At 33.3% G+C, this 121,896-nt stretch overlaps 9 protein-coding genes across 10 annotated transcripts; 3 read left to right on the forward strand and 6 right to left on the reverse strand.

The window, feature by feature from the left end:
* Positions 1 to 11,316: 11,316 nt before the first annotated feature.
* Positions 11,317 to 13,358, reverse strand: LOC148620636 (sex peptide receptor-like). The gene has a single exon (XM_088574304.1). The coding sequence runs from the start codon at positions 12,485 to 12,487 to the stop codon at positions 11,351 to 11,353; it is 1,137 nt and encodes a 378-aa protein (XP_088430430.1). The 5' UTR covers positions 12,488 to 13,358; the 3' UTR covers positions 11,317 to 11,350.
* A 25,630-nt stretch (positions 13,359 to 38,988) lies between these two features.
* Positions 38,989 to 40,790, reverse strand: LOC148620637 (uncharacterized). The gene has a single exon (XM_088574305.1). The coding sequence runs from the start codon at positions 40,605 to 40,607 to the stop codon at positions 39,651 to 39,653; it is 957 nt and encodes a 318-aa protein (XP_088430431.1). The 5' UTR covers positions 40,608 to 40,790; the 3' UTR covers positions 38,989 to 39,650.
* Positions 40,791 to 50,508: 9,718 nt separating this feature from the next.
* On the forward strand, positions 50,509 to 65,529 carry LOC148620638 (carbohydrate sulfotransferase 15-like). Of its 2 annotated transcripts, none has more exons than XM_088574306.1 (8): positions 50,509 to 50,677; positions 57,917 to 58,223; positions 58,778 to 59,021; positions 59,394 to 59,510; positions 61,689 to 61,845; positions 62,854 to 63,016; positions 63,384 to 63,531; positions 64,655 to 65,529. In XM_088574306.1, the coding sequence occupies exons 2-8, from the start codon at positions 57,927 to 57,929 to the stop codon at positions 64,840 to 64,842; spliced, it is 1,314 nt and encodes a 437-aa protein (XP_088430432.1). In that variant the 5' UTR covers positions 50,509 to 50,677; positions 57,917 to 57,926; the 3' UTR covers positions 64,843 to 65,529. The 2 variants fall into 2 exon arrangements, with proteins under 2 accessions (XP_088430432.1, XP_088430433.1); XM_088574307.1 differs by lacking the exon at positions 50,509 to 50,677 and adding an exon at positions 50,898 to 50,951.
* Positions 65,530 to 66,680: 1,151 nt separating this feature from the next.
* On the forward strand, positions 66,681 to 73,031 carry LOC148620639 (basigin-like). Its single transcript, XM_088574309.1, has 4 exons — positions 66,681 to 66,820; positions 70,811 to 71,113; positions 71,730 to 71,999; positions 72,673 to 73,031. Exons 1-4 carry the CDS (start codon positions 66,742 to 66,744, stop codon positions 72,792 to 72,794), a joined length of 774 nt encoding a protein of 257 aa, XP_088430435.1. The 5' UTR covers positions 66,681 to 66,741; the 3' UTR covers positions 72,795 to 73,031.
* Positions 73,032 to 77,343: 4,312 nt separating this feature from the next.
* Positions 77,344 to 82,669, reverse strand: LOC148620640 (uncharacterized). The gene is made up of 4 exons (XM_088574310.1): positions 82,421 to 82,669; positions 81,423 to 81,506; positions 80,564 to 80,673; positions 77,344 to 77,932 (listed from the first exon to the last, which is right to left on the reverse strand). The coding sequence occupies exons 1-4, from the start codon at positions 82,545 to 82,547 to the stop codon at positions 77,738 to 77,740; spliced, it is 516 nt and encodes a 171-aa protein (XP_088430436.1). The 5' UTR covers positions 82,548 to 82,669; the 3' UTR covers positions 77,344 to 77,737.
* Positions 82,670 to 84,727: 2,058 nt separating this feature from the next.
* Positions 84,728 to 90,722, reverse strand: LOC148620641 (uncharacterized). The gene is made up of 4 exons (XM_088574311.1): positions 90,550 to 90,722; positions 89,426 to 89,509; positions 88,335 to 88,444; positions 84,728 to 84,937 (listed from the first exon to the last, which is right to left on the reverse strand). The coding sequence occupies exons 1-4, from the start codon at positions 90,629 to 90,631 to the stop codon at positions 84,743 to 84,745; spliced, it is 471 nt and encodes a 156-aa protein (XP_088430437.1). The 5' UTR covers positions 90,632 to 90,722; the 3' UTR covers positions 84,728 to 84,742.
* A 2,139-nt stretch (positions 90,723 to 92,861) lies between these two features.
* On the reverse strand, positions 92,862 to 97,446 carry LOC148620642 (uncharacterized). The gene is made up of 4 exons (XM_088574313.1): positions 97,282 to 97,446; positions 94,614 to 94,697; positions 94,181 to 94,290; positions 92,862 to 93,178 (listed from the first exon to the last, which is right to left on the reverse strand). The coding sequence occupies exons 1-4, from the start codon at positions 97,349 to 97,351 to the stop codon at positions 92,984 to 92,986; spliced, it is 459 nt and encodes a 152-aa protein (XP_088430439.1). The 5' UTR covers positions 97,352 to 97,446; the 3' UTR covers positions 92,862 to 92,983.
* Positions 97,447 to 99,081: 1,635 nt separating this feature from the next.
* Positions 99,082 to 102,503, reverse strand: LOC148620643 (uncharacterized). The gene is made up of 4 exons (XM_088574312.1): positions 102,210 to 102,503; positions 101,596 to 101,679; positions 100,716 to 100,825; positions 99,082 to 100,065 (listed from the first exon to the last, which is right to left on the reverse strand). Exons 1-4 carry the CDS (start codon positions 102,289 to 102,291, stop codon positions 99,874 to 99,876), a joined length of 468 nt encoding a protein of 155 aa, XP_088430438.1. The 5' UTR covers positions 102,292 to 102,503; the 3' UTR covers positions 99,082 to 99,873.
* A 1,466-nt stretch (positions 102,504 to 103,969) lies between these two features.
* On the forward strand, positions 103,970 to 121,582 carry LOC148620644 (uncharacterized). Its single transcript, XM_088574314.1, has 12 exons — positions 103,970 to 104,178; positions 105,863 to 106,068; positions 106,960 to 107,308; positions 108,870 to 108,970; positions 110,060 to 110,315; positions 112,240 to 112,911; positions 113,572 to 113,688; positions 115,475 to 115,691; positions 117,077 to 117,238; positions 118,243 to 118,388; positions 119,007 to 119,151; positions 119,991 to 121,582. The coding sequence occupies exons 2-12, from the start codon at positions 105,900 to 105,902 to the stop codon at positions 120,096 to 120,098; spliced, it is 2,442 nt and encodes an 813-aa protein (XP_088430440.1). The 5' UTR covers positions 103,970 to 104,178; positions 105,863 to 105,899; the 3' UTR covers positions 120,099 to 121,582.
* The last annotated feature ends 314 nt before the right edge of the window (positions 121,583 to 121,896 follow it).

Raw genomic sequence — 121,896 nt, forward strand, 5'->3', positions numbered from 1 at the left:
AAAGTTATCGTCACCACATGTATACACTACACAATTTGTTTAAAGCTATTTTTATTTCAGGATTTCAAAACGTCTTGATGTCGTTTTGATTTTTCTGATAATTGCGAAGCAATGAAACATTCATTGAAGCACATACGCAGTATTTTGACAGAATCTGTCGAAGACTTGGGATAATATTAATGCAAATATACGCCAAATAAAGCATTAAATTGTTTTGTCAAATGAAGGAAATTGTTAAAACTGTTTATGAATATGAATAAGTTTAACATTTCTAATGTGCGTGAAAATATTTATCAAGTTTCTCCATAAAAGGAGGTTTTCATTTCTTCAGTATATCTATTAACACTTTGCAAGGTGTAAAAACTGTCGTTGGTGACGAAGGCAAATAATTTTTTATTCTAATATAATACTACATCGTATGTTAAATGTTAGCTCCATACTAATTTCCCTACAATCATCCACTTATGCAAACTGCGTGTGACATATTACAGGAGTGGGTAGTATCTAAAGTCAAGAATGTCTAGGCATCAGACACCCATTCATATAGCGTTTCTGTTGCATCGTCATTTTATTTGCAAAACGTCTTATAAATGACACATTTGATATGAAATGAGATTCACATTGTTGAATAGCAGTATAAAAAACCAATACTTTTTGCCCCTGACGAATGCCGTAAGGCCGAAAAATTGGGCTCATTTTTTTTGCGTTTTAATTATATTTGATTTGTTTTTAGTTTCTTTTAACTAAATTCTATTATATACCTCTCACTCTACTACATCCCCTTTACAAAAATAGTCTTGACACTCTTGTTTCTGAACCTACCTCATCACTATACAAAAAGTCTGGGTAGTTACGGCAAGCTCTGGCATAACGTATGAGTTGTCATTTGAACACTCCATACGCAGGTGCTGAAGGGATGTCGTCAGAGATGAAAGGAGAGTTGACAATTCTGAATTTGTCATTACATTTGTCGGAAAGTTTGATCGACAGTTTTCCTTTACTATCGATCTCTATGTAGGACAAGATATGAGGCTAACTTCACATTGTTTGTAGTATCATTTATCTAAAGTTCTTTTGGGTAGATGCGATGTATCAAATCCCCGAAACTAGGATTGTTTAAAGATAATACGTCATCTATATAGCGGGAACTAAGATCAAAGGTTCTAGCTAAACAATATTCTATCTTTCGGATCAGATTAGCTTCAAAGTTAGCCTCATAAGATTGAAGGAATTGGTCAGAAGTAGAGAAGCACAATTTGTTCCCATTTGAATGCCGATCATTTGTTGAAAAAGGCGTCCACCACACTGGACAAACATGTTGTCGATAACAAATTTCAGCATTTTGAAAACATTTTCTTCTGTATATTTGGAAGATGATTTGGAATTCTATATATTTGTATCTAGGTGTACCATCTTGTATGAACAATGATGTATAATGTTTTTGAGTTGGGGTTGTAACTGAGTATGGTGAATAGAAGTATACAGTGTTGAAAAGTCACAGGTATGAATGCTATTATATTCTGATAATAATCTTGAATTTAGGGTCTCCAGAAGATCCTTGGAATTTTTCAGGTTCCACATTGAATTAATGTCACTACGGGAGTAACAAGTGTTGTGGTAGGATTGGAGATCCTCTTTGACAGCTATGAGTAAAGAAGTTGAAAGTTTTGAGGTATGGTGTTACATTTTGCAGGTCCGGCTATGTAACGTTGCTTGTATGGATTCTTGTTGAGTTTAGGAATCCAGTAGATAGACCGTAAATCACAATCATCGTCTTTTGGTAGAGAGAAAATATATAATTTGCATTAAAAGAATAGTCATATCATTTTTGTTCGGTCTTTTGTCACATTTCGCATCTTCATACATTTTTTACTTATTGTTCAACAATCGAAATCTGATAGGTACACATCAGACTTTTGAAAAAAGTATAATTGAAAAAAAAATGATTGATCGCATGGATTTCTCTGATTCCAAATCTGACAGGTTATTGCGGGAGAGAATAGATGGTCCCTCTTACACATCCGTTACAGCATATCGAAATTTACAATATATATGATTGGTATATTTTGTATTTGAAAACCACTGGGTCGACGCCCTGTTTTTGGACTAAGGTTTCCAAGAGTATTTAACAACCCAGTAGTCACATTTCATTCATTATATTTTTAACTATTGCAATAATAGAAATTTAAAAATATTTTTAAACACTGAGGCTGCATTCCTTGGATCGTACATGGTAGAACATCTTGGTGATGGATTCAGCTTTCTATTTCGATAGTTTTGGGTTTTAGAACTTCTTGCTCACAATATAGTATTTTACTATGATTTTCGTACATATTCGATTCTGATGCTGCTAATGAGAGCTAACTCCCTGAAACAACTCTACAGCTAATCAAAATTTACAATATTTATGTTTTTTTTTTTTTTTTTGATTTGGTGGTAGCATTATTAAAGGGGTTAATTATATGGTTTTTCTGTAAATAGTCTGTGTATATCAAATGTTGTATTCTTAGACGTTTGTATTCTTATTTGTTTTGTTATGAAATTTCGATGGACAAAAACGTTTTTCGTAGCAAAATTAAATGCATTGTTATTACTATTCACAACAAAAGAAAACGCCGTCTCATGGAGAATGAGACCATCAGAATAATAATAAACACAAATTTAATCTTTAACCTAATGAGCACTTGAGTCGGATTCTTTCTGACAGGAAGTTAATCTTCTAATACCGAGAAAGAATATTTTCTAGTTTCGTATCTCTAACAAAAAAGTGTTTATCGGTTTTAATTCACATCATGCTTAAGGAGGTAGACCTAGGGTGAAGGACACAACTCATACAATCAGGGATATGTTTGTATCATATTCAATTTCACTAAAGCCTTTCAAGCTTTCATTTGAAACAGAATAATATTAATCCAAGATATTTTGATGCTTACATGAGAATGATGTAAAATGCTTAATACAAACGTTCCAATGAGTTTTGTCCCTTACCTTAGGTCTACCTCCTTAATTTAGAAGAAAAATATATCAAAGTCGAGGTAAAACTGTAAAAAGCATCATTACCTTTGAAGAGTAATCAAAAGAGCCAAGGTTATAACGGTAATCAAAAGAATGTAATCCAGAGACAAAGACCAGACATGGAAAACAGATATACACAACAGAGAACATAGAGTAACTAAAATCATACATACAGAGTAAGGAAAACAAATGAGCAACTCGGACTCCACTAAAAACAAGGATCATGGATCAGGTGCACCGGTAGGGTAAAAATATCAGTATATTCACCTTTGACCCCTAACAGGTTACACCTGCCTTATATTTTACAGTTTTCTTTTGTTGATTTCAATTTTTGAAAACAAATTTTGTTATGAGAAATACTAGACTTTAAAACGAAATTCTTTCGCGTGAAACATAACATTTTGTTTATTACTAAAATAATTATCAAGAAAAAACACAGCTTATTGACAATAATTTTACTTTTTTTTCCGCAACTTACATTACAACTTCTATTTGAGATTTCTATTTGCTGGCAAAACAAGCGAAAAACAAATCGCTCTCGGAAGATAGTTGGTCAAATTTGCATCGCCTATGTTATCACCATGTTCAATAAATGTTTTATTCATTAGTGCTTAAAAAGTTACCACAACCACACCCCCACCCCGAATAAAAAAAACTAACACATAAACATTTTGTAATGTTGGATTCGCATAAAATAGTTGACATCGTATCGATAAATGCTGACAAAACAGCTTATCATGTGAAATTTATGCGCGACATTAGAGCATTGACATCAGACGCAAAGGGAATATGTCAAAATATTGGCGCCTTTCAATGACAAAGCAATGACAATATCCACTTAGGAAGCGTATCAGTAGTTAGGAAAAGCCACTTAAGGTGTGTATCGAAACCTTGGTGTATACCAATGTGGAATTAATTACATTCATCAATTGAAGGCACGTTTTAAAACATATCAATACAATCAGTTTATATTTATAATACATTGAGAAATACATCGATTGAGATTTAATGAGAATGATACTTTGTGTGTGATAAGGAGTATTACGTCCCAAAATGTCACTTTAATGATATTTTACGTATTACTTTTGACAATTCCATGAATAATTGGCTGGTAATGCAAAGATTTGAAATATAAATGGCATATAGTAATAGTAATGTGATATATATTTTCACTTTAGGCTATTAGAGGATGAATCTTTCAAATGTGTGCTATAATGTAAACGCGCACTATACACTATGATAATGATGAAACGTTCACAAAAGACAGTATTGTATCATTCAAACTGTTAAAGCCATATCTTGGACAATTTAACAAAATGGAGTTAAAGGTATCATTCTTTCCTTGAATATATAACTGTAATAACTGTATATTTTACACTTATAGCGCCCAGTCTGAATATTTGACATTATATTGCTCTATCCCATTTGGATTTCATTTCAAAGATGTCATTAAAATATACGAAAATCTCCTATTACTTGTATATTGTTTTTATTCAGTCGTGACTGTTTTCCCTAAGTTTTTATGAACAATTAGGCGGGTGTTTCCAGAAAAGCAGACGACGCTTACCCTACCGGTACACCTGGTCCATGCCCTCAGTTTTAGTGGAGTCAGAGTTGCTCATTTAACTTTGTTACTTTGAATGTAATATTTTGGTTATTTTATGTTCTTTGTTGTGTTTGTTTTCAATGTCTGGTCTTGGATTGATTCTCTTGATTTCCGCTAGAATGTTGGATTCCTTAATTACTTTTTTTGCATAATCATTTTTTTAATATTTGACTGAGCAACTAATCGGTTAGTTTGCAAAACTTGTGTAAAGACGTCGTTATCGAGATAATTCTTGAATTTTATTATGGGTAAATTAGGCTTTTTGTTTTATAAAAATCGGCGAAATTGACATTGTATACCATCTTTTTGATAGTGGCCATTTAAAAAAAGCACAAACAGAATTAACAGAATAGTTTTTCATTTACATTACTAATAGTGTTGACTGATTAAAATGCCGTTCAACAGGTTTTAGAAGCATTAATTTAATTGTCTACAGAACTGTGTAAGCTTTGTAAATTATCCTGTCTTATCGATTAAATCTCTTTCAATTCAGATATGAAAAACATACGTTGTAAGTTGTATTCATAGTTGAATGCCACCTTTGTAAAATATCTATTATAAGTAAATTCAACGGCATTGTTAAAAACGAAAATTATGAAGTCTGAAACAAAAAGCAACAGAAATAAAAACAGAAAAAAAAATAATCTGAGATCTGGGACAAAGTGTACCAATATGGGAAGCATTCTTCGTGTTTTCTAGTTACACCCAAAATTTGCAAAGGAAGTATCAAGCATACTATATACGTGTATGTGCAGTTAGTGTCGATACATTGTTGGCTTTATAATAAATGATAATGAATGCAGTATACCAAAATGGCCTGTTTCAATTTTGCACAGCCAAAAACAGTTGTTCTTGGTGCTTTGTCTGTTTTCCTTCTCCGGTATTTGTTTTTAAAAATGATGCCCTGTTTCCTGTCGTTACCATGGTTCCCTTTGCTTTTAGTTTACATGTGTACCTTGACCATGTACCCAGTTTTTATTGGAGTCCAAGTTGCTCATTTACTTTTGTTATATTGTATGTATTATTTTAGTAATTTTATTGTCTTTGTTGTCTGGTCTTTGCCCCTGGATTACTTTCTTTTTATTTCTGCGAGAATCTTGGTATCCTTGATTACTCTTTCACGTTCTCCCTTTTTTGAGTTTTCAGGCAGGAGGTGATTCATGCATGTCAAATAGCCACAGAATTCACTCTGATTTCTTGTTCAGAATCAGTTACTGATCACATAATAAGTCTTAGTTTTTCATTTAGTTGTTGCACTTTTGAGATAAAAAATATATACATTGTACATGATATTGGCACTTTGCAAGAGTTATCGATCTTGATCATGTTTGATTTGGTTGATTTTGGTGGGAAATAAATGTATGTTTTTTTCGCAAAAAGTGCAAATATAAACTAAGAAATAATCTTCGCCATGTGAAAATATAGACTGAAAAAGCATCATTAGGTTGGGTTTTTCTACACCATGAATCATTTCACCATTGGTAGTGTCTGCATTTCATGTGGACTTGTACTCAATTGTACTCAGAAATAATGTTTGTTTGTTTGTTGGGGTTTAACGTCCGAGCAGCAATACTTCAGCTATATTCAGACGATGAACATGAAATTGATGACAAAATGAACATGAAATGATGAAATGAAAAAAGGGCGGGACACAAGGACAATGGGGTCGACAAATTTTGATTGCCACTGGAAATGGGGAGAGGTGGGTAGGGTCGGGCAATTTAGCCTCCTGTGGCGGAGCCCTATGGTTCCTACTCTGGGAGAATACCACAGTAGGTTTCTTTAACGTGCGAGGAACGTGGCATCTTTCCCAACACGATGCACCATTATGGTTTGCGGTCAGGTTTTCCGTATTATAACCTGACAACCCCAGCATGTAACACGTCAGGGGAACCCCATTCAACCACGTTGGGCACACATCCCAGTTGCTCTGTGAGCGGAGTGCCCTAGCCCCCGGCTAGGGTTTTCAGAAATAATAGTGTCGGTCGGTTTGGTTAGTATAAACGTATCATGGATTCCGTAAGTTATTCATTTCATTTGTGTGGTCTTTTTCTTTATATGTTTTGTGGGGATTTTTTTATATTGCACTTTATTTTTTAAAGCATTATATGCCCTTTCTGGAATTTTGTTTTAATTAATGTATATGTTTCCTTCAGGTTTTTGAAAAGTTTGTGTATGGTGAAGCTATTGGTTTTTTGCCTGGAGAACATATCTTAACATTGTGTTGAATTTTTATTCCTAGTTTAATTACTTGCATTACATTCGATTTTACTTTTGAAATTTCTTAACATCGTTAACAATAAGTTGTTTTCTTTGGCAAAGCTCTCAGTTTTACATATAATAATTCTCCTTCGAAACAAGGCATCTGGTCATAAATGTTTACCTCTTGTTTGAAGTTTTTGTTCTATACTTTTTGCATATATTTGTCAAATACAATGGTGAAAAGAATTCATTCCCAAGAATCTATGAAATAAAAATTGCGTAAACAATTTTATCAAATATCTTGAATTCTACTTGTTTTAAACAAAAATATAAAGACTTACAAGAGTTACTTTCGGTTTTTAAACTGATAATTTTCCACGTAATATTTTCAAAACTGTTACTTTGATTGTGTTTATTGGTAGTGTAATTATTGCATAATAATCATTGAAATGTATATATTTAGTTTTGGACTACTTTGGCGCTCAATACACGCTTTTGGTGCGTGGTGTCACCGAAAGAAGATCTGATGTCGTCAAAACCACGCCCACTATTTAGACGGACACTTTCGAATATTTTGTCATGTACGAGAGATAGTGAAATAATCAAAGGAAGAGAACAGATTACCGATAAATGCTTATATTAAGTAAGATCAAGAAAAAGAAAATTCTGAAAATTTGAGAAAAATAAAATACAAATTATAACAAATTGACTTGCAAAAAACACACGTTATCCTTACTAAATTGAATACTTTGGATTTAGTTGAACCCTGCATGACTTTGCCAGTGCCATTAAAAAGTTTTATATAAAAAATGTCGTCAAATCTTTCATCAAATATAGATATTAACCAGTCAAATGGCTGGACATTAAACACAATTTCATTTTGAGTTCTTCTTTGGAATCTGACCAAGGTCCTCAGGTTTGTTAGTACAGTAAAACTGTTTAACCCACATCTATATTGCAATGAGAACTTGTTCTGGCTATGGTTGTGTTAAGTAAAACATGAATGTTTTTAAATAGGTTTTATTTGTTTTGTTTTGTTTTATTTTTTTTTCACCTATCATCGTTGATATCCTCAACTAGTTTTCTTCAACCCTTTAAACTAAGCACAATAGTTACTGATGCCTGTAATAATATTTTACATTTAGCATGTTCGCTTTCAAAGTGTTAGTGTAAAAAGCTTTTTGATGATATTAGACTATAATCAAGTACACCATTAGCTTAGAGTATATATGATTCAAGTAATCTCCTTTTATCGCTGCTCGTCAAAAACACTTTATATGAGCATAAACATCATTGATATCACAGAAAAATAAACAAAAACATCAGAATATATGCCAATCAAATTGTTTTTTCCCTTTGTTATTTAGACGAGGAGTGTACATATGCATTTTGCAGGTGCGTGTGTATAATGATAACGATAAAAGATATTTGTTTAAAAAATCTGCTTTTTATATATCTGTCAAATCACACAAAGCTGAGAGGTTTCATGGCAAACTAATATATGTTACAAACCGTATTTAAGTTTAGCGCATCACCATTTTTTTTTCGCTCACCCTACCGGTGCACCTGGTTCATGCTCCCAGTTTTTTAGTGGCGTTGCTCATATATCCCTGTTACTCTGTATGTATTATTTTAGTTACTTTGTGTTCTTCATCGTGTTTGATTGTTTTCCCGGTCTGGCCTAAGTCCCTGGATTGCATTCGTTTGATTTCCACTAGAATCCTGCTTCCCTTGATTACTCTTTAAAATATATGGTCATATACTAGTATATTGTTCAGTGTTCATCCTAACTTTAGTGGACTTTGCAACTTAACCAACAAATACATATTATATGGTTATGTTCAATTCTGACAATTAACTTAAATCAATCATTTTGGCAACGTTTAATTGACTTTTGTTTTTTTTTTGTTTTTATTTTTGTTTTTGGTGGGTTTTTTTTTTTTTTTTGTTTTTTGTTGTTTTTTTTTCTGTGTTTATTGCCATTTTGTTTATATAGGAAGCCTTTACGATAAATACAGTTTAGACGCAATTTATAAACAATATTCAATTAAAGAGTAATAAAGGGAACCCATATTCTAGCGGAAATCAAAAGAAGGTATTCCAGGCACAAAGACCAGACATGGAAAACAGACAAACATAACAAAGAACCAAAAATACTACATACAAAATAACAAAAGTAAATGAGCAACTCGGCCTCACCTAAGTTACATTCTATTGCTTTTAAAAAAATTTTATTGTCCAATGTTTCGTTCATTAAGTAATTGTCAAAATATTTTTGCATTTCTCAACACCAATTTGATAGATAAACGTGACGGCTGATGCTACCTCGGTAAGTTCTTTGTTGTTCAGGGAAAGCAAGAAAAAATAACAAATCAGTATTCTTATCTAATGTTCTCTGTTACAACACCACAAAATTTAATGCACAACGACATACGGAATAATATTTTTATCAAACGGAAAGGGAAACCAAAGGAACCAGAACTAGAAGGGTAATAAAAAAGAACATAATCCAAGAAAAACGACTAAATAAAGAAAATAAACATACAGGAATGGACATGAAATATCCATGGACATATAAAGAAAGGTAAATGAGCGACCCGGACTCCACAAGAAAAAAACTAAGGGACTAAGTGCCTAGAAACAATCTCCGAATTGTTCATCAAATGCCATCTACCGGTAGTTAACTACAAACATTAGGAAAACCACTACAACAATGTACATGTTATCAGAAACATCATTAGAATAACTCGTCCAGATCCGGCATTTTATGTTCAATTTATAATAACATCTTGTTTTTAAAATGGTCAACTGAACTTGGTTAGTTTAATGACATTTTAATGGAAAGACTGTTTGAACAAATATCATTACCTTTAACAAAACGGATAAAAATAAGACATGACAATCGAGAAAAAATCCGTGGACAAGACAACATCGGAAAAAAAAACAGGTCACCAAGAATAAACCTACAAGTTAAAATAAACAAACAACAGACGGAATAGATAAGAAAATTGAATGATATTGAGAGCTTACCCTGTCGAGGCAAACAAATCATGAGTACAACCTCTGTATATCTGTTATGTCAATTGATAGCTTGTGTAAATATTTGTATTTTTATTACTAGTTACTACGAGTGTTTCAATATTGTTTATTCTCTTAGCATAACAAGATTTTTGAAGGCGTTTATTAGATAGGCTTAATCGTTCAAATAAACCTGTTATGGTTTATCAAACAATTATACTATTGTTGTAAGGAGTAATCAAGGGAACCAAGATTCTAGCAATTCGGACTCCGCTACAAAGATCAAGATCAGCAGCATTAAATCTCCTAAAACACTACTAGAAACAACGTTTAACATTGTGTAAACAGTTTCGATGAAAAATATTATAGTAAGCCGATTCTTGGAAATATTCTTTTAAAATTTGTATAAACAATAAACTTTGCACAAAGGGGTTATAAATTCGCTAAACAATAAAGTAATTACATTTAAAAGATCCTACGTATACATGTAACATGGGTCTGTCATACATGTTACCTTGTTCATTTCTATTGTCTGATCAGATTTTTTTTCTGCTGAAATATTCTGGCAAAAAATACCAAAGCGTCAGCATTGGGACGATTCTAATAGGTCAGTCTACACCATGGACTAAACGTGAACACATGAAATAAAGATGATTTACATATACATTGCAGCGAACCGAATAAAAAAAGATTACACGTAGGTAAAAACTGAAGATATGAGAAACAACACGTTATGCACAATAATAAACCAGAAGCAATATGAACTCCCACAACAACTTTTTTTTCTGAATAAAATTTCATATGATAGGTAAGATAAAAATCTCCCTTTGGGATAGCACATAAATGCAAATAAATTGATGCTGTTTCAATCAGAAAGGTATCGAGGCTAATTGTGTTCAAGAAAATAAAATATTAAAACCGCCCTATACAAATGTTTCTCTCGGAATAATTTTTATCTAATCCGATCCGGATATTATAAACATTAATATTGTTGAAAGCTTTCTCGGCGAGTAAACATAATGATGGCTGTAGTCATGTTAACAAGTTACACACTTGTTTTGTTTTTTGTTTTTGTTTTTTTGTAAAATAACTGGTTTTTATCATATATATGTATAAACTACGATTGAATCACTGAAGTATATGAGCTGTCCAATGTCAATACAACCTTTTTTTTTCCAAACTGATATCTTTGGGACTGTGTAAATTTGTGGGTCTGGAAGACGCCTTGCAAATTCTGTAAAATTCCGTGATATTTTAACAAAAAGAATGGGTACATTTGTTTGTACCTTTAAAAATAATAAAAGACTTTTCATAAGCTTGTAAATTGCAATTTTTAAAACATGGCACAAAATGATTTTTTTTATATATATATAATAGTTGAACTGTTATTGGAAGAGTGAAAATATCTTTACGCAGAGGAACAATTATATAAGTAATGAGATTTTTCATCTAATACAAAAAAAAAAACACAAATATATCAATGAAATATGTATTTTGATAAATCTGTAGTTACTTTACAAGCGAAAGGTCCTCAAGCTCTGTTTTTGTAGTCGGTAATGTTCGTAAACTCATACAGTGCCTATATTGTCTTTTACGGCTCGACTGAAAAGTGATAAGTTTGATTATATACCTTCTGAATTTCTCACTGAGTAAAATATAAATTACAAAATTTGCCATACAACCAAAAAGTAAAATAAAGTTCAAAATGTCGCTTAAAAGAAATTTAACTTCTTCTTTTAATAGTCTGACGGTAAACCACCATGCAATTACCTCATGAATGACTCCAAAAGTGACTGGAATTTCCGTTACTAAAAAAATCCCAACGATCCAAGCTGTTTGGGCCGAAAGTCGCATTGGAACATCTTTCCTTTGATGGACTGTATTGGTATGAATTCGAACAAGTGATGCTTTCTTAAGATTCTTTATAAGTTTTATCTCTAAGATTAGAAGTACAACGCATGGAAATAGTTTAATAACTAAAATCCTAACCAAACCATACATCCCGTAAAACAAATTCTTATTGTCGTCAAGCCAACTCTGTGGCGATTTAAGACAGGCTTTCCGGTGGAATAAGTGGTCCGTATCCGGTAAAACGTATACCTCTTCATATTTTAACCGAAAAGTAAAAGGAAGAAGGAATGCAAAAAAACCAACGCTCATCACTATCATGTATATAATTGTATTTTTCATTGTACAAATGTATTTAGCCTTAAAGGGATTAGAAACACAAACGTGGCGCTGAATAGCTAACCCTAGCGTGAGCCACATTGATATGCTGTGTAAAATAATAGGTATTTCCATTGTCGTAATGTCGTAAGCTTGACACAGTTTACACGATGGAAATGTTCTGTAAAATCCGTATCCAAATACATACATGAATAAAGGCGATGGAATAAAAACGGTTAACATATCAACAACCGCAAGGGCACCGAGGAGGGCATGATGTGGAGTAAAAAACCTTGCGCGGTAAAACACAACGAGGATTGTACAGTTTATAATGACAGTTACACAGGCCAAGATAGGAAATAAGTAACCATTTATGATAAAGTTGACGGCAGTTCGATGTCTTTCCAAGTAACATACTGCATTTGTAAAATTTGTAAGCGGTTTGTTTAACTCCATCGAGCAGTTATTTTCTTCAATCATTCTTTTTCTTTCATCAATTGAGCATTTATCCTTCCGTTCGTTGATTCTCTTATCACGGAATTCTCATAAAACAAAATAAATTGCTTTGGAATGAATTTTAATTAATGCTTCCATTATTTTCCGATGAGAAATGACTGTTTTTGCATCTTTGTGATAGCAATGGCTTTCACGATCCTTCAAATTGTCCAAGTTCACTGGCCATAAAATCGGTTCTAGTAGTTAGAGGCTGATACGCTGGTTAATAACGCCACAAATTTCTAATTCCAATCAAAATTAATGTCTTCGTATGCTTTCACTAATCCCACAATTCTGTCGTAGAATATTTGAGTTTTAAACTTCCTATATAATGTCAACTCAGCTTTGATAGACTACGAGGCCGCTATCAATTATTATAAGGCTGCTATCAATAATTATGAGGCCGCTAAGATAACGACAGTGATGATAAGTCCACGATTCTAAGTTGATTTGTCATCAATGCACCACTCCATACAATGATCTTCTATTCCTTCTCAATTGATCTCTTCTGCTTGCTTTTATACCTTTATATTTTTCTGTGATTAATTCCAATCTTGTATAAACTAATCTTGCCTTGTAGAACTGACGTCCATTCTGTAGAATGAATAATTGGGAAATCTGTAATGGTTGCGTTTTTTGCTTTGACTTTAATTACAGATTTTCTGATTATTCTATCTGCTCGATTGTTTCTACTATAGATTTATACATCTAAGTTTATTTGCTAAAGACCGGCACTATAATTTCGAAAATGATAGCCTTTTGTTTTAATTGATTGTTTTACAAAATAGTTTATAACAACATGATTTTATACATCTCTAGGTTCACCTTCTAGTCATAAGTCTACCTTTAAACTACGTACATCTTTTCAGACAATAAAACATTCCGGGAATACAAAGGAATTACGGGATCGGATGTGTTCTACAAGCTGTCTATTACGTCATCGCTTCATTTAAATATCGCTTAAGCTATAACACGAAAGCCATAATGCTATTGAGAATTTATTTTCTCTTCTGCAAAGCATTGGACATTCCTTCCTTCTTAATTTCCCCGACAGACAAACAATTTCATTTTTTAAAAATATTTACTCTTTGTGGTATATTATTGAAAGTGCTGTCAATTATGATATGCGAAAGTCACGAACTGTTTTGTTATAGGCTGGGAAGAGATTATGTGTCGTATATTTAGTAAGAAAAAAGTTTTTGCATTTTCAATAAACAGTTTTAGTAAAGTTAAACCGGTCTAGCTGAACCCCTTTTGGATTTTAAAGTTGATTCAATTTAAAGAGGTTCGGGTCACGAGAGTTCAAAACATATTAATATCTACATAAAATCATTTGTAAAATTGTCTGCTTTCGACAGGTTTTTGGATGAATTATTCAGAGTTTGGTGTAGACAAGTACAATGTAGTTTAACGACTAAACCCCACTGGGATATAGGTTGGATTTACTGATGTGTACAATGTTTAATAGGAGAGAGGTCCAACTTCCTATTACTCCTGTATTGTAAACAAAGCTTGTCTAATGCACTCTATGGCAGTTTGCCTTGGCCTTGATGTATAGAAGTATTTTTAAAGGACTGTTTTAAGACTGTTTTCCAATTAACAAAAATCATGGAAGTATAGTCGAACCAATGTTAAGATAAGTTTTAAGAAGTTAGTTATTATGATAAAAAAAATCAAGACTCCTCTAAACCATTCACTTTATATTCAATATTAGATTGGAATACTTGTTCATATGACGCAAGTTCTGACGTAAAACAATAAGCAGTAGAAACTAAGTGGGATTGGAATATCAAAAATGCTATATTGTGTTGGGGTGGACTCCAGTTTTGTAATAATTAAAGGTATTTCCTCTATCTTCGTGCATTCTTGTTACCAAGCTTGCTTCTATCTGTTGTATAACAATGTGTAAGGTTTCATTCTAAGGAAACTATTAGGCTGTTAGAGAGAATAATACAATACTCTATCGTTCAAGTGTAAGTTGTCGTAAAAATCCGACAAAATGGGAAAAAATCATAAATATGCAGGCCACAAATCCACTGATCTGACAATATAATTTTACTCAAGGATGCCTTCTCTGTTTGAAAATATCATCATTTTATTTCTGCAACACTGGATTTGCTCAGACATTTTTCAAAAGAATGGTAGAAAAGGTAGGTTTTTGGAAGAGTTCTCGCCCTTGAAATGTTCATTTTTAGTGTATTTCCATGGAATTAAAACTCAATTTACCAACGTAATATGGAATTTCTTGCCTTTTATCTTTGATTCAGAGAATGCAAATAGTCAAATTAAACTTTCAAAATGATGGGTTTTTTTCTTACCATGTTTCACCCACTGCCTGATTCTTATTGAGACTGACACTTAATTAACCAAAATCCTACAAAACGTATATTAATCATATCATGAAAAGATTAACAGAGTGTTCGTGTCATGGTCCATAAAACAATATAAAAGTAAGTTAAAATATAAACGGCGATTAATGTCGTACTATTTTATCCTTAAATTAATATTGTTTTCCTATTAATGTTTACCTTTCAAAATCAAACCATCAAAACATTGATACAAGATCCTACAAGAATCGGCTTTTTTAAAAATTCCATCCAGACTGAGGGTGTAACATTATTGTTCTTACCATCAAAGACAAGAAATAGGTTATAAATTTGATGTGTTCTTTGTTTTTTGTGGGAAATCATATTGGAAGTGCTTTATTGTTTTTTCATGTTACCTCTCGTGTCCCTTATCTTTAGTTTTTATGTGTAAACTTTTGTTTATTCGGTTCGCTTTATTGTGTACGTAGATCTTTTTTGTTTCATGTCTCCATGCTACAGCCATGTTTTGGGCACCTTACATATTTGAATCATGCTACTGCTGACCTTTCGGTATATATATTTTTGCAGATATTTTGTTAATACCATATGGGTTTACAATACATAAAATAAACAACAAAACAGCTTACTCTTCTTTAAAACACATTTCTTTCAACATCAGATTCTGACCATTGAAACTCATGTTGTCTATAAGACATAGTGTTCATGACAATATCTAAGTAAAGGGTATAAGAAATATCCCAGTTTTAATCTAAAACTGTCTCAAAAGAAGCGTTCACATTTTGCTTGACGCCGTTGAGGAAAGAGTGTCTTCAACACAAAATAATTGAAGTTTTAATGTAAAGCTACATTGTTTCTGAGACACTTCAGGGATTACTCGAAGCAATTTGACCACATGTTTCTCCTCCGGTAGCCGGATTGTCTATGTATTACTCCTCTGCTATCCAGGAGATAGTGAAAATTGTCAGTTTCAAACGAATAATGTTATACATAGATGTTTTATTTTAAAAAAATGATAAACGTTATTTATTGAAAACAAAAAATAAATACTGGTAAAGAAGGCAAGCTTTAATTATAAGTTTTATGATGGGATAAAGTTGAATATCGCAATATATCAAATCAAGTTATTCAATTTCAACATCAATTCATACGAATTTCATTGAGTTTGTTAAAATGTAAGAATCCAATGAAGTGAGCTGATATTCACGCTTTCACGTGTTGGGTTAAGTACAAATCCCTATTTACAATCTTGTTCACGATACATTAGGCCTTTTCTTATATATATCTTAAGCACACTATGCCATCAAGATAAACTATCGTCGATTGTATATTTTATTTACGTTATTTTTGCAGTAAAGCCTTAAACGCAAACATAATAATGGTAAAAATAAAATAACAAGAAAAAAATGTGAAACAATGACGCAAAAATGTCAGGTCTACAGTATTCAATAATAATAGGATAATAGGATAATTAATTGGAAAGAGTGAATAACCAAAATATAATTACGAGTGCCGAAGAACGCCAAGATTTAACAAGTGTGCGACTTGTTCCGCGCACGAGTTAAATCCTCAAGCGTTCTTGGTACGAGTGATCATATTTTGATTATTCACGATAACTAATTGATTATCCTATTTATTATATAGATTTTCTTCATATTGTATCGTTCAACATGAATTTCAAATTTTATGATTGGCAGAATTATATAAAAGTTGTGACGTTTTGGCGGGAGAAAGTCCGAGTTAGGATAGGTTAACGGATGTCCTTTATAAAATAAAAATATCAGCGTACCAGGTAGAGAATATGTCAATATTTTTTTTTTATTTATTCATGGTTTTATTATTATGGAATTGCATATTTTAATTTCAAATCAATTAAAAGGCTACTTTCCCTTTGAAGTCACTTTCTGACCCATTTCTTTGGACCTGATACCTATCCAGGTTTGACTGAATGTCTATCGTTAGCTTCGCGTGTGATGCTCATTATAATACATGGTTTCATATCGGACGAAACTAATAGTTCCTTCAGTCATTGAAATATTTCCTTTACAATGCCCATAATAACTTTATATCAAAAGATGATGTGATTTTTAAAAAAGCTTGATAACAAAATTTAAGACTCCACAGAAATGTTAAATTGTTATGTAAGTAGAAATCAATGTCTTAAAATAGTTTTAAATGATACAAAAAGAGGACACGTCAGATAAATATTTCGGCACTCTTCGCTTATCAAAAATAAATTCAAAAAATAAAACGAATATGTATTCCTACTTAATATGAATGCTACGATAGAAAAATGATATAGCTTAATTATATTCATATACTTGAATGTCCACAGAGAATATGAAGATCTGCAAGAAATTGAAACATGTGTTTGTATCTTTTCATGCTATCTAAAAATCGGAGTACCGTGCGTTTCTGTTATTAAAATAATCTTACAGTAATATTCAAAAACTCATCACAGAAGATAAAAGAAATTCAATCCACTATGCATCTGTGGATACCTACATGAAACTTTAAATAATCTTTGAAAAGAAATCTCATATTTGTATAGAAGAATAATTTTACAATCAAAACAATATCCATTAAGATATAAATCAGATGCAGCAGCACAATATTGTAACACTTTAATGTGATTTATTTGATATGAAATTCAGAAAAATCACTATGGAGGAGGACAACCTCATTACACTACTTTTTTACGAATTGAGAGGCTGTTCATATAAAAATCAGGCAGGATTTATGATATGGGTGGCGCAGGGTAAATTTTATCCAAGTATTGTTTTCTAATGTAATGTATACATCTTTTGTATGTCTCAAATAGTATAAAGTGTTTTAATCGACAATGGATGGCTCAGAAAATTATTTTAAAGTTCCCTTACAAGGCAATCAAATTTTCCTCAAATTAAAGAGTTATCCCCCTTTCTTCAATGAATTTCAATGCTTTCTATGTAATTTATTTCTCTTTGATCTTTGAAGTTGATCAAAATATAACTTTCAATTTTGAGAAAGGATACATTTGCGATGTACACTACGATCCCACAAACATGAACATCCAAATCAGGATTAAACCGTTACAATTCTTTTTAGTTGTGTATTTACCTCCAATAACATTCATTTCTGATTTTGTGTTGTATAAGTAAAACCTGTTTGATATGGTATATTAGTATTATAACTTTTCATTTTGTATTCTTACTAAACTTATCATTCTGTAGAAATACTAAAGTATAAAATTTGATTCATCCTAATTATGCATAAAAGGATTTTGTTGATAAGATTATAGCCTTCATTCTATTAGGTGTTATCTTCTATGCTTTTGAATAGGACTTCATGGTCCGTTTTGTTAAAAAACATTGTCATGTGAAGAGACTAATAATTCCTATAGACAAGATTGGCATCGCTAAAATAAATGAAGGCCGACCACTAATGAAACTTTTTTTAAATCTCAAATTTAATGAAAAAATAACAATCTTGGTTATATCTATATTTGTATTTCACAGGAAGATATGTTCTAATGCATATCGGAAAACAATGCATGTTTAAGGTTTCACAAGTTTGAATATCGAAAGCGATTTCCGATTAAATTTGAGCGCTAATGAAAATTGCAGTATCTATTAAAAAACTTCCAAATCAGGATTAAACTGTTACAATTCTCTTTTAGCTGTGTATTTACTTCCAATAACATCCATTTCTGATGTGTTGCCTAAGTAAAATCTGTTTGCTAATATTGTTATTGTTGGGATACTTAGTAAAAACGGAATATTCCGTAAATAATAGGTTCTTTTGAAATAATCTTTTTATGATTATAATTATAGTTCTTTTAGAAACAGGTTGGCACGTCTCTTTTCATAGTCAAGCGAAGGGGTATATTCGGGGAAAAAAAACCAGAAAATATGTAAGTTTCAAAATATGTAATAATACACTGACACTATTGTCGTAGAAGTCAAACTTTCGATATCGTATCATAGAACAGTTTTGTTCCGACTTTTCAAATGTTCTTCCTCCTTATTTTAACGAATCGACGACTAATTTCATTTTTCAAACAAACTTTATTTTGCAATCTGTTGATTCGATAAGTGTGGTTACCCTTGTTGGAGTGTCGTTATAATAAATAACCCGTTTTACTTTACAAATTTTTCTTTTTCGTTTGTAAACATTGATATTATACAAATATCAAGTGCAGAGCACGCGATATTCATTTTTGTTTTGATTATGACAAAATATAAGTATTAATTGTCCGATTGTAGGTGATTACAAGTTTTGAATTGTTTCAGAATCCAAATAAGAGCCTTTGGAGAAATATGGATTCATTTTTATATTTTTCTTACTGATTTTATTCTGGTTGAAGAAAGTAATTACTGTAAAAAAAAAGGTCTTACATATCTCTTCCGATGATGTAGAAAATAGTTACAAAAATTTAGATTGTTTTTTAATACTTATATATACGAAGTCAATGTTAGTCAAATACAGTCAAACTTTTTATGAACATCCATCGTCGGGCAACTTTATAATATTTTTTAAAGAAATCTACAAGATGGTTATGTATTATTCAAGTGCATATTTCGGTTTTTTTTCAACAAATATTTTAAAACAAAAGTAGCAATCCCATGAATACAACAAATTTCAAATAGTATCCTCTCATCAGCAATACAAAGTTCTTACAATATTCAAGTTCCAGAAACAAATTACGTACTGGCACTCATACCAAAAAATATCGAAATCCAGCGCCGATAGGTTATGCAATGTGTAATACAAGAAATTAATCCCTAATGGTTTTTTTTTATTTTGGGATACAGCAAATTTCGTACATTATCTATTAAATAATATAATAAGAGTCTTACGAGTGTAATTGACTGCTTCTGAGCAGTTGGATATTCTCGATATCTGCATATAAGTTTTTCAAACTGTATAACAATTAGGATGCAAGTGTCAAATCATTGATGAAGCAAAAATTTAGATTCGAATGCTTATATAAATAAACATTCACATATTGATTTGAAGCGGAAACTGCATAGTGCGCACCGATCTAGTACTAGATACTTACAAGACTCATGCACTCCTTGCCTTTTGAATGTCTATGATGTTTTTATTCAGCACTTCAATATACGAGAACCAGTTTATACAATGGAAATTTCCGAATAGTAATTCCATGCACTGTCTGCGTATTGGGATAAAGTCGACGTGTATGATTTTATGTTATGTTTCACCTATCATAATTGGTTTAGCATTCTCTGCGAATTATATCCCATGCTTTCCCTTCATAAAGTGTCTTGATGACGTAGCCTAAGTCCAACGAAAGGACTAATAACTTTGAGCAGAGCTCACCGGATATCTATCCATCAGCTCCTCAAGGAATCAAATAGAAATCCGCATAAGTCCTTCAGATGGAAAACAAAATAAGCGAAGAACAAAGGCATCATTTAATAAAGACTTTGTGAAAGTCACATTAAATTCCATTCAGGATTGAAAGAGGAGCTGCGGGTTAGTTCTGACGAACTGATGTACACTACGATCCTTGTATACAACCAATATTGCTTAGTGTAACCTCAATATAGTGCATATTAGTGTATAGTTTTTGTTATTTATATATTTGTTGTCATGTCTTTTCGTGGTTATCAACATAGCAATAAATGCATTTGTTTCATTTATTTTATGCATTGTCTAGCTTCACTCATGTAGGTAATCAGATTTCTTCTGATTTCAAACCCTCCTCTTTGATCATTAAATATTGTTAATTGAATAAGATGCATATGTCGATTTTCGACTGATATCTAATTTTGAGGATTTGATACATCTCATCTACCCCAAAGAACTTGACATAAAGGATACTACAGATACTGTGAAGTCAGCCTCATATCTTGACCTACACTTAGAAATCGATGGTAAAGGAAAACTGTTGACCAATATTTACGACAAACGGGATGACTTTTCATTCAGTATTGTCAACTTTCCTTTCATCTGTGGTAACATTCCTTCAGCACCTGCGCAAGAAGTGTTCATACGTTCACAACTCATACGTTATACCAGAGCTTGCCGAAACTACGCAGACTTTTTTATCTCGCTAGAATTCTATTAAATAGGCTTCTGGAACAGGGTTATGTTGCTACAAGATTGAAGTCATCACTACAAAAGTTTTATGGTCGTCATCATGAACTCGTGGATCGTTACGGTATATCCATCTGCGCTATGAAAACTAATTTGTTAAACGTGTCATAGATTTCCTTTCCTCTTTCGACTACTCGGTGGGTGTTTCTAAAAAGCGGAGGACGCTTACCCTACCGGTGCACCTGGTCTATGCTCCTAGTTTATAGTCGAGTCCGCCTATTTGCTTTTGTTACTTTGTATGTATGATTTTAGTTTCTTTATGTTCTTTGTTGTGTATGTCTGTTTTCTATGTCTGGTGTTTGTTCCTTGATTACATTCTTTTGATTACCGCTATAACCTTGGTTTCCTTGGTTACTCCCTTATGTTGCCGCATGGTTAAAATTACCGTGTACAAACAACGCGCATATTTCGATTCAGATTTATAGTGCTGAATGTTTGTGCCATAGATGTTGCAAAAACCAAGTTTTGATAAGCATTTTATGAGAGATTACTCCTTGAAACATGTGTACAGCATATCGAAATTTACAATATATAAAATTGGTATTTATTTAAGAACCACTGGGTCGATACCGTTGCTGGTTAATCTGAGGTCCACGAGAGTATTCACCAACCCAGTATTCAGACTTGTCTAACCCTGAATTATATCATATTTTATCTCCCCTATTTATGAAATCTTGCATTATTCCAAATTTAAAAATACGTAAAACACTGAGGTTTCATCCCTTGCATTACATATGGTAGAACCCCTCGATGATGGATTTGGCTTCCTCTGTCGATAACTTTGGTTTTGAGTACCTCTTGTACAACTAATATTTTGATTATGATCTTCCTACATATTTGATTTGAATGATGCTGATGAGAGGTTTCTCCTTGAAACACGTGTACAGCATATCGAAACTTACAATATATAAGACTAGTTTTTTTTTTATTCAAGCGTATTGCATGACATATATGAGAACAGTTGTTATTCCTAATCTGATATATTTAAGATCGTATTCTGTTGCACTATTTCTTAAATATATACTGAACTTTCCCAAATGATATTGTTTATTTAATAATGTGTGATGACAAATTTTAACAAATATGATTACATCTTATTTTACTACGTCTACGTCCATTTCCAACAGCACGAGAATGTTTAATGTTACAATTACAACCATATGAATAATTACAATTAAACAAAACTTACAATATATTTTTTAAATAAACAGTTTACATTGATTATTTCTATTGTAGAACTTTGATAAAGTAAAAAAATAACACATCATCATTTGCAAAGATTGATAACATATGCATTATATATTAAGTAAAACATTGTAATGATGATTCCGTTTTTTTGTTTTTTTGTTTTTGTTTTTTGTTGATAGCAATGAAATTTCGTGGCAGCTGCTGGTTGTCGTTTCAATGCCCCCAATATGTGTCAAATTAACACTGGCAAATAGTTGTGTATTGCAATTTCTACGTGTGCATATCTAATTCAGGCGGTGTTGCCATAGATGTCATAGCGGTACAAGTTCGAGTCCCGCGGAGGGAACGACCAAATATTTGCATCGCAAATTTGACAGTTCTAACATCGTTGGGAATTGTTCTGTAAGTTTACATTATCTTCCCTGTATCATATATGTAAACGTCTCAGAATGTGATGACTCTATTCGCTACACTGCTCCATCGGATCAAATTGATACAGGGAAGATATGTAAACGTATAGAAAGGTCTGAAAAATTCCCAACGATGTTAGAACTGTCAAATTTGCGATGCAAATTTTTGGTCGTTCCCTCCGCGGGACTCGAACTCGTACCGCTGTGACATCTATGGCAACACCGCCTGCACATAGTCCAGCGCCCTAGACCACTCGGCCAGCTAAAATATAGCTTTCGCTGACCGGGTCATTCCTCCTCGTAGGATTAATCTAGGGCGCTGGGCTTTCCTTATTGAATAACAGAATTTAGGTAAACGCTTTTTGCACTTATTTAAAAATTTAATTATCATATTGACAAATAAAGTCGGCGGCCATTTATTTCAAAAATAGCCAGCTTCCAAACCACAAGTTGTTTCCTAATTAAATATAAACTTACAAATACATTTTGTATATGCGGTCAAGCATGGTTGAATGGAATTTTTTCTCGCAATATTTATTGCATTTTGACAATTTAAAGATTGGTTATACTACACAAAAACGATAGACAGAGTCCAAAAAAAGAATTTAACATGATGTAATGCTTTCTGAAACTACCTTTGAGAGGCACCTTATTACCGTGCTAACAATTAATTTGATTAGATGTCTTTCTTGACTAAATAATTTAATTATAATACTAAATCAGTTTGATCTAACTTGAGAAGCAATTAATAAAGCATATTTCACTTTTGCAAAGAAGAAATAACTTTAGCTGACTTAGAAACAAATTTCTTATAATAAAACAAGATAAAGTGAGCGTATGGTTTAGTCATCATCTAGATTGGTAAGCATCATACCAGAAACAAACTGTTCTCCTCTAATAAACAAAGAGTTTTCTCTCAAGCATATTCAGCTTCTGTCATATAGAATACGCACTTTAAATCCTTTGATATTCCTAAACGTTTCATCACGTACGTATCTTTAACAAGCATTCATGGTTTTTTGTAAATATTTGTATTATAATGGAGTCTCCAACATCATTTATGTTACATAATTTCATTCTTCAACTTTGTAACCTTTGCTGATATACCGTTAAAACACAGGTTTTGTTCTGCAGCTTTATTCGATAAATGTTATTAATTGGAATTTACTCTTCTGTTCACGATGTTCTACCTTTCAAGAGATACAACGATTGACCTTGTGCTTGACATATACCAACTGTTGACACTTACAATGTACTCAGTATAACGTCCACACCTTCATGCGCGGGATCCTCAAGTCAACACGTACTGGGTTCAATCGATGTACACACATCTACGCACCTATTTCGTATGATACACACAAACAATCACCAAGAACAAATGAAACTCCAAACAAAATCTGCTACAAAACAGATTCATTTTTTTTTTTTATCTTGAATGGAAAAGGCTGACTGTCAGCAATAATCAAATTTATTTCTCCTAATACAATCGAAATACAATGTGATAAGAATATAGAGTATCATAACAAAATAAACATTGTTATAGATTTGTTTAAAATGTTATAGAATTTAAAATTCTTTTTAGTGAAAACAGTGTATCATCAACGTTCCTGAGTGAAATAATTTTGATATTTTAACTGATTGAAATAACAATCGATATATTGACATTCGTGTTCTGTTTCTGTTTGACGCGAAATATGCTGAATAGAAGAATAAAATAAATAAATATAGTATACTAAAACAACATGTCGATAAAATGGATAATTAATTAGAGACCAAATTATCTAAAGTGTAAACTTATGTTGAGCTTTCGTCAAGATTTGCGATATTACGCCGTACAATAATTTATCGTATATAAATAAAAATCAAATATTGATGCTTTAATATACCTATGTATGCATCCTGTTATCTGAGATTGTGTATGATAACAAAACTTACAAGAAATTGATAAATTTTTCGTCTTTAACATTTTAAAATGGCGAAAGGAATGGACCTTAAAAAACTTCATAAAGATATCCATTTCAGCATTGTTAAAAGAGAAAAATTATTCCCCCCAAGTTCAAAACTTATTTTACAGCTGGTGTCTCCTTTAATTTGCTTAAATGTTAATTGTACTTGGTACCTTTTATTTTCACTTATTTATTGTTCATATTTTCTGTACTAATTTGACAACTAAAATTACTGATTTTGACCGATGGAAATTATATGCTTCCCGTATGTGTTGATGTATATCACAATCAGTTAACCGTAATGGAGGCTTTAGCGCTATAAAACCTACTTTAACCAACCATTCTGATTCAAATGTCTAGTATTTTTATCTTGATATTACCATTTGTTCGACGGACTTTTCTTTTGACTAATCGTTTTGATTTTTGCTTAGAATTTATCCGTTCGGTTATTGTGTTATTACTCGTATAGAGTTGATTAAAATAATCTTTGATTAAGGAATAACCATAAGTTCTACAAAAAATAGAAAATATGTCAATGTTGCATAATTTCGTGATATTAAGATTAATTCAATGAAGAATTTCGTAATTCAGATTAAGATGTTTGGTGAATTGAATTAGCCTCACAGATTTATTTAACGTGAAGATACTTATATATTTTGTAAAATTTACATTTCTACCAATTAGAGTTTATTGTCTACGACCTATTTACAATTCTTTGAATCAGAACCTCGCCGTCAATAGTCCTTGACTGTCAATATTGCTTAAGATATTGCATAACCAAGTATAATTAAACTGTACATATTCTTCAAAGTAATGCCATTTGCTTATACAAAACTTACACTTTGAATTTTTCAAATATCTTCTTCATAGGTCTAGGCAGAGCAGTTTTTGTATCAATCTAACTTTATGGAAATAAATTCCAATGAGCAACAATTGTGTAACTCGATTTGCCCATCTTTTTCTTCATTCGTCTACGACAAAATTGATTTACTCCAGTATAAAGAATTCAAATCGTCACAGTCCTTGAATTTTTTGTTTTGCAATAGAGATGTAGTTGGATCACAAAATAATCTAAGATTGATTATGTGAATGTATTTCAAGGACACTACAAAAAACGACGACCTCAGAATAGATAATGACAAAATTCAAATGAACTCATAAACTCTGATTTTCATATCGTCGACTTTCCCTTCCTGTGTACAGCTATAGTAGCGTTCTAGCTTATCAATCGTCTTAGATTCCAAATTGTACATTTTGCGAATAATTTTGGCACCGATTTCTAAATATTACTAAGCCCCTTTTTAAAAGTCATTTTGACGAGTTTATGTAGTCTAGAGGCAAAACTCCTCACTGCAAGAAGTCCACGGTTGACTTCATGACCTAGTTTTCCAACACAAAGTGTAGAAACGACTTCCTTAAATTTTTGGTACTCTTCCTCTTGCAATAACTGCTTATCCCTTTGGAACAATTGAAATTTAAGTGGGGTAAATACAGCTAGCTCGGTTGCTTTTTTTAATTTTGTATTTTGTCCCGAGCAATGCGTGACTGTTATATTTCAGTCTCTGGTGTCTTTTTTAATGTTCTTAACAGAGTTTTGTCCAGAAAATTCCTTTCGTTTAACGATTCAGTATTTCAACTTTTACTTATTTGTTTTGTGACTTTTTTTTCTATATTAGTTTCCTAAGAGGTTTTATTATTAGAAATTGTATGGTCAGTCAAATAATAACCTACAAGAACCAAAATGGTATGGACGAATGCATTCCTATCTGAAAGAGTAATCAAGGGAACCAAGGTTATAGCGATAATCAAAAGAATGTAATCCAGGGACAAACACCAGACATGGAAAACAGACATACACAACAAAGAACATAAAGTATCTAAAATCATACATACAAAGTAACAAAAGCAAATGAGAAACTCGGACTCCACTAAAAACTGGGAGCATGGACCAGGTGCACCGGTAGGGTAAGCGTCCTCTGCTTTTCTAGAAACACCCGCCGAGTTGCTCATAAAAAGTCAAGTCCGGGGTAGAAAAACGAGGAAAGGAAAACTATGACCCGTTGAATAAATCAGTTTTCATGGTGCAGATGGATACACCATAACGATCCACGAGTTCATGATGACGACCATAAAACTTCTGTAGTGATGACTTCAATCTTGTAGCAACATAACCCTGTTCCAGAAGTCTATTTGTTAGAGTTCTAGCGCGATACAAAAAGTCTGCGTAGTTTCGGCAAGCTCTGGCATAACGTATGAGTTGTGATATGAACACTCCATACGCAGGTGCTGAAGTGATGTTGCCACAGATGAAAGGAAAGTTGACAATTCTGAATGAAAAGTCATCACGTTTGTCGTAAAGTTTGGTCAATAGTTTTCCTTTACCATCGATTTGTAAGTGTAGGTCAAGATATGAGGTTGACTTCACAGTATCTGTAGTATCATTTATCTCAAGTTCTTTTGGGTAGATGCGATTTATCAAATCCCCGAAATTAGGATTGTTTAAAGATAATATGTCATCTATATAGCGGAAAGTGAGATTGAAGGATCTAGCTAAACGATATTCTTTCTTTCTGATCAGATTAGCTATAAAGTCGGCCTCATAATAGTGAAGGAATAGGTCAGCAAGTAAAGGAGCACAATTTGTTCCCATTGGGATGCCGACTGTTTGTCGAAAAACACGTCCACCACACCGGACAAATATGTTGTCGATTAAAAATTCCAGCATTTTGTAAACATCTTTCTCTGTATATTTGGAAGATGATTTGGAATTATTTCCTACAAAGTATGAGGAATCTCTACCAAGAACTATATATTTGTATCTAGGTGTACCATCTTTTTTGGAAAAACAACGATGTATAATGTTTTTAAGTCGGGATTTTAACTGAGTATGGGGAATAGAAATATACAGTGTAGAAAAATCATAGGTTCTAATGTTATTATATTCAGACAATTGTCTTGAACTAATTGTCTCCAAAAGATCTTTCGAATTTTTCAGGATCCACATTGAATTAATACCACTACGGGAATAACAAGTGTTGTGGTAGGAGTGCAGACCCTCTTTGACAGTTGTGAGTATAGAAGTTAAAAGTTTTGAAAGAGGTTTGGTGGTACATTTTGCAGATTCAGCTATGAAACGTTGTTTGTATGGATTTCTGTGGAGTTTAGGAATCCAGTACATAGACGGTAAATCACAATCATCGTCCTTGGTAGAGAGATCAAAAGAGGATAGCACAGATTTATGGTTTTCCACAATCTCTTCTTTGGAGAGTGTGGTAATAGTATAGGTCTTATCACTACTATTATTTTATACGACTACCTCTGATAATAAAAGTTGGATGTAAAACGTCTTGCAGACAAAAACAATGTTGTTTTGGGCTTTGTCTGCTGGTACGACGACGTATTTGTCATGAATAGTAGACAATGTTTTTGCTACATCGAGGTAACGTTATTTTGAAAAAAGATCGATAGCTCAGATTTAATTATTTTTCGCAATTACTTCCGAAGGTTGCCGACAGGACATTAACCCGGGTTAAAATACTTTAACTTAGTAAAAAAATAACAACAACGGATACACAGGTAAGCACGTGTCTTGTTTACATTTAATTTCATCTATTCTTGATTAGTCTTCAAATAAAAAATGACAGTTACTGACCATATTTGTGCCACATTATATCACAATACGTAAATTTCAAAAGGATCCTTGCATTATATTCTTCATTATACTTTTTTCTTTTACGGCTTGAGTGGCCGACGGTCTTCCTTGCCATTGATTAACCACTTTCGCTTTGCAATCAGATTTGTTTTGTTTTTTTAAAAAGCCACCCTTATAGCACATGCGTGGATTAAGGTCACCAGAAGTCACATGCATACGAATTTATCTAGGTCGTTTTTTTTTTTTTGTCTTGCAAGACAATAAATATAGATACCTATTTCATGTATTTAACAAATTTTATTTGTGGATATCGAATGAAATTATATAGGAAAAGTGCAATTTAGTATAATTAAGGCATATTTCAACAGAATTTTGTTTTACGAAAATGACAGCTAATGCAGCTTTAAAAAAATTCATATTAAATAGAAAGTTAAAGATATTAGTTTATCGGCAACGTTCTTGTTTTCTTTTTCCATTTTATTCATTGCCCAATATTTTTTAATCGTTTCTGATTTTAATGTTACGTCATATCAGCTTTGATGTCACCGATGAACATAACAACGTCAGTTTTGAACGCCTCGACAGAACATCACATCTTGCCCTAAAGGGCTCACTTTGATATTTTCTGTATTGAACTCAAAACTGCTGTTATTTATTTCACTATTTAAAGAAAAACAGTAGTCGACTAAGAAGCATTTTCAAGGAAACACGGAAATAGAAGGTTTTTCACATTTTGGAAACAAGATCTTACAGTTCCATAAATCAAATTGATTTTGTGCTTTCCATTATTTATTTAATAATAAAGTCGTTAAGGAAATCTATTTCACTATCAGGTTTAGCGTAAAATAACTTACTCTTCAACTGGATATCCGAATTGCAAATCTCCAAAGGCTACTTTGCATTAGAAGTTTTCAAGATGATAACTGACATTGTTATGTTCATCGGTATACCAAAAAAGATGGTACACCTAGATACAAATATATAGTTCTTGGTAGAGATTCCTCATACTTTGTAAGAAATAATTCCAAATCATCTTCCAAATATACAGAGAAAGATGTTTACAAAATGCTGGAATTTTTAATCGACAACATATTTGTCCGGTGTGGTGGACGTGTTTTTCAACAAACGGTCGGCATCCCAATTGGAACAAATTGTGCTCCTTTACTTGCTGACCTATTCCTTCACTCTTATGAGGTTGACTTTATAGCTAATCTGATCAGAAAGAAAGAATATCGTTTAGCTAGATCCTTCAATCTCACTTTCCGCTATATAGATGACGTATTATCTTTAAACAATCCTAATTTCGGGGATTTGATAAATCGCATCTACCCAAAAGAACTTGAGATAAATGATACTACAGATACTGTGAAGTCAACCTCATATCTTGACCTACACTTACAAATCGATGGTAAAGGAAAACTATTGACCAAACTTTACGACAAACGTGATGACTTTTCATTCAGAATTGTCAACTTTCCTTTCATCTGTGGCAACATCACTTCAGCACCTGCGTATGGAGTGTTCATATCACAACTCATACGTTATGCCAGAGCTTGCCGAAACTACACAGACTTTTTGTATCGCGCTAGAACTAATAGAACAAATAGGCTTCTGGAACAGGGTTATGTTGCTACAAGATTGAAGTCATCACTACAGAAGTTTTATGGTCGTCATCATGAACTCGTGGATCGTTATGGTGTATCCATCTGCACCATGAAAACTGATTTATTCAACGGGTCATAGTTTTCCTTTCCTCGTTTTTCTACCCCGGACTTGACTTTTTATGAGCAACTCGGCGGGTGTTTCTAGAAAAGCAGAGGACGCTTACCCTACCGGTGCACCTGGTCCATGCTCCCAGTTTTTAGTGGAGTCCGAGTTGCTCATTTGCTTTTGTTACTTTGTATGTATGATTTTAGTTACTTTATGTTCTTTGTTGTGTATGTCTGTTTTCCATGTCTGGTGTTTGTCCCTGGATTACATTCTTTTGATTATCGCTATAACCTTGGTTCCCTTGATTACTCTTTTGCAATATTCTGTAGGTATTATCGACATTTATTGCTTCATTTGCATTACTACAAACTTATTTCATTTTATCAGTAAAATTCAGTAGAATCAAAACTGGTCAAATTTGGCAGGTAATGCAGCTTTAACACAACTCAATGTGTTGTTTCCGAATAAAAATTTCTGGTATTGCTCTTGCAGAATTTGTAAATACCAAAGTTCAAGTCTTATAAAATAGTTTGGTTCATGTGTTCCAAAGAGTTACCCCGAATCAGTAATATTAGAACCAAATATATATAAAGGTTGATATCCAAAATGAAATTTTCGACAAGATGTACACATAACAAAACAAATCAAAATCTGTAAAAAAAACAAAAACAAAAAATACAAAAAGCATTTAAATGCGAAAAAAGCGCCGACTCCTACCATCTTCAACAAATAGAAACTATTTAAAACCGTCTCACTGAAAGAACAGTGCTGGTATTCCGTTTAATTAAAATCGAATAGTGGCCTTATAAGTGGTGCTGTATTTTCTGTTAGCGCATTAATATAATGCAATCAAAATATAACTTATTGACACTACGTCACAATGCTCCCTCGAGATGTTACATTCCAAATTACTATTAATTTGATAATCGAAAGTGATTGAAATAGATTTTAGTTGTTGAAGAGTTGTAGATTTTGTTAAATGAGTTATTTATTTGATTAAATTGATATGGCACAAAAGTACCAGAATCCATTTAACAGTAATGGATGCTGTTTAATAGTTTCTAAAATGCATTCATTCCATAAAAACACGATCAGGGTTATACATGTTCCAATGTCATTTCCTATGAAAACAGTTATCTAGGAGACCTAAATACAGCCGGTGAAAATTGTTAACAGAACCCCAAAGACGCACAGCGTAAATTAAATAAGAAAATAGAGTAAACGATTTCTATATTGAATACGAAACAGGTAGAAACAAAATGTGCATGGAATTGTGCCCTACAATTCTAAAACTAATTTGTTAATCCCTAATGATAATAATTGACAGGGTACAATTAACTGTATTCTTACAAACATGAGGAAATTGTTTTTTATAACTAAGCAGGAAATGATTACCTTTCCGAAACACCTGCCGTCTCTTCCTGTTGTTGTTAGAGTTCATGTTGCAAATGTTTTATTGGTGTGTGTGTGTGTGTGTGTGTGTGTGTGTGTGTGTGTGTGTGTGTGCACGCGCTGGTTTTTTTTATTTGTTTTTTTTTTGTTGTTGTTTTTTTTTTGTTTTTTTTTCTCATTTGTTTTTCTTATTTGTTTTGTTTTGTTTTGTTTTGTTTTGATTCTAATTGTTTTTGCTCTTTTTTCATTTTCTTCCTTATTTGCAGATCATGTACTTAATCTGTTTCTCCATGTCATCTCTGTGTGTGTATATCTGTTTCCCGTTGTCACTTTGGCTGTGTTCATAGATTCTGATGGCTCTGATTAATGGTTCGGTATATTGTTTTCCCGATATTTCTACATACTTGTTGCTTATCTCTATTTGTCTACCATCTTTACTTATTTTGGGTGTTTTAGATATAATATAACAATATGCTTCAAAGTAAATAAATTCTTTGTAAATTTCATGAAAATAAATACTGCAGTTGGCTTGTTGCATAACAATTTGCGTCATATCTAATTTTGGTACCCTGTTTTCATATAAAAATAAATTATTTGTTTGGTTTTGTAATTAAAGCTGTTGACCTCGCGGTCATCAATCAGACTTTCGTGCTAATGGATTTAGCCCTTTTCTAGATATCATATTCATTAATACGTGTCATAGAATCAATTACCAAACATTTTCATTCATATTAAGACAAATGTTTCAGCTTAAATTTTGTCTAAAGGGACTGTACATTATTTGAAACTTTTATCAACAATTTGAATACGAATTCCAATATCACCTATAGAAAGCGGCAGATTGTATTTTCAGGGTGAAGTTTTGGTGTGGAGTCTTGGATTGGAGTCTTCAACTAAAATAACAAATTTTTTTCTGTATCAAACAATACATTTCGAGTAGAAAATAGAAAATAAAGATCCAAAATTTACAAGATATTTCAGGGTAATAATACTAATTTTACTTGGTGCGTGTGTGTTTGTGCGTGTATATGACTCTGCCTAAAGATCTTGCAAAAAAAAGACATAAGTGATTTATGCATATCTTTAGAACATACATATTTTGGATAGAAACCTCTCAGAATACCTGATAACAAATATTTTCAAAGAGAGATGAGATTACAAGATATTGATAACGTAACTTCAGTTAAATTTATAGGGAAAATTTCCTGTAAAAATACAATGCCTACACTTATCTTGCATTAGGGCTTATTTGCTCTAATGGGGCGGAGACAAAAATATGAAATCGCCCGTTCGAGAAATCGAAAATACCGAAGTGCCTATCAAAATGGATGGTATCAAAAATGGTAAATCCAGGGGCAAGAACGCATCAAAAAGCATATAAGCAGGCAACAATAAAATTTAAAAAGACAAAAATACAAATAAACACTACAAAGACGAGGAGCTCGAACCCAAACAAAAAAAAACGTAAGTAAACTAATGTGCTCTGGCAGGGTAAACAATTCCTGCTTCTCATAAGTTACCCGTCGTGCTACACGAAGGTCACGTCCGGTATCTATGACATCAATGACACATTTAGTTCATTTGTCATTCTGAAAACAGAGTGGCCGGGAAAATATTGTACATGTACCATCAGATATAAAACTTAGCAATGACCTCGATTATAATAACCAATATCAATTTGATAACTGTAGATTTTTCTAAATCTTTGTTTTTGCTTGTTTGTTGAAGGCCATTATTTTCCTTCCGTTTATTTTCAATGATGGTACTATCCAAAAACAAACAATTTACTGTTCGTATTGAAATATATAGAAACCCGTCATTCATCGTTTGAGAATATATAAGGTCAATTTGAGAGAAATCAAAGTATATTGTTCTGTTTTATTCCGAGTCTGTAAATGCTAATGAAGAACCTTAAATATAAACCTCACAACAATATTTTTAATTGCGATGAAAAAAAGTTTATTTCTATTATATAATACAACGAAGGAACAAATATTTCGAAATCAGATTTTCATAGAAAGTTATTAAAAATTTGACGTACGCATTTTTGACATCTTCATGATGTGGGACTATCTGTTATATTAATTAGTATATTACGTGATATCGCGGCTAAAAATTATAAAATCAAGATTTTTTTTACCTGCAAAAAAGGATGGACAAATTAATCAAACATTTGGCATTAGGTTTATAGGATACTGTTCTTTTCTGATAAATGCTTGTTCTTTTTAAAAAATGTGTAATTGAAAATAGTTTTGAATCCTGACAAGAATCTATTTTTTAAAGAAAAACTTATACTAAAAAAATTTTAAAACGTTGATAGACGGTTACAGTAGTTAAATTAATTTATCAACATCCGGGTGAAATATACTTTAAATGTGTCCAGAACAAAAACAATATAAGAATGAGTCCATTTTACGCATCAAATCCGAATAAAAGAAACCGAGTCAATTAACGCTAAAGTCTTAATCCCATTTGGCGGCAGGATCTACGTGAGGACCTCCAAAATTGTCAATATTGATCTGCGTGTTCAGTTGACATTTTTTTATAATCTATAATCACTGTTGATCCAAACTGATGTTGACTACAAAAACTCCTTCAATAAAGTTATTAACAAATATGTAATGACGTCTGAAAGATGCAATGTGCCTAAAATTCTTTAAACATTTTAACTAAAGGTCAAATATTAGGGTATAACGTTTTGCAAACATGTCAGTATTGTTATACCTTTATAAAAAGTTGATAAACTATGTACAATGAACAATGACAATAAGACAGACGGCCTTGCTTCCTTGTATGGTGGTTCCCCGCTGTCAAAAATAAACTATTTGGGTACGGACCGATCTTTCTGAATGTTGGTTCGACAAACAATATACTACTGAAACCCCACTGCACAAATTTTGATTGCAAGATCATCGGTCCGACGTACTTATCAGATATCTGAATGCAACCATTTTGTTTCCGGTCTGCTTCATCGTTTTTGTTTTCCTCAAAGTAGTTTAAACAATAAAATAGCGTTAACATAAATCTCAAGAAACAATGATCTTTACGTAGAGTTACAGATAAATTAAAAGAAACTTAGTGTTTTGTTTATTATTTCAGTTGTATTTTATTCTCGAATGGTCCCATGATGCGCTTAGTTGATACAAATAGCTCTATTTTTTTTTAATAAATAAGATTGAAGGTTCACCTCTAAATGAGCTGCAATAAATGGGTTTAATCACGATTTAGTTGATTTGTAAAGTTCAGTGACATTTCGATTACATAGTGTTCAATTTTGATTGAGTTCTGTTAACACGTATTTGTGAACTAAAACCCGGCTTACAAAACCGACATGAACATTGATGACTTTCAAGTTCAACATGGGCATTCATGGAACATAAGTGTAAGTACATATAAGAATCAGGCAAAATGGAGGAAACATGCATGTCAAAAACTGATTGAACGGACAATACAATTTTACTCAAAGGTGATTTTTCTATTTGAAAATACTATTATTTGATCTCTGTATTACTGGATTTGTTTAGAAAGTTTTCAATAGAATGTTAGAAAAATAAGGTATTTAACAGAGTTTTCTGCCCTTGAAATGTTCATTTTTAGTGCACGTCAATCAAACTATAACTCAACATACCAAAATGATAGGGAAAGTCTTGTCTTTTTTCCTTTATTCTGATCGTCAAATACTCAAATTACACTTTCAAAAAGATATTTTTTATCAATTTAGATCGAAGATCGGAATTGATATAGCAGTCGCCAGAGCCTTTAGATTTGTAAAGCCTGATAGCATCCGCAATTATCGTACTCTACCGCAGAAAATAGTCCCATTGGCATATCCCACTAAGGTTCAAATGCAGATAGTTAGGTCCACTTTATAGGTATTTCTAATATATAAAATTTGATTATATATTTTATGCCAATAATCAAACCCAATAAACTAACTATACTCTTATCTGTACCTGTTTATTTCTATGCATTTACTCGAATAAACCAGTCGTTCAATGTCGATATATTCAAGTTGCCTATTCATTTTTAGACGCTTCAAAAAACATCTGATGCTTAGCTAGAAATGAAAACCCTGCGAGATTATAAATAGCCATCAATCATATAATTGAAATATAATGAGGAATGCTCAGCTGAGTACCAACTGGAAGAGCTGTCTTCAGATATATTATGCAGGCCTTAGCGGATAATTGGGGCAATGGTTACGATCAAGAAATTTGTATAAAGAAAGGGGTTTCAGGATATTATTTGCCACTTATCTTTTGTCCATTTGTTTAAAAGGGAGCATGAATTCTAGTCATAATGTCACTTGTTTATAATGGCACTTGGTCAAAATGGCACCGGTGAAGTTAAAATGGCACCTGGTTAAAATGGCAGTTGGTCAAAACGGCACCTGTATATAGTTAAATTGGCACCCACCATAAATGTTAGGTTAATCATTTAATGATATAAAAACAAATCCTCTAATGTAATTAGTAGTCTTCCTGGTATTTTTGGAGATTTTTATTTTGGATAGATATAAAATTAAAGTCTTTTTGCAAGACATATCATGCATTAATTGTAATGACAAATGTTTTATAATTTCACCTGAATTTTTTTTCATTCACAATATAAATATGTTCACACACTTTATATATCCTTTTCACTGGATTATTTATAAAAATGGGAAAATATATAACGCAATAAAAATACTTTGTGAAATTAAATGAAATACCCTCCAAAAAATAAGGTGTGAATTATATCACAAATAAAAACTAGATTAAAATACAGAAGTAGATATCACATTTATTACTTTGTAAATAATCTTATAATACTTATAAATTTTACAAAAGTAATGCGGATATCAGGACATATCAAGATGGTAATTGAAGTAGTGAAATAATCTAATTAAATAATTATAATACCTGTATCACCTATTAAATATACATAGCCATAAATTATAGGTAATTAGCAGAGCCATAAACCATAATCCAATTCCCAAACTAATTTACTTAATGAATTTGCAATAAAAACTTGAATAATATTTCGTTTTCTTAATGAAATTAGCCCTTCAGAATAAATAATAAATAAAATAAAAATAAAAATATTTTATTGGTAATATTTATGACTAAATATGTGTGTGTGTATGTGTATGTGAATCCATATTGGTATGTTTAACGAAAATAAACATTTATTCTGTCATTGGTCATTTTTTTCAGCTACATTTCAGTTGATTGGGTTCATTGCCTGTTCTGTTTATTCTATACAGCATTTAATAAGATAAGCAATGTCATGATCAGTCATTTTTTTTCACTCAAAAAATAAACCAAATAAGTGCTAATTTGACTATATTAGGTGCCATTTTAACCAAGTGCCATTTTAACCGGGTACCATTTTAACTATTTACATAGGTGCAATTTTGACCAAGTGCCATTTTAACTAGCACTCGGTAGCATGACCCCCAAAACCATCCTGACGTATTTTTATTACGATTACCGCCTCGTGACATCAGAAGCCCTGATCTGACAAATAAAAATGAAACTTTGCATAGACGATTACATAGAAATTTTGATTGTGCATTTCTCTTGAATTGTGTCATTTTTTATGTCTGGTGTTAATGGTTTTTGCAAATTTATAATCATTCTATCTGGCTTATTTGGTCATGTGTATGTTATTATAATAGAGACGTATGTGCTCCATGGCCCTAAAAGTGCATGGCAAATGTTTCCTGCACCAGCCACGATTGGTTAAAACATATTCAAAGACTTTATCGGTAATGTTAATGTATGAGTCTCTGAAATTAGGTGCCCAGAGACTAAGTCCATTTACACATAGGCGTCTATGGATTAACTTTTAGAAGTTGAGTATAAAGCTTATCAAGCGAGAAATGTAGCTAGTTTAGAAGAAAATATATCTAAGGATATGATTTATTTCAATGTTTGTAGCTTAATTTTGAATGACTAAACAAACAGTTTTGACCTGGAGGTCAATAAATTGAATATATTTCGACCTGAAAATTTAAAAACTGGGAATGGCCAACTAGTAGTTTGTAGTTCAAAAATGTACTATGTCGGAGAGTTTTGAGTACATTCATCTAGGTGCTCCATGGAAACCGAGATAGAACTTGAATGTTACGCACACTGGCGCACTGCTACAATGCATCATGAATTTTGGTGTGTGTGTGGTTTTTAAATGTCATTTGTAAAGAATGGTGAAATTAAAAATAAAAGCAAAGAGTTCACTATTAACCATTTATAACAATAAGCTTGTGTTAAGATACGTTTGAATTCGATCCCCGTACTTTCCAGTTATCCCATATTTTGCAATTTCACGATTATTTGAGGCGTAAAAATTCAAACGATCGATATAAATTGAGTCAGTACATGAGCACTTTGATTTTTCACACCATGTTTCACCCACTGACTGATTCTTAGAGAGACTGATACTTAACCAACTTGCACGTTTTGTTTTTGTTGGTTTGTTTAGAACAAAAATGTTTTAAACGGAAATTTGGTACTTATTGTTCCCTTAATTTCATATGCAGGGAAACCTGTCCTAAAAACCTGTCTAAACCAAGCACTTTTAAAGAACTTAAAATAGGTAAACCAAACAGCTGCCTGTACCGAAATCATTTTAAAGTGCAAAGAGGTTCGATTTATATACATGTAAATTTTTTATGTGTTAAAATGAACCAAGCAGCGGGAGTATTAAGTCTGTGGCACATTCCAATTACCTCATTTTTGAATGCTCACCATACCGATTCCTTTGATGAAGGTACAACCACAGCTTCAGAATCAATCTTTTGATCTTGAACTTTATTAGTTTTATGCTGAAGAAGGATATCGGTTATCCGAAATATTCAATGTAAAGTTTACCATCATTTGGTAATTTTAAACATTTTTAGACGTTTATTGTAATTGATTGTTGTAATCCGCATTGTTTATTGTTTTTCACGGATCCCTCATCCCGTAAGAGTGATTGTTGACTTTTATTCAGAAGATTATATATATTAAAAAGGTCTGAAAAATTCCAAACGATGTTAGAACTGTCAAATTTGCGATGCAAATTGTTGGTCGTTCCCTCCGCGGGACTCGAACTCGTACCGCTGTGACATCTATGGCAACACCGCCTGCACAAAGTCCAGCGCCCTAGACCACTCGGCCAGCTAGGCTATAGCTCAAATTAATGATGCATGTCACAACAAATCAATATTATACAAACGTCTCAGAATGTGACGACTCTATTCACTACAATGCTCCATCGGATCAAATTGATACAGGGACTTTGTGCAGGCAGTGTCGCCATAGATGTCACGTAGTGAATAGAGTCGTCACATTCTGAGACGTATATATATATAAAGTTATAAAAAGGTCTGAAAAATTCCCAACGATGTTAGAAAGATGTTAGCCAAGCTGGCCGAGTGGTCTAGGGCGCTGCACTTTGTGCAGGCGGTGTTGCCATAGATGTCACAGCGGTACGAGTTCGAGTCCCGCGGAGGGAACGACCAAAAATTTGCATCGCAAATTTGACAGTTCTAACATCGTTGGGAATTTTTCAGACCTTTTTATATATCGGGGCCCTGAAAATGTATATGACCTCCACAGTCAATTGTAACGAGCTCCAGTGTCTGAATCGGAAACTGGGTAATGTTAAATGCTAACCAATCATTTCATCTTTAATGTAAACTTCCCGTTCTCATACAAACAAAAAACACACGAAGAACACATTTGTATGATATTTAATCAAAGAATCAATTGTTTGGCTTATAAAAATTCAAGAAACAATATAAATGGCTAATAACGGCCACAGCTCACTGCAAGAGAGGAATTGACAAGATAGGGAAACAGAATGCCAAACGCAGGGGTATACGGACAACTCTGTGCACCATTGGTAAACAATGGATGCTCACATTCCTCAAGGTACCTTGAGAGAACGAGGGACACGATTTTCCAGTACGCCAGCCCATACCATTTGTCACCCCATGGTAGCAACCACTTTTTTCATTTAATATTTATAAAAACATGGGAGTGAGTTTATTATTTATTTTGATTATTTATTTGTATTTAGAATACCCTGGCCAAATTCAATCTGGTGATCAGAAAAGAACCGACCACTCATGGAGGCATGAGATGGTCTAGACCAACTTCCAACGGTAAAGCGTAGGAAAGTTTTATTGATATGACCCGACGTACAATTAAGGAAAGGATAGTGTCCCCTTATCTTGCCAGATTCCGCCAAATGGGCGTGTCTATACACGTTCAAATATCTACCCCCCCCCCCGCGGCCCTACCGCTTCAAATAATAAATCATTTATATTCCTTTCAACATTTGATAACATATATTAACGAATGTGACAATCCTAAGGGAATGAACGAACATCGGGTGAGGATAAAAAGGTTTCCAAAGCACCTTCAAAGTTGTTTAGAAGTACGTCATTTCCGAGATCGGTCAAGTGAACCCCATCAAACCTGATTGAGAAGGGGGTGTATAAGGGGTTGTAACACATATCATCCAAAGTTCCATATCAACTATTCCCCAAGAAGAAGTTGGGGACGCCGCTTTACGCAACCTGTATTGTTCATCATAGTGAACCCAACCTCGAAAATAGCCCCTGGAGGCTGCAAGTCGAATTGTTTGCATATATTTGAAAAGTTCTAACCCTTTTTGGGACCATTTCTCTAAAATAATGCTTGCATATATCATGAATGCATTAGTCCAAGTTTCAATGTTTTTAAACTGTGTTTTTTGTTGTTTTACAACGGCAAGGGTACCCCCTTTTATAGTGAGCTCTCTATCTAACTCACAGTTATCTGCTAAATCTCGAGCTGATTTGAGAAGCAAGTTTAGATCTACAAATTCACCTGCCCATACTTTCTCTTTTATTTTACTTGGGACGTGAGATGATATAGGAGTAAAGACACTAGACACAGAATCGGGCGATTGATTGATGTACGACATATCGCCACACCTTTGTGTATCAGGATCGGAAAGGGGGGGAACAGGAGACCCAGAGTAAAATGGACGTGCTAAGGTTTGTGAAGTATTGATAAACCTACCAATTCCACTCGAGCTTTGCTGGGGTGGGACCTCTTGTGCGGTAACAGGAACAGGCATACGAGACTCATCAGGAATGGGAGGCAATGCTTCATCGGCTATGATATTGACGACCGGACCATGGCTCACAGATAAAGTTGACTTTCTGGTCGAGGGACCTTGAGTAGGGGCATCAGTGGCATCAATTTCGCTGGACGACGTGGAAGCTGTCGAGGGTATTTTTCTGGATTGGCGTGGCGACGATGACGTCTGAGCAGTCTGCAAAGTCTTCTTCTTTTCCTGGTTTTTTGTAGCATCTCCGTCTTGTTGATTCCTTCTAGGGGCTGCTCGTTTTCTTTTGGCAGGTTTCATGCTGCGTTTTAAGGAGGATGGCTTGGATTGATTATCTGTTTTGATGTGGTGTTTCAAAAAATATGGCAGCGTTAGACGTAAATATAAAATCGGGATACATCCGGAACGGATTCCGGTTTAACGTTGTGAAAGAACAGATTAATTTCTCTTTTATTAAATTGGTTTATCTTTTACTTAGATAAACCCGATTAAGAGGTACATTTTGATCTGGTATGAAGCTAGAACTATATAGCTATGACGGTAAACACGGCACCGATCAGCAGCTTAATGTGGAGTTGTATGGGTAATCAAGGGAACAAGAGACAAACACAACAAAGAACAGAAAATAAAAAAAGTAAATGAGCAAATCGGAGTCTACTAAAAACTGGGAGCATGGACCAGATGCATCGGTAGGGTAAGCATCTTCTGCTTTTCTAGAAACACCCACTGAGTTGCTTTCAAAAAGTCAAGGACGGGGTGGACGAAAGAGAAAATGAAAACTAAGACACGTTGAACAAATCAGTTTTCATGGTGCAGATGGATACACAGTAAGGATCCATAAGTTCATGATATTGACCATAAAACTCCTGTAATAATGAATTTAATCTTGTAGCAACGCAACTCTATTTCAGAAGACCAATATATAATTGTGCAAATCGTATGCGTATTTAAAGTTCTGAAATTACGAGAGCAAATAGTCGCTGATGAAACAAAATAAATCAAATACAAATACATTGAAACACTATATGGTATTATCATACTTTACATTATCCAATATCACATAAAATATGATATTGTCAATATGTAATTGTATTCAGAATTTATGTTATTAAGTTTATACATACTATTTAATTTGGATTGTATCAAGCTTTCTCATTGGCTTGCTTTTTTTGTTTATACTAGGTTATTTTGTGTAACCTGATTTGGTAATGTGACGTCATTAACGTCTATTCCTCTGCAATACACGATTCAAATAATCACAAACAAAATAACGTTCTGAAAACGAATCCATTTATGATATTTGTACTGAAATCCATTAAGTACTTTCCTTAAATAGTCTTACAATGTCGTAATGTGTGTTGTTGAAACTCTTTACACAGGGGAAAGATAGTACTTTTAAGGAAATGGCTTAGTATTGTGATATATCTATATTATAAACATTAATGCATCGATGATTCGCTAACGTTTTCCATATCAAGTTTCAGTTCTTCCGATAAAACTGTCGCTCTTTCAGCATAACTGACGAATTTATGGACGTCATTATATCGATTAAACCTGAGTTTTCCGCCATAAAGTACGAGTATTTTGCCGCGATTTTCTATTTTTATACTGTGACTTTTTTTGCGTTACATAAGAATTGCGTAATATTTTTCGTATTTATCTGTAAATGAATTTCGTCAAGTTTGATCAAATCAATGAAATATTCTTCTAATTACTTATTTCCTTCTGTCGTAAGTTTCAAAAAGTGTGTGATTCATTCCATTCAATATTCCTACGCGTACAAATAGCATTATTACTGCCGCCAAATTGAAGACCTGTTTGATGAGAGAATGGTTGTGTTTATGCATTGAGTCAAAAAATTAACATCGTCTCTTCAATAAGTCTGTCACCGACAGTCGCATTAGAAAGTCAGGAAACTTTAATTAACGACCCATTAAATCTGCTTTATTACAAAGTGGAACAATTAAACTCAAATTGACGTGAATCTTCGGCCATGACCCGAGTCCGTGACGCAAATTAGTATATGCCGGAAGTAATAAAAACTAATTTATTAAATGTTCCTCATTAGAAAAAAACGACGCCACTTCTTCGAAATAAACAAAAAGTCAAATAATGTCAGTTTTTGTTTGTTTGTTGGGGTTTAACGTCCGAGCAGCAATATTTCAGCTATATTCAGACGATGAACATGAAATTGAGGATAAAATGAACATGAAAATATGATGAAATGAAAAAGGGATGGGGCACAAGGACAGTGGGGTCGACAATTTTGATTGCCACTGGAAATAGGGAGAGGTGGGTAGGGTCGGGCAATTTAGCCTCCTGTGGCGGAGCCCTATGGTTCCTACTCCGGGAGAATACCACAGTAGGGTTCTTTAACGTGCGAGGAACATGGCATCTTTCCCAACACGGTGCACCACTATGGTTTGCGGTCAGGTTTTCCGTATTATAGCCTGACAACCCCAGCATGTAACAAGCCAGGGATACCCCATTCAACCACCTGGGGCACACATCCCAGTTACTCTGTGGGCAGAGCGCCCTAGCCCCCGGCTAAGGTTCTGAGCAATATTTAGTCGCCTTTTACGACAAGCTTAGCGCTGCTGCAGGCCTATTCTTTTAACACCCGGACCTGCACGGGTGCAAATAATGTCAGGAAAACACATTACTGACTTTGTATGAAGTTTATATCATGGTATATCAACCAGGTCAATCTTATAATGACCGAGGCCACTGGCCGAGGTGATTTTAGATCACCAGGGTTGATAAATCGTTATACTAACTATAACTGTTTCATCACAATTATGACTAATCTGTTCCAACAATTCCACTAAATAACAAGCCTATACCTTTCTGATTGAAACTAACAAGCTCTAAGATGGACTTCAATACAGGGATCCAAATGTATGTATTTGTAACATTCTTCATATACCATAAGTAATATCATTTGTTTGCTTTGTGTGTGTGTGTGTGTGTGTGTGTGTGTGTGTGTGTGTGTGTGCGCGCTCTTCCATTTTTCTATTATTCACAATGTGAATTACAAAAATCGCCGAAAAATTCGGCACAGGTACGTCAGTGGCCTATCTGATACTTTTAACGTCTTAAATAGTCAAGATATATTTAATATAAACTTTCTTTGAAGTAGAAACCTATTTACCGCTCAGACCACCTGGCTCAGCCATTATTGTGAATGAACGTAAACGTTAAATAAGGAGAGCGGCGATTGGCCGAAAAAAAGACGCCTTAATATATTGACTAATCATAAATAACGGTTTAAAGAATTAAATTAATTTTATTTGATACTATATTTGGGCCTACACTGAAACTTTCACAAGTGATGAATACTTCGCGTGCCATTTTGAGCGGTATTCATCATAATTTGCCAAGGATCATAGCGCACCGATTGAATCAATCAAAATCGTTATTTATAATAATACAAAATGTTGCATGTAAAATTACAACTAATTGAATCTCGTGTCAACTCAGTTACTTAACTGTATTGCACAATTCAGGTGAAAATGTATATATTTTACCCATTTTCATATCATATCCGTGCGGAACTCTGATTGACATGCAAATTATGGGTTAGTTGAATATCACAAAATATCAACTTAAATTATTTACTTTCAACAGCATAACAAACAAGCCTCGGCGAGTTTGTTATGACGTTGAAATTAAATAATTAAAAGCGAGTTGATATTTCGTCGATATTCACAATTCACGAGTTTCAAAACCTTTTTTCTGATTCCTTCGGAATATTTTGACCACTTGACATACGGCATCTCTAGCGGTCGTCCTTCTATGATATCAACAATGTTATCGGGAGAACAACATTAGAAACGTCATAACGTTGCTTTCAACCAATCAGGTTTTATAGAAAATGATACACAATCGCCCAAAAACCAATCACAATGGCGAATTTTCTCATCACTAGTTCGTATCACAATGTCCATGTAATCTGGTTCCCTTGTCAATATTATAAGCCACCCTAGAACCGCTAAAAATATAGACTCAGGTCACCATCGATCGATATGCACAATATATGAGTAAATTGCCGCTTATGAAATGAAGTAAAAACCAAGATGCAATTATCTAAATTAATTATTGTCCATTTATATCGGAAAATAATATTATTAATTTGAAAGAACTATTTTAACGTTTCTTTTTTAAATATGAATATTAAAACGTATAAAAATAAATAAAATAACGCTCATATCCGCTCAGCCAATCAAAAGACAGAAGACGTCACTGGTGACCCGGGGTTATATCTGAGAGAAACTTGTGGAACGAAATATTATCCGGGCTGCCAGGTTAATTGTCCATGGTGTAATATCACAAATACCTAGCAGTCTAGAAGTTAAACAAAACGATCAAATCAAAGAGAAACTAATTTATTATATAGATAGCAGTGTTTTATTGAATGTTCCCGGTGTAATAAATTTCGATAATTTATACTGAAATAAATTCGATAATTTCACTTTTTCACAAAATCAGAAATTCATGTTGAAAATATCGATAAAATATGAAGAAAATCTATATAATAAATACGAAAATCAATTGGTTATCGTGAATAACCATAATATGATCATTCGTGCCAAGAACGCTTGAGAACAAGTTAAATCTTGGCGTTCTTCGGCACTCGTAATAATAGTTTGGTTATTCACTCTTTCCAATTAATTATCCTATTATTAACTCTTTCATACTCATTTGTTGCCTTTGCACCACAAATGAACACAAACTGCACGATTTTACCACGATATAATGAGACTGACTTTGGACCATCTATACAAGATAAATAATATTTATTCAAGTACAAACCAACGACAGTCTATATATTATAAAGATGTCAAATTCATTATGTTTGTTGTTTAATCGTCTCATTTCTAACTTTAAAATGTTTTAAAATCAAAGATTCGTCTCTCATTAATTTAGGACAGAATACAACGTACAAAAATTGATTTAGGTCATGACAGTATATCAATTAAGAGTCTGTAGTAATTAAAATCCATAATAATTGGAGCAAGCCCATCGATTTCAATCCAATAAACTGAAATTTTGAAACACTTAAAGGGGCTGAATCCATACAATCAAGTATTGGTTTCATAATGAGTTTACAGTTGTCTCCCTCACTTATTGATAGTAAAATTACTGGTAAAATTTTGAGTTATATATAATATGTATGGAAGTATAAAGTCGTGTGTTAAAAATGGGAATGATTTATCGATTTTTTTGCTTGTGAAGTTGGGGTCGGGCAGGGGGGGAAATTATCTCCTTTTCTTTTTTCCGGTGTTTCTGGCAGATCTAGAGTCATTTTTTTCAAGTAATAATATTTCAGGTCTCCAAACATTATCCAAAGAACTTTTAGAACAAATTAATTATTTCTTACTTATATTCATTTTTTTATATGCAGATGATACAATGATTATAGCAGAATCTGTTGAAAATATGCAAAATTGTTTGAAAGTTTTTGAAGAATATTGTAACATATGGAAGTTGTCTGTCAATGTTGATAAAACAAAAGTTATGGTGTTTTCTAAGAGAAAATACAAGGGTAATGATATATTTCGATTATATGACTCTAATATTGAAATAGTTGATATGTATTCATATCTAAGTTTACTTTTTAACTATAATGGTAAATTTATTATAACCAAAAAGAAACTTGCAGAGCAAGGACAGAAAGCACTGTTTGCATTACAAAGAAAAATAAGAAATTTTTCCATACCATTGGATTTACAGTTACATTTATTTAATACATTAGTTGAACCGATATTATTATATGGGTGAAAAATCTGGGGATTCGAAAATTTGCAAGTTTTGGAACGGGTACATTTAAAATTTTTGAAACAAGTGCTCTCTGTAAGATCAAGTACACGAAACTTCATGGTGTACGGCGAAACTGGAAAGTATCCATTAGAAACTGATGTAAAACTTAGAATGTTAAATTTTTGGATAAAAAATCTGTTAAATGAATCAAAACTCTCCGGTATTATGTATAAATTAATGTACAATATGCATTGTTCTGATATATTTCATTCATAATAGATAGTTCTTATACAATCTGTACTAAATGATATAGGCTTATCGTATGTATGGGATAGTCAATCAGTTTTGAGTAAACTGGAAATAAAAACAGTTGTAAAGCAAATATTACAAGATCAGTTTGTACAAAGATGGCATAGTGAAAAAGATAACTCGTCTAGAGGTCAATCATATTCACTCTTCAAAAAAGATTTTTGTTGTGAAAAATATTTACTTAAATTAGATAGAGGTCACAGGTTATACATAACAAAACTTAGGTGCTCGAACATAAAATTTCCGATCGAAGTTGGGAGATGGATGGGTGTTGTAAGAGAAAACCGTGTTTGTAATTTGTTTCAGATGGATTTAGTGGATGATGAATTTTATTATATGTTTGTTGGTTGTAATGCAGATATTGTGAGGCTAAGAGAATTATATATTCCAAAATACTATTTTACCTATCCATCTTTACCCAAACTTCAAGGATTGATATAATTTTGTAATGTCAAAGTATTACGTAATTTATCAGTATATGTTAAAAAACTTATGACATACTTTTAATTATATACTTACCAACTTGGTCCTTGTATCATTATATTATAAACATTATGAACTACACAAAATATTACATATCTATGCTGTTTCACTACTTTTGTTTTGTTAGGTGTGTTCGATTTGTAAATCTTTGTATTGCATTATATGGTAATTTTTTTTACCTAGTTCACCATTGTAATATATGTAATATGTATTTGCCTCTTGTAACAGTTTATACTGTCAGAATGAATAAATAAATCTTGAATAAGCTAAAGAAATCTTTTTTTTCTGTAAACAATATGCGACACTTACTGTAATGAGTGTTTGAACTAATCACATATGTTGTAAATAAAAAGGGTACTTGCAAACGATGGGAATTCTTTGACAAGACTAAGACGACGACTATGAAAACTGTATTTGGATTTGCAATGTATATAACATTAAATTTAAGTTCTAGTGAGCTTTTAACCGAATAATATGGAGTAGGAAATGCCTAAATCAGCGAGTACCGTGAGCTTTACCATACATGTACCGTCTGTGCGAGACTCTTAAAAATAATAAAGGACATTACAAAGGGAGTGGGGTCGATCCAGATGAAAATGTTTGCTTCGCAAGTGTATTAGTTTTACTTATATTCAAGCAGCAAGCGAAATCAATATTTCGATTTGATATTCTTGTTAATTAATGGGTTTTTTTTTCAATAAATGAATAACTTGAATTTTTTTCTCCAAAATTCCAACCCCATACCCCCTTTTCCCCTCGCTCTCAAAATGGTCGATAACTTTATAGCACTTCGCAATACTTTACATTTTTTATCCCTTAAGGGCATCTCTAGTAACATAAATTTTTGTTTTGGCCTGTCAGATCAATCTGTACAGATACCGAAAATATTACAGTTCCAAACAAGAAAATGATTGTCTTTCCTATCTTAGAAAAGCTATGCTTCGATTCGGATAATACAATTGGAGTTATATTTTTTCCAAAGGTTAAGTTCTTGACAAAAGCGACAGTGGAACAGCAGAGATACACGTACGTACATCCACGTGTTTCCCGAAGTTTTTGAGAAGACTATATTCACTTCTTTAAATAAGTAAAAAGAATAGGAAAAGACTTGAAAACTATCAGAAAAGGTGATTTTCTTTTTACTGAAACGTAATCTTCACTTTATCTTTAAAGTCCATGTTCCCAGTTTTTAGTTGAGTCCGAGTTGCCCATTTGCTTTTGTTACTTTGTATGTATGATTTTACTCTTACAACGTACTTAGGTTGGAATTCCGTTCCTCCATACCCCAACCTCTTACTTCCGAGCACCTTATTGCATAATGCTCGTTCCGACGTTCTTTGAAATCGGCAGAATTATAGTACACTATTTACCATTTAAAACGTTTTATACAGTTTCTTCACCATAATACGGGAGAAGGTGACTAAACTCGAGAAAAACAAATGACCTACCCGATGAGAAAATCCAGCAATCCGGGAAATCCTTTTTAAATGCAGTTAAAATGAACTTGGTATTTGGTGTTTAGCTTAAAGTGTGTAATTCCGGTTGATAAAAATTACGGATTTTAACATTTGCGAAACGGACTTATCAAATTAACCAACGAATTCCCTTTACAAACTTTAAGTTCGTTTTGTCAAAAATATATTGTATTCCGTAAAATTAGTAACCTAATTCAAAATTGCTGGTCATTTTGACAACTGCTTACATTACAAATGTTTTGTAGGTATTTAACATATATTTAGGATTTTTATCGCTCGATTTCCGGTAGGTTAAACTTCTTTTATGTAAATAAAAGTCTTAAAATATTTTAAAACACATGTTTAGCTAATTTACATTTGCGATGGTTTTCAACGTGTCAGATGCTAGAGGTTAGGATGGCACCAAGTCAGAAAATAGCTTGCCAGACAACCTCTAGCATTGCTGGAGTAGTATGATTTTAGTTACTTTATGTTCTTTGTTGTGTATGTCTGTTTTCCATTTCTGGTCTTTGTCCCTGGATTACATTCCTTTGATTACCACTATAGCCTTGGTTCCCTTGATTACTCTTTCTTAACCAAATTTTTTTTTTTGTTTGATTGAAGGAAATGACAAATTTTCTCCGTTACAGTCTCTTTTTGTTACTTCCGGGACATGACTTTTTTAGTTAGTATATTGGGGAACCTCAGTGGAAATATAGAAAATACACGTAGTAACCGTAGAGCTCACACCGCTTCGCGGTGCTCGCCATAAAACAAGACATAACATTAAAAACAAGATGCACGAGACAATGTATGCAAATACAAAGGCATAACAGGGAATATATAAAAGCATAGCAAACAAAAACAAAACAATACTGAGTAGAAATACCAAACACAACGAAAAACAAAACGTACAACGCAAACGAACCAAACATTAAAAGCAAAAACAAACAGCACAACCCACACTTAATATATTGGGGTAACTCGTGTATTTTGTACAGCTAATTAGTTCAGTGTTTTTGTCAAAAACAAGTCGTGAGTTTTATTTGTGGTAGACCAAGTCTAGTGAAGAGAACATTGTGGTAGACCAAGTCTAGTGAAGAGAACATTGTGGTAGACCAAGTCTAGTGAAGAGAACATTGTGGTAGACCAAGTCTAGTGAAGAGAACATTGTCTATAACAGCTAAAGGTTACCGATCATGTCGAACTTTTGACATGTCGACTTTAAATTATATGGGCAACATATCCTTGCCCGAGTAGTCGCAGCGTCAGACTCAGTAGTCAAGGAAGCGTAAAATGTCTGCTGACGGATCTCTACAAATGATCTGAAACTCGCCGAATATTTATAAATCATGATTAGAACTGATTTCTATTAACAAGAGGTTAGTGATCGTATTAGATGTGGTTATCCGAAAGCAAACCTTACAGTTAAATTATGTTTTGGAGAAAACGTTGACTTTTTGTTATATTTTCAATCCTTTACACTGGAACCGTACATGTACCAAGTAATGCCCGTGGTGTTTTGTGTGAACCGGACGCAAGGGAGAAGTTGATTTTTGAACAAGTTAGAAATAAGGGAGCACCCATTTCAATATCTAAAATTTCTTCATAGACCGAAAAAAATGAGTCACCCCTCGACTTTTTTTTTCAACGAAGTCCTCTTAAAAGTTAAACATACAACAGAAAAATCTGGTAACTATGCTTCATATTGATGAACTGAAACTTGCAAACACAATAATAATTTCTCCTCGGAATTGAGTGCATTCAGGATCAGGATAAATCGAGAGCGAGACTTACAAGCCTTATTGCGATAGCAAATTAGCCCAAAATCAATAAATGTAAAATGAATTACTAGGGTCAAATATTAGCCGGAGCTCTCGTCATATCCCAGACAACCAAACAAAACTAATGGCTTCTCCTTAACATTTAACGACAGACAGATTTCCAAAATCCCCGAATTAATCATGATTAAAAACGAAAGGGTGCATGGTTAAAAGGTTTACTTGTACAGCTTCAACGGCACTATAATTCTTTTGTTTTGAAAAATTCACTTTCCGAATATTGGTCAATTTTGAAAGCTAAAAATCTGAAATATGTGTATGGCAATTCTAACATGTTTCATATAGTATTTCCATCAATCTTAAATATTAACAATTTATTTAAATCCTCCCGTGTGAACTAATATTTTACCTGTACTATACACACAGGAGGGTTTGTTCTTCGTGGATGAATAACTTTTATCTCTTATGAAGTTGTAAATTTTTCTCACTTTAATATATTCATATTTGAGTTGTGACGATTAGCGTACATAGAGAAGACGAAAATGGTCGATTTGTTTTTAAAATGAGAATTAGAACGATTCAGGTAAGAATATACTTACACAGTTTAATCTTAAATTAAAAAGGAAGTTTCTCGTTCTTTTCTTTTTTTTTAAGTTTGCGTCAGATGGTGGGCAATTTAAGACCCCATGCGTTTCAGACTATTGAATATCCACTTGTCATGGGTGTTAAAGGGTTAAATATTGTAATATAACGCGTTAATAGTTCGTTTAAACTATATTTGAATACGAATAGGAGTGTAAAATTACAAATATTGCATTGATATCTATGGTTTAATTAACAGGGGAAGCTATTTCTTTGTAAGTTGTGTTTTAATTATCGCGTATTTGTGTCTTTGTATTTAATCTGATGTGGTAAATCCCATTAAGTAACAAAGGCTCACTGCCAAAATGCTGGTTAAACAAATTAGGTGATAAATATCTTGCTCGTTATAGAATTGACCATTTGGAAATATTAACACTGTACACTAATTTAAACGGTCTGGCATTGATCATATTTTACAACGTTAGTCAGTCTGCAAAGTACAGAAGTCATGTTTAAATATTCAGATACAACCCAACCAAATTGAGCATGTACTTTTAATCTTTATATGATCTTGACATAAGAGATCCAGGTGGTAATCATGGAAACTCTAATTAAGGAGTAGTCTTTGTATGAATCATGCAAATCCTGTAATATGTGATACACCCCAAAAAGGATACATATTTTTATTTTTGTTATTAAGTTGCTTGATAGGTCTACATGATGAAATATATAATTATTCATTCCAATCTGTCTGATCTTAGGAGATAATCCACATTGAAAATCCAACAGCTTCAATTGTACTTTTAGTGTGACTTACAGAGTCGCTTCCATTAATTTAGAATTCTACAATACATTCTATATATTTTTATCTCCCAAGAACAAAGGTTATATGAAAACCATATGTTAATTTCTATTTACTATAACTTTTTAATCAAAATATCCAAAATAAAAATATATAGGCTTTTCCAACCAAGAATCACATTTAGAATCATCTTAAAAATTCATCAAAAGAAAAGGCAACCAAAATGGCTGAAACAAAAAAGGCAACAAAAATGGCTGAAACAAAAAAGGCAACCAAAATAGCTGAAACAAAAAAGGCAACCAAAACAGCTGAAACAAAAAAAAATCCAGAATGAACACAAAAAAGATACACAAAAATACAAAAGGAAGCTAAGTCGAGCACCTTGGTCTTAGAAAATAAAGCATAAATATTGAACTGATGCATCGGATGGGTAAGCGTCCTCTTTGTTCCTTTATCACCGAGTTAAACATATAATTTATGTTATTTTTTTAACAGACAAAATTTTTATCATAGTCAATTCTTATAAATTAGTTTTAAAACATATTTTTATCTTTAAACATGAAAAAAAACTCTGAATTTAACTGAATAGGGGCGTGTCAATATTTTTTATCCATTGAGATATAACAAAATTGTTTTAACCAATCAGATTACAGTATTTATCTCAAATTAATTTTTTATAATTGTATCATTTTCGGTGTCATGTACTAAATGGAACAAGGACAAATGGAACAGATATGGTAGATATTATCAAAAAGTTCAAAATTGCGGCCATTATTTGGATTATTTAAGATTAGAGCAGCATTTTAACCCTGCTACAAACGTTTTTCATTGTGATTCATGGTTGGAAAGCCTACATATATTTATTTTTTTTATATTTTGTTTAAAGTATCATAGTAAACAAAAGTAGCATGTGGCTTTTCATATAACCCTTGTTCATAGGAGATAAAAAAATATATAGAATGTAGTGTAGAATTCAAAATTAAGGGAGATAACTCTGTAAATGACACTAAAATTCACTAGAAACTGTTGGATTTTCCATTTTGATTATATTAGAAAGATTGGAATGAATAATAATACCTTTCATCATATAGACCTATAAGGCAACTTAATAACTAAACAAATGTGTAACCTTTTTTTGGGCGTGTATCACATAATACAGAATTTGCATGTATCTTACAAAAACTGCTACTAAATATATAAAATGTTTAGTGTGCAACATATGGTCAGTTTTAGTAATTCTCAAATGACGAGTATGAAGTTAGAGGTGGAAACGTTTTGCGTAGGAGCGGATGAAATATTAGGTGAAAGGAAAATTAACGAATTGAAAGTTCATTGCGTTTCTCGGATATCTGAATTATGACTCTGTTCAAGCAGTAATGTAACACTTATCACTCATGTTCAATGTTATCTGGACGAGATGTTGGTGTTTAAAACAATACTTTGTATTTGAACGTGAAAAGTATAAGTAATATAGGACTACTTATGTCTGATTTATTTATGTAAATAATGATAATAAAAAAAAAATAATAATAATGATAATTATGTCTTTTTAGAATACATTAACGTCTTGATCCTCCGTTGTGTTTCATACATTTTATCATTTTTTAGTTGACTCGTTCTATTTATTTTTTTTAATCATCCACAAATTGTATAGGTGACCAGAACCTTTACTCTTCGTTCGCTTGAAACGTTTTTGTTTAAATATGAATGAATCATAATAACTGCATATGAAATTTCATTTTAAACACTTCGAAAATATTTGTATTACCCTACAATATGCGATTAAAACTTCTTTATCACTCGTGGGAGTAGTGTCTAATGATAAATTATCTATTTTTCATTTTAAAAAATCGTTTTGATTAGACTAAGGAGAAATGTAAGCATAAGATAGCCAAAACAAATAAAATTTCATTTTCTACGTGTACCTAATGACTTCTCGTTTGAGCTCAATTTACCTGATTAACAAATTTTTTGTCATAGTTAACTGAGTAATGACAATGTAAAGTTCAGTCTTGGCAGGCGCGGATCCAAGGACTGGCGTTCCGAGCGTACCCTAGGTTTTATCTTCCTATTTTACGTTTCGATTGCCGAACATAGAGACACGTGTATTTTGGGGACTTACTGCTTTATATCCATTGTTCAAACCAGATTTACACGTAATAATGTATAGGTATTAATTTGATCACTGTATAAACCAGAGTCTTGTAACCATTTTGGTCGACCAAATTATTCTTTATATCCTATGTATCTCATGAATGTCTGTCATCGAGCTGAGAAATATAATGCGACTAATATCATTTCAATAAAAAAAACACTGAGTCTGACTGTCCGTTTTCTCAAGGTTATAAATGTTTTCCACTAGCAAAGTAATCATCGATATTTTTATATCCATAAATCGTGATTATTTCAGATTCTAGACCTACTCACAAGGAAAATAGATTATAAAAGGCCCAAAAAGCACAGGGTTTCGAGGTAATGAGATAGATCCATTAAATTGTCAAAAGGTGTACTAAAATGCTGTTTAAACTATTTTTTAACATTTTACTATCCTTGGTCATTAAAAAAAGTTCAAACAGCGTTGATACATTTTTTGGTCCACATAATGGATAACTCATGACCTCAAGTCCATGTGCATAAAAGTTTAAACAACAAAATGACGATATTTAGTCAACAAATCGAGTAGGTATTCGTACTAATAAGTAAAAAAATGTAACGTATGAACTATGTCACAAGTACCTATGTAACAGTTACCATTGAAATATATGTCGTCGTTGACAATCCATTCAAACCGACCTCAATGACCTTACTGAAGAAATTCAACTCTGTGATATCCTTCTGAATCAGTGCTTGTCATTGTTTTTGTTTGGTTTTGTTTATGTTCATTGTGATTCATTTTACGTTTTTTTTTCTATAGATAAGATGAATAGTTTCACTTCATTTATTTTGGGTCCTTTTACAGCTTGCTTTATTGTATGGGTTTTGCCCATCATTGAAGACCATGTGCCAACCTGTAGAAGTTTAATTGTTCATTATTTGGTTTGGTCGATGGCTGTCGCATTGGCAATCATGCCACATCTCCTATTTTTATATTTATATTATTGAATAAGTGATCCCGTAGGAGTGCAGAGATCTAATCGTCACCAATTGGTTTAGCAAGGATTTACAACACTTCATGTTGATATATTGTTAAATGAAGAAAATTTAAATAGTACAATGGCAACTTCATTTAAATAGTACAATGGCAACTTTAGTACTAGCACATACATTTTGCATATTCATGTTTTGGTGAAGATTTTTGCAGTTGTATAAAAGTTCCTATATTACTCAAGTACCAATGCATTTAAAATCCAAACACAGAAAAAATAAAGGTCATAGTCCACCGAAAAAAAAAATTAAATTGATAATTTTTCGCTCTTTATCAGCCAAATCAAGGACGATAACTCTTGCAAATTGCCATACTATATTTGTTTTTCTTTCAACAACAAAATAACAAACTGAAATGGTTATGTGATCTATAATTGTAAATTCTGAATTAGAAATAAAAGTGGTTTTGGAAGTTTTTAATATGTATGAATAATTTATAACATTAACGTACGTTCAGCACGCCTACTCGAAACTTTGAAAATTAATCATGATACGTATACTATATCGCAAACTCTATTTATTTAGCATCAGATTAAATCAATATAAATCCTCAAATTGGCTCAATCTTTCAATTTGTAAAATTTATCACAAGTCTTTGTAAGAAGCAGGCAAAATTATGGTACTAAAATCTGAAACGCAGGTATCAAAAACAAACCCCCATATATCAGAAAACTTCATATGGATAGTATAAGTGCGATATTTGCTGTTATAACACATAATTTCGTATTTTATTTTATTTTTAACCAAAAAAAAAAATCCCAACCCCAAGTACCTGTGATATGAAATATATGTAACGAAATGTGAAGTCAACGAGACAACAATTCCACCGGGATGAAAAATGTTAGCTCAAGGCAATGTGTTGCATTTAAATACATTTACACGTATGTGTATTTTTTCAGTTCAGTGAGGCAGCACTGGTAGATGTTTTAACCTAATCATCATGCTAGTAAAAGGGGTCACACTTATTACATTGAGCTAATTTAATTGACCTTTCTTATAGGTTCACTATGTCATACCAACAATTGGTACGGCGCTACGCCCCTGTAGAGACATTTATTTTTATTTATCTAAGCTTTTGCCCGAAAAGAAAACTACAGTCTCGTCTATTTACGTTACAGAGTGTTTCCAGTGATAGAAATCAATTAATTGATTTAAATACGTGTATTTAGTATTTCGGTTGTATGACAGACATTCAGGTAGTGTGACCTTTAACCTCCGATGTTTTAAATAGTAGTATCATTAAGTGCCTTGTTTTGATGAAGAGGTATTTGACTTAAAATGAGTTATACTGTGGTGCATTTGTTGTGTTTCACCATATCTTTTCCCTTCTCTACTATTTACATGTAGATCTAAGTATTTTGGGTTGGAAAACAAAGGAAACGGATTAGAACCTTTTTACACACATAACAAATAAAATAAAAAAGAACATTATTTACACGCACATAAATACGGCATTAAATGAGCGACCCAGACTTCACTAAAAACTGGGAACATGAACCAGGTGCACCGGTATGGTAAGCGTCCACTTCTTTTTAGAAATAACCGCTGAGTTTATTAAAAAAAAATTGCGCGACCGGTGTCGACGAAATGGGAGCTAAAGGAGAGAACCAATAAAACCATCAATTGTCCCAAAGATTGATTGAAGTTATTTGGTTAAGAAAATCCCAAACACATATTAAAAGTGATCATTTTTAAAATGATATTGATTTCTGTCCGACTATATTTCTCCAAATTTTGTTATTATTTTTAGTTTCTATCAATTGAAATAAAAATGTATTCATATCACTTGAAAGGTTCCACTACGTGCGAATTTATATTTACAACCATCTGGGTTTTCAGTACACCTTTGGTAACTCGTCATCAGGGTTTACAGTTCAACTTCGCTAACTCGTTGTCAGGGTTTCCAGTTCACCTTCGCAAACTCGTCATCAGGGACTTCAGTCCGCCTTCGCTTACTTGTCATCATTCGGAAAGCAGGGATATATGCGACAGTGTTGCATTTTTCTATATATACTGGGTACAGTATACGCATTTCAAGGAGAAACTTACCCGTATCTCTTTTCTGAAGATCTTACTCCGGCGTGGAGATCCGGAAATACCCCCTGTATGGAAGACCGAATACCAAAAAATATTTAAAATAAAAGTACTCAGTATATACAATACACCGAAAAAAGTTTGTTTCGTTTTTTACGAATCATTCTGTTTTATTTCGTCATCAATATTGTATGGAGTTTCAGAGTTTATTTCAGAGTTTAGAGAAAACAAACCTTAATCAGCATCATATATTATAATTCACACATGATGGGAAATGTGTAGCCCTACCGGTAATAACAATATACGAGACATGCACCCTCCCACGTCAGGGTTTTGAGAACTTCTTCGCAAACAACTATGGTTTAAGTTAGCGAAGGTGGACTGAAAACCCTGATGACAAGTTAGCGAAGAAACGTCACCACTGTCAACGCGAGTAACATCAACTAAGTTGTTATTCAGTTTAAAAACTGGTTAAAGGAATGCCTTTAAAAAAATAACCATGCAAGTCACTTTTATTTTCATGAGGCTAATTAAAAGCCTCCCAGTTAAAGCATCAAAACCTTTGAACACGTTTTTCAACTCCGGTTTTGAATGTGTGACTCTTACATGTACTACAAGTATCTGCATGATGTTCAACACAAATCGTAAGGTCACTCATAGGCAATTAAAGCCTAAAATCATGTAATTGAATGAACAGGCTTCCTGTTTATTGCAGAATCGAAATTTAAATACATGTTTCTTCATGACATTTTTCAACGATAAACATGAACACACTCGACCCAATTATAATTTTTCTTTTAATTTTGACGATTGAAAATGTAAAACTATTATTCGATCCTTAATTATGCGAATTGAGAAAAAATCACATACAACTAGAATCTGTCTACAACGGTGTAAAAATGACATCATTTCACTCCGGCTGAACGAAAAGGGGTATTATTTATTCACAAGCATGGACAAACAAAGGGTACTTCCGGATATCCATGCCGGAGTAAGATCTTCTGGAAAGAGATACGGGTAACAGAAATGACAATTCAATCTAAGAGTCCTGTCTGAAAAAATAGCATATTAAACTTGGACTCGACAATTTTTTTGAGAATGGACTAAGTGCATTAATCGGTTGAACGTCTTTGCTTGAAAACAAATATATATATCTTAACATAATTGTATTTTTGGAATAATTCAGGCGCGGATTTATAGGCGTATACTCCCCTTAAAATCCATATAATATCTGTAAAAGTGCTTTATAACCTATTTAAGGTATGGACATATGATGATCAGACGTCGACAGAAGATCATAGTTATCTACTTATCAGGAATTGTACTCGCCACATTTATAGTTTTGGGTTTTGTGGACGTTCAAACTAGCACAGATCATCTCCAAGGAAATGACGTCATACCGAGAAGAGCATTAAAATTTTCGCAGGGATTGCCTACTATAACTGTAAAAACAACCCCGACTTATAAATCTCTGTTAACCAGTGACCAGTTGTGCTACGGGAAGGGTGTAAAACCTAAATTTCCAAGATTAAAAGACAAACCATTGCCTCATTTAGATTTCAAGAAGGTAAGGTCTTATTCGTGTTTTAATTATATTCTGGATGAGGACCATAAAACTTCTCCAGTGATGACTTCAATTTTGTAGCAACATAACCCTGTTCCAGGAAGTCTAGAGCGGTACACAATACATACATGTGTCAATTTCACAGATTTCCTGTGTACAAAATCATGAACAAATCTATCGAACTGAAAAAGACATTTTCGTATTAAGTCAATTAGCACGCGTGACATACTTCCGCGCGGTAGGGCGTTGGTATAAAACAAAATAATTTTCCGCGTGGAAATGTTTATTGAGCATGCTCCACGCATGCTCATCGACCGTCTCAGTCAACATGAAAGAATATTTACACAAGAATGTATGGACTAATATTAAGTCACTTCATTTTATAAACTGAAAAAACGTGAATACACAATTTAATACGGTTCTCCTAAAGTTTGAAGAAAAACGGACCGCCAATGAAAAATTCAATATTGCAAGGTGGTGTATATTTAAAGTTGGTTGGTGTCATGCTACCGCTGTTGGGATCTTGTGTGTAATAATGGACTATGATATAATTTCAGGAAAAATTTCAATTTCTGCACAATTTCAAAAACCCATGTTTTTATCGAAATGTGACATTTTACAACAAAACGCTAGTAAATCGTCCTATCCATACCTTAAGATGTCTTCCGTACTTTTTCATCGTTGGAATGCCAAAGAGTGGAACAACAGATATTTGGCATGGCCTGGAACTTCACCCTGGGGTTGCTGTTAAACAACACATGAAAGAACCCATGTACTTTACAAGACGACGTTTTCCTCAAGGTGTGTTTTAAATATTTCAGGAGCAACTACTTTTAGTTCAGGTGCCGGTATTAGGGTCAAAACTGTAATCCTGATATATATCCATTGCCTAAAATTAATATTGTCGGCTTATCATTTTTACGGTTGTATCTCACCTCTTGAAGTGAACCACTTCTTATAATTTTAACAACAGTATATTTTCTTTTTAATTTGCATGAAAATAGTCAATACACAGGAGCGGAAGTGGATCTATCATATACAAACAGAAATGCAACTATTCGAAAGGAAGTATCGCTTAACATGTAAATAAGTGATTTAATACTGCTTCCATAATTTCAAAGGACACTGTCTGTCTGTGATATATTATATATATAAATATCTTGTTTTATACAGCGAATTGGACATTGGATCAGTATTTAGACCATTTCCACTTAGCTACAGAAGCAATAGCATCGACGCCGTCGCCCGACAGATGGTTCGACAACAAACTTTACTTCTACCAGATAACAGGTATATATAAGCGCACTTGGCTATGTAAAGCGCAAAGAAACCTTTGATTTAATGAAGACGGAGTAAACATTGTTCAGTTTGCTTGTTTGTTTTCGTTGTTCGGGTCAACACGTAGATATTGTCTCATACGCGATATAAATTTCAGTTATCAATGAAAATACATTCAGAACACATTAGCTTCGCAGACACTGTTTTGTTATAAACCACTCAAACATCGGAAATATCATTGTTTTTCTTTTTCCACTTTTTGGGATATATTTATTCGGATACCCTACGGCTAAATCTGTTTTTAAAATTTACCAAGAGATTAACGATACCAACAACCGATAGAAAACAAAGATGCTTAAATACGTGAACAAATAAGATTGTACACTAGTCAGAAATAAGAGAAAATTTTCCACCAGTAGGCAACACAACTTCTTGATTATAGTATAAACAGGATAGAAACAACGTGGTAAAGGGAAGCAACTCGAACTGTATAATATTATTGCGACGGACACACCATATATCTATCAATGTAGACCGTTAAAAAAAAGATGAAAACATCCTTGAAAGTACAAAACTCTCACCGGAAAATCTATGTTACTATGGTGGGTTACAATGTTGATGAGGAGCAGTGGGGCTGGTACCGAACTGAATAGAAAATTTACGAATTTAACGACATCGAGTTTATCATAAAGTAACATGAAAGTATTTAAGTTTATTGTATTGTGTGCCCTTAGCTACTCCCATAGTGGTATTAATTCATCATTGTGGATCCTAAAAAAATTCAGAATATAATAGCATTAAAACCTATGATTTTTCAACACGGTATACGTCTATTCCCCATACTCAGTTAAAATCCCGACTTCAAAACATTATACATCGTTGTTTTTTTTCCAAAAAAGATGGTACACCTACATACAAATATATAGTTCTTGGTAGAGATTCCTCATACTTTGTAAGAAATAATTCCAAATCATCTTCCAAATATACAGAAAATGACGTTTACAAAATGCTGGAATTTTTAATCGACAACATATTTGTCCAGTGTGGTGTACGCGTTTTTCAATAAACGGTCGGCATTCCAATGGGATCAAATTGTGCTCCTTCACTCTTATGAGGCTGACTTTATAGCTGATCTGATCCGAAAGAAAGAATATCGTTTAGCTAGATCCTTTAATTGCAGTTTCCGATATAAAGATGACGTATTATCTTTAAACAATCCTAATTTTGGGGATTTGATACATCGCAACTTGAGATAAAGGATACTACAGACACTGTGAAGTCAGCCTCATATTTGACCTACACTTAGAAATCGATGGTAAAGGAAAACTATTGACCAAACTTTACGACAAACGTGATGACTTTTCGTTCAGAATTGTCAACTTTCCTTTCATCTGTGGCAACATCCCTTCAGCACCTGCGTATGGAGTGTTCATATCACAACTCATACGTTATGTCAAAGCTTGCCGAAACGACTTTTTGTATTGCACTAGAATTCTAACAAATAGGCCTCTGAAACAGGGTTATGTTGCTACAAGATTGAAATCACTACATAAGTTTTATGGTCGTCATCATGAACTCGTGGATCGTTACGGTGTATCCATCTGCGCCATGAAAACTGATTTGTGCTTCGTGTCATAGTTTTCCACGGACTTGATTTTTTTATGAGCAAATCGGCGGGTGTTTCTAGAAAAGCAGAGGACGCTTACCCTACCGTTGCACCTGGTCCATGCTCCCAGTTTTTAGTGGAATTCGAGTTGCTCATTTGCTTTTTTACTTAGTATGTATTCTTTAGTTACTTTATGTTCTATGTTGTGTATGTCTGTTTTCCTTGTCTAGTTTTTGTCCCCTGATTGCATTTTTTTGATTACTGCTATAACCTTGGTTCCATTGATTACTCTTTGATTACTGCTATAACCTTGGTTCCATTGATTACTCTTTGATTACTGCTATAACCTTGGTTCCCTTGATTACTCTATGATTACTGCTATAACCTTGGTTCCCTTGATGACTCTTTGATTACTGCTATAACCTTGGTTCCCTTGATTACTCTTTGATTACTGCTATAACCTTGGTTCCCTTGATTACTCTTGGAATCACATTTTTTTGGCATTTTATGTTTAACATTAACATTTTGTTCAAAATGTTTGAGACTTTGTGTTATAATCCATTATTCTTGAACCATTGTTTTAGGTGAAGGAACTGTCGATGTATCACATGACAACAATCAATGGCGCCTTGTTCCTGGAAACGACGATTGTAACGAACCACGAGTTCTGAATGCTCACTTCATCCATCACCTGAATTCTAATATGAAACTTATTTTTATGATGAGAAATCCAGTTGACAGGTATGTAAGCATTTTTTATGGTAGACGGACATCCTTTTTCGTGGTTTCCATTGTCCATACAATTCCTTGAATTGATCAATCCAAAAACCCATATATCAACTCATACAAAACATAGAAAATTGACCAAATACATACTTTTCAGGGCATCGGAGGGTGGGTAAATCAACATGCCCCACGGACAAACTTTGCGTAAGATGTATCAGCAATTAAATTATCTATGAAGAAAAAAAAAACAAGTTTAATAGTCTTCATCTATAAAAGGTCATATATGCTTATTTTGCATATAGTGAACGAAAAAGGAAAAAAATCCATAAGTTTAAGTTATAGACCACCCTTTTCCAGATCAAATTAGCATTCATAATAAAGCATGAAAAGATGAAAAGAGAAATTTCACAACCTTGCTGACAACATAATTTTGTGATAAAACTAACCCATTTGGTTGATTTATAAAACGTATATAGTAAAGTACACAATAAAAAGCAATCTGAAAAGAGAAAGAAATATAATTAAGGCATAAGGCCAAATGAAATTAATTATTAGATTATCATCCCCTCCCACCCCTAAAAATGATAAAATTTAAAAAATTGGGGGAGTGGATTTTCAAAATGACGATTTTTTTCCGCATCATTTTCTAGTATTGAGATACTTCAACACACTAATCTTCCATTTCTTCGCGATTAAAACGACAATTCATCTCAGAAACTGATGTGGCTGTAGACTTAGAGCATATCCATACTGCAAATAGCTAAAATTAGGCTAGTAAATATCTGCTAAGAAATAAAAAATAAAATCCTCCCATCCGCCCCCTTTTTGAAGGTTGGATGAGAATCTACCATTTAAATTTACTTGGCCTAAATTTCAATAATTAATTTTGCAAACAGGTACCTACAAAATGAACTTAGTTACATCATGTATCCGCCATTTAATTGTCTATTAAGAAAAAAAAATTAAACATTTACTTTAATAAAGTAAATTTGTGGACTCATCACTCAAATTTTCATTTTCCAGAGTGTTTTCAGATTATTTATATGAGTCGCAGTTCTTCGGCTACAAGAAAACTGTGAAGGACTTCCATCATGCAGTATTAGAGTCCATAAACAATCATATGACCTGTAGACAGAATTTTACTGAACGAGGTTGTGCCTATAACCAGACTCTAGAATCGTTTAAGGTACAAAATGCTTATGATTCGTTGCAGACTGAAACGTACCATATTCACATTTTTTTAAAATCTAGAATAAGATGCCCCAACCCCTGTATTAAATTGTAATGTAACGGTACTTACAAGTAAAAATACAACAAAAACAGTACTATCTTAATAAACTGAAACGGAGAACATGAAGGTAGTTGTATGACAAGGCTTTGTGTTAAGTAAATTTACTTACTTCTTGTTGAAGTGCAAATTACCAATTTAAATATTTTAAATTCAATTTTGTATAATTAGTATGTTCCAGTGGGCAAAGAACTACAACAGGCAAGTCACAATACATTTTTTTCCTTATTGGGAAGGGAACTAAGATTATATTATTTTTTAACAGGCACGGTTAAGAGTTGGAATGTATCACATTTTCTTGGAAGACTGGCTACGGGTGTTTCCAGCTGACCAAATACTGATTATACGGTTCGAAGACTTCATTAAAAGACGGTTGATGTATCTGAAGAAGGTGTTTGCGTTCCTTGGGTTACGTGAGTAACTTAAATAAAACATTAATTTGAAAATTAGTTATTTCGCAATACAGTTCCTCACTACATCGTTTGGAATTACAATTTATTTTGCCAATATCAATCTTTATGAGCAGCTCGATTGTTTTTTTCAAGAAAAACAGAAGCCGCTTACTCCACCGATGCACCTGGTCCATGCTCCTAGTTTTCAGTGCAGTCCGGGTTACTCATTTGCTTTTGTTTCTTTGTAACTTGGTTATTTCAATATTTCTGTTTCCCATGTTTACAGTCTTTATCCTTGGAATATATTCCTTTGATATCTTGGTTCCGTTGATTATTCTTTTACTAAGTTATTTGACAAAACAAGTCATGGACCCTTATGGAGACGCAGTTTCGTATATTCTGACAATAGCTTGCTATTTACCCATAGTTATAGTAGTATATGATTTGCAAATAAAGAAATACACAATGAATGTGACTTAACAAAATTAAGCGAACTAACAAATAACGCATAACATTGAGCAGCAGATTCAACACTAAGGATATTAACGCGTAGAAGTTTCTTATACTACAAAATAGCAGTGGTAAACTGTAGAAATTCCAAAAACAACAACACCACATCGCTGTTGAATTGTAGTCCTAGAAGCAGCAGATGCATCACAATATCGTAGCTACCGCGTAGAAGTTTTAAGTACCAATCCACATAAAATTCAGGCACTGCCAATGGTAAAGTGATTCATAGTGTAAAAAAAAACAACCAAACAAACGACGCTTTCCCAGTCTACATATGCTATACTTTCACCTAATGATAATCTGCAATCAGATCTGCTCTTTTTTCATACATTCATCTCCTATTAAAAGCAACCAAATGAAACCAATTAAGAACGACAACTATTGCAAAGTGCCAATTTCATGTACAATCTATATAATGTTTATCCTAAAAGCGCAACAACCAAATGAAAAACCAATACTGGTTGTGTGATCAGTAACTGTTTCTGAAGACGAAATGAAACTGAATTTGGTGGGTTTTTGACATGCATGAATCACCTTCTGTCTGATATTTAGAAAGACTGCTACTTAATACATGTGCCGCTTATTTTATATTCTTGTCGATTTATTAATGATCTCAATAAATGTACGTTTTCAGGACCGATTACGTTAAAAGAGGAAAATATACATAAAAAGAGATCAATACCAAACACGAGATCAAAGAAAGACAAGAAAATTGGAGACATGATGAGGAAAACAAGATCTATTTTAAAAGAATTTTATAAACCTTTTAATAAACGTTTGACAAAGTTGCTGAATGATGTAAGGTACATGTGGGATAGCTGATATACAACTGCCAATATTTATAGAATAATCAGTTGGAGAGCGTGAATATCGAATATATTATCACGAGTGCACATTATTAATTGCATGCATTCTCGAGTGAATGTTTATATTGACTGTCTCCCAGTATTGTATAATGGCCTATATCTTACATTTTATTATACGTTGTGTTTTACATCAAATGATATAGTTAACTTCAGGGAATAGAGTTGGGTTTCACTTGATTAAATGGCCATTACCTGTGACCCTCCTTAGGTAGTTAACTGGACTAACAGATTCAAACCTTCTCTCAACCTTGTATTAAAATGCCAAGAAATGCTAGAAAGTTTAAATCTTCTTTTAAAGTCCAGTTTACTACCTAGGACATGGTCATTCAATCAAAGATAGACCAACTCTGTTCCCTGAAGCTAACTATATTATTTGCTGTAATTGAATGTTAGGTATTTTATAATACCAGTGCAATAATGCATAATAGTTGAAGTCATTCGAGAGTCATTTAATGATATTAATTGTATTGTTATAAATGGATGTGTATTGAATATGTTTTTGTGACAGTCCTAGTTATGAATGTTCATACTGGAACTAGTATTTTTTTTTAAACCTATACTGTCGCTAATAATTTACTCGCATTTTGTCTCATGTGTCTGCTATGTCTTTGACAAAATTTAGAATTATAAAACTGCATGTGTATATCTTTTTCATCGTTATTCCTTTTTCTCATAGGATATATAAGTCTCGTCACGTGACTCCGTGAGAATGGGTTCTCATCTACCATTCAAATGCGTGGATATTCATCATTAACATATCATTGGGTTCAATATTAAATATTACAAAAAAAACAAATACTGATAAAAAAATGACGAAAATCTAGTTCTACATGATAAAAATGTTAAGGAACGTATAAAATAGAAGATTTTGCATTGTGATGCAGCGTTTCGATTTCCCGGACGTAAACAATAATATACCGATCGGTCTTCGGATTTCAATACGTTCTACATCGAAATTCCGGAAGGGAAACTGAAACTAGAATGAGACTTACAAACCCTATTTTCAAGAATTATTATCGATAAGAAACATCTGAAAAAATAATGCCAAGTTCATAAAAAGTTTAAAGAATTATTGAATATTTACGAAAAACTATAAGAGGACATATCTGACATTGTTTAAAAAAATGATTTTTTTTCATTCAGTATAAGTATATACCGTTGCATCATGCATAGGCGGATTCTGAGCACGAGTGAACATGAATAATTACTGCTATGTCGTCTGTTGTTCAGTCGGCGAAATACCCACAATTTATTTCACTTTGAAATGTTGAAAAAAGACAGTATTATGTATACGTGTATATCAAAGCAAAGAACGTGATCGTCCATATCCAGACGCGGAGAAACAGAAATACAATTTTCAAGGAAATAAACAAAACCCCAACACATACAATTAGACGTATGGTATTCACACGTAGATAAAATATGATGTAAACTAGATTATTTTTTCTAAGGGTACATGTGGATAGTAAAGCGCTGTCATTGATAGAAACAAGTGCCTGTGTCTCAATCACGGATCCCAGTAATCACGTTATCAACTTATGTTGACAAGTTAGTTACACAATCGTTAAATTTTGTCATAGTAATCAAATTTTCACAGATAATCAAATAATCACTTGAAATATTATACCATCTGATGTTTTCCTTTCGTTATAAATTCTATTTGAAGGAGGTGGTAAAGTACTAATGTAATTTTTCACTTTGATCTTAATTATTACACGCACTTAAGTACTATATTAATGGATATTGTTGTATTATCATATCCGGTTTATAATCTTATTCTCTCCACGTATTAAAATGTATATTTATAAGTGCTAAAGATCGTTTAGTATATCGTACATGTATGTACGGCTGAATAATGCATTCACCTACATCATATTATACAATCAATATTCTTCATCTACTTGTAACCTTTGCCTTGATCAGCATTTGCTCAGGTAAGTTCTCGTAATTTTTTTAACATTGGTCTTGAACACCGCTTGCTCAGGTAAGTTCTCGTAATTTTTGCCTTGATCACGTTTGCTCATGAAGGCTTCTGTAACCTTCGTCTAGGCCAAGGCAAGGTTTTGCAGTAGACACAGTTACGCTTTAAAGAGTAATCAATGACACTAAAATTCTGGCAGAAATCAAAAGAATGTAATCATGAGACAAAGACCAGACATGGATAACAGACACACACAACAAAGAACATAAAATAAAACAAAACAACACATATTAAACATAATCAATAGAACCAAGGTTATAGCGGTAATCATAGAGTAATCAAGGGAATCAAGGTTATAGCGGTAATCATAGAGTAATCAAGGGAATCAAGGTTATAGCGGTAATCATAGAGTAATCAAGGGAACCAAGGTTATAGCGGTAATCATAGAGTAATCAAGGGAACCAAGGTTATAGCGGTAATCAAAAGAATGTAATCCAGGGACAAAGACCAGACATGGAAAACAGACATACACATCAAAGAACATAAAGTATTATAACTAAAAATCATACATACAAAGTAACAAAAGCATAAATGAGCAACTCGGACTCAACTAAAAACTGGGAGCATGGACCACCGGTAAGGTAAGCGTCCTCTGACTTTCTAGAAACACCCGCCGAGTTGCTCATAAAAAGTCAAGTCCGGGGTAGACGAAAGAGGAAAGGAAAACTATGACCTGTTGAATAAATCAGTTTTCATGGTGCAGATGGATACACCATAACGATCCACGAGTTCATGATGACGACCATAAAACTTCTGTAGTGATGACTTCAATCTTGTAGCAACATAACCCTGTTCCAGAAGCCTGTTTGTTAGAATTCCAGCGCGATACAAAAAGTCTGCGTAGTTTCGGCAAGCTCTGGCATAACGTATGAGTTGTGATATGAACACTCCGTCCGCAAGTGCTGAAGGGATGTTGCCACAGATGAAAGGAAAGTTGACAATTCTGTAGGTCGAGATATGAGGCTGACTTCACAGTGTCTGTAGTATCCTTTTCCTCAAGTTCTTTGGGGTAGATGCAATGTATCAAATCCCCGAAATTAGGATTGTTTAAAGATGATACGTCATCTATATAGCGGAAACTGATATTAAGGGATCTAGCTAAACAATATTCTTTCTTTCGGATCAGATCAGCTAAAGTCAGTTTCATAAGAGTGACGGAATAGGTCAGCAAGTAGAGGAGCACAATTTGTTCCCATTGGAATGCCGACCTTCTATTGAAAAACGCATCCACCGCACTGGACAAATATGTTGTCGGTTAAAAATTCCAGCATTTTGTAAACATCTTCCTCTGTATATTTGGAAGATGATTTGGAATTATTTCTTACAAAGTATGAGGAATCTCTACCAAGAACTATATATTTGTATCTAGGTGTACAATCTTTTTTGGAAAAACAACGAATATGTGGAATGGATGTATACAGTGCTGAAACATAGGTTTTAATGCTATTATATTCTGATAATAGTCTTGAACTGATTGTCTCCAAAAGATCTTTCGGATTTTTCAGGATCCACATTGAATTAATACCACTACGGGTGTAACAAGTGTTGTGGTAGGACTGCAGACCCTCTTTGACAGCTGTGAGTGTATAGAAGTTTAAAGTTTTGAAAGGGGTACATTTTGCAGATCCAGCTATGTAACGTTGTTTGTATGGATTCTTGTGGAGTTTAGGAATCCAGTACATAGACGGTAAATCACAATCATCGTCCCTGGTAGAGAGACCAAAAGAGGATCGCACAGATTTATGGTTTACCACAATCTCTTCTTTGGAGAGTATGGTAGCAGTATAGGTCTTATCACTTCTATTATTTTCTATGTCTACCTCTGATAATAAACATTGGATGTAAGTTTTGCAGACAAAAACAATGTTGTTTTACGCTTTGTCTGCTGGTACAACAACATATTTGTCATGTATAGTAGACAATGTTTTTGCTACATCGGGTCTTTGACAACTGGTGTAGAATTGGCACTCATTGACCTACTTAAAACTTTCATTTGTTTCAATATTAAAGACCTCACGGCCTTTAACCACTCTGACAGAGAATTAATGTCTTCTTGTTCTCGATTTATTCATTTTTTTGCGTAGTCCTCCACGGTATCCATAAGAACTTTAAAGTTATAATTCCAATTTATGGAGCGTGGTTCACGGTACTTGATGTCTCTAGAAAGGATTTTACTCAGAGATTCGAAGTTACAAAAGCAAATTGCAAATGTTAAAGGCGTGTTTATTTATCGTTAACTGGCATTGGGACTCTCCATCCGATATTGTACAGCAGGATTATTCTATTTACACACTGAATACCTCCATCTCAGTTTTGTCGTGTACAATGAACTCTTACAACAACCTATACCAATTATACAGCAACAACGCATCAACCCTGGGAATACTCAAATTGGGATAGCCTATATCGCGCAAATTAAAATTCAAAGATCACCTGGTCTTCCAAAATAATTCTAGGAATACTGACTATCAAAATTAAAATGTTTTGATTAATGTCTGGTATAAAATAGGTGGCACAAATCTGAAAACGCGGGCCACCTTATTTAGATACAATTCATTTCCTACATTGTCTGTTAGGGTTTCCAGTAAACCATAAATACTTGTGTTTCAACATAACATACTTAAAACGCTTATTTGCTTCAAAGCTATCAAAATTAGTAAATGAACACGGAACTCGCATTACTATGCAGTCCGTCTATAACTGATTTGTTGATCATTTTAAGGCACTCGACATCTCTGAGTATAGATATATTACAGTCATAAACATGGTCATTAACTATGACAATGCCAAGACTCGATATTTGAGTTGATCTCCAAAAACTGTCTTGTAGAAAAAAATGGCATTTGGCATAACTTCCTCCTACATGTACTCCTACAATGTAAGTGGTTAGAATTCCGTTCCTTCATACCCCCACCTATAACTTCCAAGCGCCATATTGCAAACCACTCGTTCCGACGTCCTTTGAAATTAGCAGAACTATAGCAAACTATTTACTATTTAAAATATTTTATACAGTTTCTTTACCATAACGCGGGAGAATGATACTTAACTACAGAAAAACAAATGACCTACCTAATAAATGAGAAAATCCGGCAATCCTGGAAATCTTTTGTTATAGCAGTTGAAATGAACCTCACATTTGGTTTTCAGCATGTTGAAATGGTACATCCGGTTGGTAAAATTACGGATTTTAACTTGCGGAACGAAAATATCAAATTAACCAACGAATTGCCTTTCCAACTGTAAGTTCGTTTTGTCAAAAATATATTGTATTCCGTAAAATTAGTGATCAAATTCAAAATGGCTGGTCATTTTGAAAAATGTCTTCATTAATAATGTTTCTAGGTATTTAACAAAAAAAATAAGGATTTTTATCAGTTGATAACCGGAAGGTTAAACCTATTTTATGAAAATAAAAGAATAAAAATATTTTAAAACACATGTTTAGCTGATTCACATTTGCAGTGTCTTTCAACATGTCTGATGCTAAAGGTTAGGATGGCACCAAGTCAGAAAGTATCTTGTCAGACAACCTCTAGTACTGCTAGAGTACTCCTACATGGTAACAGAGGTTGGGATTTTATGGAATTGAATTCCTCCATGCATGAAGTCAGAAAATAGCTTGCCGAACAATCTCTAGCATTGCTGGAGAAGACATAACGAATATATTCTTTAAAAAATCATACTATTTTCTGGAGTAACAGTTTAGATGACCAACTTAAATTGGAACCGAATAGAAGATATGGTATAAACTTAATAAAAGAACTAACATAAAACCTAGTACACAATCCTGACATTCGTAGTATCATATAGTAATACTGTTGCATGTTTACAATCAACAAAAACATTGCATTCAATATAAAACAAGAAGGTAACTGCACTATTTTCACAACCGATTAAGCATATTAAATTATTTTCTTAATACCCTATCGAATATTTTCAGGAACGGTACGCATAGTCGAAGATGATTGGACAGGGTCAAGACTCACTGTCGACGACAGTTCGTTTTCCCTTACCTGTGAGTACACACACAATAGCTCAATCACTCCACAGTTTACCTTCATGAGGAATGAACGAATTATAACCGGCTTCGCATCCGATACCTCAAGCCAAGCCGTTGACAATGGAAGAAATGTTACTATGTATAGAATTATGAAGACAGATTTTACTATCAATGATGGTGGGCTATTTTCATGCTTTGTCGACGGAAAATCAGCAAATATCACCATCCGTGTTATTAAACAAGGTAAGGAAGTTAGCAGTGAACTCCTCCGCAGACCTAATATCCATTTCTTTGTTCAATTGTATACTAATTACTCCGCTAGGTTAATCTCCGTTTCTTTGGAGCAAAGCTGATTAAAAATAAGTTTACATAATGGGGAGAGTTTAATACTGAAAATGACAATATTGTGAAAGTTTGATGTAGCGAAGGTACCTTTGCTTGAGAGATTGGTGAAATATGAAACCATAATTTCGAAACAAAATATGTCTTGCAGAGCAAAAAAAAAAAACTTTTGGAGACGAATAAAATGTTTGCAGTGTTAATTCGTATTGTGTCATAAATGTAACTACATTTTTTATTAACTTAAGATTATTTTCCCGTGGTTCTATCGAATGTTTGCGACTACAAACAGAGCAAATTTCTAATGAATGAATGAAAATATTGGACGCATGTTATTTTAATGTTGTTAATTGTAATCAACTTGCTACGGGTGATGCTCACATTGAAATTCAAGAAAAATATTTGCAACTACTTCCCACACTTTTTGTTACTAAAACTACAAGTAAACAATTTGAGTGACATAAGTCGATTAATCTAAATAGTCAATGCATTCCACAAATATCATTTATTTTTGAAATAGACCAGAAATTTGAGCAGTCTTATCGTCACTATGAAGATGAAAGGGTTGTTCTACCATGTCCAGTTCCAACAGCCCTTCATGCAAACGTCACATGGTATAAAGATGGAATTCTTTTGGATAACGACAGAGTAGCATTTGAAGATTTTGAAACCAAACGAAATAGTAGATTAGTATTTTCACAAGTGAAAAAGGAAGATCACGGAGTGTATGTATGTGTTGCAACAATGACTGTAGCTACAAAATCATACACGACGCGTTTGCGTGTTATTGGTAAGACTTTCTTTTTTTTGAAGGCATTAGGACAGAACTACCGTATTTGGAGTAAAAAACAAGTACTGTCCTAAAAAAAACCAACACAGTAACCTTGTACTTTTTACCTATAATTTTCTACATTTAATTCAGAACGTAATTTCAATTTTCGATACAGTTTTTTTTTTTCGAACGCCACTAAGTTATCAGTATTTGGCCAATCGGGGAACAGAATTGCGATCAGGTGACTTGCGTTTCCATAGAAATGTGTCTTTAAGGTAAAAAAAATATGTAACATGTTTTGTCTGACTATTGGTTTAGTTAGTTTCTATTCGTTCTGGCTTACTTATGTCTCGAAATAAGTAAAAAAACATAAGTGTCGAACCCAGGAACTTCGGAAAGGGAGGAACTGTTCTGGACAGTGATTTTAATCTGTATAATCAACCATTATCGAGCATAATGGGGGAGGTGTCTCGAGTCCATGGCCTTCCCTGGATTCGCTTATGGACACGGAATAAAAGTTTTTACTGTTTATGTATTTGCTAATGGTTTTCTAAAAGATGCTTGCCGTGAAATTTCTTGTAGTACGAGTTGTCTTTGACTAAACGTCCACATACTTGTATGTACTCAGACGGATGTACGGGTGTCGTAACTAAGACGTAAACCATTAACTGTATTGTTTTCTTATTTTCAGATAAACTTGCACCTCTCTGGCCATTTCTTGGTATAGTTATAGAGATATCAATATTAGCTGGAATTATATACGTCTGTGGGCGCGCTAAAAAGAAGACAAATCCGCAAACGAAAGCGTCATAACTGACGTTATTTTTATGGACACGTACATTGCATACGCAAATATAGTGCTTACAATTGTTACTAGAGGAACGGACAATGATATTTCAAGGAAGAAATCCGACGACTGTATCGTAAAGTTTTAAATATATTAAAACTTTATTCATTCTTATTCTTTCATGGGAATGAGTGAAGTTGTGTGTAGGATAAAATTTGAAATTCTTTAAAATCAGAATAAAAATTATGGTTATAAATCCAGAATTCAACATTCAAAGCCGGTGATTATGGAAAGATTTATTTGTGAAAAATTAAAAGGCCCAAAATCAGAATCATTTGCACAACTACGAAATACAAAATAATAACTAAACTTGATCCTTACCCTTCTCTTATAGAAATCAAATTGTTTCATCCAGCTTGTTTTACAACCACTGAACTGTATGACAGTACATTTTTGGAAGAAATATGACAGTGAAGATACTTGGTAAAATTGTCTCCTCTAGTGTGGACCGATTTCAGCCTTGCATAAGATAAGCACAGCTTGTATATATTGGGTCACATCTTAGTTACTAAATTCAGCCAGAGAAATACGTTTCTCCCATTCAAAGCCGGTGATTAATCAGAGTACTGAAGTACTGAGTCAGTGGAGGCCTTCATAGTTTGCTCTGTTCACATTTCAAATCATAAAAAAAATGGATTGTATAATATTTAGACAGGGAAGGTAATTTTTAAGCCTCTGTTTCGAATCAGAGGGGGTATACAGTTTTACTCTTGTCTGTGTTTCTTGTTTATTCTTGACTATATTTTGAAAGTTGAAAATTTCGTAGCATTTTTTAAAGTATCTACTCATCACAGCGGCTTGGGATTTTAATATATTCTTTCTGTAGTTATGCCATATGGTGAGATCTATTTTCAGAAATTCCTGTCTACCGTGGACTTCGCTTATTTTAATATTATATTTTGCAAGTTGAAATTTTTTCGTCAAACTTTCTCAGCAACTACTCATCGCAGTAGCTTGAGGTTTAAGCACATTGTATTGGTACTTAGGTATGCCAAATAGTACGATATAAATATCCGAAAAATTGACAATAACTTCCTGTTAATCGAGGAATTTATTTTTGACTTTATATTCTGAAAATTGACATTTTTGTCGCGCTTTTCTCGACAACTATTCATCACAGTGGTTTGAAATTGTAACACATTTATTCTCTAGTTATGCTTTATACTGGGATCCATTTTTGGGAAAATTTGACAAAAAGTTCCTGTGTACCGAAGACTTTGTTTATTTTCCTTATAACATGGTTGAAAGCGGGTGTATCACTAGTGAACCATCGCTCACAGATTCCTTGCTGAATTTTTATTCTGTGAGACACAAAGCTTTTTCAAAAGAAGGTTATAAACCGAGCAGTCATGACACCTAGACAAAACAAATGGGAGAAAAATTACCCACAACTTTTCAACTTTTCAGACACATAGATTTGATGATACACATTTAAAAATATACATGTTAAATCAATCTCCCATGTTATTACAAGTATGTCTCTAAAAGACTTTAAAATTAGGGTTATCCCAAAGTCATATAAGTGCATTGAAGGCTTTTGTAGCTTAACAACTATTGAATCCAGTCAAAGCATGTCAATTTCCCTTTTTGCTGCTTAATTACCATCAAAATAAATGAAATGGCCGTACAGTCAGGCCAGAGCATCAACATAGAAGCTCAACCAGTAGTATAGACATATTCTGAGTTCTATCCGATTACCCAACGGCTGGATTTGCCACCACTACAATACTAAATACAGTTACTAACAGAATCCCAATAAGGGACAGTCCTGAGAGACCCAAAAAGGGTATTCAAACAGCTTGTATCTTTCAGTACTTTTGGATTCCATATACTCGATGGCTAAATCAGAGAATTAGCAAGTCCCATTCTAATTAACTGCATTCGTGTGAAATATTCCAAATGAAAATGAGCTGAAGACTTTTGGTGAATAAAATCTTTACCAACTAACTAAAACAAGTGTCACCGTATAGATTGTAAAGGGGGGATGTATTTGATATAGTTATTATGTAGATCGTATGCATATATGATCCGTACTTGAATTTGATAGATTATTAGTTGTTTATAATCTAGAAGGGGGATGTTTTGTTTATATGTTATCAATCACTCATCATATCATTCGTCATTCATTCATAATCATCATGACGTACATTTAATCAATACGACATGAACTATATTTTGACTTTATACAGTATCGACATTCCCGCGCCACGGGCACTGCATGTCTTACTAACAAAATATTATAAAATCAATAACAATTGAAAATTTGCTCACTCCACAATAGTCGACGGAGGACGCAAGTCGCCGTTCAGGTACGAATATTTATTGATTAAGAAATTTATTTCATTTCTAAAATATTTTATTTGGAAACTTTATTATTCAATGAGATAAAGTTTAATAAGATTGATAGTAAGTAAATTGGATAAACGTTTTAGCTATTTGGAATTCATATAGTTTCAATTTGACAATAATCATTATTCTTTAGTTTAATAATATTTCATTTCAATTTCCGTAATTCATTTTCACAAATTTATGCAAAGTTAAAATTTGTATAGTTCATTCATTTCATGTTAGTTTATCATTCAATATCGGCAAATGATAGTTTTTGTGCATCGATACTCCGTAAATACACATTTATGGAATGTGTAGATCTTGTGCATTATTTTCAGGTTACGCTGTATTTGGCAAACATGTATATGTTTATTTTCAGACGAATAAAGTTAAATTACCAGGACGACTTTTTATGCAGCCATAATACAAATATTTTGCCGATGTCCCGGCCCTTGTATTTTGACCTGCGACACAAGAACTAACATGTTGCACATTTTCAATGGGTGTTGTTAATTCTTATGTGTTTATATGTTAAGATAAAAAATAACAATAGGAATATAATTATTGAAACTGAGCTTATTACATGTACAATGATACCGCTTACAAGTAACAATATGTAAAAAAGAGTTCGTTGGTACATATGTACGTGACATACAATATCTATACTTTTGATGTTCTTCAAATCATCTTAAGTCAGTAACATGACTATAATCATGCTGTAGATAGCATAAAAAGGACAAAGCGTCAGAAAAGAGCTAATTATAGTTTCTTATCTATTTATCATAACGTAACTCGGTGCAAAGAAGACTACAAATATTGTACATTGATGATTTAAAAAGTTTCCCACGATTACAATATAATATTTTATAAATTAAATCTGATTTAAAATATAGAATGACTGACATTTTGTTCAAAAGTATCCAATACATGTAACAGTACTATCTAGTGCAGTAGATATTTTTTACAGAAGTAAACCATTATTTAAATGGTATATTATAAAACAAAACCTGTTATATTCATATATTCTGCATCGTCTTCCCACAAGTTAGCATTACATTTTCGAAGAAATAATGTTACGTTTCTGCAAAAGAAACTTTGTTTAAGGCTGTTTAATCAGAACTTGACATGATGCTCATCTGGTGAAGCATCTAATGCAGGATTTATGGAGAAAGAATGGTGCGTGCATTAGGGGATGCTTTTGTGAAGTTACCCACCTTTAAAAAAAGTAGTACAACTATTTCCCGAATGGCATGCCTTCAGCTTCAGCAACTTTTCTCCTTAACCTGGCAACCCGGTAATATTTATGTTCCACAGGTTTCTCACAAACATATATATTTAGCGATCCTAGAGTCACTCATGATATTGACCTGCTGGGAACCAGTGAGATTACTTTTCTCCTAAGGTCACGTAAGAAATTAATACGCATGGGATGGTTGGCGACTGTTCGACTGTCATCAAGTGATCAAACAGTCCAATGAAACAAGTCGTAAAATAGTGCAAACTTATCATACGGACTTTTTAATAAAATGAAAGATGCGAAATTTCTCTTGCATGCTGGTTTTGATAAACTTTGTGTTTTATGGTTATTTTTAATCCTTTCCATTTCACGTTTCACTCCATTCAATTGACTATGGTCTGTGCCTAGAAACTTGATCGAGGATATCCGGCTTAACGACGCAAGATTTCGCGTGATGCCTAGGTCAATTTCAGCCACTGTCGTGGCGTCATTGACAAAAATGAACGTGACTTTTTAACCACCGGGCGGTGATTAAATTTCTGCGAGAGTTTTCCCGCCATTTTACATTTCCGAGTTTTCTATATATTTCATGGAAGAAACAGATTCCCCTACAATACTCTCGGGGATTACAAGATTTCTCCACTCTCGATAGTTAAACTTTATCGATTTAACCGACTTACAAAAGCTGGCGGGTTGAAATATAAAATTTAACTATCTCGAGTAGAGTAATCCTCTCGAGACTGAAGGAGAATCTATATTTCTCTTACTCAATTTTGCTTTAACAACTTCATGAGCACGTTTCATAAAAAGTGGTTTCACTGGAAATTTTCATTTACGTAAGACTCCATATATATGCTTCCTAAAGCCGAAAGACATCCAGATCCGACAATATAAAAAATTATTGGGCTAGAATGAGATAGAAGTAGACCAGAAAAAAATCAGAAACAGTATTCGATTTTGTATCTTTATCGATTTTTAGGTTTCAGAACAATTTTTGTTGTTGTAAAACATGGAAGTATTGTCAATCGTCCGCTACAACACACAGAATTCTTCAATACTTCCATGGTGAAATGAAAAAAAACATACACTTTATTCCCAGAAAATTTTAAAACCGAAACTATAACACTTTTTAGAAAAAATGTACTGTGAGAAAAAAATGTGAATATATATGATCCCATGTCCACAAAAAATCGTGAGGGCACATCCAATTTAATCCAGTACGAACAGACTACATCCACTTATTCTACATCCGGTACGTATATTTTCTCATTAAGCTGTAGCACAATATCTCGCCCTGTTCGATGTCGTCAAAAACACGTCATTTACTGTGGAAAATGTGATGACTCAACGACGACAGACAATAACAGGGATATCTGCATGATGTAATATATATTCGCTGACACTTCCGAGGAGTTTACGTCTAATGGTGCCATGTCCACGACATCCAACCACAATTACATCTGCATGCATGTCGTGTATCTTCTTGACAATAACATGGCCTGGGTCTCCACCCTCTATTTGTACAACCTTTCCACCAATCTACAAGTAAAATTAACATTAATTATATTAAACCGTGTGATTGATATGCAATATTTTTTTCATTTATTGAGGTGTGTAACTAGCATGTCAGTAGTAACTATTTATTGCTCATTGTTATATTTTAATTGTTTTAACACATTTGGCTTGTTAGGTCCCCTATTTTATCATTGGACCAGACTTCTTTCAATATATGTACTTTGTGATCAGGACTTTTTACAGACAGGGGTAACTTCATACTTGTAAAGTTTGTTCGTCATTTCTTGAGACGTTGATAACGGGAAAGTTTAATAATTTGAATGCTGTCTCACAAAATTCCCAACGATGTTAGAACTGTCAAATTTACGAACCAATTTTTTTGTCGTTATAGCCTAGCTGTCTCTGCTGAGGTGACCAGGGCGCTGGACTTGGTGCAGATGGTGTTGCCATAAAGCAAATAGTTCTATCTCCTAATCAATGAGCCCATTGAGGTCATACAAAATTAACAGTTAAAGCATGAATAAGACATATACAAAATCCACACACTAACTCTCACACACTCTCACTAGCATACTGATTGGTACATAATTGTTAATAATTTAATGTGTTTTAGTGTTTGAAAAAAAAGGAAGAAACTGTTATCATACAATACATCTGTATATGGTAAAGAAGAGAGCAGGTTATCGATAAAAGATATACAACTCGTCTATCATTTAGGGGTTTTACCTCTGATTATAAGGCATTCAGATATGTATCCAGCCAGTGATTTTATAAATAGGGTTCTCATGCACATAAATTTGATAGATCAGAATACTGTTTAATCTGTTCTAGAAATATTTTCCTTTCAGTCATCAAAAAGAGGCATTCTAGAAAAAATTAACTTCATTCTCTATCTTATGTGTAAAACAGTTTTGACGGAGTTTCTCACATCTGGGCTATATAATCTTTTTCCATAGCCATCAGTTTTACGTTTATATCACTCTGATTCTATTCTGAGACTATGATTACTTAACCAGAATTTAGAGAGAATTCTGACTTTTTCAGAGCATGGGGTTTCTAAATATTTTTCTAATTCAAAACTTTTGTTTCTTCAGAGTATTTTCTTCTAATATCATTCCCGTGTTCCAAAAACTTATTCTTCAGATGTTTTTTTTTTTTACAAATGGCTTTCAAATTCATTAGTACTTAATGTTTAGAAATGTGAATATTTATTTTTTCACAAAAGAAAATAAAATTTAAATACCAGGAGTTCTTTGTCATACCTATCTCATGTTCTCTTGATTTATAATCATTATATGCTCTGTTAAGTAAGTCAGATGGTGAATTCTCTAGTCTGTGTCAATACATAAATATATGTTTTAATAAATCTATAGAAAAGGGTTATCTTCCAAGCTCAGTTATAACTGCTATATTAGTGCATCATTTTAACACTCCAAGCATGTATTTGCAGATTTTTAAATTCAACATTTCAAATTTCCAATCTTGGAATATTTCAAAGAGAGAAAGTGATTTCCTCTTGTTACCCAATTTTCACATCCATATAGAATAATTGGTTTGATTCAGTGATCAAATAAATGTAAGAGTGCTCGAATATGGGGTGGGGGTTTAGTTGATCTCATGTCTCTATTTAGTTTTAAACTGGCTTTAAGCCCTTTCTGAAGAAAAAATACTGCTTTTTTAACTTCATTGGTTTCCAGTATTTTGGATACATATTCCCGAATATCTGTATTGTTTGACACATTCTAAGGCATTTGTACCTGAATAAAATGATTGTGTCAAAAGTCTTCCTGTCTTGTTAAAGATTAGAACTTTGGTTGTCTTTGAGTTTATTTCCATGCACCAATCATTACAATAGTCATGCAAAAAATATCAAACTGTTGCTGAAGACCCTCCTTTGTTTTAGATAGTGATACAAGATCATCTGCATAGAGTAAGCATGGAACATTTTCGTTTTCCAATTTGATGGGATTTCTTAAGTTTGAAAACATGCCTGGAATGTCATCAATGAACAATTTAAATAAGGCAGGACCATAGATGTCACAGCGGTACGACTTTGAGTCCCGCGGAGGGAACGAACAAAATTTGCTCCGTAAGTTTGACGGTTTAAACATCGTGGGGGATTTTTCAGACCCTTATTTAAATAGTTAGATTGTTATATGAGAAGTCTGTTACACCATATGTAATGTTTGTAAATATAAACGTCTAAATATGTCCAACATCACCAAATGATGGTAAAATTTACATTGAAAATTTCGGATGACCGAAAAAACTAACAAGGCATTAAACTAACAAAGTTCAAGATTCTAAAGCTGAATCACTCAGTGGATGATTGTATCCTTATCAAAGACACACATAACCAAATGATTAGGAATCTTGAATGAAAACGAGAACGGGGCGTTTTTATCAAAAGCTATAAATGAATTAAATGTGGAAAACAATTAAGGAAAGCCAAATTATAGTAGTTAAATTGAAGTATAGCATATAGTGCTGTACCAGCTTTAGACAAGGACCTAACAATGAATTATTTTATCTGGTTAATTCCATCTGGAGAAATTGTAATTTTTTTCATCCAAAACGTTTACCGAGACGCTCTTTTAACTAGTAAAAGTTAAAGAGTTTTCCCCGGAGTCTCCCCTCGTCCCAAATGATGCTAACCTGATAATGGTCGAGTTTCTCCTGGAGTCTTTTACATAGCTTTTTCCCCTTCTCTGTCTCTTCGTGGTACTTGTGAACTACTATTTTAGGATCAACTGGCAACCAGATAGCTGTTAGATATTGAGAGATAATGAATATTAAATTAATCTTATCAAAATTATACCTCCTACGTTCCATTCAGTCATTGCGCAGGGGTTGGTTCTCCCTCCTATGAATGCGCCCTTGCTGCATGTGTCTAACAGTATGACTTTCTATATACACTTTATATGTTCAAATGACCTTTTCAAAATCCACAGTTTTTTTCCTTTTGAAAAATGCTTTCACACTCATGAACGCTAAAGGAAATCTTATTTGCTAATCTAAATCTATCGAAGTTGATATCGGACAGAACCCACAATAACCTACAACGTATGCCCTATCTATACAAAACAACATACCAAATTTGAAACCAATCCATCCATCCATGACGGACGGACGGACACCGTGATTCAATGTGAGTTTTTCATGCAGGCAAGGCTTTTCAAATTACCCCACACTCCGACTTGACACGAGCCAGAAATGAAGTGGTACATTAATTCTTCTTTTTTTCAATTCAGTTAATATCATACTAGTATCATATTTTATATTACATATAGTTGATGTATGAACTGTTGCTTTGAACATATATTTACACAATGGTCTATCGATAGACTTTTCGTAGACCCTGACATGAATTTATAAAACTCAAACTGGCTTTTCTCCAAATCTTTATAATTTTTCTCATCCTCATTTTAATATCTGTCTATTTATATTTGAACAAATAAATACAAAACTTAATCAATTTGATATAATCCATGTTACCGGGCCTAACACTACTTACATTCATAATCATGCTGTGCTTTGTGGTGTACACAATACAAAGCAACAACTTCGTCATTTTCCTGGTGAATGTGACCCACATAGACTGTAACAAATATAAATATTTACAAAATGTATCATATTTCATAACAGCTGTCTCAATTTAATACTGATTAAATCTGAACTGTAAAAGAAACGAATGTCTACACAAAAGTCCTAAATGCTGCAGAGAAAGCCCATAAGCTTTTCTTTATTTAAGCATCTGTCTTTGTAAGGATCATGCAAAATCTGAAAAAATGTGATACACCCCAAAAAGGCTACATATTTTTGTTTTTGTAATTATGTTGGTTTATTGGTGTATATTATGAAATGTGTAAAAATCATTCCAATCTGTCTGCTCTTAGGAGATAATCGACATTGAAAATCCAATAGATTCTATTGTATTTGAGTTTCCTTCACAGTGTTTTTCCCTTGATTTTGAAATCTATATAATTTTATCTCCCAAAAACACGCGTTATATGAAAAACAGAATGTTACTTTCAGTTTACTATACCACTTTAAACAAAATATCAAAAATAAAAATATGTAGGTTTTTTAGCCACAAATCTCATTTTTGCATGATTCTAAGCTGGATTGCTATTTAAAAGAAGAAAAAAAGGGAGAAAATAAGGCACGTAAGAACAGTATAGAGGACAATATCGATTCCTAGTTATTTAATATTCCAGTATCTGGTCACTTTATATATAGCAGACACACCCTCTTCAATAAGAAAATATTACTTGCCCTAAAAAAAATCTTTCTCATCTTGTCGTTGTTTGTTGCTGTATTTTGTGGACAATGTAGAATTTCATCTAAGACAAACGGCTGGTCCGCGAATGTGGCTACATGTAACTGCGAAGTTCGAAATGGAAGTGCAGTAACTGAACAGGTAAAAAACTATCAGACATTCTACACACTTATTTATCATGTCATTTTTACGAAATGTTATTAAGACCCAGACTAGGCTGTAAATTAACTTACATTCAAGTGCCCGGTATGAATCTTCACTTTCATCCATAGCTATTGCAACCGTTCTTTTTGAATTAAGCCCCGTTTCATCTTCTATCCCAGCTTGTCCACTTGGTAATTGATCATTTGCTCCTTGCATATTTTTTTCTTCCGCAAAATACTTATGTTGACATAGGGGAGATATTTTCGTATTGTTTCCTTTTAAAATCTACTTTTTACAAATGCGACAACTGTGCTTCTAAAAATAAATTGGTCAATATTGTATTTCTATGCGTAAACTGCGCATTTAAAACCAGGACTGCACATTGTTTAAATTCATGTCAATAAAATAGTTTTATTAATATGGAAATTAAAGGTTCACAAGCACAAGAAGGTGGAAAGGGAATTGGGTATCCAAGGAAAGTCGTCAATATACCCTCGGAAAAAAAATACAAGTATGTCCATAAGAAATTAAAGCAGAACTGAAGTAAAAGTTAAGATTTTCTGTTCTATATTTCAAACTAATTGTAGGTAAGTAAATAAAAAACATAACAAATGGAACGGTCCTTTAGGATATGACGCTTGGCGTCGTCCTTGGACACTTGTTTTTCACGCGATAAGTATCTTCTACGTCTTATATACCAGTCGACCACCATATATCAAGAAACTTCATATGGATAGTATAAGTGCATTATTTGCTGTTATAACACGTGATTTCGTATTTTGTTTTCTTTTTAACAAAAAAAAAAAATCACAAAACAAAACAAAACAAAACAAAAATCACGACCCCAAGTACCTGTATACAAATAAAAAATACGGCATCTATTGACATTGTCTAATTAGAAATAATCACAATGGGATAATCAAAGATAGATAACTCCAATTCATCAAATATTTTGGGAAGTGATGACGACTTAAACTATGATGGCAACTTTTGAGTACACTATCCGGTCAAACTGAAATTCGGACTTGGTTTATAAATTATAATACTTAATGAGTACACAAAATTTGACGTGAATATGAAAAAAGACCCTTCAATATCTTCTAAAGTTATCACAAGGAAATCGTCGGCAACGGACAGACGGACGGACTGATGGACACATAATTTGTTTGAGGGTATCACATAATATCTCGTCACTTCGTGGTGGGGTATTCAATAGACTTCTATCAAAGCTCTACAATTTTAATTCTGTTTTCGAATTCAAAATTTTAGTCATGAGCTGTTTAATGTTGCTTTACATCAAGCCTAAAAAGCGTTCATACGTCATCAAGTACTTAAAGAAATATGTTACCTAAACCAGTTTTCTCTGCACCCAAACGAACTTGAGCAATTTCGCAACTTACTGTCCTGATTTTGTTATACTTTTGTCGCATGTTCTAAAACAGGTTGTTTAGTGTTTCCGGTGCACCTGATCAGTTCTCTCACTTCATAGTGGAGTCCGGTTTGCACCTATGTACGTGTTATTTTGGTTATTGCATGTTCTTTGTTGTATGTCTTTTTTACCTGTCTATGTGCACTATCCTTTATCATCGGAAATATATTTTTTATTCCCGCTCAAATCTTTGTTCTGCAGATTGCTTTTTCTATCGCAAATACATGGACAGTTATAACCTTTCAGAAAGATCAGAATTGCCTTACGAGTACGAGAGGCTATTTTGTAATTGAAATATTATTTTCTAACAATAAAACGATGTTGAAACCAATGACTAATATTTCTGTATAATTTGCTTGTCCCATATGGGTGTAACTTTGAAATACAATTAAGTGCCCTAGCTAAAGAGGCCCCACAATAAAGATCAAACTGTCTACGAAAACAGGGGGAAGACGGGATTTTAAATCATAAACCGAATATATGTCTTATAATAGGTATACATGTATATCAGTATATAGTACAGATATAGGTATATAGCAGGGGCCGATTATAATTAATAGAAACACAAAGAATTGGCGAGCGAAGCGAGGCAAGAAACAATTTTGAGGTAGAATTCATGAAAAATCAAGATTTCATGCAAATTTTTTTTTCAATTTTTTAGGAGTACGCACGCCTGTCTTTGGATCCGCACTTGTATAGTATGAAAATAGATATATGTAGGTAATTTTTTGAAAACCTGTTCAGTATCTGAGTACTACTAGTAGTAAACGATTTCGTTATGTAAATTAATCATTAAGTATGGCTTTCCCCAAGATAATTTGCTGAATTTTCGTTTTTATTCATTTTGTGTGTGTGTGTGTGTGTGTGTTTTACATGTTTTATATCATGATAACCTCAATAATCTTGAAACCCTCATTAAATTTAGAGAAATATTACAAGTCAAATCCTAAGAAACGCAACAAAATGATGCATGTTACAGAATTTATTGTCGACAAACGAACACAGGAATGGTCGCATGATGCAAAATAAATTCACTAACACTCCCCAAAATTTTCCTCCGGATTGTTCCCAGTCCACGTGATCCAACTACTATCAATTTTGCACCTAATTCTTCTGATTTGCTGACTATAGTGTGACCTGGATCGCCTCCTTCTAGTTTAATTACTTTTCCACCAATCTTAAACAAAAAAAAACCAATTTGAAGTCAGTGTAAGTAAGAATCAGGCAATGAGTAAAATTTTCTAAACGATGCAATCAATTTGACTATCCAAATCAAGTAATAAAGACAAGATTTTCCAAGTCATTTTGGTAATTTACTTTATTATATTCACTGCAAACGGACATTTCAAAGGCAGACAACTCTTTAAAAAAAACTAAAATATTGTAGCATTCAAGTGAAAAAAAATTTCCAATGTCTCCAGTGACGCAGATATCAAATGTAGCGGTAATTTCAAACGGTACAACTTTCTTGAGGTAATGGTTGACCTAGCTTGTAAGTTGCCACCGATAGTTTTGTAATGTTTCAATCATATAAATACAGAAAAATCCTGCACGTATAACGCCAAGTGCAAAGATGAAAAAAAAATTGTGAGTATACCAATCAACGGACGAAATACAAGCACGGTGGACCAAATACATGCACGGGCGGACTGACAGACTGGGACAAACCACATATCCGATAACAGTTGTTGCCAAATGAAATGACATGTAGTTTTGTTTCGTCAGCTAAGATGTAGTTAGTATATGTATCACAACAACCCAAGAGTCACAACAGACTCGGTTTAGATTACACAGCCAACACCATTAAAGCAGCAGCCTGGGTATATAAGGGTTGCATCCCTTGCTTTTCAAAAATCTTATTGTAACTGGCAGGGTTAAGATCAGAGAATATAATTTTAGAATATCATGAGCTAGAAGCAGATTTTATTAACAATATTTGTCTCAAATGATTCTACCTTAACAAAAAAACAAATTGTGAAAACGTATTTCCTATTTGATCAATATTCCTAGAGAAATTACATTTGCAAACTCTGAAGTGGACACAATTTTGTACAGATTTTGAATTTAGTGGGAGGAGTTTGGTATCAGCTGTTTTTGTTTGTAAACAAATGCACATGCAATTTAGTGGTTACAGGCATGCTTCACGTACCTTGTTAGCAGTACATGTAATTTTCGTCTTATTCCAATAAATTAATACTGATATCAAAATCCATTAACACATACCCAAAGAATAGAATATGTCCGCAAATAAGTTGTTACACAAAAATCAATCTATTCTAATATACTGCAAGTGAAAAGTCGATCTAAATAACAGAGTTTCATATTTAACACTTAAGCAATTTTCAATATCATCTGTGCCCCATGTATGGCTTTGACTTAGGATTTGGATAAAGTTCTCTCACAAGATTTAAAACACAGATAGGCATAACCTCTCTCCTCACAACCACTACTGAGTCATCTACTCTATCTCTATTAAGAAGACAACTTTTTTTTCTGAGGTACTGCTCATGACTCCAGGCTCCCCTATTCTGCATCATTCTCCAAAATAGTTTGTATTTGGTTTTCCTAATAGCACTAGTTCTAATGTGAGCCATTTGCCTTTCACCTAGCCAACTTTGCCTGTTTATAGTTACACATGGAGTACAAAAACATTCCAAACACATATCGCAATCTACTTCATGCTGAATGTCTTCCTGATGGTTTGGCCCACTTTCAAAAGTTTGCAGGTCAACTTGTTGTTCTTCAGACTCATTTCTGTTGATGTTTTCAGCTGGTTCTTCGATTCAGCAATTTGTCATCTGATTAACTTCATTAAAATCCCAATTATTGTGATTGAAAAAAGCTTGTATAGCTAATCTTTGTTCTTCAGTAAGAGCCAAAGAAAGCACACGTGCATTCTGCAGATTTTCCATTTTCACTGACTTGTACAAAGTTTATGTGTCATCATTTACTGAAGTGGGTCAGAATCAACATTATGGGCATTTTGGGGTTATTCTGTGGGTAAAAGTGTCTGTAAAATTTACTATGAATTACTTGTTGACCAAAGATTACCACATATCAATTTATTTATCATTGTTCGTAAAACTTTATTTTCTCGGCAGATTATTTTTTTTATTCTTAGGCAATTTAATTAAAACCTATCATTACCTCTAATGAAACAAAAATGTATGACCTTTGACAACGAGGTTATAGAAGGATAGAGATTTTTAATCATTATTCCAATCCTCAAAACTTTGCGACAATCAATCAGATGGGAGGATATACCTGTCAAAAATAAAATGTTTCAAACGGTAATGATGATCCTGACAAAATACATTAATTAATATAAATAAAATGCATTACTATAAATTCCTTGATGGCCCCATGTTTTAGTGGGAAATTTGTAAATGTCACAATTTGGAGGGAAATTTTTCATAAATGAAAATAAATGTATCATCATGGAACCACTACCTCTTCAGAATATTAATATAAATAAAGAAAATAATCAACGACCAGAAAAAAGGAAATACGCAAAAGATAATTTTGAAAGTGTCAAGAAGAAAATATTGCCAGAAAAGATAAAGCAAAACCTATTGATGGAAAAATTAATTTTACATGTGAATCCATTGATGAAAAAGACCATATGTATAAAATGGCCAATGACATCAAGTGTGCCATGGGTGGTGGAAATCCTAATAGAACAACAAATAAAGACATGCTTTTGGAAGTATTTTCTTTTTATATGAGAAATAAACTAACACAAAAGTTGGACCCTGAGAACCAAAATGATGAGGAGGATGTTCCATTTTTAGATTGTTCGTTTACAGCTTGTGATATTGATGCATCCCAACAACAGCTTTTTACAACTGGTGAAAAGCCTATAGAAAACCTCATTCAGAGAGTAACACGGGAAAATCTGCAAGAGCAATTTATTGGTCAAATCAACTGATATAAAAGGACATGTTGGAGTTTGTAAATTTAGATGTGAAGATAAACAACATGATCTACTTTGGTCTTCGTCATCCTACCTTGGTGACAAATTTCTTTGTAACCTTTGGATGGCTCATGGATTTTATGTCTCTGGTATTTTACCGAACCAGTATTCAAGATTCTGTCGGGCCTCAAATATTGGATGTATTGGCGAAATTACCCTAAATGGAATATTTCAAAAATATTCACCAGTGGTAGAAGGTTTAGTAAATGAGTCATGTAACAGCACTTCTCGAAGAAATTGCTTCCTATGAAGAACTTCAAGGCGGCATTGACATTGTAACCTCATGGACGTATCCTGGATCTTTTAATTGGCAGGAAGCGCCGAAAATAATCTAGAAAGCATGAGCGCAGAGCCGAACATTTTTCTCTCTTAAGACTGTAAATAACGAAAGTGCGCAAAAGAAAGATCTTGGTCAACTTTTAACAGCAGTAATGATAATTTAAGTGCGAATCTATTGCAATTTTTTTTTTCGTCTTCCAACCGTTTTTACCCCCATGCATGAGAAGCATAATTTTCCGGAGATTCCATATACACCAACATGTTTGGAATCTGAAGAAAGGAGACATGCACGTTGTATCATCTAAATTGCATACAACCATACCTTGTAAGAGTCTAATTTTTCCTTGAGCTTTTTACAAACTTCTTCGCCTTTTTTACTTTCCTCGTGATAAGCGTGAACAATAACGTGAGGCTCTACTGGCATCCATACAGCTGAAAAACAATCCGGTTCACAATATTGATACTGGATGCTAATATACAAAACTTGTGAGAAAACACCACAGCAGACGATAAAAATATAAACATTTTTTAACATCAAATGTGGATTTTTACGCCAATCTGTTCTCTGTATATCAACATCAAATATTTTAATAATTCGAGGCGGTCATTAAGAATTAACAAAACTTCTTTAAAACTCTTGTTTAAAAGTTATGCATTATGTATCTATTTCTCTTTTGCAACTTTGTTGATGGGGGCTAAGAAAATTTTACACATTCTTCCATTTCATATTCTGATTTTGTTTTCGATGTCCTAATTTCAAGTTAACTTGTTTAGGACTTCTTTTCTGCTAAGATTGGAACTTTTTTCATCTGAATGCTTTAAATAACTTATGGAGTTTCCTATACGGTTTCTGGTGAAAGGAGTGAGGGTTGTCACCAAGTGAGCTTTGCTCACTGTTTGTATAAGTTCACTACGATTTCCGGTCCTGTGATATTATTTAAAATTTGATTCTAGCCCCTCCCTCATAAAAAGCAAATGATTGCTTTTCAAAAGTACTCGAATCTGTTAAACCAAAGTACTGTGCTTATCGGTACTTAGTGGTATCTAAGTACTTCAAGAGGTGATAATCCCCACACTTAGTCCAAGCTTGTATGGGCTGGTTAAATTTCTTCATAAGCAAACATTTTTAACAACCTTGTCATTATCTCTTCAGAAACTTAATTTATCAGTTGTCATTGTTCAACCAGCAATCTTGGTTAGAAAATAAGGCATTGGATTTTGATGAAATCATTTAAAGGAAAAATTCAAGTTCATAAAATTAACATGTAATGGCAGAAAAGACAGGATTAGTATCATTTCAGGGTATCTGTTGATTGGTGCCTAGGGTTAAACTATAGAATTCCATATAACTCCAGTTAAAAATAATGATAACTATTAACAGTATAACTTTGAATTTACAGACGTAAGACCTACAACTGTATGTATGCTGAGCTCTATGATGAACACAATAGGCTACAACCAATTCATCTGTGTCTTGGCGTATAGTGGTCATATAAACTGAAAAAAAATCATAATTGTTCATAAATCAAGCCTCTCATACTTGATCCTTCAAGGTATAAAACAAATCTATTCTCTTGGGGTTTGATGTTGTAAAGGAAAGCTATCCAACAAAGAACTGAGTTATCCTACACAAACTATTAGACTAATGTTAGGACATGACAGAGTTTCATTTTTTTATCATGACTGCTTAATTCATAATGGAATTCCTACAATGACATTTAGGATTTGCATTTTCATCTCTTTATATATAACAAAAACCCTGCCTATTAAATTAATTCCCAAAATAAAATATGCAAGTAGAAAAAAAACATATTCTATGGTTGGCCTAAGATCGGTTTTAAAAAAAGTTCCTTTTCATTTATGTTTAAAGCATATGTCACAACATCAATATGGAATAGAATATTTGTTCAAATGATATTTATAAATATGAAAAATATTTAAACTCTAGTCAGAAATACTAACACCTCGATTGTAAATGTATTACACCGTGTCATGGATGGGAATATCCACATTCGTACGAAAACTGACTGCCATGTAGATAACTTCAGATTGTTTTTAGTGGTTTTATAATATACAAGCTCCCAGGTGACAGTCTGTAGTTATTTAGTCAGTAGATTCTAACTTAAAATTATTGTGTGGTTTTATAAGTTTTTTTTTCAGCTTAAAAATGGCTTTCAAGTTCGTATAAATTAACTGCGTGTAGTTCACATGCATTAGGGGAAAATGCAAGTATCTTCAAACGGGGTGTATAAAGACAATTAATCTAGACAATGCACTTAGCTAAATTTACAAGCTCTAGAAAGGTATACGGGTATGTTTCAATAGAAAGAATCCTGCTTTAGTTTAATAACTTCCGTGTTCAGAACAGCAAATGCATAACGTCCGTTTCATTCAAGTCTCGAAAGATCATTAAGAAAGTTCAGCGACATGATAACAATCGTGTGATAACATACGGTGTGCATTGAACTTCAGATTCGAGCTATAATTAGGTTATTGACAACGTTCAGCTGAATAAAAATACTGAAAAATCTACTTACAATCGAGAGCTTTCTCAGATTCCTGACTTCCGTCCATTGCTATGAGCACTGTTTTCTTTTTGTTTTCATCGCTTTCAGCCATATTCCCGTTTTGGTAAATGTACAATTTTTATCGCGGAGAAAACGCCATGCATAAATTACAAGGTCGAGGATAACGTTCTATCAGTTAAAAATAAACATGGGAAAATTCGTAAACAGTTTAAATACCAGATTAAAGGAAATAAGATTTCAATGCATATGCATGTACATTACAGAATGAACCTATTTTAGGACAATTTTATTTTATCTATAAATGTTTAAACACCTCTCTCTCTCTCTCTCTATATATATATATATATATATATATTATTTCCTCAACTGTTGGGTTCTAACATCTATATTTGTCTTGTTTGTTTTCTGTTTGTTTTTGTTTTTTTAATATTCAATGCGTCAGTACTTAGTATATAAGGGAGCAACCATTTGATTTTTATGGAAAAAGGGGGAGGGCGCGGTGCTAGAATATCAAATTGGAAATAAAAAGGCAGGTTAAAACAATCCATAATACGAACACGAATACTTTATTTCGATTCGGCACAAATAATAACAAACAATATATGGAAGCTGTGGTGAGCTTTTAACCGAAAAAAAAATAGAACAGTTGGCTAAATCCAAGACAGACTCGGGTAATAGACCCTTTTGTGCTAACGTTGGGGTAGTCGATGCGTAGGGCATACTCAATATACACTTCCGCGAGGAAAAATCGTTTGTTATACCCAAGCTCTACCTCGCGGGAATGTATCTTGAGCATGCTCACCAACTTACAACAAAAGGGTCTATTATATATATTATAGATTATATATCTTTATTTCCTCTTTACAAGAGAGTATAATGACAAGTAAGATTTATTATATTTATGAAGCAAGATAAAATACAATGTAGTTGAACCAAACAAAGAAATAAAACAAAAACAAACAAAAACAAAAAAAAAAAAACAAAGCAAATAAATTAAAATGAGGCGAAAATTACGAGAGAGTCATTATACAGATGAAGAGTTCACAACAGAATCATCTATTCGAATTCTAACTTTCGAATCTCTTACACATTTTACGTGTAGTCCACATACTTTAGAAAAAAAATCCAGCTCATCACTTTCGAGTTTAAATGAAGTGTTGTGCACGCAAAGTCAAACGAAGAAAGATTATCTAAGAATACACTAAACTGGATAGGGTTGATATCGATGATATCCCTTCATAAATCGTCTCTTTCGCTGATGACGTAGTCACATGACACCAGTAAATGTTCAATCAGGCGAAAAAATGTTCCTCACTTATCGCAGAGCAATTGATATGGTTCTAGCCACACCATACAAAAAAGGTTTATTACATATTTCACATTGTCACGGTTAAGGTATCTGCTTGAGAACGGTCCACGCTCTGTGTGGTTTAATCCTAGGATGTATTGTGATGAACATACTAAAGTCCGGATCGGACGAAACTCTAGCATACCACAGCGCTTGTTCAGTGTTGTTGATATGGTTATTAACAATACTTGACCATTGTCTTTTGGACCAGAAAATGCCAGAGTGCAAATTCTACTATATAGTTTGCTAACCCGTATTTCAGGGCAATTCGGTAGATGTCAGGAATAAATCCAAGTCATTCAGACACACAAATATGTTTGTATTCCATAAGTCTAGTAACCATAATTCGCCTCGGTAAAGCACTAGGTTGAAGCCTACAAAGTCTGCCAAAGAATAAAAGTTTGCACGTCTATGATACTTTCCAAGGTATTCCATCCTAAAGGACTAGTACATTTGTCAGAAATCTTTGGTGAGCATGTATATAGAAGCTCATTTGACAAGACTTCTTGTTGTGTTAAAAGAAAAATTTGCCCTTGAAGCTCAGGTTACATGAATATTTTGCATTTAGGCAGAGGTAGGTTAGACCAGGTCTGATGACAAAACACGTTTCTTAATGTAATATACTTCATGATGATATTAAGACGACTTAATAGTCTGTATTGTGCTGTAAATGCAATTTTAGTGTTTTAATCATTTACCATTAAAATGACTTATTTATCTTGCTCAAAATCCAACATTCACCTACCATTGGTGATCATGGGTAAGAGATAATGTTGGCGAAAAGTGAAATAATGAAATAAATATATATACTGCATTAATTCACGTGCAATTCGCGCATTTTTTAGTGTAAATGAAATAATAATTGACGCAAAAGCAATGCGTCGGGAACCTCAAATTGATGTCCTTCATTATAAGAGAATACCAAAAAAAAAATAATAATAAAATAAAAAGGCATGTACAAACACGCAGAAAATTAACTAAATATTAAAATTTTATTTGTTCTAATCCACATAAAACATCAACTATACCAATGCATTCTGGTTGTGGTGTTCAAGTTATGCGTCGTTAATAATAATAAATATATTCAAAGTAATTTTAGTGTCGACAAACAAAAACTGGGCACTTTGCATGGTGGATAATGTAGTCACTGACACTACCAAGCAACGTCCGTCTGACTGTTCCCATGCCACGGCTACCTACGACAATAGCTCTAGCTCCAAGTTCGTCCGCCTTGTGTACAACTCCATGGCCGGGATCACCACCATTTATCTTTATAACTCTACCTTGGACCTACAGAAATATTTTAATACAAGTTTGTTAATAGTAAACTATGTTTTCGTTTTTTATTAGAGAGAAACTATTTTACTTTTTCTGAGGGCCAGGAACAAATTTAGAACGAACAAGACGGACCAGAATTCCAGGATGGAGTAGTAGAATAGATGGTATATCAAAGTGATATTAAGTAGAAAATGCAGTAATTTTAACGAAAAAAAATCAGATATAAAAATACGAAAGCTAACCCCCATTGGAAATCAAATACCAGCTCTCACATAGTCATTTGAATAGAAATGGTCAAGTTATGCAAGTCCAATAACACCCTTTACAAAGGCACCGATCATTTTTATCCTGAAAAGGAGGGGACTGGGATTTGATGTCCTATTATGTTTTTTTTTGCGTAAGCGCAAAATGTTTATTTCTATTTCAGAAGCAACCGAAAATCCATATAATATCTATTTGGAAATCTGCCTTCTTAAGTAATAGGGAAAATGTTAAATCTTTATTTTTTTTTCAATGGATGAGTAAAAACAATATATTTTTCTCCAAAATATTGAACTTTTTTTTTTCGAAAAGATCCCAGGTCCCCCTCGCTAACAGTCGTTGCCTTATAATGATAAGCTCTTTAAACGGTCGATGTTGTAGACTTTAGCTCCAATATAAAGGCATTCATGCACATTATATACATATCTCTTTGTAATGAGTTGGCACATTGAATTTTACGATTTTCCTATTTATAAATGGTTATATATCAAAACAAACATAATACTGGTAACCTGAGTACTGAAAAAATGACTAATAGGAGTATTTATGAGACAAAAATAGAAAAAAATTGACCAAAATGCTCCTTCATTTAAGTAATATCGTAAATTGTCTTACAAAATATCAGTACAATCGCCACACAATGGGATGATACGTGCGTGGTATAAACAATATACGATATATCATTTTTTCATTGTCAAGGCATAGTACGAAAAACGAAGGGGCCAAATTCCAATAGGCCGTACATATAATCACCTTAAGGTGTTTAAGCATTTCCTCTATTTTTTTGCATGTTTCTTCCCCGTTTCTGTTTTCTGCTTCAAATGCTACCGATAGTGCTCCAGGATCTGTCGGGGTCCAGACAGCTAAAAGAAACAATTTTAAAAACACAAAATTAGAATTGAAAATTTCTCGTAATTAAACTATACATTTTCGGATGAAAAGGTGTTTTCGTTGTTGTTTTTATGCGAAACCAGACCCATCGAAACTTTTATATACTCGGTTTATTGTTTTACCAACTTCATCGAATGCTTACATTGACAGCTTCAATCAACAATAACAGGTTCAAAGTACTGGTGTTGGGCAATTAAGTTGGGTTGCTGACGGCAATCCTTATTACACTGCACTTAGAAATGACACACAAAAATTATTCAGCAACTATCTATCTATTAAATCCTTTTACCCTTACATTCGTATGTATAAACTGCCCTGTGGTGTATGCAGTGAATAACCACAATGTCATCGCCGTCTCTGTGCACTTGTGTTACATAAACTGGAATAAAAAAAGTCAAAAGTAACAATCAGTAAAATGGGAAATTGGCGGATGAATAAAAAACAAAATGCTGCCAGGAGCCTGAATCGCTCACCTGGTTAAAGTTTGTCTTTCAAGGGCAATACATTAAACTAGGAGTTGTCCAACAGTTAAAATTTTGACTCAAGAAGAGTATGGTAGGACTTATCATAAGGATCATTTCAGCAATTGAAAGTTTCTTTCTATCTTTTATAATTTTCATGATATTGGCTGAAAACTGTAAAAAAAATCATTTTTCATCTTTCAAAGGCAATAACTAGCAATGAGTCATCTGACAGCTTTGCTCCCTTAAGGCTTTTGAAGGCCTTATAATAAGGATCATTTCAGCAATTGAAAGTGTTTGGCTAAATCTAACGGTTTTGGAGATATATGTGCGAAAACCTACTGTCTCACCCCTATGTTCTATTTTTAGTAAGGCAGCCATGTTCTTCCACGGATCAAAAATCCCCACATCAGTTCTGTGCAGGATACCACAAGGAACATTCATAAGTTTGGTTCCAATTGGGCAAGTAGTGTCAGAGGAGAAGATTTTTGAAAGAAATAACAATAAAATAGCAACAAAAAGGGGGACAATAACTCCAACATGGCTTAATATGTTATAACGAAAATTTGACCACGGATAGACCTCATCATGCTAAACACTTTAACCTATACAAAATGTGGCTAAACCTAACGGTTTTGGAGATATATGCGAAAAAATACTGTCCGACCCCTATGTTCTATTTTCAGTAACGGCGGCCATGTTTTTCGTCATAAATCCCCAATTCAGTTCTATGCAGGATACCCCAAGGAATATTCATACCAAGTTCTTCAAAATACTTAAGTTGAAAATTGAGCTATTATCCATAATAGTTATTGTAAGCAAACAGTGACCTAATTAGACCCTACTCAATGACTGCATAGTATGTTGGAATCACCTTGCCCGTCCGTCTGAATGTCGTCGCAACTATCTCGACTCTGAAAGGGGTAAATTAATTTCAGATGTGGTATGGGACTTTCATGCAAGCCATTTAGGTTGCTGTCCGATATATCGAAAAGTTTGGCGTACGACTTCCGTTCGTTTATTTTTTTTTGTCCAAACTTTTCAGTCAAAACGGTTTGTGCCACAAATTTAAAATCATTTTGAATAGTTTTAACTTTAGTACCAGTTTCTATTACCATCTTTTTTTTTTCTTATCAAGTTTCAGTATTTGTCGTCCTTTATTTATTTGCAACTTTAATAAATCCACTCCTTCCTCGTCCTGATGCAGACTGATGGTTAAGCAATTTTGAAAAAAAACTTTCTGAACATTTAATTAATCATTTTTCTTGTGTAAACCGGACATCAGTTTGTATTGTTTCATTTAGCAAAGTCGTATTCACTGCTTAAAGCATTTGTGAACAGCGAAACCTTATCTTAGCTGTCACGATTGTTCTCGGCTAATATCGCTATTTCCAGTACCTTTACCAAGTACATCAACCAGAAATTTTCTATTTCCTCTTGCATAAAGTCTCTGTTGGATTTGAATTAAAATTAACTTAGTTTCATGGCATTTACTATATAACGAAAATTGATATGGTGAATATGTCAAAAAGACAACAACCCCACCGGGATGAAAAATGTAAGCTCACTCAAAGCCACCTAACACCACTGGACAGGCTGCAGTTGGCCCCAAAACAACATTTTACACTGCAATAGCGAAATAGTTGCCTCTAGAGACCCCACCAAAGTAAAAGTAAACTGAAAGTGAAAACGAAACAAGACATACAGATGTAAGAAATTTCTGACTTGGGACAGGCGTAAAATGCGGCGGGGTTAACGTCCATTGGCGTGATCACAACCCCCTTTTAGTTTGTTTATAGCATGAATCATTAGTTGATATACTTCTAAAGGAAGCTAAATGGTAGATAAGTCCAAAAATGGTAAAATGAAAATTTATCATTCCATTCACTATGGCCCGAAAAATAATATGCAGGGTGGCGGAAAATTTGTTTCCAGCACGTGAATTTTATCCAACTTCGCCAATGAACAGGTGCCAAGTAAACTGAAGACCGCAATGGTAGTTTTTTTTGTCGACAACGCCTTTGGAAGCATTCGAGGTAGTGCCAGTCTCATATGTCATCCAATATCAGTCGCGCTCCGTAACTATAAAAATCAGAACGTGACAAGCTCAATAGAAGCTACGACCTTCTAAATCGCTTTGATATTACCCATTGTTATTAAGTTTATTCAGAAAAATGGGCTTTCTTAGCATTTATTATTCTAGTAGACAAAATGCATTTCTGACTTATCTTGATCGAAATATGTACAGTATGAATATCTTTGGTACCGTTATCCTGTAAATGGGCGAGTCTGTTTAAATATAAGTTCAAGGGGAAATGGTGGTGTTGCATGGAGGTTTAGCTGAGAACCACAATTAAATAACATTTTCTAAGAGTTAGTATATGCCCATTATAAAAAAAATCATTTAAAATATACCAATTTTGTCACAACCCCGAGTTCACTTATACCCGAGTTGGCAACATCCTTTCACACACCCCAAACTTTGAAAGTATGACTACTTACAGTTCAATGCCTTCTCAGCATCACTGCTCCCATCCATAGCAATAACGACAACTCTATTTTCCTCCGACATATTTTTTTTGTACTTTTTATCTTTTGTCTCTATGTTATAAACACCATGTGACTGGTGGGGGCATGATTTGGAAATGCTTTTATCATAAATCTTTTCTTTTATAAGTCATATGTGGGGTGAATGTTGATAACAAAACTGCGCACTACAGATAATGAACTGTTTAAGCTATTGATAGAAATACTGCCAGTTTCGACCTTTTTTGGAAAGATAAACAAAATACAATTTATCGATGGAAATCTACATTTATCAAAATATCAATGTCTTGTAGCTTAGAGGAGAAAGCAATTTAAGTTGAAGGTGTGGCTACAGGATACGGCAAGATGAGATGAATCAGACCACCGATTTATTACTGCTTCACGGGTAACAGTAAAATATACAATTCTCTACGTCCCATGATATATCGAGTAACCACGACAGGGATCAACATAATACGAACCCCTAACGCCTCACCCTCCAGCAGAATCTACTGACTGTCTAAATAGCCAAAGATAGTCACATGGGAGCTTAGGGGACCACCATTAGATTCTGAAGAGGTCTGGCAAATTTTGTGGGTTCAGAATGTTTATATATATATATTTTTTTAATTTTGCGGGACAGATAATTTATATTCAACCAGTCGGGGCAAGATTATATATATTTATTTCACTATATGACGTATATAGACAAGGGTCAGAGAGTTTATTTATAGGTGTAGGCCAGAATATTCATTTCTAACTTTTTCAGGGCCAGATTATTGTTTTCCAAGAACTGTCACCCACTCCCCCTCAGAATCAAATGGTCGCCCCTTGTAAATTAGATTAGTAAACACAAACTGTTTATGTACAATACGATGCGTCCGTCTACTCAGCTTTCTCAGTAGCTGTCTTTGTAAAAGAATCTTGTAAAATCTGAAACAAGGCTTTATATTTTTATTTTTGTAATTAAGTTGTTTTATGGATCTATGAGTAATCGAGGGAACCAAGGCCATAGCGGTAATCAAAAGAATGTAATCCAGGGACAAAGACCGGACATAGAAAACAGACATACACAACAAAGAACATAAAGTAACTAAAATCATACATACATAGTAACAAAAGCAAATGAGCAACTCGGACTCCACTAAAAACTGGGGGTATGGACCAGGTGCACCGTTAGGGTAAGCGTCCTCTGCTTTTCTAGAAGCACCCGCCGAGTTGCTCATAAAAAGTCAAGTCCGGGGTAGACAAACGAGGAAAGGAAAACTATGACCCGTTGAATAAATCAGTTTTCATGGTGCAGATTGATACACCATAACGATCCACGAGTTCATGATGACGACCATAAAACTTCTGTAGTGATGACTTCAATCTTGTAGCAACATAACCCTGTTCCAGAAGCCTATTTGTTTGAGTTCTAGCGCGATACAAAAAGTCTGCGTACTTTCGGCAATTTCTGGCATAACGTATGAGTTATGATATGAACACTTCATACGCAAGTCCTGAAGGGATGTCGCCACAAATAAAAGGAAAGTTGACAATTCTGAATGAAAAGTCATCACGTTTGTCTGCTGGTACAACATACTTGTCATCTATAGTAGACAATCTTTTTGCTACATTGGGGTCTTTGAAAACTGATGTAGCCTTGGCACTCATTGACCTACTTAAATCTTTCATTCGTTTCAAAATTAAAAACCTCACGGCATTTCTATACTATGAAATGTGTAATTATTCATTCAAATCTGTCTGCTCTTAGGAGATAATCAACATTGAAAATCCAATAGATTCTAATGTATTTGAGTGTCATTTACAGAGTTATCTCTCATATTTTTGAAATCTATATATGTACATTTTTTCTCCTGAGAACACGTACGGGTTATATGAAAAACTGGATGTTAATTTCTGTTTACTATGGCTATTCAAACAAAATATCAAAAGTAAAAAAATGTGTGTTCTATTTTGATTCTAACCGAGTCATAAGTACTGTGTCCCTTTTACCTAAATTGTCTAGCCTGTACATAGGCTCATTAGGGATCGAGCAGTCACTTTATTTTTATAGGAACTATGATTAAAACTTCTATCCCGGATTGTTTTCCTCGATACTTCGGTCCTAACTTCTGATTCCCTCATAAACATTTTGTTACGAGACACAATCCTTGTCAATGATTTAAAAAATATATACCTTAAAATCCTCAATAAAAAAAATGAATGGTTGCTGCCTTGTAAGGTCCTGACATTGTCCTAATATTTAGACGAACATAAAAAAGAAATGTACATGTACACAAAGGCTATAAGTAATAGGTTTATAACAGCGACAACGGTTGTTTACATCTTTACTTGTCATTTTCTTTAACAATCTATCGCAAACAATGCAAAGATATTCTTCCTCTTTTGGTTTGCTCTATGGTAAATGAAACCTAGCATTTTCAACCTGCAGGTAGTTTATGCAAATTCGTGGCAGATTATCTTTAAGTCACATGTACATATACATGAAGCAATCGTCTATATGGTTAAGCAACTAGCCCTCTTTATTCTGGTTCTTCATAAGCCATGGGGCGCTATTTGTTTTCATTTCCGATGGACAAGAACGGGCATGTCTGAATGGTGCACGATATAGTCACTGACACTTCCCAAAACGGTTCGTCTGACAAAACCAAGTCCACGACTTCCGACAACGATAAAACTGCCGTTACACTCCTTTGCAGCTTGGATAATTTTATCCCCAGGCTCGCCTTGAACCCTTAACACTCTTCCCTCGAGCTGAAATTTTAGCAAATGGCAGTGGTTTCATTTGTATTTGTTAGATCACAAATAATATTGTACAATCACCTATAATATTAGACATGTTATATAGTTGTATCCGGGCCTAGGAGTTTGCTCCATATATGCTAGTTGAAGCAAGACCCAGTGATCCAGGGGAATCGTATATATATATACGGACGTATGGGTCTACAAGGTAAATGAATGAAACTGATTTTGAAGATATTGACTTGTAAGTATATCTTTGGTTGGTGAAGTTCGAATACTACTAGTTTATGAAACTGGGGTTGAATTGCGTGGTCCTTTTGAGACATGCATGTTTATAAATACGCGTATAGAAAAGCGTTTTTTTAATGACTAAATGCCAGATTTAGACCAAAAGAAAGTACAAATGTATAAAGTCTACGAAAAAACTGATAACGAAACTATCGTATCTGAAATCTTAAATAACCAATACGTTCGTCTTTAAAACCAAGACGGATACCGATATATAGCCATATAGGGGTTACATGCTATCTTGGCTAATTTCTGCAAAATATTAACAGTATTTTAAAAAAGGCAAAGGTTTCCAGCCCTTCGAACCCCATTCCCCCTTTTGCATCTGTCACTGATAAAACTTAATGCAACCTTATTTCAAGTTAAAAAACTACCTCGTAGTTATGGAGTGATTTTTCTATTTGTTTACATATTTGATTAGCTCTGGTTGTCTCCTCCTCAAAAGCCTTAACAATAGCCTGTGTATCTATGGGAGCCCAGACAGCTGTAAGAAAGAAATAAATGCATGTAAAAGAGAAATTCAACCAGACCGTTGATATATGAGAATTTTTTTTTTATTTACTCAAGATAATCTTAAATTTTGAAACTACAAGTCTGCAACAAGTTTTACTGCATGACAATTGGGAAATGTCCTAAGAGCTGTGCCTAACTGTGTTGTTTGTCGTGAGTGTTCGTCGGAGAAAAAGATGGATTACTTGAGGGCAGCAGACTTCTTGTTTCAGCATTGCATGAATTGCACATGTTGACATAGGTCCAGGAAGCTATCTATAGTCTTTAGATATAGGTAATGTTCATTTCCTTATATCGCCTAGGGTTTGGGTCTCTACATATATGTTTTGTTTATTTTTTATGTATCATAGTTATTATATTTTAATCACCTACATTTAAAACCTGTTTAAATATCAAAACGAAAAGAGGCATGTTTTAAATGAATCTCGCGGTTTTAAACCCCATCCATGATAGTTAGTATAAATATAATTACATGTATAGTTCCAAACCAGTGTCATGGTGTATACATGTACCTCGGTCCGTCGATACTTGTACTAATATGGCTTCTGACACGTCGGCATAATTGATACAAAAGAATAGTTACAGCGAAAAAGTCCTTATAGGTTAGACCACTTGCTTAAAGCAGGGACGTATAGCGCCTGGTACGGCTAAGTGCCGTACCAATAATTTTCGTTGGTGACAATGTTAGTTCTACGACGGATACTTTTGGTATTATGTGAAAATTTTACTAAAAGATATACTTACATCCCATAGCATAATGTACTGTATGATGCAAACAGTGTACAACAACAACTTCATCCCCTTTCCTGTGAATATTCTGGGCATACCCTGAAATATACACAGGCCACTAGCTCATCAAAATATCGCAAGTCTTAATTCCGATTTAATGTGGTAATGTGTGCACGTGGGTAAATTGCAAGTGCTAGAAAGTGGGTGTGAAAAAAATAGCTACATAGTTGTTCATGATAAAAGGTTATTTAAGGATTGGCTTTTTGGTTCTACATTCTTTTATATTTTAACAGTCTATTTATATAATGAATGTCCAAAGCATAGGCGTAGGAAGCAAAACCTTATTGGTACTGCGTTTGATATAGGGACACGAGGTCTTACCACGAAAATGTGAAAATTATTGGCACGGCATACCGTACCTTTCAAAATTATTGGTACGGTTGGAGCAGTACCAACCGTACCGGTTCCTATGCCCATGCAAAGTGAACATGTTTACTACATTTATACTAAATGACCTAGTTTAAAACTTCAATAAAAGGTAAAAGTTTATGTGGAATTCCAATTGTACTGTCATTTGAGAAGTAATGCTATATAATGCTTCCGACATTTTAAAGTTTTTTTTTACTTACAATGGAGAGTGGAATCAGACTCTTCGCTTCCATCCATTGCAATAATGGCTACTCTCTTTTGATCACCAGTTTCCTCCTCCATCTTTCTTCTTTTCTGTCTAAACTTATTCAATTCGTTGTTATCTTCACCTGTTTACATATTTAAAACGTGTCACTGAAGTGTATCGATCATAAAATACCGTTACGGTAACATGATCGATTTCGTTTGAACGAAGTCAGCTAACACACGATGGACTAACATTGAGCGCGTATTTACATTGCTGACTGGACCATTTGCATCGTCACCTGGTGCATTCTGCAGGGGAGATAAATATATTAATATGAATTGTAAAAACAAGAAATTTTCCTGTAAAAAAACCCAAAATTTTAAGAACTTAGCATCTGAGGCTGTGTCTGTCAAACCATTGATTATAAATTAATTATGGTTATACACTTAGAGAATACATGTAATTTAATTGTATACATGATATGTTCTGTATGTGCATTAACTGCTCTGCTACAGTGTATTCTCTATTTTTTTTTTTCATTATAACCATTGTATTTTCATGTTCACTCTGTACAATGCCCCCAATGGACCAATGATTTGTGAATAAAAATGTGCGTATCCTTGTGCGTATGCTTTCAAGTTATATATAAAAGTAAAAAAGTATTGTGAATAATGAAATAAATAAAAAAAACCTTCAGTTTCCCATTCTTCGGTAAATTAGCTTCGTGGTTATACCACATTTTTCCGGTTCAACCAAAACAAACAAAAAAGAAGTATTGAAAACAAGTTACTTACCCCCGCCCGATTTTTACGAAAATGAAAATAATTCAAAATTAAATTAATTATGTTCAAATTAACCTAAGTATCAGAGTTTTTTTGTTTTAAAGATATTTGAATAAAATCTTCAGTTTCCCAATTTTACATGTACGTCTTCTGGGCGACTGCTGCAATTTATTTCAAATTATTTAATCAAAATGGGAAAAAGAAGTTTAATAAAGAAGTGGAAACGTCAAGGAATCTCATTATCCGCCGCGTGGTAATGCCTAATTAACAAGTTTCTTTTCTCTTTAATTATAGGTTAGGCTCACAGGTAGTGAGGACACTGGTGACCCTATGATGTACCTCTGGATGCCCACCCCCTTTTTTCTATCTGACTTATTTTTTTGTTTCTTCCTCTTTCTATACAACATGGGTCACCACAAATTCAAAAGACAGGCGCGTAGCTGCCGTTAGGCAAAGGAGCTTTTTCCTGCACTTAAGTTTGCCAATTTTTTTTGGGAGATAAAATACACCCAGGAGAGGCATAAATGATGCTCTAAAACGCTATCTCCGCGGAGCTTTGGGGGGGGTGGCTTCGCCCCCTGGACCTGCTGGGGGCCTTAAGCGGCCCCCAGACCCACTGCCGTAATTTTGCCTACGCTTCAATTTGGCCTCAGCTACGCGCGTGAAAGATACCACTTAACTGCAATCGACGTCCAGTTTCTGATATATACATGGTGTATATAGTTTCAAGTGTATTTCAAACTGCAAAATAGAAAGTTCTCGCTTGTATAGTCATATGTTATATTTCAATATAAGCTTTGAATGATTTGTCTTACAATGATTTCATATAGTAGCAAGAATTTAAAAAATCTTCGTTCACGTAATAATACGGGGAATCACCCAATGGTTCCATGGTATTGCTCATAGTATAAGGGAACCAGTCGAAGCACCTGTCAATCCTATATTTTAACAAGACGAAAGTTTATTCAATAGATTTTTATTCGGTATATGAATACTTTTCATATCGTTCAAGCATAAATCATTCAAAACCAATACTATTATTTATAATTGATGTAGTATATTTTTGTATGTTTATAATGAAAAAGAAAAATCGTTAAAATTTCCTTCCGTGAAAAGTTGATTGACCTTAGTAACGTATCAAAATGGAGTCAGTTCAATGAAAGGATCCTATTTTTTCTTCAAAATTCTGAGGATAATCAGGTATGGAAAACATTGTCTACCCAACATTAAGTTTTCAAGTCTTTTTTTTACACGAAAAATAAGCATTACTACACGGCTGCAGTTAGCTTTATCCCAGAATACACATTAGAAACTAGTTGTTTACTTTAAAATAATTTTGCACAGACATGTTTTGAACAACAGACACTTCCGTTTTAGCCATAATACATGATATCGCAATATTTTTGTTGTATTTGTTAGATTTTAAGTTCTTCGGGTAATTTGATAACAGATCAATGCTTTCTATTAAAGTTCATGCACTTTGAATAGATCTTGCCTTATTGTCAACTTTCTGAGTTTCTCTCAATAAATTTATTTTTTAATGAATGTCTTTTTATCATAGCTCTTTTTCTCACTCCAAGAACATAATGACTGCAGTCTTCTTGGTTATTTAAATAATTCGATCTTGAGTTTTCTTTGGTGTGCTACAGGAGACTCAGAGAGGCCAAAAAATTTCTGGTGGCAAAAATTCTTGTCAGTGTACATGCAGTAGTGTTTCTTGACTGGTAGTCAAAATAACTATAACTATACTGTGAGGCTAATGTTTGCTTTCCTGAGGCACAGTATCAAATTGAAAATCAGACCTGGCGAAATCATTTTTCAACCTGTTGGAAATTTGGTCCGGCAACCTAACAAAATCTGCTGGACCAAACAATTATCTGCCGGACCGAAATCATTTTTGTGATTCAATTTAAATTTGCCTCGATTCGGACGCCATTTTTAAACCAGAAGTTCCAGTTGAGGGGTGTCTAATAAAAAAAACGTACCGGACATCTGGTCTGGAAATTATGTAAATTTTATGATTGGCGGCTAAAAGTACCAGTTATGTCTAACGGTCTGACAAATTTTGCCATGACTGGAAAAGGCTAAGAACTGCAAGTGTCATGATTATCTGGACCGGTACATGTATATTGTTTAATTTCAAAGACACAGTACTGTTATCATAAAAAATATGAAATAAGATGGACATTTTTTTTATGAATAAGATTAAAACCAAAAGAAGAGCTTTTGGAAACCATGTCTTTGACTAATCTCTTAAATTGGAAGATATTTTTTTTTGCACCAATGGTGGTGGTAATGAATGAAAAAAAAAAATCTGCAGCTACCAATCCAAAAGGGATTAGTCTCAGACAACAGAATAACAAAACTAACCAATTTTTCTTGGGAATATACTTCCTTACGATGTGGAGGAAATTCCCACTTATTTTTGGAAAAGGAAATATAACTTTTAATGATGTTTTGTTCAAAGTACTCTTCAATAACGAAAAAAATGTGATATCGACAGAAACTTTTTAATCTCTGATTATACAGTTTTTAAGATAAGGTTTCATTCATTTCATGGGACAGTAAGAAAATTTTTGTCTACATATTTAATTGAAAATTCAAAATAAAATTACCTATATAGAAAATGGAACGTTTATATAAAAAGAAATCATTTGATAGTAACAAATATCATTATGTTATTTTAACTCTGATTGGAGATTCCTAGGTTCAACACTACATGCACTGTACATGTGCATGCTAAGCATTATTCAGTTGACAGGAGTTACATGTAACAAATACATGTAATTTGTATACATATACATGTACTTCTACATTTTAGTAAATTTTCACTTTTCAGTTATTATTCTATGAACTTATCATTTTTACCATGTCTACCTTGCAGAACTGTTCATTAGAACAAAGGAAACTTAGCCGTCACAATGGCGGATGTTCTCGATGGGCCAATAGGGTCTAACAAAAGGAAACCATTTGACCCTCATGTAAACGAGCTACAGGCCAAACTGAGAGAGAGGAGGAAGTTGGGATTAGCAGCTGATATGAGTGATAGTGATGTCATAGAAGATAATGACGATGGGAGTGATGAAGATGGTAAGGCTAACCTGAATTAGTTTTCTGTTTTTCTTTGGTAAGTGTAAGAAGAGAAAAACCTTCTTTATCCAAATATAGCAAAATATATAGATCTCTCCTTTTCACAAATCTGCCATAATGAATTGTATGGAACATATTTTATTGCATAAAAAGCAATGGGATTGGGCTAAAGTTATTTCAACATGTATAAACATCCTCACCCATAATGGTTTAAGGACAATAGGTACTTCACTTATAGGCTGTGGAAACTTTTTTCTCCCCCTAAAAAGCACTTTTTTACACCTGATTCATCATTTCATTCCTCTCAAGTCTCAAGGTGCTTAAGTGGTGATTAGAATCTAATGGCAATAAAATTTGTTTGATAGTGCCAGTATTTCTGGATATTTAGAGAAAGGAAACAGTCAATATTTTAATATTCACTTACATGTAAGATTAAGTATCATTGTAGTATGTGGAGAAATGTTTGTTTTTGTGCTCAGTGAAATTAGCTTTTTTAAACTCCACCTAATTTTATACATCTTTCTGTAATTTCGGTAAGTGTGGTTGTGAAGGATCTTTTTCAATTTACTTTTGTATCAGTGCTTATTGTGCTACATGTATAGTATATAATATGTGTATGCAATGAGCACTTTTATTGTTTAATAATCTAATAGTATAATGTGAATAGGTATGGTGTATATGTCAAAGAGACAATAACCCAACCAAGATGGTCTTCAATGAATGATGAGGAATTCCTCATACCACAGCATCCACAGGGCAGGTGGCAGCTGCCTCCAAAACATCATTGTACAAAGGTACAGCAAAAGAGTTGCTCCTACATACTCAAGTAACATAATAATACATTTTTTATTGTCTTACCATAGATTAAAGAAGTACATCTCATAATTTCAGATATTCTTAATGCATACAGAATTGAAAATAGAGGACACAGGAGAACAGACCGCCCAAGTTCAGCAACTAAAAGAAGGTCCCCAGTATCCTCTGGTACATTTGATAGCGGAATATCATTAGGAGACACTTTACGACCAGGTCAAGGAAATAGATTCTTGAAGTCAACAAAAACAACTGCTCAAATGTCCCCACCTTCATCTCAGAGAAAATCAGAAATGCCATCCATCAATTCACCAAAACAGTCACCTAAAGACAAATTACGACAGTCACCAACAGATCTAGGTAGCATGTCATACGAACAGAAGGAAGCCATAATCATGAATAGGAAAACTCCTACCAAAGATATGCTGTAGGTTTTGTTCAGAACTATTTTAATGTTGAAAAAAAAAATCTTTTCATACAGTCAGATATGCTAGGTTTATTATTTGGCTTAACATACCTTAATCTAATGATTTTGATTTTCAGCTAAATATTCTATTGCAAACTGGCAAAACTTCAATATGTTTGTAGAAATGACATGAATGCCAACAAATGGTAAATAATTTTTTTCTTCAGTACTACATAAATTCAGAAATTATTGCCTCCATTATTAAATTCAATTATGGAAATTACAATGAATGTAAGTACGAAATGTGCTTTTTTTTTTATTTTTTTGTGATTGTAAGAAGAATCCCACATTAATTGCCTGAAAAATTCCATAATGCAAGCTTTAACTATTGCTGATTAAAATAAGTCATGTATTTTTCAAAAATAAAAACTTTGCAATATATTGTTCAATTACAGCATTTTTACATTTTTGCCACCTCTTAAAAAATGAATATCAAGGCTTGATTTGTAGCTTACTTTGTTTAAGTGTTAACTGACTTAGGTAATGCCACCCTGCTGTTCTTTTAAAGCTCAATTTTACCAGAACATATCTCATCTCAGTGATTCCCATGCCAATAGAGGATAGCTAGTTTACATATTCACAATTGTAGAGATGATATTCATGTGCAAAACATTCCAAATGAGATCAAAAACAGAGGTCATGGCATTAAATTTGAACTGCTGTGCAGGAAGCATTGTGTAAATGAATCACAATGAAACACATTTTTCTTGGAAAATACACAATTGATCAGTATTATTTCTTGCATATATTTTGCAATATACAAAATATTATTTATTTATACATTTTTATTTAAAGTATCAGTCTCTATAAAAATCAGACAGAAGTTAGTGATTTATGCATATAAAAAAACCCACCAATTCAGTTTTATTTCTTGTTCAGACACAGTTACTGATCACATAACAAGTCTTAATTTTTCTTTTGGTTTTTGCACTTTTTAGATAAAAATTATATAGCTTGTACATGAAATCGTTATTTTGCAAGAGTTAACATTCTTGATTCGGTGTGATTTTATTGATTTTTGTGGGATATAAATGTATGATTTTCTAAAAGTACAAATCTGAATGTAGAAATGGTTATCTGTATGTGAATGTATACATGTAGTATATGTAGACTGAAAAAGCATTTTTTTTGTGGGTTTGTCTACACCATGAATGACATTATCATTGATAGTGTTTGAATTCTATGTGTACTGGTACTTGATACAAATGTAGTTTAGTGTTTTAATACAAGAAAAAGTGTTTTAATAGTCACTTGATGAATAATCAATCATTACTTTAATTCTTGACTTGTCATTAATTAATATCTTCTTAATTTTACTGTAATTAACATGTCTTAATTAAACTTACATGTTGATGCTTTTCACCTTAATTAGATGCCAAATACAGTAATCAAGGAACTAAATTCAGTTGACATTTTGAGAAGAATTAAACATAGTTTTTTTTTTCAAAAGTGGCAGTGATATTTGATTATTGAAAGTTTAATGTGTAAAATATATTCATGACGTTTAACCTAAAATTTATAGGAGGCAAAGTCCAGTTGACTTCCAAAATAAGCCTTGGCAGCCCCCATCCTACAGAAAAGTCAGTGCTACTCCAGAAGATGAAGCTGGGGACCATGGTGGAGGTATGTTTTCTGTTCCAGTCACATAATATGAAAGTACTTTAATTTGTAGATACAAGTTTTTGTGGATTAGGGAAGAAACCCACATTCCTGGATTCTTGAATGCATGGTTTTGAGGTTTTCAGTATACACATCAATGGAAATCTCCTTTCCATTGGGAACCAAATTTCATGCTATGACCTATCCACAAAAACCAATAAAATTAGTACCCTAGGAACAGTAGTACTTTCACAGTAATCTCTGAACATGCTGTTTGGGGTGAAAGTTTACTAAAAAATGTCTATATTGTAAAGGTACTTTCATTACTGGATGACAAAGTGGATCATCAATACTTCATTGAATTTATAGATTTCATCAGAGAAATAAGGATTTCAAAAGAAAGCTAGTTTGAATTAGTGGATTAAACTGACTGCAAAACCACAAGAACAAAAGTTCTTCCTCAATATTATGTGATCTCTCTGCAAAATTAATAATCACTTGACAGAAATTACCTGAATTAATTTGTTATTGATCTACTGTGAATGAAAAAAAGTCCTAATTGTTCATGGCAAACTAATGTTGCTTGGCTTTTGAACACTATTGGTAATACGATGAAGTTTTATTCTGCTATTTTTGGATTTCCTTTTAAAAATTTGGTAACATGTCAAATATCATCTGGAATATGAAGACAATTTACAAAACATCAAAGTAAGACTGACAACTTAAACATTAAATAATCATGAAATTTACTGTGGTACTATGTAAAACAAATCCTGAGTAAACCATAACCTCTCTGAACTGAACGTTCTACGAACCTTTGTTATTCAAACACCTGCCTTAAGGAGGTAGACCTAATGTAAGGGACACAACTGATAAAAATCATTCGAACGTTTGTATTCAGCATTTTACAGCAATGTTGTGTAATCATTTAGATTAATTTCATTCTGTGTCAAATGAAAGCTTGATAGCCTTTGGTGAAATTGAATAGGATACAAACATATCACTGACTTGATAAGTTATGTCCCTTACCCTAGGTCTACCTCCTTAAACAAACAATATTTTGATTCTGAAAGGGTTCAGTTTAGACCACTGTATAGCATTATTAATTTATAGGTTTGATGAGAGGAAGAAAAACTCCACAAGACCCTCTTTTGGAGTCCATTAGTGAGACCCCGTCACCAAGACCAAGAAAACAAGGTGCTAGTTCAGATAAAAAATCATCAATGATGCCAGGAATTGATAGTAAGAGTCCAGGTAGAGAGAGAAAGAGTCCAGGTTTTGATAGAAGAAGTCCTGGTTTAGACAGGAGAAGCCCAAGTGCTGACAGGAGAAGTCCTGGAACTGAGAGAAAATTGAGGGAATCTCCCAAGTGAGTTTTTTAAATAATTTAAAACATGATAAAAAAGTATTAGAAAATAATTTAAGAATGTTTTGACTCTATTTCATGACACAAACAAAATGATCTTTATGTAACGTATGAGACAAGTTAAAGTATGTTTAATGGAGTTGTTTTACTTCACTTTGAATGTGATTTTGGCTTTTATCATGCTTTTGAAAATACTCAATAAAAAGTGAATTTCTGCCAAAATTGAAATCACGACAAAATACAATACACACAATTGGTGAAGTACTGTGGTCCACATTTTTGCATAAGGCCAAGAAAAAAAATAAGTCTTTTGTAGGTTACACTGAATGAAAAAATAGGGTAGGTAGGTAAAATTATTTTATTTTCATATAGACACTTATAGGAGGATTTCTTGACTTGAACAGTGCTCAACTAGAAATGATATTAAGCATTTCATTAAAACAAATACCAGTTAAAATGTGCTATGGTAGGCATAAAATAAAGGGTAGGTAGGGTAACCTTAAACAGATTTTTTTTTGTCTGACCTAAAGCAACAGTGGATTGCACATTTTATGAAATCAGAAATACACATGGCAAAATGCTGAAAGATGAGTACATATTTCTCATTCTCTTTTTTCTGTTTAAATGTTTAGTGTGTTTTTTTTATCTGCCAAAAAAAGGTGGTATGTTCAGAACTGATGCAACCATAATGAGTGTAGCAATGATGAAAGGACCGATTGTCAATAAATTAAAAATAAATAATAAAATGCAGTGATTTAGCCAGGATTTTCAACCCATTAGTCACTTTTGCGCAAGACTGAATCTCAATACTGTTTTTTCTTGTCGCATCGCAAATTTATCAGCATGCATGTATATACATATACTTATAACAACTATATTATAAATAATAACATGTTTATTTCTATGTCAGCACTGGTATATAAATAACAGATAATTCATATTAATAAAAAATATATACCAACATACAGTTTCTACATTAGCAACTATTCATGAATGAAAAATGCAAAAAAATACTTTGTTACTGTGTCATACATATCATCGTGTAAAAATCTAAAAATTATATACATCAGCTACTATTGTTGGCATGTGTCTAAGAATGTAAAGCACTGTTTACTTGATCAGTAATGCATAAACCTCCTGTCCTTAGCCATGCACCACAAAGTGAAAGCTATCTTAAAATCAAAGGAACCCATATCAGAACTGAACTGCCCGTTTATGATCAGCAGTGTTGATGTGCTTCTGTATATTATCTTTTAGGAATGCTTTGCTTCCGATAGAAAATGTATTGGTAAGTCCAGTATCTTGGCAGTCACGGCAGTACATCGCCCCATCTATGTAGTATATGCATGGAAATATCTTTGACCACTCTGGTTTAAATTTTGACTTTAATAGTCGATCACTGCGACTATTTGTAGTAGTTGACTTATTTTTAGACTTTTGACCTTTAGGTACGTTGTCATGTGACGACGAACTAAAATAGTTCGTTATGGCGGACATAGTTGCGATTCGAACTGTGATTGAAAAATTCAAACATCTTTCCATTTTAAATACATACGATGACACTTTGAGTACTTTGAGAACGTGTCACAGCGCTCAACAAACAAATCATTACCCTAATTAATTTGTTTGTCAGGATAATTAGCCTCAACCAGGTGATCAAGCAAGGTGTGATCAAAGGTGATGCAATCAAAACATTGGTCATGATTGTTTATTGTAAAATCCTAATTGGCTTGGGAAAGGTAATAAAGTTGTCAATTATGGGGTCATGGGAACATCAGAGGCTTTTTTACCGATATATTTTTTTGGGGGGAGTGAAATATCAAGTGACGAATCGTGCATGAAAAAAATTCGCCACTTTCGAAAATCATTCGTCAATGACGAAAATGGTGAGCGCTAGCTAAATCACTGAAATGTATTTCTTTTGCAGAGCATTGAACCTTGACGATCCATTGATGTCCACAAAGGGAAGCTACTCTCGACCAAACCTCAAGACAGATGTTTTTGGTAGCTCATCCACCTTGGATGCACCCTATGATGAAGAACCTTCTGCTAAACCCAGGAAAGGAAGATTTCCAAGTGCAGAAAGAAAAACTGATGGTGACAGGTTTGGAAGGAAAACACCTACGGAGGGTGATAGATTTTCTGGAAGAAAGACTCCAACTGGTCGTAAAACCCCTACTGAACAGGACAGATTGGGAGGCCGTAAAACACCAACTGGAAGATTCAGTCGACCGTCTGTGGAAGAAGAAGAAAAAGCAAAACAAAAAAGTGAAAAGCGTGATGAACCTAGTTTAATGGATTTCTTAACTGGTGGTGAAATGCCAAAAGAAAAAGAGAAAAAGAAAAGTTCATTGTTTGATGATGAAGATGAAGATGAAAGTAGGAAACAGAGAATAAAACCACGACGACCTAGCCATGAAGTTCAGAAAGACACTGAAGCCGAACCTGATAGCTTTGAAGCATTGTTAGCAAGGAAAAGCTACAAGCATGGGCATAAACCTCAGGCTGATGAAAGCTCTGTTTGTGAAGAGTTGGAGTATGAACCAGGAAACAGAAAGGCAGCTGATTATGGTATTTCTGATAACCAACAGAACTTAAGGTAACTATATATATATAGACTAAAATGGTACTCTGTTTTTTTTTCCTTACTTTGTTTTCTAGATAATAGAAAGAGTAATTTTGCAATTGTCATTAAATCCTAAAAATTAAACTGCATATCGTTGAACAGTCTTTTTATGAAATTTAATTTATGGAATTTTAAAGAGAATTACCCAATTATTACCCATGATATTAGAGGAATGACATGTTTGACAGGAATATTTAACACTAAAAACCCTCACTTTGACAATATTAATACCCAGCTACACTGCACAGGTTTTCATGTACTGCTACATATGAGTAAAAGAGCTAGTATGTATAATCTCCCATGCAGCTACATTAAAATGCCATGGTTGCCAAGTTGTTGTCCTTGGAGGAAAATAAAGTGTTTACAGAATGTGCTAGCCTCTAGTGGTTGCACCATCTATAATATTGGATGTTATTGCTGGCAAAGAAACCAGAAATTTAAAATGAATATGTGTATAAGGAAGCCTCACATACTCTAAGAAATTGGGCCCCAGATCTTTCTGGAAATGTTGAAATTCAAAGCTTGATACTAAATAACATTTTATCAGATGTGTTCAAAACTTTTTCCTTAAAGATTTTATATTACTGGTAAAATCTGCTTTATGTGAACCTAAAATTATTTTAAATATTTTAGATCATACAACAAACAGAGATCAGACAAGCAAGAGGCTGAAAATGCAATTGATTTTGTAGCAGGAGAACAAAGCTCACAAAAAATCAAACCGATTCAAAGACCTGAAAGTGCTAAAAAGTAAGAGACAAAAATGTGCACAGGGTTTTGTGTTTGACTGGGAATTTAAAGTTTGGACTGCAAGGGGCCACAGCCATTTGCATTTTCTGGCTGGAAATCGTTCCTTCATCTAAAAGAAAACTATATAGTTTCTTTTCAAATGGACCCTTCAGATTGTAAATACTCTCCAAAATCCTGAAAATGGCCCCTTCTCAAAATTTGCATCCCAACCACAATTATTTCCTTCCATTTCTTGAGCAAAGTATCTATCCTAATGGGATGATATTAGTGGTGTAATGGTTAGTGTGCTGGACTTCAGCGGATGGGTGGATGGTGCCGTAAGGGAATGTGTTGGTATTGCAGAATTATCCCAGTCCCAATATTTAAATTACAAAGACAATGGTTTACTCTTGTTATTTTTGTTCTCAAATTACTTTTCTTTCCAAATTCCAAAATTTTGTTGGCATCAGGTCCCATTTAAAAAAAAAAACAGTTGAAAATCTGTGCAACTTAATAATAATTTATTACATGTAGATGTTAAATGGTTCAAAGGTTTAATACAGTAAAGGCGAAAGCAGGACATCACAATTTTCTTATGATCAATTTTACACAAGACGTTTTGTCAAACTAAAGGCCGGTTTTGGAAAATTCTGTTCCAAGTCTGAACTTCACTTTAAAATTCAGAAATATTGCAAATTCTTTTGGGCTGTATAAAATAAAACTAGCAAAACCAAGAAGATTAAATTATGATTAATTCAATAATATTTGTGAACAGTTTAGCTGCAGCCTGCCCTGTAGTGTGAGGGTATCATTCATTGATGCTGCCATTTTTTATTCAGTGGAGTTGTTGCCTTTGACATTTTCACCATATCAATTCCTGTTATACATGTATGTAGTAATAAAACCCTGATGTTCAGAAGTCACTCAAACATGTAACAACTGAATGAAAATCTAAGACTGGTTATGTGGTCTGTAACTGTGTCGGAATGAAAATCTGAGACTGGTTATGTGGTCTGTAACTGTGTCAGAATGAAAATCTGAGACTGGTTATGTGGTCTGTAACTGTGTCAGAATGAAAATCTGAGACTGGTTATGTGGTCTGTAACTGTGTTGGAATGAAAATCTGAGACTGGTTATGTGGTCTGTAATTGTCAGAACGAAAATCTGAGACTGGTTATGTGGTCTGTAACTGTGTCAGAATGAAAATCTGAGACTGGTTATGTGGTCTGTAACTGTGTCGGAATGAAAATCTAAGACTGGTTATGTGGTCTGTAACTGTCAGAATGAAAATCTGAGACTGGTTATGTGATCTGTAACTGTCAGAATGAAAATCTGAGACTGGTTATGTGGTCTGTAATTGTCGGAATGAAAATCTGAGACTGGTTATGTGGTCTGTAACTGTGTTGGAATGAAAATCTGAGACTGGTTATATGGTCTGTAACTGTGTCGGAATAAGAAACAAAAGTAAGTATATTGGTTTTTGACAGGCATAAATCACCCCAGATATTTGTAAAGACTGATATGTAAAAAAGAATTATAGCAAAGTTGGTTTTTGTCATAGGTGATACATTTCATGTTAATTTTTCATATTTAATTGAAGATCTCCTTGGTAATATTTAATTTTCTTGTGAATAATGTTTTGTGTCTAAATTGTTATAATTATCATAATTTTTTTTATTGATGACTGTCACTTAAAGGTAAATAAAATGTAAGCTACCCCCCCCCCAAAAAAAAAAAAAAATGTTATGAAACATCTGTACTTATATTGACTCAAATTGACATTGAATTTATTTTTGCTTATTTCCAGGACTACAACAAGTAAAGTGGTAAAACCCAAACCTCGACATTCTTTGCCTGGTACCCCTACACCATCATTAACATTATCAGAAACCCAGTTCAATGACACAAAAACTCTGAGAGAAGCCATCTTTAATGAATGGAAGAAAGAAAGAACAAGCACTCTCAGGGCAAAGACTGCAGAGGAGAAAAAGAAAAAGGAAGAGGAAGAAAAGAAGAAAAGTGAGGTAAGCGATAATGTTTATTTTAGTAGGGGTATATATTGATAGCGATGTCCTTAGGTCCTTCCTTCCATTTCACAGGTACTGTTCTCTTACCCGTTACTTCTCTTTTACCACAGAATGGAATTGTATGAAACCTTCATTGAATCGTTATTACATATTCCCATTGTGCACCCCCCTTTTTTAGATTTTAATCCAAAACAATATGGAGATCAAAAAGTGCATGTTATCAAATTGGGAAGTGGGGGTATTAAGTTAGTGAGCATTGCTCACCGTTTTTTGAGTTTTCAGCTATTTTTACAGTATTTCAACTATTTATTTTGGAAATATGATTTACAATGTACATACAGGGTGCATTGGATTAAGATACATGACTTTTGATGACTAATTCATTGTCTTCAGGTTATGAACATTGATTTATTCTCCCATTTATATATCTGTTATTATCAACTTATGATTAAAATATATCTGATATCTATAATTTTTGAAATTATCACAAAGACACTTTCATTTCATGCAAAAAGAAAAAAATCAAGGCAATTTCAGACATTTCACAAAAAAAAATACTATTTTGAGATACCTAAATTTACTAGAATATTGAAAATATTTGTAAAAGCAGTTTAGGATAATCATAAAACTACTATTTTATAATACTTTACTACATCAACTTTTGTCCATAGTAATATTTATATTTTGGGATGTTAAATGCAAAAATTGGAAATCTCTTTTTACATTGTATTTGTTGTGTTAAGATAATGCTTGAGTCAAAATATATCACTTTTTTATATTAGAACTTTTTTTTATGTGTATGTTTTCCAAATTAATTCACATATATGGCCCACTACCTTTAATGAACTTTGAGCTGAGTAAAACAAAAAGGTAATATGCCACAGACACAATATTGTAACTGCTTATTGGAATTAGTGCACACACCACTAGAAACTTACAGTGAAGTGTACCTGACTCTTTACAATGATAGGACATACTTGACTGTGTGACAAAAAATAAGTTTAATTAAAGATAAACTTGAAAGTAACTTTTTGAAAGTAAACACATTGCCTGTTTCTTGGATTATTTGTTGACAAGGAGGACTCCTTACACCTTTCCTTTGGGTTACAAAAATACAGAAAAAAGTTATCACACATACTCTCTTGATATTTAACTGGAGTGGTGGATGTCTATCCAGGTCAATTTGAGTGGTCCCTTTTATCCAGATGAATGATATGGTCCAAGCTACAACCAAAATTGACGCTCAAAATGTAAAGAACCCTATGGAACCAATAATTATAGGCTTATTGCCATATAGGTGTGTATGCATTGTCATAATATTAATTTTTTTTACACTAATTGATTGTTCCATATTTACATAATGATTCTTTAAACATTTATAGGCTGAGAAAGAGAAAAGATTAGAAAATGAAGCAGCATACAGAACGTGGAAAGAAAAGAAAGTACCTGAGCTTAAAAACAAAGTGAAAGATAAACACAAGGAGGAAAAGAAGAAAAAACTAGAACAGGAGGAAGCTGAGCAGAAAAAGAAAGAGGCAGAAAAGGTTAGTTATTGACGAGTGGTTATCTCCCTTTTTGTGGAATTCGTTTCTATAGTACTTTGTGAAGCAATGTGCTTATAAATCAATGGATAAAAACTTGGCCATTTTTTTCCTGGAAATGTTTAAACTAAAAAATTACTTTTGTTTACTTCTGAATACAAGTATTCCCTAGTGAAGCACTGGGATTTCAAAAACTTTCTCTCAAAACAATAGTCAACCTTAGACTTTCCCTGTTTTTTTTCTACCTCGACATCTGTGTTAGGATTTTAGTAAAAGTTTTCTGATTACATCTGATTGATGTGGACTACTTGTGCTACATCAATCATATTTGGTATGCAGTTGCATTAGTATTGGTACATCAAAGTTCCATATCTTTTTTATGTGTATGCCCTTCAGTCATTTTCTATTGACTGAAATTTCTTTTTAAGATTTCTGATTAGGTCAGTTTAACATAAACAAGTCTTGCAAGGTCAGTGTGTTTAGATAATAGTTGCATTAGCATCAATACATCTCACATCCACATCGGTTTCATGCATACATGTACGCCTCAACAATCACTATCAAATTTGGAATAAAATTGATCATACATGTAACAATGAAAGATGTGACATATCTTTGTGATAACAGTTTATCTTTAGGATTTTTTGGTTTTGAACTGAGTTGTGGTATGAGATGATTTTGTACCCTCCCATAAAATTACATTTTAGAAAAGGAACTTACTAAATGACAGCAAACCCACCCTTTGGAAGACTATTCTTTGTAATTGATTGATTGATTGTTGGGGTTTAATGCCCAAGCAGCAATATTTCAGCTATATTCAGGCGAATTCTTTGTAATCAAGTATTTATTGATCAAGAAAGGGAGTGGGCAACAGTGGGGATGCAAGGTTTCCAAACTCATAATTAAAAAAAAAAAAATAATAATAATAATAATACTAAGAATAGGGATTAGTTCAGAAAGGTATGCCAGCATATGTGTTATAAGCATAAAATGAAATCTGTTTACAGGAATTCAAAAAGTGGAAAGAATTGAATGATGAAAAACTAAAAGAAAAACAAAGAGATAAGAAGAGAGCAGAAATGAGAAAAGAACAAGAGGAAAAAGAGAAGAAAAGATCGAGAGAAAAGGATAATGAAAGTGCACTTAAAGTTTGGTAAGTTGTGTAAGAAAAGCTATGACACTTATACTTTTAGGTAAGTGTAAGCATGATTATCTTCAAATTCAGGTGGCTCAGTCATACCCAAAACTACGTAGTCCATTCAAAATTAATTACTTGGTTCTAAAATCACTTTTCATGTAAACCTACGAGAAAAGTAGGCAATATTTTTAAACTTTTTATTGCCCTAAAACTTAGTGATGAAAATTGTTCTACATTGTTCACAATTAGAAAAAACTAAACTAGAAAAGTTTTTTTTGTGATTTTATTTTATTGATTGAATGTGTAATGATGAAGCCCTAAAGAGGCAAGAGAAAGGAATTCATTCCAGTTGGCTTAATTAGCAGTTTGCTGCCTTTGTTAAGTGCTCTTCAGTAGATAGTGAGAGCATAGTTGTCCTAGTAATCTCTATTTTAGAATACCCAGTCACTTCTTATAAACCAAATTATTAAGGTGAGCAGTTAATTTTCCCTTATTCTGCAAGCAAGAAAAAACTGTGAAAATTAACTACAAATGCAAATAAGTCTTTTCGAAATATAATATATCATTGGGAGAGTATTAGATGAAAAAATAAAACATCCATCAAATTAAATTTTTTCCTTTTTTTTGTTTCAGGAAGTCTAGGAAAGAAGAAACACTGAAAGAAAAAGCAAAAGAAGAAAAGCAAAAAGAAAAACAAACCAAAAGATATGTAGATGCTGAGAAAAGAAGACAGGAAGAACAGGCAATGGAGAATTATGAGAAATGGCTAGCAAGAAAGGTAATGTTTGATGTGATGGGACTTAACCAATTTATTGGAGTCGAACTCCTGGCCCTGCAAACAATGTCTTGGGTACTGAAACATCTAATTTTATAAGTGATTTGGTATTGCTTATTTGGAAAAAGAAAAAAATCCCCCCAAAAAAGCCACCATGAGTTTTTTTTGTTTTTTTTTTATGATGATGAATATTTGTTAGTATAGAAGGTGTGCGAGTCTAAAATGTAAATAGTCTCACAATTGATTTGACTCCAAGAAACATAAAAATGAATTGGTTTATAGCAGAAAGAAATCACACTGCCTGTCTGTTTGTTCCTCTGCCCACACATCATGTAAGCAGAACTACTCCCTGACTGTTCTACTTGCCTGAATTGAAATTCAGGTTGTCCATGTTGAAAATAACTTACATTGTTTGGTCCCTGGGAAAGTATGTTCAGTATGTATATTTCTGAATGGTATTTTCACCTGTCCTGGGCTATAGGACAACCTTTAATGTCATACCCTATACATATAAGTTTAAGTTTTCGTACCCCATCCCTGAAGAAGGAAGAGGGGGGGTCACTGTTTTATCGTGGCCATTAGTGTGTTATCACAGTGACTTGATATTTTCATGGAAGTATTATGGATGTGCTGTATTGCAAGATTAGTTTTCGGATTAGTTCACCAACACCTTCCTTATTGCTGACTTAGGTTTATATTTTCACCTTTAAGCAAATCACTGATGTGGGGATAAATTTGATGACAAATTTCATGAATAGCATGGGTTTGATGGTAGATGGTGATATACTGTATTTTTGTTCATATTCCATTTTCTGACATTTTAATATTTTCTCATTGTATAGGACAAACAGAAAGTTGTAGAAAAGAAAGTTAGGTATAGCTCCATGGAAAGTGTAGAAGAGAGACCACCTTGGAGTCCTCCAAGTAGAACCATTCCTTGTGGACGATGACCGAACTAACTTGCCTTCTTTGTCGGAGGATTACTGTCTTATCAATACTGACTAATATTTATCCCCATAAACAGTGAAACATTGAATGCCTTGCTTGTTACCTGAACTCGTCTAAAAAATACTTGACATATTGTTGAATAAAAATTAGAAATATGTGAGATGTAGCAATGTAAAATGTGTGTTTGAATGACCAGCAAGATGATTGTTAGTAGCTGCTACCTGATGAAGAACTTTTTTTCTATTGTGTATCCATTTTCTTAGAAAAGTTAGTTAGATATTGGATTAATAATCATGGACTGCTTTATGCTTGAAAAGAATAACTTACCCATATATGTACATGTGGAATGTTGTCAGTTCATACAAGTACAACAAGGAATGACATTATACCTTTCTATGTGATTTTTACACTGATTAAATACATGAGTATTGGTGTTTCTAAACAGATAATGTGTATTTTGTTGGGAATTTAATTTCCTGGTTTGAGTCAACCATGAAATCCATGAAAATTTGTACCCCACAAATATAAGTAATTTTACAGTAATTTCTGGATTTTTACAAGGTCCATAACATGCTGCCAAGCTTTTTGTAGTTATAGTCATATTTTGTTATAATTTCTGAGATTGAACTTATTTTTGTAAGTCAACAAGAACTTGGAAAGTACTTTAAAAACAGAGAACACAGTATACCCAAGAAATGAAATAAGTTTGAGTAAATATACACAAAAATCAATTGTGAACTACTGTTGTGTTTTTAATTATTTTTTATTTGTTTGTTTGTTGTTCCGTCCATTTACATATAATTTGTTTTAAACATGAAACCATCATGAAACTTAGGTTCGAAATTTTACAATGACATTTAATACTGTCTATTCAGAAGTTATTGTGTGTATTTATAATTGTGATTTTGTAATTTAAGCCAAAAAAGTTATTTTATTTTTTGCAGTTTGAGCAGTAATGTGTATCAGTTAAGTTAAAAATTCTAAATTTGCAATTTGTAGTTGTTGTGAATTTAACTTAATTGTTTGCATTTTTCACCATTATTAAAACATTACTATTACTATAACTTTTGAATGAACAGATATAAAGTTAATAATTATCATTTTCCCCTATTAACACTCATTAGTTCTCTTTTTTTTACTGTCTACATGAAATGATAGGATTTGGAAAGTAGTGAGTTGTTTTGTTTAACCAGAAAATAGCAAAGCCGTTTTACCAGGGGTAAATCAATTTTAGCCTTTGCATTTTTTTTTTCTGGCTGACTTGATTGATTATAAAAATTCTAAAACACTGAAATGGAATTTGATTTTATTTATTATGTGACTTTCCATTACTCATTGTATGTAATTTTATGGTATTTTATTACATGTAATTGTAAATGTGCATTTTAATTGTGAACTTTTAGTTGTCCTTTTATATGTTATCAGTCTTTCTGCCTGTGATATTTACCTGTTATTAGATCATGTCAATAAAATATTGAAAACAGAAGTATATTCCTCCCTAAACTCCCACTCAACGAGTTGATGATAGATTGGAATCACTTTGTCCATCTGTCATTTCATTGCAGTCATCTAATGGATGTATTGATTTCAAATTTGATTTGTGGCTTAATACATTTAGGGCATATTTTGTAAGTCATTGCGGTTGCTTTTGTATATCAACTAATTGTTTTGTGAGACTGTGCCATATTTACAATGTATGGAATTTTTGTAAGTATTGAATATCACTGGATCTATTGGTTTCAATAGGTGGAGCATATATTGTATGTAATTATGGTTGCTGTCTGGTCAGTTTCATGTTCT

Source organism: Perna viridis, chromosome 3 (genome assembly GCF_037379345.1).
Source record: "Perna viridis isolate PV_CMFRI_1.1 ecotype Kerala chromosome 3, ASM3737934v1, whole genome shotgun sequence".
NCBI lineage: Eukaryota > Metazoa > Mollusca > Bivalvia > Mytilida > Mytilidae > Perna > Perna viridis.

Coding starts and splice junctions, on each gene's coding strand:
- LOC148620640 (XM_088574310.1), bottom strand. CDS start 82,547: ATGCAAGGAGCAAATGATCAATTACCAAGTGGACAAGCTGGGATAGAA. Junction 81,507..82,420: donor TTCATACCGGGCACTTGAAT/GTAAGTTAATTT, acceptor TATTTGTTACAG/TCTATGTGGGTCACATTCAC. Junction 77,933..80,563: donor AGAAACTCGACCATTATCAG/GTTAGCATCATT, acceptor TTTTACTTGTAG/ATTGGTGGAAAGGTTGTACA.
- LOC148620639 (XM_088574309.1), top strand. CDS start 66,742: ATGCATTCACCTACATCATATTATACAATCAATATTCTTCATCTACTT. Junction 66,821..70,810: donor CTTGATCAGCATTTGCTCAG/GTAAGTTCTCGT, acceptor GAATATTTTCAG/GAACGGTACGCATAGTCGAA. Junction 72,000..72,672: donor GACGCGTTTGCGTGTTATTG/GTAAGACTTTCT, acceptor TCTTATTTTCAG/ATAAACTTGCACCTCTCTGG.
- LOC148620638 (XM_088574306.1), top strand. CDS start 57,927: ATGATGATCAGACGTCGACAGAAGATCATAGTTATCTACTTATCAGGA. Junction 58,224..58,777: donor CTCATTTAGATTTCAAGAAG/GTAAGGTCTTAT, acceptor ATATAATTTCAG/GAAAAATTTCAATTTCTGCA. Junction 59,022..59,393: donor AAGACGACGTTTTCCTCAAG/GTGTGTTTTAAA, acceptor TGTTTTATACAG/CGAATTGGACATTGGATCAG.
- LOC148620643 (XM_088574312.1), bottom strand. CDS start 102,291: ATGGAGGAGGAAACTGGTGATCAAAAGAGAGTAGCCATTATTGCAATG. Junction 101,680..102,209: donor GTCTGATTCCACTCTCCATT/GTAAGTAAAAAA, acceptor TGTATATTTCAG/GGTATGCCCAGAATATTCAC. Junction 100,066..100,715: donor AATCACTCCATAACTACGAG/GTAGTTTTTTAA, acceptor CTAAAATTTCAG/CTCGAGGGAAGAGTGTTAAG.
- LOC148620637 (XM_088574305.1), bottom strand. CDS start 40,607: ATGAAACCTGCCAAAAGAAAACGAGCAGCCCCTAGAAGGAATCAACAA.
- LOC148620636 (XM_088574304.1), bottom strand. CDS start 12,487: ATGATTGAAGAAAATAACTGCTCGATGGAGTTAAACAAACCGCTTACA.
- LOC148620644 (XM_088574314.1), top strand. CDS start 105,900: ATGGCGGATGTTCTCGATGGGCCAATAGGGTCTAACAAAAGGAAACCA. Junction 108,971..110,059: donor AGCTGGGGACCATGGTGGAG/GTATGTTTTCTG, acceptor ATTAATTTATAG/GTTTGATGAGAGGAAGAAAA. Junction 110,316..112,239: donor AAATTGAGGGAATCTCCCAA/GTGAGTTTTTTA, acceptor TTTCTTTTGCAG/AGCATTGAACCTTGACGATC.
- LOC148620641 (XM_088574311.1), bottom strand. CDS start 90,631: ATGGCTGAAAGCGATGAAAACAAAAAGAAAACAGTGCTCATAGCAATG. Junction 89,510..90,549: donor ATCTGAGAAAGCTCTCGATT/GTAAGTAGATTT, acceptor ATTTTTTTTCAG/TTTATATGACCACTATACGC. Junction 88,445..89,425: donor AGCTCAGCATACATACAGTT/GTAGGTCTTACG, acceptor ATTGTTTTTCAG/CTGTATGGATGCCAGTAGAG.
- LOC148620642 (XM_088574313.1), bottom strand. CDS start 97,351: ATGTCGGAGGAAAATAGAGTTGTCGTTATTGCTATGGATGGGAGCAGT. Junction 94,698..97,281: donor TGCTGAGAAGGCATTGAACT/GTAAGTAGTCAT, acceptor TTTTTATTCCAG/TTTATGTAACACAAGTGCAC. Junction 93,179..94,180: donor AAATGCTTAAACACCTTAAG/GTGATTATATGT, acceptor ATATTTCTGTAG/GTCCAAGGTAGAGTTATAAA.